The sequence below is a fragment of the Octopus bimaculoides genome, chromosome 9 (assembly GCF_046866305.1).
Source record: "Octopus bimaculoides isolate indiv1 chromosome 9, ASM4686630v1, whole genome shotgun sequence".
Taxonomy (NCBI): domain Eukaryota; kingdom Metazoa; phylum Mollusca; class Cephalopoda; order Octopoda; family Octopodidae; genus Octopus; species Octopus bimaculoides.
The window spans coordinates 74471366-74603865 of record NC_142936.1 but is presented as its reverse complement, the minus strand read 5'-3'; the positions used below and the strand labels follow the sequence as shown (position 1 = coordinate 74603865).

The 132500-nt window shown below is 36.2% G+C and overlaps 1 protein-coding gene across 10 annotated transcripts; it reads left to right on the top strand.

Moving 5' to 3' along the window:
• The first annotated feature begins 19684 nt into the window (after positions 1 to 19684).
• Positions 19685 to 106296, top strand: LOC106877924 (putative methyltransferase-like protein 24). Of its 10 annotated transcripts, none has more exons than XM_089357781.1 (9): positions 19685 to 20063; positions 68707 to 68760; positions 71839 to 71892; positions 74954 to 75007; positions 82951 to 83015; positions 85656 to 85784; positions 95205 to 95279; positions 98107 to 98233; positions 105431 to 106296. In XM_089357781.1, exons 1-9 carry the CDS (start codon positions 19959 to 19961, stop codon positions 105716 to 105718), a joined length of 951 nt encoding a protein of 316 aa, XP_089213907.1. In that variant the 5' UTR covers positions 19685 to 19958; the 3' UTR covers positions 105719 to 106296. The 10 variants fall into 10 exon arrangements, with proteins under 10 accessions (XP_089213907.1, XP_089213913.1, XP_089213911.1 ...); XM_089357782.1 differs by lacking the exon at positions 19685 to 20063 and adding an exon at positions 55576 to 55923; XM_089357783.1 differs by lacking the exon at positions 19685 to 20063 and adding an exon at positions 59793 to 59912.
• Positions 106297 to 132500: the final 26204 nt, after the last annotated feature.

The window sequence follows — 132500 nt, the reverse complement described above, 5'->3', positions numbered from 1 at the left end:
ACAAGGATAATCAATACAGGAATCTGATGATTGATTTAAGTAGATTAGATGTTAAGGATAGAGATCAGGAATATATGTTGTAAAGTTTCAATTACCAAAATAAATATGTGCTAATTGATAGTTCTAGATGACCATAATAGAAGTAAAATACTATAAATTTTGATAACTTTAGTTATTTAAATAAAAGTCCTATTTTTTAAAAAATTTAAAAGTGCGAGTAGAGCAATGCACACATGATACCCTAAGGTCTAATCTATTATTGATTAGATTAGGATTGTTCCTAAGTTTAAAAATTTCATATATTTCCATAGAACACAATTCACATCCATATCTATTATTTCTATAAGGTTGAGCTTTTCTTATAATTCCCCATTTAAGGCTAAAATTAATACTATTGTCTTTTAACTCCCAAATTTTACTTGCCAAAGTTGTACTATTTGCCTTATGTCTAAGTCTAAATGAAGATTTATGGTTATATATTCTCTGTTTCAGGTTAATACTAAACCCTATATAAATATAATTCTCTGTTCTAGTACTAATGATGCATCTGTACACTACGTTGCGGGTACAACAAAATCCAAATAAAGGACAATGGGACTTTTTTCCACAGTTGCACATGGTGGGGTTATCAACTCCACCTATATTATTTCTAATATCTCTATTATTATTATTATTACAATTATTTACACTAATATCATTTATCAATTCTTCAATTCTATTATTAGGTATATATTGGCTATTACCATCATTATTTAATTCATATCTTGATGCGCTATTAGTTGGACTTATTCTTTCCACATTTGGCCTATTGATATTATATGAATTATGTCTTTGATCACTATTACTTCTGTTGGAGTTGGGCCTATCATCAACTTCAGTCAAAACTGTAACGTCATTACTGATATATTCTAATTGTTGGTTGAAATTATGGTTTATAGGAATAAGTATATTGCTACTATCTTCATAATTTCTTTCGCTATTGTTATTTTCACTTCTATTTGTATAATTATTGGTAGCATCATTATTGGTATTAGATGGATTATTATTTGCATTCATATGGCCACTATTTGTAATTTCATTAATTCTAGCTGACTTGATGTTTTTTTTGTTTAACCTATCTATGATTGTACCTACATTAGGAAGGGTAGAGTAAGAAATTCTGATTTTATGACAAGAGAAGATTTTACTATATCTGTGAGAAGAAGGGAAATTTTTGGAGTTAAGCTCCTTCATGATCAGTTTTTTATAAGTCTTAACTCCAAATACAAAATAACCTCTAAAAGAAATCTATCTGAGATCAACTTAAAATCAAGAAAATTATGCAGGACTACGACCTAGCAGATAGGACTGAACCACTGGTTCCAACTGAACCCAGGATTAATTTAAAAGATCATAAAAAGAATTTCAAAGATAACCCATCAGTGAGACTCATTTGCCCATCTAAGTCTGACATTGGCAAACTCAGTAAGCTTATACTTGACAGGATTCTACCTCAATTAGTTCCTAATTTGTCCTTAAAGTTATGGATCAATACAGAAGAAGCACTAGACTGGTTTAAATCTATTGACAATACTAAAAACTTCTCGTTTATTCAGTTTGATATAAATAATTATTACTCTAGCATATCCCCTATTCTCCTAAATAAAGCCCTCATTTTTACTATGAATCGCTCCCTCATTACTAGGGATAAGATAGACATTATTTTATTAGCTAGAAAAACCATTATAGAATTTGATAACACGGTTTCACTTTTTTAGAAAAAGATTATCAAAAGTTTTTGAGAATAATAAAAAATGTTAAAAAACAGTTTGAGTATTAAAATGCATATATACATTCTTTGATGATAAAATATATTTAAAGTATAAAGCTTTGTATGAACTTTGTATTGTTACATACTGATTGTCACACATTCTCTGATATTAAGGTGAAATTGTTAAAAACAGTGTATGAAAATGCACACATGGAAAAATACATATACATATTCTTATACATATTCTTTGACAATCGAATAAAATTGAGGAGGAACTGACCTGACCTATTTCTCTTGGCTAGCTGGGGTGGGAGGGAAGAAGAGTTAAGGAGGATTTTTTTATTTTTGGTTGATCTGTGACAGTCTGTCATGGTTCACTGGTTTTTGGGACTGGTTTTGTGCACATCTCTATGTGTGTGTGTATATATGTGTGTTTGTGTCCGTGTGTGTGTGTGTGTGTGTGTGTGTGTGTGTGTGTGTGCCGTTTTTATTGGTCCCAGAGTTTATTGTGGAATGTGTATATGAGTGTGTGTTTGAGTGTTTTTTGTGTCGGTAGGGATGTTAGGTGTGTGTACGTGAGAGTGTGCGTATATCTATTTGTCTGAGTGTGTATGTGTTGTTTTGATCGTCCTTGTGGTGTGTGTGTGTGTGAGAGCAACTGTATGTATGTGTGAGGGTGTGTACGTATGTGTGCGTATGTGTGTGTATGTATGTGTGCATCTGTGTGTGTGCGTGGGAGTGTTTTGTGTGAGTGTGGGAGTGTGTGTGTGTCTCTCTGTCTGAGTGGGTGTGTTGTTTTAAATATCCTTCTGGTGTGTGTGTGTGTGTGTGTGTGTAAGCAAACGTATGTGTGTGATGGTTCATATGTATGTGTATGTCTATGTCTGTATGTGTGCGTGTGTGGCATGTGTATATGAGTATGTGTGTGTTTTTTTATCTATGGTAGGATGGTGTGTGTATGTGTGTGCACGTTTGTGTGAGTGTGTATGTGTGTGATTAATATTTGTTAGGGTGTTGTGTGTGCGCATGTGTGTGTATGTGTATATGTGTTTGTTCGTGTGTGTGCGTGAGTGCGTTTGTGAGTGCGTGTGTATGTGTGTTTGTGTGTTTTTTGTGTCGGTGGGGATGTTAGGTGTGTGTACGTGAGACTGTGCGTATATCTATTTTTCTGAGTATGTATGTGTTGTTTTAATCGTCCTTGTGGTGTGTGTGTGTGAGAGAGAGCAACCGTATGTATGTGTGAAGGTGTGTATGTATGTGTGCGTCTGTGTGTGTATGTATGTGTGCATCTGTGTGCATCTGTGTGTGTGCGTGGGAGTGTTTTGTGTGAATGTGGGAGTGTGTGTATACGTGAGTGTGTGTGTGTCTCTCTCTGTGTCTGAGTGAGTGTGTTGCTTTAAATACCCATTGTGGTGTGTGTGTGTGTGTGTGTGTAAGCAACCGTATGTGTGTGTGATGGTTCATATGTATGTGTATGTCTGTATGTGTACGTATTCTATTTGTGTTGTGTGTTGGTGGGGGTGTTATATGTGTGTACGTGAGTTTGTGTGTGTCTCTAAGTATGTTTGTGTTTGAGTTGTCATTGTGGTGCGTGTGTGTGTGAGGGAGCAACTGTATGTGTGTGCATGAGGGTGCATGTGTGTGTGAGCATGTATGTGTGTGTGTTGTATTTATTAAGTGTCCTTGTACGTTGGGTTTATCCAGGTGATGTGTATGTGTGTGCATGTGTGTTCCGTGTATGTTGGTACTGGGTATGCGTTTGTATGTGTGTGTATGTGGGTATGGTTTGTGTAGTTTCCTGGTGTATATGTGTACATGTGTGTGTGCGCTGTAATTGTGAGTGATTAGTTTTGTTTGTATTGTTAGTAGAGTATATGTGTGTATACGTGTGCGTGTGTTTGTGTGAGTGCGTCTATGTGGCTTGTATTTGTTGGGGAGGTGTGTCATTGTGTGTGCATGCTTCTGTGCATGTGTGCTTGTGGGTGTTTGTTGTGATTGTTGGGATTGTATTGTGTGTGTTTTTCTTTTGAATGTGTGTGTGACATTTTTACTGGGGAACAGGCGTATGGTGTTTGTATGTGTGTGTACATATGCATGCAAATATGCGTGTGTGAATATGATTTGTAGTTGCCGGAGTGGTGTGTAGGTGTGTGCATGTACCTGTTTACATATGTGTGTATGGGTGTTGGTTGTGGTTGCTACAATTGTATTGTAAGTATATCTATGCATGTGTTTTTTCTTGAAATGTATGTGGGTTTGTGCTCTGGTGTGGAGATATTGTGATTGTGTGTGTGTGTATATATGTGTGTAAGTGTGTTCGTGTCGGAGGTTTGCATTGTATTGATGTGTGTGATTTTGCGTATCTGTGTGTCTTTGTTTTGGGCGTGCACCTGGGGAGGGGGCTTATGTTAGAGTATGTTGAGCTGTATGTTGAGTTTTGGATTTGTCGAAGATCTGCAATTCTAAGTATACACACACACATAGAGATGTGCACAAAACCAGTCCCAAAAACCAGTGAACCATGACGGACTGTCACAGACCAACCAAAAATAAAAAAAATCCTCTTTAACTCTTCTTCCCTCCCACCCCAGCTAGCCAGTCATACTGTCTCTTAAGACAGTAAAACATTCCCTCAATATACACAAGAGAAAAAGGCCAGGTCAGTTCCTCCTCAATTTTATTCGATTGTCAAAGAATATGTATAAGAATATATATATGTATTTTTCCATGTGTGTATTTTCATACACTGTTTTTAACAATTTCACCTTAATATCAGAGAATGTGTGACAATCAGTATGTAACACTACAAAGTTCATACAAAGCTTTATACTTTAAATATATTTTATCATCAAAGAATGTATATATGCATTTTAATACTCAAACTGTTTTTTAACATTTTTTATTATTCTCAAAACCTTTTGATAATCTTTTTCTAAAAAAGTGAAACCGGTTAAGTAAATAAATATTAAAAAAAAATAAGTGCATTTTCAAACCTTCTTTCATATATATATATATATATAGTGTAGTATATTGCCACCTAAGTGTGGCTGACCCCTAGGGGTGGATGTTACTGTTGCTTTTAGCCCCAGGAGGACATCTCCTCCAGCTGGCTTATCGACACACGACTGTGTCCTGTTTGCCAAGGGAGTTATCCCTCTCACCACGGCCAGCAGCACGAACGTATCCGGAGTTCAGGGTTATTTCCCTTCGTCGGCGTTCGACAGCCGATGACCTTTCGGCTGTCGAACGCCGACGAAGGGAAATAACCCTGAAATCCGGATACGTTCGTGCTGCTGGCCGTGGTGAGAGGGATAACTCCCTTGGCAAACAGGACACAGTCGTGTGTCGATAAGCCAGCTGGAGGAGATGTCCTCCTGGGGCTAAAAGCAACAGTAACATCCACCCCTAGGGGTCAGCCACACTTAGGTGGCAATATACTACACTTTATCGTGCAGTTACTGTTAATACTTCATTTAGAGAATTAACATATATATATATATATATATATATATATATATATATATATAAGTATATATAAGTATATATATATATATTTATATAGTGAGAGAGTTAGGGGTTGGGGGTTCAACCCACTAAGGGATAGTATCTATCCAGTATACTGCTGGGAGGGTACCCAATTATTGCTACACTAGTGCTATACTAGGTGCAATCAATGGGAGCGGGTAAAAGTGGAGGTTTTACCCAAAATTTGTGTAACAATTAGAAAATGGAGGATAATATGCTGAACCCAACTACTTGCAGACGGTGTATACCGTTGAATTCATTAATTTAATTCATAGCAAAAGTGACAAAAAGGAAGAAAAGAAAAAGAAAGAAAGAACCAAAGCACAGGTGTCCATGGCAGACTATGTTATTTTGCCAACATGGTTTACATATATAAGTACAAAGTACATAAGAAATTAGAAGATGAACAGAAGTTTAATCTTACAGCTGTTTCGGCCTAGTTTTAGCAAGCCCCATTCTATCCGAATATTCCTTTCCGGAGTGATTATCGGATGACATTTTGAAATGGGGTTACATGCCCGAACCTCTAGGCCTCTTCAGAGATTCACAAAGGGTTACATACAAATGTAGAGCAAGAGGTAAAAACAGAGGTTTTTAGAAATAGCAGTCAACATGAAACGATTCGTATCCAATTAACTAAAAGCTTGGCTTGTTTACGCTTTTCCCTCCGGTTTTTTGTTCTATGTGTGCCATAAATATCGCCATCCACTTTAGAGAAAATTTGTAGTTTGGAATCAGTAGTTCTTTGACTGCTATTTCTAAATTTTCAGTATGTTGGAGAAGCAACTCAATTGCTAATCCCTGTATATTTATAATGATAAATAGTCTTACCGATAAAGGTTTTTTTCATACTGAACTACTTGGCAGAATTGTTAATTATTAATTTTATTATTAATTGACGATTCTCTGCCCTTATTCTTGTATATTTATATTTGATATCTCTAAGTTAGATGGCTAAACCGTAATCCAGTTTCGACACGGAACTTTTTTTCATACGGGACTATTTGTGACGCACATGGAATAGATTTCTTTGAGGTGAGGTGCCTGAACTCGCTAGCCGATGAATTCGTAAGTGCCTTTCTTATCGTTGATTTTTGGTGTCGCATGGCCAAAGATTACCGTGAATTTTTTTAGAGACACTTTCAAATTTATCAGAATATTGAGGCTGAAGATTGGAATAGTGAAATTTCTATTCACTTAACCATGAAACGATTCGTATCCAATTAACTAAAAGCTTGGCTTGTTTACGCTTTTCCCTCCGGTTTTTTGTTCTATGTGTGCCATAAATATCGCCATCCACTTTAGAGAAAATTTGTAGTTTGGAATCAGTAGTTCTTTGACTGCTATTTCTAAATTTTCAGTATGTTGGAGAAGCAACTCAATTGCTAATCCCTGTATATTTATATATATATATATATATATATATATATATATATATATATATATATATATATATATACAATAGTACCTCGATTTTCGAACGATTCTGATCACGAATGAATCGTGCTATATATATCTGTAGAAAAGACATATTATAAATGTGGCAACATTTCAAATCCAAGTGGGAGAGAGAATACATAAAAATCCAAATGTGAGGAAGAATAACATAAGTCCATCTTGACATAGCCGAGTCTATCAGGCTAGTAATTGATTCTAGACAAAAGTTTTAACTGTCTCAGATTTTATTGTTTTTTATCTAGTGGTGATAGCATAAGGGACAATTACTTCTAAAGAGAGGGAAGGTGTAAGCAGTATGCATGGAGAAGGCTATAAAATGTATTAGAATCTAAGGGTTTCACTGGTCATAGTAGTATCAGGTCATTTTACTACTATTCAAAGTGTTGAGGAATTAATGTTGAGGAATTACAACCCTAGGTATATGGGTCAAATAGGTTTTTTTCTTTTAGTCTGAATAGAGTAACAGTATAGTGGTACATACTCTATGGAGACGAGTTGCGGGAAAGCGCGCCTCACAAACGGCGACCACATCTGTTCACCGTCGTCTACGTAGAGCCGGAGATGTCGCAGTCTCAGCGCGTGTCTGTGCATCATCAACCACAGCATGCTCAGCCCTCCTTTTGACGAGTGTTGGCAGCAAACGGATCACCTGACCATCGGAACGCTTTCCTTCCACAAGAAGCGGAAGAGAATTCGTTCCAGTTTGGTGATAGTAGGGTTGGGACAAGGCACGACGGACAGACGGTAGTAGATGACGGACGCGATGTACGTGTTCGCCACCTCCGCTCGCCCTTTTAGGGATAGTTTTCTCTCGGCTCATTGCCGGGAGAGAGTCGCCACCCTACTCGTTATCTCGTCCCATTTTCTTCTACGTTTGGAGGTCCGGACCAAACCAGACCCCGAGCAACTCGACCGGAGGCGCTGCTGGACGGCATGGGCTTGCTTCTCCAGGTGCCGAGCTGCAAGCCCACTGACTTTTCCCGGTTGATTTTAGCTCCTGTTACCGCTTCGTAGTCTTTCAGTGTTTCGCCGACACGCTTGATGTGCTCTTGGCTAGACACTATGACGGTGACGTCGTCCGCGTATGCGGACACGCTCGTACCGCATCCCAATTCTCGCGGGATGCCCCTCAGCGTCGCCAGCTTCCACAGTAATGGCTCGAGAGTCAATACGTACAGAAGCGACGAGAGGTGGCATCCCTGACGGACCGAACGTGCAATGTCGAAAGGTCTCGATAGATGCCCATTCACGCGAACAACCGAACGGATGCCTCTGTACATGGCAGCTATCCAGTGGCGGAAGACGGGACCGAAACCAGCCGCTATGAGTACAGCCTCCAAATATCGATGGTCTACCCTATCGAAAGCTTTCGATCGATCCAAATTTATCAGGGCCCCACCCATACCAGGTTCCTTAACTACCCTGTCTATGATGTAGTGCATCAGGTGGAAGTTGTTATGGATGCTCCGGCCCGGCACGGCGCACGTTTGCGCCTTGTCAACCAGTTTCTCGATGACAAGCGCCAACCTCTTGGCTAACACCTTGAGCAGAGTGATGGGCCTAAAGTTATCTATTACGTCCCTTTATTTGGATCTTTCTTCAGCAGCGTTACGGCTCCTCGGCTCGCAAAACCGGAGATGCTCCCGTTTTGCTGCCAGTTGCAGTACACTGCTGTCAAGACGTTTCCAAACAAGTCTGGCATACAACTGTAAAGCTCGTAGGGCAGACCATCCAGACCCAGCGATTTGCCCCTCGAGCATTTTTCCATCGCGTCCTGCACTTCCGCCGCCGTGGTGGCCCCTTCGCAGCACTTTGCCTGTCTTGTCGAAAGTCGTGGCAGGCTGTGCAGGTAGGCACTGAAGCCCACCCTGCGTTGTCGCTCGCCACTCGTCCCGAACAGTCGGGCAAAATGCTGTTGAAAAGCCTCACACATTTTACTTGGCTCGAGTAGTTCGCGCCCTTGTTCATCTACCAGAGACCGAATGGTGGATTTGTTGTCCTTAGATAGATAGATAGTCAGACAGAGAGAAAGGTGGGTAGAGTAAAAGAGAGAGAGAGAAGGGGTATTCATTTTCCTATCCACCACTTTTCATTGTATTGAAATGGTTTTTTGGGAAGTTAAGGAAAGAAAGAAAACAAAAAGAAAAAGAAACAATAGAGAATAAGAAATTAAAAAATGTAAATAATAAAAAATATTTTAGAAAGGACAGGGAAATATTTTTTATTATTGAGTTTCTTTTTATTTCTTATTCTCTATTTTTTCTTTTTTCTTTTTTTTTTCATTCTTTTCTTACCATCCCAAAAAACCATTTCAAAACAATGGTGTAAGTAGTAAACAAGTTTTTACTTTTATTTATTTATTTATTTGTTTTTTTGACAATCCTTAAAAAGACCATTTCAATACAATGAAAAGTTGTGGATAGGAAAATGAATGGACTTTTTCTCTCTCTTTTACCATACCCACCTATCTATCTATCTATCTATCTATCTATCTATCTATCTATCTATCTATCTATCTATCTATCTATCTATCTATCCATCTATCTATCTATCTGGCAGCAGAACGGGAGCATTCCCGGTTTTGTGAGCCGAGGAGCGGTAACGCTGCTGAAGAAAGATCCAAACAAGGGGGACGCCATAGATAACTTTAGGCCCATCACTCTGCTCAATGCAGACATGAAAATTTTGGCCAAGGTGTTAGCCAAGCGGTTGGCGCTTGTCATCGAGAAACTGGTCGGCACGGAGCAGACGTGCGCCGTGCCGGGCCGGAGCATCCATGACAACCTCCATCTGATGCGCTACATCATAGAGAGGGTAGTTAAGGAACCTGGCATGGGTGGGGCCCTGATCAATTTGGATCAATCCAAAGCTTTCGATAGGGTAGACCATCGATACTTGGAGGCCGTCCTCGAAGCGGCCGGCTTCGGTCCCGTTTTCCGCGGCTGGATGGCTGCCTTGTACACAGGCATCCGTTCGGTTGTTCGCGTCAATGGACGTCTATCGAGACCTTTCGACATTGCACGTTCGGTTCGTCAGGGATGCCCCCTGTCGCCGCTCCTGTACGTATTGACTCTCGAGCCACTACTGCGGAAGCTGGCGACGCTGAGGGGCATCCCGCGAGAACTGGGGTGCGGGACGAGCGTGTCGGCATACGCGGACGACGTCACCGTCATAACGTCTAGCAACGAGCACATCGAGCTTGTCGGCGAGACGCTGAAAGACTACGAAGCGGTAACGGGAGCGAAAATCAACCGGGATAAGTTGGTGGGTTTGCTGCTCGGCACCTGGAGAAGCAAGCCCATACCGTCCGGCAGCGCCTCAGTAGTGGGACGCTGGACGGACGGTCCGGTCAAGTTGCTCAGAGTCTGGTTCGGTCCGGACCTGCAAACGGAGAAGAACTGGGACGAGATAACGAGTAGGTTGGCCACTCTCTGCCGGCAATGGTCCGAGAGGAAGCTGTCCCTAAAGGGTCGGGCGGAGGTGGCGAGCGCGTACATCGCGTCCGTCATCGAATACTGCCTGACCGTCGTGCCTTGTCCCGATCGCGCCATCACCGAAATGGAGCGCATCCTCTTCCGCTTTTTGTGGAAAGGAAGCGTTCGGATGGTGAGGCGATCCGTTTGTTGCCAACACCCGCTGAAAGGAGGGCTGGGCATGCCGTGGTTGATGATGCGCAGACATGCGCTGAGACTGCGACATCTCCGGCTCTACGTAGACGACGGTGAGCAGGTGTGGTCGCCGTTTGTGCAACTCGCTTTCCCGCAGCTCGTCTCCATGACCGAGCTGCAGTCGTGGATCAAAAAGAGGCCGAGGAATGGCGAATGGCACCGTGAGTGTCGCGTTGCTCTGCAACAACTTTGCCGTCCCGGGTCGACCTTGAGCGGTTGCATCACAACGAAGTCATTCTATAGCGGATTAGTGGAGGGCAGGTACGACGACGATCTCGGGGCGAACCTGGGCGTCGACGAGGAATACCTGACCCGCCTGTTCAGGACGACTTTCGGGCCGGGACCTATGGACAACTTCCAGAGATCCCTGGCCTGGCAGTGTTACCGAGAGGCGCTACCCGTTCGGGATAAGCTCTATAGACACGGCTCGCGAAATGCGGGGCCGACCTGCCCGAGATGCGGTCAGAGCGATGAAACCGTTCTGCACGCACTCGTGCAGTGTCCAACCATTTCGGAGCTGTGGGCTTATGTCGAACGACTGCTGTCGCGTGTGGGACGAGTCGGTTTATCAACCGAGTCTATCGTCAATATCGTCACGCCTCCTTCCTTTAAACGGGAAGAAAGAGCTGTATTTATCGTACTTGTGGCTATGGCGAAAGAATGCATCTGGTGGACGCGTCTGAAAGGATTAGAGACAAATACTTTCCTCTCTGGTCAATCTCTCATCAACTTTTTCAAGTATCACTTGAAAAGGAAGGTGAGAGTAGAGAGGCAAGTGTTGTCTAGCAAATGTTTCGAAAAAAGATGGATACATGTAGCAAGAATGGCACGTATAAATGACGAAGCCACCTTGACCATGATTCTATAAAACGTTTTAAAATTTTGTAAACAGAGAGTTACTTACGTTTCTTGCATAAATAAAAGAAATTTTATTTAACAAACTGTGACACTAAGGACCGAGGTTACCGTGGTCTTTTCGTAGGTTTTTTCTTTCCATGGATAACCTCCCCATTTATTGGGAATTTTCTGTATTATTTCGTATTTTTTGTAAATACCCCAAATGTTTTGCGATGTTTTTGTTTTTTCATCGTTGTCCCCACTTTTGTTTTTTTTCTGCTTTGTTTTCGCCCCCCTCGAAAAGAAAAAAACTCTACATTTGTATTTTGTCCCCTCTGTGTTGAGCTCTGTGTGGCTAATAAAGAAACCTATCTATCTATCTATCTATCTATCTATCTATCTATCTATCTATCTATCTATCTATCTATCTATTTATCTATCTATCTAATCTGCCAAACATGGGTGGTGGTGGTACCGCGGTGCTTTATCGGAAGAGTCTGAACCTAAAAGTAAGGCCAATATTCCTAGACCCGGAGGGTAGGTTGGTTGTCTTGGACGTCGATGGCACAAACGGGTGTGCTTTCCGTCTGGTGGCAGTGTATGCACCGTCCTTAACGGGTCGGGCGGATCTCTTTAGACGTCTAGAGGTTTTCCTGGGAACGTCACGAGCTATACTGTTAGTAGGGGACTGGAACGCTACCTTGGACACGCATATAGACTATGTGGGAGTGGATAGGAGTAGAAGGGGATGTAAGTGCCTCAAAGACCTGCTCAGACGTTTCCATTTGTCTGACAGGTTCCGACTCGACCATCCGAACGTGCCAACGTGGACTTGGACAAACCGCGTCGGATCGTCGAGATCGTATCTAGATAGAGTTCTATGTAGGACAGCGGATAGAGATAGTGTAGGATGTCCACAATTTAAAATAGTCAGCTACACAAATCACAAGTTTGTGACGTGTACGCTCGACTTAGATAAGACACATAGGCAGGGTCCCGGTTACTGGAAACTGAACGCTTCGCTCTTAGCGCGGCAGGTTTACAGGAACCGGATTAGCGAATTAATTAAGAGGGCGTTAACAGGAGCCATCGTTAACAACCGCTGGTGGTTTGCCCTGAAAATGGCAATTAAATCGGAATCTATTAGGTTTAGTAAAGAACTAGCGATAGATCGAAATAGAGTAGAGGGAGACTTAGTTAAGAAACTAGAAGAGGCACTTACAACTGGCAGCGCAACCAACGTTTTGGCTGCGAGGATGGCCCTCGACCAACACCTCAACGCCAAACACGAAGGTTGCGTCGTCAGAGCTAAAATGCTCGACTGTTCGGTGCGAGCGGTGGGTCGGAACGCAGGATGGACTTCACTGCCTACCTGACCGGCCTGCCGCGGCTCTCGGCGGGAGAGGCAGAGTGTTGTGAGGGTCCCATCACAGCTGCTGAAGTAAGGGATGCTATGGCGGGCTGCGCGAGGGATAAGTCGCCTGGATTGGATGGTCTACCCTACGAGCTGTATTGTCAAATGCCAGACTTGTTTGGCGACCTCTTGGCATCAGTCTACTGCAACTGGCAACAAAACGGGAGAATTCCCGGTTTCGTGAGCCGAGGTGCAGTGACATTGCTGAAGAAAGACCCAAACAAGGGGAATTTTATAGATAATTTCAGGCCCATCACTCTGCTCAACGTAGATTTGAAAATTTTGGCCAAAGTAATGGCCGAGAGGTTGGCGCTTGTCATCGATAAACTGGTCGACAAGGCGCAAACATGCGCCGTGCCGGGCAGAAGCATCCATGACAACCTCCACCTCATGCGCTACATCATGGACAGGGTAGTTAAGGATCCTGGCATGGGTGGGGCGCTGATCAATTTAGATCAATCTAAAGCCTTCGATAGGGTCGACCATCGATACCTGGCGGCCGTCCTCAGGGCAGCTGGCTTTGGTCCCGTCTTCCGCGGTTGGATCGCTGCCTTGTATAGCGGCATCCGATCGGTAATTCGGGTAAACGGTCACCTGTCAAAACCGTTCGATATCACGCGTTCGGGCCGTCAGGGATGTCCCCTGTCGGCGCTTCTGTATGTATTGACGCTCGAACCACTTCTGCGGAAGCTGGTGACACTGAGGGGTATCCCACGAGAGCTGGGTTGCGGGACGAGCGTGTCTGCATATGCGGACGATGTCACCGTCATAGTGTCGAGCGAAAAGCACGTCGAGATGCTAGGCGAGACACTTAAAGAATACGAAACGGTGACAGGAGCAACAATTAACCCGGAAAAGTCAGTGGGTTTGTTACTCGGCACCTGGAGAAGCAAGCCCATACCGTCCAACAGTGACTCCGTAGTGGGATGCTGGACGGACGGACCGGTTAAACTGCTCGGGGTCTGGTTCAGTCCGGACCTCCAAATGGATAAGGACTGGGACGAGATCACCAGTAGAGTGATCAAACTCAGCCAAACATGGGCTGAGAGAAAGTTATCTCTAAAATGCCGGGCGGAGGTGGCTAATGTGTTTATCGCATCAGTCATCGATTACCGCCTGACCGTCGTGCCTTGTCCCGATGCCACCATCACGAAACTAGAACGCATACTTTTCCGCTTTCTGTGGAAGGGTGGCGTTCCGATGGTGAGGCGATCCATTTGCTGTCAACAACCGTTACATGGAGGACTGGGGATGCCGTGGTTAATGATGCGCAGACATGCGCTGAGACTGCGGCATCTCTGGAACTTCATTGACGACGGTGAACAGGTGTGGGCGCCGTTTGTGAGGCACGCCTTCCCGCAGCTCGTCTCACTCACCGAACTGAAAACATGGATCAGGAAGAGACCGAAACTGGGCGATTGGCACCGCGAGTGTCACCAAGCTCTACAACAGCTCTGCCGTCCGGGATCAAACTTGTGCAACTTCCAAACGACCAATGCGTTCTATAGAGGACTAGTGGAGGGGAGGTCTGACGACACTCTCGGGGCAAACCTGGGTGTCTACGAGAAATTCCTAACCCGCCTTTTTAAGACGACGTTCGGGCCGGGGCCTATGGATAATTTCCAGAGATCCCTGGCTTGGCAATGCTATCGAGACGCACTACCAGTTCGAAAGAAGATCTACAGACACGGTTCGAAAACCACCGGACCGACCTGCCCGAGATGCGGTCAGAGCGACGAAACCGCTCTGCACGCACTCGTGCAGTGTCCAGATATTTCAGAGCTGTGGACCTTCGTCGAACGGCTGTTGTCGCGTGTGGGACGAGCCCACTTATCAGCCGAGTCTATCGTGAATATTGTTCCGCCACCTTCCTTTAAACGGGAAGGAAAACGGTTTTTGTAACACTGATAGCTATGGCAAAAGAATGCGTGTGGTGGACGCGTTTGAAAGGTCTACAAACAAACACTTTCCTCTCTGGTCAGTCCCTCGTCAACTTTTTCAAGTACCACTTGAAAAGGCGGATGAGGATAGAGAGGAAAGTGTTGTCGAATGAAAGTTTCAATAAAAAATGGGTAAATGTGGCAAGAATGGTAAGAATGAAAGACGACACCATTTTAAGCATAGACTTGTAACAAAAAGAGACAAAAAGAGAGTAGGTACTTACTTTCATGTACCTTAAAAAAAAAAAAAAGCCTGAGGTGACCGTGGTCTTTTCCGTAGGCTTTTCTCTCCACGGATAAACCTAATCTGTTCCCCGTTTTTTACATTGACTGTGATACACGATCCCTATTGATCGCCCCCCCCCCCCCCCAACGCTTTTTTTTTGTCTTCCCGCGATCCCTTTTGATCGAAATCCCCACCTGTTTTTTCCGCGATCCCTTTTGATCGAAATTATCCCCACCCCCCAAGAAAAGCTCTACTTTGTAATTCGTCCATTTTCTGTATTTAGCCCTGTGTGGCTATAATAAAAAGATATCTATCTATCTATCTATCTATCTGTCTGTCTATCTGTCTATTCATCTTCCATTGTCTCCAAAGCCTCACCCACCAAAAACAAAGCAAAAACAATGTTCTCTTATAAACAAAATCCACCCCCAAAACATCTGTTTTATATAAATAAGCAAGATATCTGTATATTCACAGAATTGTATTTGACAAGTTCGAAAGACGAACGAAAGCGCTATATATGTAAATAAAGATATAATAATAAAAAAAGGTTTTCAAAAATTCTGACGACTTTTTTTTCAATATATATATATATATATATATATATATACATACATCCTTTTTTTCTATCCTTGTTTTTCTCCCTGTTTCTTTCTGTGTTCCTTTCTGTGGAAGAGCGTAAGCTCGAAACGTTAAATACTTTTTCACTTCCCGAGCGTTATACTAATACATCTGATTGTTTTCTACACCACCTATCTTCGTCTTTTGTTTTTTGTGAAACTACATAATACGCAGAATTGTCGCATTAATACATTAGGGTATTTTGAGGGAGATTTGGCTGCTATTTCTACCAGGTCTACCTACCACGTAGAAGTCTGAACTTAATTTTCATTCACAGATTTGCATTTCAAAAATTTAAGATAAACTTTTTCATAAATCAACTATGTATGTGTGTGTACCTTAAAAGACGTGATTAGACAGCAGTCCAATAGAATAGTTCTCAGAAACAGACTACGTACAAATTCTTTCTTCACAACTCCTGAAGCTGTTTTCTGCGAAGATATTTTGGAAAGATTTCCGCCCCTTCTAATTTTCTCCCAAATTTGTTTATTAAAAAATTTTTTTTTTGCCAAAAATCCCCGTTTTCGGATACGGAGGTTCGGGAAAATTGCCAAAAATCGGCATTGTAAAATCCCCCCCCACCCCACCAACTTCTTCAATTTTGACTTTTTTCCCCAACACTAGCCCTAAAACCCTAATCCTAACCCTAAAACCGTAACCGTAATTACAGAAATGTTTTGAAATTTTTGTCTGAATCATAATGTCCGGATTTTCCCGCATTTTTGCAAGAAAAAACACAAAATTCTTAAAAAAAAAATTTTATAAAGATTTTTGGAAATTTTTTTTCAGAATCATAATTTCCGCATTTTCCCGCATATTTTTAAAAATAAAATTCTGAAAGAAGTTCAAAATGAAGGAAATTGGTGGGGGTGGGGAAATTTAGAAATGTCGATTTTTGCCAATTTTTTTACAGATACGTATTCCCCGTAGCCGAAAAGGGTGGGGGGAGGTTTCTGCCGAAAAAAAATTCAAGAAAGAGTGGGGTTTTTTTGGGCCGAGGGGGGGGGAGCCGTTTTCTGACACTGGGGAGGGGAGGAAACTTTCATACAGCTGGAAGCTCCAATCTAAATAAGGGATCCGAAAAGATAAGGTTGACAAACGCTGTTATTGATTATGCCTAACTGAAAACGATCACAGCTACATCATCCAAACAGACCGGGTGAAACCGGGCTTAGCTGCTAATCTATACAGTGGGGGAAGTAAATATTCGTACATGTCAAAATTCTTTATTTATTTAATTTCTAATGAACATAAATGTTTAGGGGTTAAAAAGTATTCGTACAGAATAGGTTTATGAGTTTCTATGCCACAAAATACTGTTAAAATAATTTTTCTTTTACTAGAACTTTCTCGTTTGTTCCAATAACCTTATCAGTGGTCATTTTTAAGTGTCAAAACACTAGCTTCTTCATTCAGCACTGAGACAACATAAAGTAGTGTCGTAATAATGGCGAAAAGTAAAGAACTCACAAATTCAGTGAAAAACTAATTATTGAACAGTGGAAAGCAGGTAAAAGTTACAGGAAAATATCAGAGACCCTTTGTATTCCATTTTCTACCATTTCTTCATTTATTCAAAGATATAAAATATCGGGAACTGTTGGAAACAGAATAAGATCCGGTGCACCACGCAATATTTCCCCTAGATCTTTAAGAAAAATGAAGTGAAGTATCGAAAAAACGCAATGATCACAAGAAAAGAGTTGCAAGAAGATTTGTTAGCTTCAGGGACTAGTGTTACACTATGAACAATCAGCAATGAACTTCATGGGAATGAACTGAAGTCTTGCTCTCCTAGAAAAACTCCACTGTTGACTAAAAGGCATAGAGATGCCCGTTTAAAATTTGTTTATGAACATAAAGATAAATTTGATACATTCTGGGAAAATGTTCTTTGGACAGACGAGTCAAAAATTGAATTGTTTGGACGAAATTCGCGTAGCCATGTTTGGATGAAAGATGGTACCACCTATTCGCCGAAAAACACAATTCCTACTGTAAAGTTTGGAGGTGGCAACATCATTGTGTAGGGGTGTTTCTCTGCAAATGGCACTTGCAATTTACATGTGATAGATGGTAGAATGAATGCAGCGATGTACCAAAATATTTTGAACAATAATTTATGGGACTCTGTAGAAAAGCTCCAGCTTTGTAAGGGGTTGGTTTTACAACAGGATAACGACCCTAAGCACACGGCGAAGTCTACCAAAAATGGATTGTCAATCACAATATAAAATTATTAGAATGGCCAAGCCAGTCACCTGACTTGAACCCCATTGAAAATTTGTGGCGTTATATGAAAATTAAAACTCATTCAAGAGCCCCAATGTGCATTCCAGATTTGAAAAAAATTTGGCAAGAAGAATGGGGAAAAATTCCTAAAGAAACATGCGAGTCATTGATTAAGAACTACAAGAAGAGATTGGTTGAAGTGGAACTGAATAATGGTTATGCTACGAAGGATTAAATCAGAATTATCAGTTATTTATATTCTGTACGAATACTCTTTTCACCCCTAAATATTTATATTTGTATATAAATTCATTAGTTACTATAATTTATTAGTTTCTTTTGCATATTCTTAGTTCATGTATGTGCATACAAATATAGTATTGGTATATCCCATTTATGTTCATTAGAAATGAAATAAATAAAGAATTTTAACATGTACGAATATTTATTCCCCCCCCCCCCCCACTGTATATATATATATATATATATATATTAATGATTAATAAATTATAGGATGGCAAAGAAAATTTTAGAAATTTTATTTACCACCAGTGGTCTAGCGAGAGTAAAAACAGTCAATAGACTATGTATTATTCATTAGATATGCAGAGACGCCTATAATAGGACATCTACTCGCTAGAAATAGCAGCAAAAATACTACATACCACAAAAGTTAGGGATAATTTCGAAAGGAAATGAAAAATAAAAACTTTTACTGGTAAAAGTTTTTATTTTTCATTTCCTTTCGAAATTATCCCTAACTTTTGTGGTATGTAGTATTTTTGCTGCTATTTCTAGCGAGTAGATGTCCTATTATAGGCGTCTCTGCATTTCTAATGAATATATATATATATATATATATATATATATATATATGCTTCTAATATAGGATAGAATTTTTCCCCTAAAAAATTTCATTAAAGTTGCTAGCATATAAAAATACCTTCAAAGGTGAAAATTATAAAGAATTATAAACAAGGGCAAAAGAAAAAAGATTTCTATGCTAAAAGCCGATATATATATATATATATATATATATATAAATACAAACACACACACACACACACACACACACACACACACACACACATATATATATATATAATTATGTGTATTTCTTCTATCTTAATGAATAAAAATTCTTCTGATAGAATAAATGGGTTAATAGAAACCAATGTAGCAAAGAACACAAAATAACCGTGGTTTAGTTCCTGTTTTTAAGGCAGGAACTCCTTGAAATATTGGGTATTTGAGTATATTTAAGAATTTAAGGAATGGAGAAAACGCATGTTATAATTGCATACTTTATTCTTACATATGTTTCAAAGGATTACAACCTGTGTGATCCATAGGGATCTTTGATATTAAAATTGTAACCTTCTCATCAGGGAAAGCATGGGAATCATCTTAAACGTAAGACATTATGACCGATTATCGGTCATAATGTCTTACGTTTAAAATGATTCCCATGCTTTCCCTGATGAGAAGGTTACAATTTTAATATCAAAGATCCCTATGGATCACACAGGTTGTAATCCTTTGAAACATATGTAAGAATAAAGTATGCAATTATAACATGCGTTTTCTCCATTCCTTAAATTCTTATATATATATATATATATATATATATATATATATATCACTTGTGAAGGTTATCGCAACTGAACCAAGAATCATATTCTATAGAAATTCTAGCCACCACTGATTTGTTACGATATTTCGTAATGAAGACAACAATGGCAGTCTTAGACGAAAAATGGGAAATGTGTGTATAATCCATATCTCTGGAGTTACCATCAAAAATTTTCATCTTCGATCGTATACATATATGTATATATATATGACAGGCTTCTTTCAATTTCCGCTACGAAGTCCATCCCCAATACACTTGTCTAAGGTGCAACGCTGTGGAACTGAACCAAGAATCATATTGTTAGAAAGCAAACTTCATACAACACCCACTCAGTCCGATAAGCTTATTTAAATAGTAGTCGAACGAGACATATGATTTCCATATAAATAAATAAATAAATAAATAAGTAAATGAATAAATGCATATCCTCTTACTGCTTTACCTTTACGTGTACGCAGATGACAATAAAACTATTTTAAATCGCAGAAAAATAAGAGAAACATTTAAAGTGGAATAACAGAAAATCTGAAAATATATTAGTACTAATTTTATATATCAGAAAGCGTAAATTATTCCCAACACGGTAAAATCCAGACGGTAAAGTCCAGCAAACCATATCAACGTTATAAATCTCAGTACTTTCCTGATCATAAAATGGCTGGATTTACAAAACAAACCTGTTTTATAGTTTGTTTTCTGATTGTAGCTCTCTGTTGTATCTATTTTAGCGTATTAAGGATTTGTCCTGTAAATTTCCAGGTAAGTAAAACTTTTTAAATAGCCATTTTACCAACGTATTTGTGCGCTTATTATTTTTTCAGTAAAGTTACAGTGAAATGTAATTAATTCTTTATTACAGACACACACACACACACGCACATATTTATCTATGCAAGTATGCATATACACACAAACTCATAAACACAGTCACGCACACACACAGAGACTCGTCCGCGCATACGCTCACACTCACACACACACGCACACACGCACACACACCCACACACACACACACACACACACACACACACACACACACACACACACACACACACACACACACACACACACACACAGTGGCTGATTGGGTCTACCATAAGTCAAAGTTGGCCCACACGTAACTACAATGCTCTCTTGTTATGAGGAAAAAATAAAGTTTACAAAAATTACATAAATGAAAATAAAAAAGAGGCATTAAAAGCTTTTGCGCAAAAATTGTACATTTTTCACTCATATCAGTATACATGTACTGTGCATATTACTGACAGAATACAGTAATATGAAATGGAAATATTTAAATGAACATGTTGGTGAAGAATATAGTTTATCTATTTCCTTTTACATGCTTTAAACTTCGAAGCAACGCAGGGTAATTAGGCTAGTATATGTATATGTATATGTATATGTATATGTATATATATATATATATATATATATAAAATCAAACAATAAGCAACACGGATTTCAAAAGTGATTGCAGTACGCACGTTTCATGCTACTTCAATTTATTTAAGTAATGTGAGCATTACCTTAAATGCAATATGAAGAGCAATCTTCAGCTGCACGAAAAAATGCAGAAAAAAGACATATTACAAATGTGGCAACATATTAAAACCAAGTGGGAGAGAGCATACATAAAATCCAAATGTGAGGAAGAATATATAAGTCCATCTTGACATAGCAGGGTCTATCAGGCTAGTAATTGATTCTAGACAAAAGTTTTAACTGTCTCAGAATTCTATTGTTTCTTATCTAGTGGTGATAGCAAAGGGACAATTACTTCTAAAGAGAGGGAAGGTGTAAGCAGTATGCATGGACAAGGCTATAAAAGTATTAGAATCTAGAGGTTTCACTGGTCATAGTAGTATCAGGTCATTTTATTACTATCAAAATGTTGAGGAATTAATGTTGAGGAATTATAGCCCTAGGTATATGGGTCAAATAGGTTTTTTACTTTTAGTCTGAATAGAGTAACAGTATAGTGGTACAGACAACAACAGAATTCTAACTAATGTTTACACAATAAGAGGTATGTTAATAAAATAAAATGAGATGTAATTATCTTCCACAAAAATCATGAAATAATGTCAATATTGAATTCAGGGGCTCTGGATAGGGTGTAAAATTTAAGGATATTAAGTATATTAAGTATATAGTGATCATGAACACTATTTTGAATTATCTTTAAAAAACTTATTAGCTGACGATAAGATAATGATACTATTTAGGAGACACATAGGTAAGCCTTATTTATATAATGTGAATAAAAGATAAAAATTATTATCGGATTTATATTAGTTTATAATAATGTGTATACTGATGTTTAAGGGACTGAGAAAAGAAAGGATGTTAGGAAATAACAAGGATAATCAATACAGGAATCTGATGATTGATTTAAGTAGATTAGATGTTAAGGATAGAGATCAGGAATATATGTTGTAAAGTTTCAATTACCAAAATAAATATGTGCTAATTGATAGTTCTAGATGACCATAATAGAAGTAAAATACTATAAATTTTGATAACTTTAGTTATTTAAATAAAAGTCCTATTTTTTAAAAAATTTAAAAGTGCGAGTAGAGCAATGCACACATGATACCCTAAGGTCTAATCTATTATTGATTAGATTAGGATTGTTCCTAAGTTTAAAAATTTCATATATTTCCATAGAACACAATTCACATCCATATCTATTATTTCTATAAGGTTGAGCTTTTCTTATAATTCCCCATTTAAGGCTAAAATTAATACTATTGTCTTTTAACTCCCAAATTTTACTTGCCAAAGTTGTACTATTTGCCTTATGTCTAAGTCTAAATGAAGATTTATGGTTATATATTCTCTGTTTCAGGTTAATACTAAACCCTATATAAATATAATTCTCTGTTCTAGTACTAATGATGCATCTGTACACTACGTTGCGGGTACAACAAAATCCAAATAAAGGACAATGGGACTTTTTTCCACAGTTGCACATGGTGGGGTTATCAACTCCACCTATATTATTTCTAATATCTCTATTATTATTATTATTACAATTATTTACACTAATATCATTTATCAATTCTTCAATTCTATTATTAGGTATATATTGGCTATTACCATCATTATTTAATTCATATCTTGATGCGCTATTAGTTGGACTTATTCTTTCCACATTTGGCCTATTGATATTATATGAATTATGTCTTTGATCACTATTACTTCTGTTGGAGTTGGGCCTATCATCAACTTCAGTCAAAACTGTAACGTCATTACTGATATATTCTAATTGTTGGTTGAAATTATGGTTTATAGGAATAAGTATATTGCTACTATCTTCATAATTTCTTTCGCTATTGTTATTTTCACTTCTATTTGTATAATTATTGGTAGCATCATTATTGGTATTAGATGGATTATTATTTGCATTCATATGGCCACTATTTGTAATTTCATTAATTCTAGCTGACTTGATGTTTTTTTTGTTTAACCTATCTATGATTGTACCTACATTAGGAAGGGTAGAGTAAGAAATTCTGATTTTATGACAAGAGAAGATTTTACTATATCTGTGAGAAGAAGGGAAATTTTTGGAGTTAAGCTCCTTCATGATCAGTTTTTTATAAGTCTTAACTCCAAATACAAAATAACCTCTAAAAGAAATCTATCTGAGATCAACTTAAAATCAAGAAAATTATGCAGGACTACGACCTAGCAGATAGGACTGAACCACTGGTTCCAACTGAACCCAGGATTAATTTAAAAGATCATAAAAAGAATTTCAAAGATAACCCATCAGTGAGACTCATTTGCCCATCTAAGTCTGACATTGGCAAACTCAGTAAGCTTATACTTGACAGGATTCTACCTCAATTAGTTCCTAATTTGTCCTTAAAGTTATGGATCAATACAGAAGAAGCACTAGACTGGTTTAAATCTATTGACAATACTAAAAACTTCTCGTTTATTCAGTTTGATATAAATAATTATTACTCTAGCATATCCCCTATTCTCCTAAATAAAGCCCTCATTTTTACTATGAATCACTCCCTCATTACTAGGGATAAGATAGACATTATTTTATTAGCTAGAAAAACCATTATAGAATTTGATAACACGGTTTCACTTTTTTAGAAAAAGATTATCAAAAGTTTTTGAGAATAATAAAAAATGTTAAAAAACAGTTTGAGTATTAAAATGCATATATACATTCTTTGATGATAAAATATATTTAAAGTATAAAGCTTTGTATGAACTTTGTATTGTTACATACTGATTGTCACACATTCTCTGATATTAAGGTGAAATTGTTAAAAACAGTGTATGAAAATGCACACATGGAAAAATACATATACATATTCTTATACATATTCTTTGACAATCGAATAAAATTGAGGAGGAACTGACCTGACCTATTTCTCTTGGCTAGCTGGGGTGGGAGGGAAGAAGAGTTAAGGAGGATTTTTTTATTTTTGGTTGATCTGTGACAGTCTGTCATGGTTCACTGGTTTTTGGGACTGGTTTTGTGCACATCTCTATGTGTGTGTGTATATATGTGTGTTTGTGTCCGTGTGTGTGTGTGTGTGTGTGTGTGTGTGTGTGTGTGTGTGTGCCGTTTTTATTGGTCCCAGAGTTTATTGTGGAATGTGTATATGAGTGTGTGTTTGAGTGTTTTTTGTGTCGGTGGGGATGTTAGGTGTGTGTACGTGAGAGTGTGCGTATATCTCTTTGTCTGAGTGTGTATGTATTGTTTTGATCGTCCTTGTGGTGTGTGTGTGTGTGTGAGAGCAACTGTATGTATGTGTGAGGGTGTGTACGTATGTGTGCGTATGTGTGTGTATGTATGTGTGCATCTGTGTGTGTGCGTGGGAGTGTTTTGTGTGAGTGTGGGAGTGTGTGTGTGTCTCTCTGTCTGAGTGGGTGTGTTGTTTTAAATATCCTTCTGGTGTGTGTGTGTGTGTGTGTAAGCAAACGTATGTGTGTGATGGTTCATATGTATGTGTATGTCTATGTCTGTATGTGTGCGTGTGTGGCATGTGTATATGAGTATGTGTGTGTTTTTTATCTATGGTAGGATGGTGTGTGTACGTGTGTGCACGTTTTTGTGAGTGTGTATGTGTGTGATTAATATTTGTTAGGGTGTTGTGTGTGCGCATGTGTGTGTATGTGTATATGTGTTTGTTCGTGTGTGTGCGTGAGTGCGTTTGTGAGTGCGTGTGTATGTGTGTTTGTGTGTTTTTTGTGTCGGTGGGGATGTTAGGTGTGTGTACGTGAGACTGTGCGTATATCTATTTTTCTGAGTATGTATGTGTTGTTTTAATCGTCCTTGTGGTGTGTGTGTGTGAGAGAGAGCAACCGTATGTATGTGTGAAGGTGTGTATGTATGTGTGCGTCTGTGTGTGTATGTATGTGTGCATCTGTGTGCATCTGTGTGTGTGCGTGGGAGTGTTTTGTGTGAATGTGGGAGTGTGTGTATACGTGAGTGTGTGTGTGTCTCTCTCTGTGTCTGAGTGAGTGTGTTGCTTTAAATACCCATTGTGGTGTGTGTGTGTGTGTGTGTGTAAGCAACCGTATGTGTGTGTGATGGTTCATATGTATGTGTATGTCTGTATGTGTACGTATTCTATTTGTGTTGTGTGTTGGTGGGGGTGTTATATGTGTGTACGTGAGTTTGTGTGTGTCTCTAAGTATGTTTGTGTTTGAGTTGTCATTGTGGTGCGTGTGTGTGTGAGGGAGCAACTGTATGTGTGTGCATGAGGGTGCATGTGTGTGTGAGCATGTATGTGTGTGTGTTGTATTTATTAAGTGTCCTTGTACGTTGGGTTTATCCAGGTGATGTGTATGTGTGTGCATGTGTGTTCCGTGTATGTTGGTACTGGGTATGCGTTTGTATGTGTGTGTATGTGGGTATGGTTTGTGTAGTTTCCTGGTGTATATGTGTACATGTGTGTGTGCGCTGTAATTGTGAGTGATTAGTTTTGTTTGTATTGTTAGTAGAGTATATGTGTGTATACGTGTGCGTGTGTTTGTGTGAGTGCGTCTATGTGGCTTGTATTTGTTGGGGAGGTGTGTCATTGTGTGTGCATGCTTCTGTGCATGTGTGCTTGTGGGTGTTTGTTGTGATTGTTGGGATTGTATTGTGTGTGTTTTTCTTTTGAATGTGTGTGTGACATTTTTACTGGGGAACAGGCGTATGGTGTTTGTATGTGTGTGTACATATGCATGCAAATATGCGTGTGTGAATATGATTTGTAGTTGCCGGAGTGGTGTGTAGGTGTGTGCATGTACCTGTTTACATATGTGTGTATGGGTGTTGGTTGTGGTTGCTACAATTGTATTGTAAGTATATCTATGCATGTGTTTTTTCTTGAAATGTATGTGGGTTTGTGCTCTGGTGTGGAGATATTGTGATTGTGTGTGTGTGTATATATGTGTGTAAGTGTGTTCGTGTCGGAGGTTTGCATTGTATTGATGTGTGTGATTTTGCGTATCTGTGTGTCTTTGTTTTGGGCGTGCACCTGGGGAGGGGGCTTATGTTAGAGTATGTTGAGCTGTATGTTGAGTTTTGGATTTGTCGAAGATCTGCAATTCTAAGTATACACACACACATAGAGATGTGCACAAAACCAGTCCCAAAAACCAGTGAACCATGACGGACTGTCACAGACCAACCAAAAATAAAAAAAATCCTCTTTAACTCTTCTTCCCTCCCACCCCAGCTAGCCAGTCATACTGTCTCTTAAGACAGTAAAACATTCCCTCAATATACACAAGAGAAAAAGGCCAGGTCAGTTCCTCCTCAATTTTATTCGATTGTCAAAGAATATGTATAAGAATATATATATGTATTTTTCCATGTGTGTATTTTCATACACTGTTTTTAACAATTTCACCTTAATATCAGAGAATGTGTGACAATCAGTATGTAACACTACAAAGTTCATACAAAGCTTTATACTTTAAATATATTTTATCATCAAAGAATGTATATATGCATTTTAATACTCAAACTGTTTTTTAACATTTTTTATTATTCTCAAAACCTTTTGATAATCTTTTTCTAAAAAAGTGAAACCGGTTAAGTAAATAAATATTAAAAAAAAATCTGTGAATTTTCAAACCTTCTTTCATATATATATATATATATATATATATATATATATATATATATATATATAAGTATATATATATATTTATATAGTGAGAGAGTTAGGGGTTGGGGGTTCAACCCACTAAGGGATAGTATCTATCCAGTATACTGCTGGGAGGGTACCCAATTATTGCTACACTAGTGCTATACTAGGTGCAATCAATGGGAGCGGGTAAAAGTGGAGGTTTTACCCAAAATTTGTGTAACAATTAGAAAATGGAGGATAATATGCTGAACCCAACTACTTGCAGACGGTGTATACCGTTGAATTCATTAATTTAATTCATAGCAAAAGTGACAAAAAGGAAGAAAAGAAAAAGAAAGAAAGAACCAAAGCACAGGTGTCCATGGCAGACTATGTTATTTTGCCAACATGGTTTACATATATAAGTACAAAGTACATAAGAAATTAGAAGATGAACAGAAGTTTAATCTTACAGCTGTTTCGGCCTAGATTTAGCAAGCCCCATTCTATCCGAATATTCCTTTCCGGAGTGATTATCGGATGACATTTTGAAATGGGGTTACATGCCCGAACCTCTAGGCCTCTTCAGAGATTCACAAAGGGTTACATACAAATGTAGAGCAAGAGGTAAAAACAGAGGTGTGGTAGAGACCAGAAGAAAAGCAACAGCAAAAATAAGATAGAAATAAAAATAAAAAATAAAAAATAAAATTGAAATCAAAATATAAATAAAAATAAAAATAAAAATACAAATAAGGGTACAGCAGGAAAAAAAAAATAATAGTAATAATAAAGAATACATAAATGAAGGTATAGCATGTGGGACATGCAAAAATATATAAAAGATATGTAAAAAACCCTTAAAAATACAAGGCACCCAAAAAGCCTACAAACATTATAGATAGGTCGCTATAGGCACTCCAATGCACATCTATATGTGTGGGTTCGTGTGCACAGCCTTACTCGGATGTCCCCTTACTCTCATGTGTGCATATACAAGTTTTTATAAGCAAATATTCCACCACATACGTTGTTTGTGGTATCAGCTCTATTAGCCGTATCTAGAAAGCTGTAAGTGTTTTTTTAGAAAGGAAGTTTTGTTGAGTGTGTGTGTGTCATTTCTGTGTATATTGGAAGGTTACACACACACACACACACACACACACACACACACACACACACACACACACACACACACACATATATATATATATATATATATGCAACGTATAATGTATGTGTATCGTTATGATACATGAAACTGCTGTTTTCGTCCAGATAAAATTATTTGTACACACCCATTTTTATTTTTTCAAGAAACAATGCACTTCAAATATAGGCATTGCCACTTCGCTAAGTGAAAAATTCGCCTGTTGTAGCGAATGTGAAAGCATAGAACTGGATAATTTTGAAGTCAACGATGAGATCATAGACAGCAATTTTCGGTTGTGATTTGCATTGCCGACACCATCAAAAGATTCATACTTACGTCGCGGCCGATGATATTACGACGCAAGTAAGATAGAAAAGTAGTAACAACTTGTTTTGTAACTATTAAGCCGTAAAGCCCTCAGAGTTTCACCGACTTCTTTCCAGGTAAGGTCGACCTCGGTTGTATTCGAGCTCAGAACGTAAAGACAGACGGAATACTGCTAAGTATTTCGCCCGGCGTGCATATGAAATAATGCATCATCACAAACACTGACTCCCAAGTCTCTCATTGCCTGTGACCCTGGGATTGCAGCGTCTTCGAGTCTTGTGTATGCAAGACAGAAGAAGCTAAACGCTCTAATGCTGTAGTCAAACCATATATTTGTATACATACACACTGGCAGAGACCGTAATCAGCGTAAAAGTAGCAATTATTTATATATATATTAGCAATTCGCTAAATTATCTATAGAGTGGAATGGTGTGGTCATCCATGCTGGCAGTAATCTACGTCCGAGAACATCCGATCATTCTGGGAATATCTCGACCGCTGCTTTGCGAGTGATTATGGTCCCTGTCAGCATGTATGCATACAATTATGTGCTTTGATTGCAGTATTAGAACGTTTTGTAATATAGGTGTTTCCTGACACCCTCAGTTATATTCAATGACGGTTATAGTTTTCCTTTTTGGTACACATTGCTGCCTAAATTGATTATACATGCACTAATATACATGTATCTCGTGTGTATATGAATATATATATATTTCCTTATTGCCCACAAGGGGCTAAACATAGAGGGGACAAGCAAGGACAGACAAAAGTACTAAGTCGATTACATCGACCCCAGTGCGTAACTGGTACTTAATTTATCGACCCCGAAAGGATGAAAGGCAAAGTCGACCTTGGCGGAATTTGAACTCAGAACGTTACGGCAGACGAAATACAGCTAGGCATTTCGCCCGGCGTGCTAACGTTTCTGCCAGCTCGCCGCCTTCAAAATATATATATATATATTTTGAATATATATACATACGCACACACGCACACACACACATATATATATATAATCCATGCATACACCTGCATATAAATGTGTGCGTGTGCGTGTGTGTGTGTGTGTGTGTGTGTGTGTACGTTTAACTGCAAGTGGCTAGCCCAACGTCGTCGCTCAGTCGTGCGTTGAAAGAACGAATTAGAACTAGAGACAATAACTTCTGTCAATCTCTTTATGTATTTTTATACGCATTCCTACTTGCACGCGCACCTTACGCACGTACGCACACACACACACACACACACAGACATACTTACACACACATGTATATGTGTATATATTCTTTTATTCTTTTACTTGTTTCATTTATTTGACTGCGGCCATACTGGAGCACCGCCTTTAGTCGAACAAATCGACTTCTTCTTTGTAAGCCTACTACTTATTGTATTAGTTTCTTTTGCCGAACCGCTAAGTTAAGGGGACGTAAACACACAAACTTCGATTGTCAAGCGATGGTGGGGTGAAAAAACACAGACATACAAATACACACACACACACACACACACACACACACACACACACACACACACACACACACACACACTCACACATATTTGTGGCTGGCTTCTTTTAGTTTCCGTCTACTAGATCCACTCCCAGGTCTTTGGTCAGCCTGAGGCTATAGTAGAAGTCACTTGCCGAACGTACCACTCAGTGGGACGGAACCTAGAACCATGTGGCTGGGAATCAAACTTACCACACAGCTACGCCTGCGACTATTTGTATTGATGGATTCGAGGGTTTCGTTTATTTACGAGTTGATTTCTCAATTCCACCAGAGTATTAATACCCATAATGGTCAAAACAATTTAATTCAGTTGAATTAAGAAACATGAGTAAATAACGTGTTGTAAGCCACACTATAAATTGCAAAAGTATTTATTTGCGCGCAGAGTTTGCATCGCCCTGCCGATGTCTTTTTTTTCTTTCATTGTTTCATTAAAAATAAATTTTATTTCCTTTCTTAGACTTCAGATGTTTTCATTTCAAACAAAGTATTTTCTTGGGCTTCCAAACTACTACCGTAGCTCCCCAAAAATAATGCTGTTTTGTATACCTCTTTTATTTTTCAAAATTAGGATAAACAAGGTTTTTTTAAAATCTAAAATATATTCTCCTTCATTTTCTACAATGCCTTTCTATCTATCTGGTAAACTTGCAAGGTTCCTCTTCCAAAATTCACTTGTCCGTGACCAAAAATACTCCTCCAGTACTATTCTGACCTCCTCGACAGAATTCATATATTTTTCGTCCAAATGAATTTGAAGACTGCGGAATAGATGATGATTAGATGGGGCAATGTCCGGCGAATGCGGTGGGTGGAGCAGCATTTCCCATTGAAACTGCTTAAACATTTGGAATGTCATCCTCGCTGTATGTGGCTGAGCATTATCCTGATGGAAGAACACCTTTCATATTGAAAAAAAAAAAAAAAAGATGGTTTCAAGATGAAAAAAGATGGTCGTTTTCTTCTTGAGCTGACTTGAATGACTGGTTGAATGATCAAATCCAAGATTCTACACTAGTTCCTCAACAGTTACGACGGGATTTTGTTCCACCAGGGTTTGCATGACATCCTCGTAGAGGTCTACAAATCTTCTAGGACGAGGCTCATCTTCTAGGCTGTAGGTTCCGGTTCAGAATATTTGGAACCACCGTTGACATTGGCTTACGCTTATTGTCCGATCCCCATATACTGCATTAATATTCTTCGCACCTTCCGTTGCGTTGTTGCCTTCATTGAACTCATAAAGCAAAATATGCCTAATATGCTCCTTTGGCACTTCCGTTATTGCTTTGAAAAATTAGCTGTTAAAATCGAACTGCACTCATCAACACTTTCACGAAGAATAAGGACAAGGTAAAATTACTGCAAGTTAATGTAGGTAGTTTATCACGTCCAACTTTTAGTTCAGGCAATTGAAAATACTGCATTATTTATAGGATGACACAATATATGTACACACACACACACACACACACACACACACACACACACACACACACACACTCACATGCAAGCACACACACACACACACACGCACACACACACACTCATACACACATACGCACACACATATCGTGCTACGCTATGAAGCGGTGCACGAGTCAAATATAACAAACTATTTCAAATCGTTGTTAGAGCATCCGCATAAGTGAAGTCAAGATCGGTTAGTTTGTATTAGCATCGCATCGTATTAGTAGTAATAATGAAGTTAAAGTAAATAGGGATATTTTGAAATCATTTAATACGAACGTTTCATGTTTGCGTAATACAGAATAGGAAATGCATCCTTTACGTAAACCTTCATCAGTTGAAGCATTAAAACATGTGAAGAAATTCAAGGAAAATTTCAATATATATAGGAGAATATTGTAGTTCGCTTGAAGCATTGTATTTTGTTTGTAAAGAATAATAAGTTTTGAATGGTACAACAATGCACTATAATACAAACTATGGGACCTGTTGTAATTTAGTCATCCATAGTTTGTTTATATTTCGGAATAAAATTCCTTCTTCAGATATTCTTAGATGGAGCCGCTACTATAATCGGTTTTCCAACGGCTTTTCTTTTTTTTTTTATATATATATGTGATTAGAGTTGAGATAGGAAGGCAGATATGTATACAGAGAGGAAGAAAGGGAGAGAGAGAGAGAGAGAGAGAGAGAGAGAGAGAGAGAGAGAGAGATAGAGAGAGAGAGAGAAAGAGAGAGAGAGAGTGAGAGTGAGAGAGAGAAATAAAGACAGAAAGAAAGAGAAAATGGAAGAGAAAGATATGTAAAGTGAGATGGTAGGAAGTGGGAAAATATGTAGGAGTGAAATGTATTGAAAGAAAATGGATAGTTTTGTTGGTTCGCATAGACACCTTTGTAAACTTTCCTCAGCCGTCTATTGTAGCCTTTAAACAGAATAAAATGTAAGAGACTCTACAAAAACTAACATTGGAGTTTCTGCACGATGTACCTTGAAAAATAGCCGCAAGAGAGGTAACCCTGTTCATTGTGCAACAACATGAGTCAAGTGAATTTTATTCGGATGTTTAGAGATTCCCATTTGGTGTACGCAGCAGAACGCACGAAACACAACTTGATTCATGCTGGTTGTACAACAGAACAATTAAACAAAAGATTCAATGGGCACAGATATGACGTGTGGCACAATAACAGCAGTTCGACCGAACTTTCGAACATTTTGCATTAAACGGCTGAAATTTTGAAAATGACTTGAAAGTGCATGTTGTCAGAAAATATTCCGAATCTGCTGCACTTTCAGTACTCAAAATGCATGAGGAGAAATATGTTTGATGGTTTAACATCACGACCTGGAGGCATAAATATAATGACTGGAGAATTTCATCATATTTACACAAAACTGTTCGATTAAATATTCTGTTTTCGTTTTCTTTTTTCTTTTCTTTTTTCTTTTTCTTTCTGTTTCTTTTTGCCAGTTGTAACTTGAAATTTGAAGATTTGATGATGTCATTCCATCAACATGGGGACATTGGTTGCCCTCATTCATATTTTGGATTTGAATTTCTATAATTTTGAATTTTTGTGTATCACTTTTCATTTTGAACTCGACAAAGACAGGCTAGCTGTCGAAATATCGTTCAACCAAAAGAATATCTATTGCAATCGCATCGCGCTCTTCGTATGGTCCAATCATTATGATAATAATAATAATAATAATAATAATAATAATAATAATAATAATAATAATAATAATAATAATAATAATAATAATAATAATGATGATGATGATGATGCAACCCCCCCCCCCCCCCCCCAAGGCAGACATTGAACGACTATACCTACTAAGAAAAGAGGGCGGCCATGTACTTTTGCAAATGAAACTGACAATGAAAATTGCCGCAATTGGCCTACACACTTACCTGAAAAACTTTGATGACTGGATGTTAAAACTTGTCTTAAAGTATGAAAACAAGAAAACGTCATACTCAGTAACAAAACAGGCAAAGAAATATCTGAGTGAATTCCAAATACAACGAATCCCAGAATCAGACGTACTGGAAACAAGCACAGAAAATGGTAAGCGTATGAAAACCCTTGCTAAAATTGCTGTTTTAGAAATTCTTACTGATAAATGGCAAGTAAAACCTCTTAATGGGAAATACCCAAAGAGAGCTAATAATGCTGATGTTGACAAAACCCTTGCCTATCAATAGTTAGTATGTTCTGGTTTAAAATCAGAGACAGAAGGGTTTATCATAGCAGCCCAAGATCAATGCCTACCTATAAGAAGCTACCAGGCCAACATCTTAAAGAACAACAGTGGCCCAGCATGTCGTGTATGTGAACAACAAAATGAAACCATCGATCATGTTGTCTCCATGTTCAGTTATCCTGCGCCTACAGAGTATCTCAACAGGTATGATAGAGCTGCACAGTATATTCACTGGGTAATTTGCAAAGACTTGGATCTGCCTCTTGATAAAAACTGGTGGGAACACAAACCATCTCCAGTGCTTGGAAATGGTTGCATCACACTTCTTTGGAATTTTACTGTTCAAACTGACAGAATGATAGATGCAAATAGGTCAGACATTATATTGAAAAACTTCAGACAAAAATCATGTTTCCTCATCGATATGACTGTCCTAATCGACATAAAAATTGGCAAAATGTGGAACTTCAAGATTAAAACAATACCTGTTGTCATAGGTGCCCTAGGAATGATAGCAAAAGGGGATGATTGCTACCTGTCCCAGATATCAGGAAATCTAAAAATGGAAGAAATTCAAAAAATAGTGCTCGGATGAGATTTGGAGTCATCTTGTACAAATACTAAGCCAAAGCCAAACATATAATAATAATAACTAGCTGGACCCGTGAAAAATTCACGGAAAATATAAAAAAATGTAAGCATCTGTAAATTGTGCGCTGGTGCCATGAGAAATGTTTCTATATTGTGACAGTTAAAGGCGGTGAGCTGGCAGAATCGTTAGCACGCCGGGCGAAATGCGTACTGGGGTTGATTTAATCGACTGGCCCTCTTCCCAACAAAATTTCAGGACTTGTGCCGATAGTAGAAAAGTATACTGTGACACTTACAGAATATAGAAAGAAGTGTAAAACCGATAACTATATAATCCAACCAAAATATCTCAGTTACGCAAACTTAAACAGAATTACTATTTAGCCTTAAAATACATCGTACATATTCAGAGAACCCGCTTGGTTTAGTGGTACAGAATATTTTTCTTGTATTCTTTTATTCTTTTACTTGTTTCAGGAATTTGACGGTGGCCATGCTTGAGCACCACCCTTTAATCGAAGAAATTGACTCCTGGACTTATTCCCTGTAAGCCTGGTGCTTATTCTATCAGTCTTTTGCTGAACAGCTAAGTTACAGGGACGCAAACACTCTAACATCAGTTGTCGAGCTATGGTGGTGCGACAAACAGACACAAACGCACAGACACACATAAATATATACATATATACATATGTATATGTATATATATACATATATATGTATATATATATATATATATATATATATATATATATATATATATGTATATATATATATGTATATATATGTATGTATGTATATATATGTATGTATGTATATATATGTATGTATGTATATATATGTATGTATGTATATATATGTATGTATGTATATATATGTATGTATGTATATATATGTATGTATGTATATATATGTATGTATGTATATATATGTATGTATGTATATATATGTATGTATGTATATATATGTATGTATGTATATATATGTATGTATGTATATATATGTATGTATATATATATGTATGTATGTATATATATGTATGTATATATATATATATATATATATATATATATATATATATATATATATATATATATATATATATATAAGTCAGTAAATAGTGGGGTTGTGTTAACCGCACGTGGAGAAATAATAGGAAAATGAAAAAAAGCCAGAATGCTAAACTGGAAGCATATTTTAATAAAGATTTCTTCTAACCGGTTTTCATTGCGAAAAGCAAATTATCAAGAAGAAGGAGAATGAAAATGTTTTTTTACAAAGAAGTACAAAATGAAGAAAATAATATATAAAACAATAATATATAAAAAAATAAATATACCCATACATTATATTGTCTTTGAGCTTTTGTAGTTCAATAGTAGTTCATGTATAAACTGGTAGGAAAAATAAGGATGCATGAGAGTTGAGAGTTTTGTTAGGTTTTAAAAAAAGGGTTAAAAGTTTGTTTTAAGCAGGAAATGTGGTGTCAAAACAGGAAGTGTGTGTAAGGGGAGACAAGTGTTTTTAGTTGGAGTTATGAACTCTTTTTCAACAGGAAGTTTGTGTCTGTTCATAGAGAAATAAGGTCACTGAGGGGTGTGTGTGTTAAGAAATGGTTGGAATTTCTCTATGAAAAGATTCTCCTTGTTGATTCTTTCTTGTGTGGAGATTCTGTCTTTACATTGATAGAAAGGGAATATAATGAATTTAGGGTTTTTGTTTCTGGCGCAAGAGTCTATGTGGCCACTGAGTGGAATTTGGCGGTATTGAGGGAGGTTTATTTGTTCCTTATGGACAGATACTCTTCTGCGCAATGGGAGGCTCGTCTGTCCGATATAGAAGTTTTGGCAACCTGCGCAAGTGAGGACATAAATGAGGTTACCAGAGGAACAAGAGAAATTGGTTTTAATTTTAAACTTTGTTCCTCGTATGAAGGTAAATTCAGAGCCTTCAAGTAGGTAGGGGCAGGTACCACAATTAGGGCGTGCACATTTTTTAACTGATGGGGGTGGAAGTGGTGTATGTAGTTTGGAATTGGTTAATAATGTTTTCAAAGATTTGTGTTGCCTTTTGCATTTAAGGATTTTGTGTGTATTAATGATATTGTTCATTTTCGGGTCTGTGGTGAGTAAGGGGAGGTTTTGTTTAATTGTGGTGTATGCTTCGATGTTTTTGGGGTTATGGGTGGAGATGTATAGAAGTATTTTGGGGTTGGGTGTGTTATTATGTTGGTTGGTTTTTAGTGTGTTTTTGTCAAGTTCCTTGGCACGTTTTATTCCAAGATCTATGAGTGTGGAGGGATATTGGCGTTGTAACAGTGTTTTTTTGAGATCTTGTAAGCGTATTTCTCGAGTGGTTGGGTCAGAGACAATGGTGCAAATTCTTTTAGCTAAATTAAAGGGGATATTTATCTTGGTGTGTTTTGGGTGGCATGAGCTAAAAAGGAGGTATTGTTGTGAGTCTGTAGGTTTGTGGTAGATGTCGGTTGTGATTTGGTTATTAGGTGTTTTTATAATTAAGAGATCAAGAAAAGGGAGATGATGTTTGCTGAATTCCATAGTGAATTGAATGCTGGGATGTATGTTATTAAGTATGGATTTGAATTCTAGAAGTTTTTCATAGGGTTCCTTCCATATGATGAAACAATCATCCAAATATCTTTTCCAGTTATCCATTAAAAAGATGTGGAAAAGGTGTCCAAATTTCTGGCGTGAGGTTTCATATAGTGTTAATTCAAAAAAGAACCATTATGAGGTTCGCAAGGACTGGTGCAGCTTTAGTACCCATCGCGATACCACATTTTTGGCGAAAGTATGTGTCTGCAAACACGAAGTAATTGTTGGTCAGAATAAACTTAAGTGATTCTATGATGAAAGTTGTGTTGATGCGATTAGGAAATGTTTCTGGGTGTTTGTGCAGCCAGAATTTAATTGCCTCAATAGCATATTCATGAGGGATATTTGTATAAAGGTTGACCACGTCAAAAGAAACCAAGAGTGACTCCTCGTTTGTTGTTTTCGGGAGGTGATTGAGCATGTCAAGATCATCTCTAATGAAACTTTTGATGTGGCTTAGGAAAGGTTTCAAAAGAATGTCCAAGAAATTGCTTAAGCGATGTGTTTCGCAGGAGGTGCCTGCTATAATGGGTCTTAGTTTTAAATCTTCCGGTGCCTTGATGTTGATGTAGATTTCAGAGGAGAGTTTGCAAGCTTCGGTGATGGATTTGTTCTTATGGATTTTAGGGGGGCCATAGAAGAGGCTGGGCTTGCATCTGAAATTAGTGATGTAATCTTTTTCTTTGTCCGTGAGTCCTTGACCTTGCTGGAGTATAAGGGTGGTGAGGTTTTTGAGAGTTTTTTGTTGTTTATAGTTGGTGATAGTTTCATAGAAGGAGTTGTCGTTTAGTAAGGAGAGTACTAGGTGTTTGTAAAAATCTGTGTTCATTAGGACTACAGTACTACCTTTGTCAGCTTCTTTGATAGTAAGGCTTTTGTCCTGTTGTAAGTCTCTTAGGTTTTTCCATTTGTTAGTAGTCTCTTTAGCGATTTGTGTTGCTTTTTGCATTGGATCTTTCTGATTTGGCGGACACTATATTTTATTTAGTTTCTATTTAGTGTGCTTTCTACCGAAACACTTTAAAACTTCGTATACTTGTATATTTTGTCTTATAGAACAGAGAAAAATTTTTATATTCGGAGTTATTTCATGTTAAAAGTTGTCGTATTTCGGTAATTTGAACCAATCACTGACGTCTATTGAGGTGAAAACAATTACTGCTGTGGATTGTCAACAACACGTTGTGGCGATGTAATGGGATCTTTTCCCTTGAATAAAATTAGTGCCATTGTTTGTCAACAACAACAACTATCGGTGGTACTGTAATTTATGACATCGTTCGTGCGTTTATATTGGTTTTAGCTTTAGGGTTAGGGTTATTAGTATTTTTGCCAAATTTGGTGAAAATCTGTTCAATACACCGCCACAAATTTTTTCCCAAATTTGTCAAAAATACTCATAACCCTAACCTTAACCCTAAAACCTTAACCCTAACTCTAAAACCCGAACCCTAAGACCCTAAAGCTAAAACCAGTTCAAACGCACGAACGATGTCATAAATAACAGTACCGCCGATAGTTGTTGTTGTTGACAAACAACGGAACTAATTTTATTCAAGGGAAAAGATCCCATTACACCGCCACAGCGTCTTATTGATAATCCACAGCAGTAATTGTTTTTACCTCAATAGACGTCAGTGATTGGTTGACATTACCGAAATGCGACAATTTTAACACGAAATAACTTTAAAAGTATAAACTTTTCTCAACAGCATTAAGAGTAAAAGATGTTTTATATGACTCATACTACTAGTGTCTCAAGTTTGAAAGTGTTTCGTTAAGAAAACAAGTGGTGTCCGCCAAATCAGAAAGATCCTTTGCATTTGATGAGCTTGTGCGCTTTCAGGATGCCGTTAATTTCAAGATGCCGTTTAATTTCTTATATATATACACACATATATATATATATATATATATATATATGTGTGTGTGTGTGTGTGTGTGTGTGTGTATGTGTGTGTGTGTATGACGGGCTTGGAGGTGGTGATGATGCTGGCTGCTGTGATTTTGTTGCTTGTCGGTATGTCGACAGAGATCCAGCTCTGTTTCGTATATTTTCTAAGCACATCTACCTTTGCGCTTGACTCATTTGGCTCGATTCTGTTGAACTCTATCTCTCTTATTTTGAAAATACACTTCTCTTTGGTCCTGGCGTACTTGTTCTATCCTTTGCTGATTTATTTCTCTCCCATACCGTCGGATACACTTCCTCTCCTCTTGGTTTATTTCGTTTCTTCTCTGTCTCATCCATGCGCGATTTTGATACCCCATTTCCACCCGCTGTTCCTCGCTCAACCGTTCTCTCCCTGTGCGCTGACGCTCTCGTGCAACGTCCCTCAACCCATTATCCATATTTTAAAACTTGTTAATAAAACAATATATCTCCAAAATGATTCAGAGTGTTTCAATAGAAAAACATATACGAATGTATTAAACAGTTTTCGTTTAAAAGGTGAAAATATTTCTGAAATACTCATCTAATATGCAAGTACACAGTATGTAGGATACGGTAATAAATTATATTGTAGGAGAGTAAAAAGTAAAGGGGAAAACAGAATTAATATTTTTGATTTTGTTCGGCTCAATGGATTCAATTTTTTAAAAATGCTTTAAATGCTTTTATAGGCGCAGGAGTGGCTGTGTGGTAAGTAGCTTGCTTACCAACCACATGGTTCCAGGTTCATTCCCACTGCGTGGTATCTTGGGCAGGTGTCTGCTACTATAGCCTCGGGCCGACCAAAGCCTTGTGAGTGGATTTGGTAGACGGAAACTGAAAGAAGCCCGTCGTATATATGTGTATATATATATATATATATATATATATATATATATATATATATATATATATATATATATATATATATATATATATATGTATGTGTGTGTATATGTTTGTGTGTCTGTGTTTGTCAACCCCCAATCCGGTATATGAGTCGGGTAGTCATGATGGGTATACTAGGCTTCGTATATTTTAACCCAGTGTCACTGTGATGATAATGATAATAATCCTTTCTACTATAGGCACAAGGCCCGAAATTTGGGGGAGGATGATAGTCAATTACATCGACCCAGTACTCAACTGGTACTTAATTCATCGACCCCGAAAGGATGAAAAGCAAAGTCGACCTCGGCGGAATTTGAACTCAGTACATCGTGACGAGTGAAATACCACTAAGCATTTCGTCCAGCGTGCTAACGATACTGCCAGCTCACCGCCTTAATAATAATAATAATAATAATAATAATAATAATAATAATAATAATAATAATAATAATAATAATAATAAAGAAGAGCACCGGGCTGAATAACAACATGGATGTGCTACACCGGGCTCCCTATACAAAAACATATCTAATCCAATAACATCGATGGAATTAGGCAACAGAACCGGTGGAAGATTTGAAGGAAGCGGTCTTTTAACGAAGATAATCTTTTTTAAAAATATTTTTTATTCTTAAAAAATGAAATTTCACTGCAATACAAAGCACAGGTCCTCCTATGCACGATGTCTCAATGAAACACGTGCGATCACACACGCAAAACCAACACCGGAAAGTTTACAAACTATATAAAAAAGAAATGGAACAAAATAGTAAGTACATATATTGAATAATTACGCATACACTCGAACGTGTACACAATGATATATACGTTTTGATACCCATAGAACTACACAAACATCTTAATGTTTACACAACTACGTGAAAATCGCAAGACACACTCACACATACGAAAACACATATCACAAACGAAGCAAAACCAAAACTTTTTTTTTCTTCTTTATTTATTTTCATTTTGTGAACAAACACAGACAGTGAACCATTCATAAGTTTAAAACGCCACACACACACACACAAAAATACACTATGCTCGGAGATAAATCTATCAACAAAAAAAATACAGATGAATACCGATCTGCTAGCCTTAAAAAACTACGCTACGAGCAATGTTTACATGCTGAGAACTCGGTGACGGTGTTGTCTCAAAAAACTGACCCTAAACAGACAAATCCGTCCCCTAATGTCAACGCCAAAGCTCGTCATGCCTCAATGATAACAAGGCAGATCACAAACCAGATTGGTCATCGACCGAATCACGAAGGGCCACTTACTCGAAATAGATCTGCTAGCCTTAAGAAGCTACGTCACGAGAGCTCGGAGACGGTGTTGTCTCAAAAAATGTACCCTAAGCAGACAGATCCGTCCCCTAGCGTCAACGTCAAAGCTTGTTATGCCTCACTGTTAATAAAACAAAATATAAACCGGAATGGTCATAGACCGGGTTATAAAGGACCACTTACTCGGATAATGAACCAAATCCGAGACGAGAAATCTGCTACTGGTTCAAATCTTCCCGACACACAGGAGCTGGAAGTACCCCACAACCGGAATATTCCAACAGATGGCCATCCATGCTCGTCATCAAATAACCAAAAGAAAAAGAATGAAAAATGGTCTAGGGAAGATAATAAAGAAGTTCTTACAGCCTTCTACCATGCCATATATTTCCCTACAGATAAATCTAATACTGTACAAACCTACTTAAACTGGAGACAGAAACACCTTGAAGTAAGACCCTACATAGACAGTAACAAACTTGCCAACGTCAGAAGAAACATTATGAAAAAAAAATTACTAACTGAAGTAGAGATTGACCAAATTAAGCAAGCAGTAAAGGATAAAAAGAATGAAACTGCAGCTAAAGAAGATAGTACAGAGGAAATAATTATAAACCAGCCCAAGGCTGATGAAAATACAGTAATGATTGAAAGAGTTAAGGTAACTGATAGGCAAAGTGAAATACTCTCTGAACCAACCATAAACACTAATGCAGGTGAAAATCAAATAGATGAAGGAAGTCATACAGAAATCGACGCAACAGAACTACATGATCTAAAAAATCAAATCATGATTGAATGGCTGAAAATTAAAGAAACTAGTATGAATGAACGCGACACTCTCCCCAAAATTCGCAATTCTAACCAAAACCTGAAAATAATTGTTAAAATCCGCCTTGCACTTAAGGATATAATTTCAGCTAATGATGTTGATATTACAGAGCTCAACCACCTGTACTATGCATCCGCAAGAATCTCAACGATTCTATGTGGTGAAAAGATTAGAAAAAGACAACACTCCCACAAAAAGCCTTCTTGGCAAGAACGCATTCAACACCAAATTAAGATGCTTAGATCTGACATAGAATGTTTGAAAAACCTTAAATTTGACAAGAGTATCAAACCTACAAAGACCCATAAACTAAAGAAAAAATATAATATGAAAACCATAGTTGACATTGATGCCACCATAGAAACCATCAAGCAAAAGGTATGTGCTAAAGCTGCCCGCATAGCAAGGTATGAAAAGCGTGTTAGATTCTTCCGAGATAATAACATGTTCAAAAATAACCCCAAAAATTTCTACAGGAAGATAGGGAAAACACCAGTAACAATAAAGTCTGTCCCATCAAAAGAAGTGCAAGAATTTTGGAATAAAATCTGGGCAGAAGATAAAACACACAATGAAAAGGCCCCTTGGATTGATAGAATATCTACAGACCTAGACTCCTTGGAGGAGCAAAAGTGGGAGGGGGTCAAGGTAGAAGATATAAGATCTGCTCTCAGGAGGTCAAGCAAATGGAAGTCTCCAGGAAAGGATAAAATTCCTAACTTCTGGTTGAATGCCTTCCCAGAAAGCCATGAACTGCTAACAAAACTTTACAACGATGTTTTGCAAAATCCTAGTTTGATGCCTTCTTGGCTAGTTAATGGTTTAACATTCCTGCTTCCAAAAAATGAGGAAACAAACGAACCAAAAAATTATCGCCCCATAACCTGCTTAACAACAATGTATAAGACACTAACATCTGTCCTAACCGAGTACACCTATAGTTTTTTAATAGAAAGTAGCATATTCCCTAATGAGCAAAAGGGATGTAAACGTGGATCTTATGGTTGTAAAGATCAGCTACTCATCAATAAGATGATCTTAGAAGATTGTCACAAGCGACACAAAAACTTGTCAATAGCCTGGATAGACTATAAAAAGGCCTTTGATAGCCTACCACATAGCTGGATTAGGAAATGTCTGGAAATGTATAAAATAGCTCCTACTCTGCGAAACTTTTTATCTGTAAGTATGAGATCATGGAGAACCACACTGATGTTGAACAATGACAATGAATCTCTAAATGCTGGAGATGTAAGAATTTCTTGTGGCATTTTCCAGGGTGACTCACTATCACCACTCCTCTTCTGTCTAGCCCTAATACCGCTCTCAAAATTGCTCAATGATGCACAGTATGGTTATAAAATATTTGATAAAAATATAAATCATCTCATTTACATGGATGATTTAAAGCTCTTTGCAAAAAATGACCAACAACTCAAAGGCCTACTAGCGATTGTTAAACAATTCAGTGATGACATCAGGATGCAATTTGGCCTTGATAAATGTGCAAAAGCTACCTTTATCAAAGGAAAAATGACAAATACATCTAATGTGAACCTTGACCAGCAAATTGTCATAAAAGAGTTAGAACCAGCGGAGAGCTACAAATACCTAGGGGTAATTGAAGGGGACAATATCAAGCACTCAGTGATGAGGGAAAGGATCAGAAGAGAATGTTATCGCAGGGCAAGAGCAATACTGAAGACAGAGCTGAACGCGAGAAACAGGATCGAAGCGATCAATGCTCTAGCCATACCAGTCGTGACTTACAGCTTCAACATCGTTAACTGGTCAATTACTGAAATATGTAATGTTGACAGAAAAATACGAAAACTGTTGACAATGCATAGAATGCACCACCCTAAGGCAGATATAGAACGTCTTTATCTGCCAAGAAAAGAAGGAGGCCGAGGACTTTTACAGCTGGCATTATCAATGAAGGTAGCCACAATTGGCCTCGACACCTATCTGAAAAACTCTGAGGACTGGATGCTAAAACTTGTCTTAAAATATGAAAGCAAGAAAGGATCTTACTCAGTAACAAAACAGGCAAAGGAATATCTAAGTGAATTCCAATTGCAACAAATTCAAGAATTAGACGAACTAGAAACACCTGCAGAAAAAGCTAAGCGCTTGAAAACCCGTGCTAAAATTGCTGCCTTAGCTATTATGACTGAAAAATGGCATGGAAAACCTCTCAATGGCAAATACCCAAAGAGAGCGAATAATGCAGATATTGACAAAGCTCTTACCCGCCAATGGTTAATGGCCTCTGGTTTGAAATCAGAAACAGAGGGGTTTATCATAGCAGACCAAGATCAATGCCTACCTACAAAGAACTACCAGGCCAACATATTAAAGAACGGCAGCTCCCCATTATGTCGTATATGCCAACAACAAAATGAGACCATCGATCATGTTGTCTCCATGTGCAGTCTGCTTGCGCCTACAGAGTATCTCAACAGGCATGATAGAGCTGCACAATATATTCACTGGGTAATATGCAAAAACCTGGACTTGCCCCATGATAAAAACTGGTGGGAACACAAACCACCCCCAGTACTTGAAAATGATCACATTGCACTCCTCTGGAACTTCACCATTCAAACTGACAGAAAGATAGACGCAAATAGGCCAGACATCATACTGAAAAACTTCAGACAAAAATCATGCCTCCTCATTGATATGACTGTCCCAATCGATATAAACGTATCTGTCAAGACCTACCAAAAACTGAGCAAATATAAAGATCTTGAAATAGAAATTAGCAAAATGTGGAATCTGAAGACGAAAACAATACCTATTGTCATAGGTGCCCTGGGAATGACAGCGAAACGGGCTGATTACTACCTAGATCAGATTCCAGGAAACCCCAAAATGGCTGAAGTTCAAAAAATAGTGCTCATGGGAACTGTCCATATCCTACGTAAAAATACTGTCTATGTGATCTCAAATTTTAAAGCAAACACAATTTTCTTATGTTTCTTAAACATTCACTTGAACAAAACTGTACAAATACAAATATATGGTACCCTAGGCATAACACCTACACGAACTTCTAACTTGTTGTCTCTTGAGGTCTCTGGGTGAGACTTGGATCCAACTTGTACAAATGCAAAACAAAAGTCAAACATATAATAATAATAATAATAATAATAATAATAATAATAATAGGTTCCTCTGGGACTTTGATTTGCAGAGAGACAAAGTGTTAGAGCACCGAAGGCCGGATATAGTAACCTTTAGGAGGGACTAACAAGAGTGCCTAATAATCGACGTATCAATGCCAGGAGATCAACACATCATGAAAGAAAGAGAAAAAGTTTATAAATATGGAGACCTGAGAATTGAGATCGCTAAGTTGTGGTAACTACGAGAGTCGAACATAAAAGTTATCCCTATTGTCATCGGAGCATTGGGTTCAATACCATCCACTCTTAAAAAATATCTGAAGACGTTAGAAATACCCTACAAACTAGATGTATTGCAACAGTCGGCATTACTTGGAACTGCACGCATATTGCGTAAAGTGCTGTCTGTCTGAGGTCCTTGTTGTATCTACCTCCTGGTCGACACAATATCTTCAATTAATAACCTCATGATATTGTATACTGTGCGACGTCTATAATAATAATAATAATAATAATAATAATAATAATAATAATAATAATAACTATAGACAACACAGCAGAAAGTGATAAGTGCAGAATCTGTGGACAAAACGGTGAAACCGTATGGCATATTACCAGCAAATGTACGCCACTGGCCCAGAAGGAATATAAGAGACGCCACGACAATATAGCCAGGCTTGTCCATTGGACACTTTGCAATAAGTATGGACTTGACAGAGCAAAAAGTTGGTACGACCACAAACCTGAAGGCATTGTTGAAAATAGAAATGCAAAGATCCTATGGGATTTTATGAGTCAGTACGACCATGAGATTGAGAATAGGAAGCCGGACATAGTCTTAATTGAGAAAGAAAACAAACTATGCTGGATCATAGACATAGCACGCCGAGCTGACAACATGGTATGCGATAAGGAAGAAAGAAAAGTCGAGAGATATGACAGGTTAGTTTGAGAAGTTAAACAGTTGTGGTCGATGAAAAAGGTAGCAGTAGTACCAATGATTGTCGGAGCTCTGGGAACAGGGAGAAAAAATAGGGGCTGCAATAAGGGTGGAACACTTGCAAAAAACAGCACTGCTTGGAACCGCTAGAATACTCCGGTAGGCACTCGAAAAATAAGAGGTGTTACCTTAGTTCACTGGTAGTGAACAGCTGACACTGTAGTACATCTCCAGCGTTAGAAGCTGTGCAAAGGCAACAACAACAACAACAACAACAACAACAACAACAACAACAACAACAACAACAACAACAACAACAACAACAACAATAATAATAATAATTGCCCTGATGCAGTACTAGGCAGTGGCTGTCATGGCTTCTGATCTTAACTGATTGGAAGTGTTATCATGTACATTGATTTGTATTCGTATAAAAAGCGGGCTACAGCAAATATTTTGCTTGTTACTTGTTTGACCTTAACCAGTCGAGCATGTCCCTTAGTAGCCGAGGATATGTGCATCTCTGATCACAAGCAGAAGTAGTAGGGGAGCATCATACTTATGTACTGAGAGGAATTCTTTGGGGTTTGAATAATTCACCTTTGGAAACATAAGTGTTTCGTCCAACATCTTTAAACAACCCTTATTCAGGGACCTTTTGAGTGGGATGGTCTATTCAACCTAAAGAAAATTCTAATTGGGTACCACTTGCAATGTCATGCGCTCTTTATCTTGATACGAGATCACCATATCGTGCACATATGGTTATGATGGATGTGCTTGGAGTACCCTTATCAGATGGGTAGTCATGATTGGTATTCTGAGCTTCGTATATTTTACCCCAATGTCACTTTGATGGTATGCACTGTTCTCTCACTCAATAATAATAATAAAGTGTTCAATATCAGCCATGAAAAGGGGACAGGTAGTCAACAGTGAAGCTATACAATTACCAGATGACCAGACATCAAAATCATTAAGAGAAGAATAGAGTTTTAAGTATCTAGGAGTATTAGAATCTGACAGAGTTCTAACTATAGAAATGAAAACGAAAATTGAGAAGGAATACATCAGAAGGGTGAGGAAGCTAAAGAAGTCAAAGTTAAATGGTTCGAATCTAGTGACGGCTGTAAATACTTGGGCAGTATCATTCCTTAAATACTCAGCAGCTTTTGTAGATTCGACAAAAACTGAATTAGCAAAGTTAGACACAAGAACTACGAAAAAATTCAACATGAATGGAGGACTCTACCCAAGGGCAAGGGTTACAAGATTATACTTACCTAGAATGGAAGGTGGAAGAGGGATAATATCAGTAGAAGACTGCGTTGAGTTAGCTAGAGTAGATATAGACTTCTGTGTAGGTAATAGTGAAGGAAGTTTATTAAGCGCTGTAAGAGTCACCGTAAGACGTAGAGAAACCAAAACTCCAAACGAAGTTAAAAAAACAGAAAAAAAGAACAGAAATTATCTGATTGGAAGCAGAAGGCTACACATGGCAGAATCCCAAAGATAGTTGCAGAAAATAGTAGTAGTGAGACATGGTTATGGTTGCAGAAATGAAGGCTGAATAGAGAGACAAAGTTTGCTAGTAGCAGCATATGGTCAAACATTAAGGACGAATTGTATAAAAGCCAAAGTAGACAAGACCAAGTAGATTCCCGATGTAGGTTATGCAAATCAAAAGAGGAAAGTGTTAGTCATATAGCAAGTGAATGTAGGATGTTGGCACAAAAAGAATACAAGAAAAGACATGACAACCTAGGGAGAGCAATCCACTGGGAGTTATGTAGAAAGCTAGGATTTGAACATACTGATAAATAGTATGAACATGAACCTAATAAAGTATTAGAAAGTAAGAAATATAAGATGTCGTGTGACTTTAATATTCAGACTGACAGAGCAATAGAAGGTAGACGGCCTGATTTAGTAGTAATAGACAAAGAAAATAGAAAGTGCCAGATAATTGACTTTACAGTCCCAAATGATGAAAAAAATCAATATGAGAGATATAGAAAACATAGCAAAGTACCAGGATCTAGCCATTGAATTACAGAAACTATAGAAAGTGCGGGGAAAATGTATTTCAGTAGTTATAGGCGCATGAGGAACCATCTCTAAAGATTTGGGCAGATGGATTGAGGAAATAGGCATAAAACTCAGTTTTGTACAGCTGCAGAAAACAGTGTTATTAGGGACAGCTTGAATACTTAGTAGAATTTTGGGCATGTAAGGTTACTTGTTGTAGCCCGATGTTAGGAATTTTTCTTTCCTAGCAGTCTAATCTGTTGTGTGTATGTGAATAGTAATAATAATGATAATAATAATAATGGTTTCAATTTTTTGCCACAAGGGCAGCTTGGAGGAGGATATTAAGTCGATTACATCAACCCTAGTGCGTAACTGGTACTTATTTAATCGAACCCGAAAGATGAAAGCAAAGTCGACCTCGGTGGAATTTGAACTCAGAACGTTTCGCCAGGCGAAATACCGCTAAGCATTTCACCCGGTGCTCTAGCGAATCTGCCCAGCTGCCTAGGCTTGATAGCGACTGGACATGTTTGCTGCTTTTACTAGTCAGCAGTCGAAAGCACAAGAGCACTAATACAACCCAGCAGAACAACTGAAACATAACTCTCAAAAACTGGAATACCTACAATTTCCTGAGTATTTTAAATTTCCTTCAAAATCAGTTCAAAAGCTTGTATATCTGCAGTTTTCGCTGACCGAATACACTAACGATCATCTGTAAAATCTTCAAAATTTGCAATTTTCTGTGAATAACCTTTCCTTTCTCCTTGACTACTCGAATACCTTTTATTGCCACAACACTGTTAAACACACGAGAAAAATGGAGATAAGAAACAGCCAATATATACAAAATGCACGATTATGGAAACTGTAAATAGCAACAAAACCTAAAGAAGAAAAAGAAAAAAGAAAATTCAACGTTGTATATATCAATATATATGTTAGTCTCTTTACTCTCTTTTACTCTTTTGCTTGTTTCAGTCATTTGACTGCGGCCATGCTGGAGCACCGCCTTTAGTCGAGTAAATCGACCCCCAGCACTTATTCTTTGGAAGCCTAGTACTTATTCTATCGGTTTATTTTGCCAAACCGCTACGTTGCGGGGACATAAACACACCAGCATTGGTTGTCAAGCAATGCTATGGGGAAAACACTCTTGTATTGCACTTTCAGTATTTCACTGGACCTTTAAGGGTCTGCAGTCGGAGACATATTCTCTTCGAACAGTGGCCCTCTATTGTACTGTACCGAAGATAACACCTTTGCTTATCTACAGAAGGCTTTACGATTTGTCTTAATATTTTCGACAGCCCTGGCTTCTTTTTCTACCCTTATCGTTTCATGAGAGTGTTTGAAATCGTTTTCGATCTGAAGCAATGTACGTTTGAGATAGAATCGTTTGTTATCATTTAGTGGCCCATTTAGAACCATCCCTGGGAATTATATTTTTATGTTGATTTGGCATTCTCTCTGGAACAAACTTACTGCATATGTCATGTGCGATTGTCATTAAGTGCTGCGGCTTTATTTCAATATATTGCGTATATGTATGTATGTATGTATGTATGTATGTATGTATGTATGTATGTATGTGAGGTTGTCAAGAAATTTCTTCCGGTTTTTAACCTTTAAATTCAGATGCACATATATCGGCTGAATTAAAACTTAATTAATCGAAAAAAACACCATCAGAATCAACACACTTTTGCCAACGCGAAACAAGTTTATTTATGCCAGTAGCGTAAAATTCCTTCGTTCTGTTGTCAATGAAGTCGTCGAAGACGTGTTTGGCATCGTCTTGATTTTTTAAGTATTTCTCACGCAGGAAGTTGTGTAGATGCTTGAAGAAGTGATAGTCGGTAGGCGAGAGGTTTGGTGAGTATGGCGGAAGAGACAACGTATCGTAGCCCAATTCGTTCAACTACTGCAGGGTCAGTTGTGCGACGTATGGCCGAGCGTTGTCGGGGAGAAGAATGGGTCCTTTCCTATTGATCAATGCTGGCTATTGTTGCCGGAGTTCCTTATGCGTTTCATCCATTTGCTGACAGTACTTCCCTGCCGTAATGGTTTCGTCTGGATGCAAAAGGCTGTGATGGATGAGACCGACCGTAGACCACCAGTCACCATGACCTTCTTTTGGTGTAACTTTGGCATCGTGAAGTGCCATGGAGCTTCGTCGGCGTCCAACCACTGAGTTGAGCATCGCCGGTTGTCCTAAAGAATCCACTTTTCATCGCCAGTCACAATCCGGTCGAGAAACACATTTCGTGCGGCACACATTTCTGAAGTATTTTTGGTTTTCCAATCTTTTTGAAGTGGTTGGAAATTATCGTATACGTTACGTCTAATTCAGAAGCTAGTTCCCGAACAGTCGTGCGTGGATTGGTTTTGATTAAAGCTCTTAGTTGTTCGTTGTGAACATAAGATGGCCGACCACTACGCTTATCATCTTCAAGACTCTCCGCACCGCTACAAAATTTCTTGAGCTAACATTGTTCTGTCCCTTCATTAGTGGTTCCCGGGCCAAACGCATCGTTGATATCACGAGCTGTTTCAGCAGCTTTTCGGCCTGGCTTGAACTGGAATAATTAATTTGAGAGAATTTGCTTTTTGTCCATGTTGTAATCAACCTTTCTGGAAAAAATGGCCTAATTATTCAAAGAGAAAACGTAACACAATTAGACAGAATGAAAAACGGGCTTGAAAGTCATACATAAAGTCAAACTAATTTAACGAAACTTAATTTGAAAATACATAATTTAAAATCAAAATTTAAAATTCCGCAAGAACTTTCTTGAGAACCTTATATATTCTAGTCGCTTAACGCCCGATACAATCTCTACAACTCATCATTTTTGTTTTTGTGTACCACTTGCCAGAAACGTGCTTAATATATAAAATTTGTATGTTTAATAACGTTATATTGCTAAAATTTATAGCAGGCTGTGACAGAAAATCAATTACTTACCACACTAACTATACCACTATGCTTATCAAATATTGATTGACAATTAGTATAAACATACATATTTTGTTATCGAACTAGTTTTCAATTGCTGTTCAGTGCCTATTCCTCGTAGATGACAAGTTAAAGGCCACTTTGAAGTGTCGTCTTCCCTCCTTTCACGCAACAAGAACTATACGTTTCTCGACCGGAATGTGACTTGCGATGAAAAGTGGATTCTTTTAACTTGGCTATAGTAGAAGACACCAGCCCAAGATACCACGCAGTGGGACTGAACCCGGAACCATGTAGTTGGCGAGCAAGCTACTTACCACACAGCCAATCCTTCGTCTGTTATTTTTCCTATCACTAATTAAATCAGAACAAGGTGTCTTAATTCTTTCCGAGGTAAAGATAAGCACTCGCATTGATCATATTGACCTCTGCTGACTGCAAGGGTGTGTTTGGTTTTGCCCCCATAGAAATGTGAAGTGTCATTGTTGACCTCCTTTCACTATCTGCTGAAACTATTTACAGATTACTACCAGCCACTAATCCTTACATATTTGTGATTATCTCAACTACAAGGCAAAAGCCAAAACTAAACGACATTTTACATCACATTGTAGTATGGGGAACGTCACTAAATTCCAGAGTAGCTAATAGCGGCAGTAATGGCGGTTATATTGTCGCCATGCCTAGAAAGATTAGCTACAACTACATGAACCAAGACACTATTGGTGACAACTAACGGTGAACAATGCTGTAATGGCAACTTTTGAAATAATAATTATTATTGTAATTGTTTTTGGTAGTGGTGGTGGTGTTTTTGTTGTTATTAAACCGCTCTCTTTAGTACGACAACGCGACAGAAGGCTCAAGTACAAACAGTAATCACCATCAAGCACATACGCAGTCCCATCTCTACACATATACACGCTATTGTTTGTAAAAGCCACAAACAAAATAAACATCGATCATGCTGTATTTAAAAGAAAACAATGGCGGGATATAAGGATAAAATAAAATACGCACAAAATAGAACAGCACTACATCAATATCCCTTTCGAGATTTTAAAAGAATATTACAAAGGAGGGTATATTAGGAATAATTGACGTGAAAAGAACCCCTCAAAAGAACAACGAACGAGAGAGTGACTGAAATAGGAAAACGTAAAACCGACACTAAGGAAATTAGGAATCAAATACGAGGCATAATGTAGAATGGGAGGATACAAGGGAAGGGACAGATAAATGCAGATAGAAAGAACAGCCATACAGTAGAAACAGAAATAACATATAATTACAAACCAAATAGGTATATTAAAAGAAATGGAAAAATAAAATGTGATGAAATTGTCTGGTTTAAACCAATCTCGGATTGCAAATAAAATGTAGGATGAGACGGGAATTCTTCACCGCATTGGACAAACATTTTTGTAGATCGAGTAAATATAACAAAATATTTTCTACAAGTGAACTCAGCGTACGCGACATCGTATAACCTAGAATATTACATGCATAAAGTAAATTACAAAACGCTTAATAAAATAAAACTAGAATGTGGAAACGGAAAATGGTGGAACTAAATAGAATAAGCAACGAGAGAATGAGTAAGAAGTTGAGTAATTAATATTCTATAAAAACGATCTTGGTCCCAAATAATAATACATCTTTAACGGTGAAGTTGACACCCAGGATAAATAAGACTAAAATAGTAGAAGAAAGACGTAAAGGAAACGACAATTACTTGGTAGCGTAGGGATGGCAGCGAAGGGCTTGGAATTTAGCTGCATTAAATTGAATTTATATATGGCATCTAGGTCTTTGTGTAGAAGATTAGCATTAGAAGGTTCCTTGACTGCTTATACTACTTCTGTGTCATCGGCAAAGCTAGTATCTGTGACAGTATGTGTAACTGGTGGCATTTCTGAAAGAACCACCATAAACAGCAGTGGTCTAAATACAATTACCTGATGCAATACCCTCTCCACTGCTGTCTCCTCGGAGAGGGTTCTATTGGGGGCCACAGCCTGATTTCTGTATTTTAAGAAATCATGCAACTACTCTCTCAGTTTTTCGGCTGTACCGAGTGTCCGTGGTTTGTAACATATCATACCATGATCAACCTTATCAAAGGCCTTGGTCAAATTGAAATATATCGCATTCACGTTTGAGTGATTCCTTAATTGTTTCAACACTCATTCATAATACTGCGAAAGCTGTGTAGGGCAGATTAATCTAGAACGGAACACATGCTGGATATCAGGAAGCAAGTCATTAACATTAAGGAACGCAATTAGTCTCCTCCTGACAAAGCATTCCATGACTTTGCTGACATGGGAATTTAGAGTGACAGGCCTATAAATTTTAGCATCTGCTCTGCTAACTCCCTTATGGAATGGACATTTTGGTAAGTCTCACAATTTCAAGGAATATCTGGAAGAAAATATGAAGCAGTCTTGATAGAGACCCTTTGGATTTCTTTAGTCTGTGGCTGAGTTTGATCTCATTTCATCAACTGCTCATATTACATCGGTTTTCTCTATTATGTTGCCATCAATAATTGCTATTTCTTCATGCAAAACTACAGTGCCGAAGAACTCATCAGGCAGAGTCACTTGCAAGTTCTCTAATGGAGTGTTGAAAACACTCTTGTATTGCACTTTCAGTATTTCACTGGACCTTTTTGTCCATGTTGTAATCAACCTTTCTGGAAAAAAATGGCCTAATTATTCAAAGAGAAAACGTAACACAATTAGACAGAACGAAAAACGGGCTTGAAAGTCATACATAAAGTCAAACTAATTTAACGAAACTTAATTTGAAAATACATAATTTAAAATCAAAATTTAAAATTCCGCTAGAACTTTCTTGAGAACCTTATATATTCTAGTCGCTTAACGCCCGATACAATCTCTACAACTCATCATTTTTGTTTTTGTGTACCACTTGCCAGAAACGTGCTTAATATATAAAATTTGTATGTTTAATAACGTTATATTGCTAAAATTTATAGCAGGCTGTGACAGAAAATCAATTACTTACCACACTAACTATACCACTATGCTTATCAAATATTGATTGACAATTAGTATAAACATACATATTTTGTTATCGAACTAGTTTTCAATTGCTGTTCAGTGCCTATTCCTCGTAGATGACAAGTTAAAGGCCACTTTGAAGTGTCGTCTTCCCTCCTTTCACGCAACAAGAACTATACGTTTCTCGACCGGAACGTGACTTGCGATGAAAAGTGGATTCTTTTAACTTGCAGAAAAATAGGACAAAAATTTATGTGGAATAATAGAAAGTTTGAATATATATTTGTGCTTATTTTATATATTAGAATAAGTAAATTATTCCCAATATTGTAATGGGATGGTAAAGACGAGCGGACGATATTTTTCTTCGTTATAAGTCTCAATACTTTCCTGATCATAAAATGAATACACCTAGACATCGGAGTTGTTTTACATTTGTTGCACTAATAGTAACCGTCTGTCTTGTCTACTTCGGTATTTTAAGGATTTATACTGAACATGTCCAGGTAAGTCTTTGTCAGTCGCCTTTTTTCCGTTGTACTTATGCGCATTTCGTTTTACTAAGCTTACAACAAAATGTAATTAATTCTTTATTACATACACGCGCGCGCACAAACACGCACACACACACACACACACACACACACACACAAACACACACACACACACACACACACACACACACACACACACACACACACACACACACACAACACAAGCGCACATATAGTGTTTTTAGTGCATTTAGAGGTCATTTTCTCAGCTGATAAATTTTTTATAAGGTAGTGAACATTTGTAACAATACTTTTTTGTCAAACTTAGAAATGCACCCACTACTGCAAACTGAGAAAGCAGACTTTCGGAACAGCTGGCCCATTTTAGATAATATTTCTTTGTTTGATCGGGAGTTTCCTCCTTTTTAATATATCAAGCATTGCACTGAAAGTTTCAGACAAACCAATAAAAACTTTCACTATAAAGATATATTGATATTACTATGTGTTGTTAATTACTATGCTAATACTACTACGTGTCACCCTATCGATCCAGCAATGTATCTATCTCACACATACCGTCTTGTAAAGAGCAACACAAACGATATCTATGAAGCTATGGTATTGAATACAATCACCTTATTTCTATTTAAAAAAAAACGTTTTGACAGTAACGGATAACAATGAAAAATATTGAAATTGATTTATAGATATATTAAACTGAATTTCCAGTTCGTTTAAACATTTTCAAGATAATAATGTACTATACATTCACCAACATATTCAATTCAAATTCAATAAAACATAATGGTTTCGTCTTGATCAAAAAAGCTGTGATGAATGAGACCGACCGCAGACCACCGAACAGTCACCATAACCTTCTTTTGTTGCAACTTTGGCTTCGGGAAATGCCGTGGAGCTTCGTCGGCGTCCAACCACTGAGCTGAACGTCGCCGGTTGTCAGAAAGAATCTACTTTTCATCGCAAGTCACAATCTGGTTGAGAAACCCATTTCGCGCGGCACCCATTTCTGAAGTATTTTTGTTTTTCCAATCTCTTTCAAGTGGTTGGAAATTATCGTATACGTTACCTCTAATTCAGAAGCAAATTCCCGAACAGTTGTGCGTGGATTGGCTACGACAAAGGCTCTTAGATTTTCGTTGTGAACATAAGATGGCCGACCACTACGCTTATCATCTTCAAGACTCCTCACCGCTACAAAATTTGTTGAGCTACCATTGTCCTCTACTTTCATTAGTGGTTCCTGGGCCAAACGCATCTTTGATATCACGAGCTGTTTCAGCAGCTTTTTGGCCTAGCTTGAACTGGAATAAGAAAAATGTGCGAATTTGCTTTTTGTCCATGTTGTATACAACGTTCCAGAAAAAATGGCCTAATTATTCAAAAAGAAAAAGTAACACGATTAGTCAAAGTAATTTAACGAAAATTAATTTGAAAATATATCATTTAAAACTAAAATTAAAAATTCTGCAAGAAGTTTCTTGACAACCTCATATATCATGGTCCCTTAACGACAGATACAATCTCTACAACTCATCATTTTTGTTTTTGTGTACCACCCGCCAGAAACGTGCTTAATATGTAAAATTACCACGTTTAATAACATTATATTGCTAAAATTTATAGCAGGCTGTGGCGGAAAATCAATTACGTACCACATTAACTCAACCACACCTTATGCTTATCAAATATTGATTGTCGATTAGTATAAACATATAAATATTTTGTTATTGAACTAGTTTTCAATTGCTGTTCAGTGCCTATTCCTCGCAGAAGACAGACGCTTAGTAATGTAATTTTAACTTGCAGCAGAAACATAGGACAAAAATTTATGTGGAATAATAGAAAGTTTGAAAATATATTTGTGCTAATTTTATATATTACAATAAGTGAATTGTTCCAAATATTGTAATCGGGTGGTAAAGACGAGCGGACTATATTTTTCTTCGTGATAAGACTCAATACTTTCCTGATCATAAAATGAATACACCTAGACATCGGAGTTGTTTTACATTTGTTGCACTAATAGTAACCGTCTGTCTTGTCTACTTCGGTATTTTAAGGATTTATACTGAACATGTCCAGGTAAGTCTTTGTCAGTAGCCTTTTTTCCGTTGTACTTATGCGCATTTCGTTTTACTAAGCCTACAACAAAATGTAATTAATTCTTTATTACATACACGCGCGCGCACAAACACGCACACACACACACACACACACACACACACACACACACACACACACACACACACACACACACACACAGGAATATAGATACTGTACCGAAGATAAGACCTTTGCTTATCTACAGAAGTCTTTAGGATTTCATTTAATATTTTCGACAGCCCTGGCTTCTTTTTCTACCCCGATCGTTTCATGAGAGTGTTTGAAATCATTTTCGATCTCAAGCAATGTACGTTTGAGATAGAATCGTTTGTTATCCTTTAGTGGCCCATTCAGTCGGTTGGAATCTTTTGCGCGGCGTCTCATTAGAATTCTGCCATCCCTGGAACAAACTGACTGCATATGTCATGTACGATTGTCATTAAGTTATGCAGCTTTATATCAATATCTTACGTATATGTGTGTATGCATGTATGTATATATATATGTGTGTATGTATGTATGTATGTATGTATGTATGCATGTATGTATGTTTGTATATATATTTATGTATATATATATATATATATATATATATATATATATATATATATATATATATATATATACTAGCAGAAATACCCGGCGTTGCCCGGGTTAAAGAGAATAATGAAATCTAAAAACGCCGTCTAGACTACGCATCATCTTTATATATAGAGATGTATATACACACACGCACCCAAACACACGTATATATATGTATATCAATATAAATATATGAAAGTCAATGAAGTTTCGTCAAAGAAGGTGATCATGTACATACTTTCTTGCTGTTGTGATTATAACACCTCATTGTAAACTATGTTCCTTGTTTTCCCTTGTGGAGCATATACAAATAGGTTTTTTGTTGCTGCCCACTCTTGAGCAGCCAACATACAGTTGTCCATGTGAGAAGCAGGGCTCTTCCAAGAGAAGACCAGCTACAGACAGTGTTTGACCCTGATATTTGTTTATGGACATGGCAAAAGTCACACGAAGGGGGAATTATAGTCTTCTGAATGTAAAATGAATGTCTGCTCCTGATGGAGTAAGAGGAATTCTTGGAATAAAGACGTCATCTCCTTTTGCACATCCAGAAAGAATGGTAGCCTCGATAACGTGTGACATCATTTTCTAAATAATGCTCATCTGTTATGTTCGGGTTAAAATTTCATCAACAACAAAAATATATGAATTTTCATGGGAGTTATGGCCGTTATGCAAAGAATATAATTTCCAAATTTCATAAAGATCCATTCAGTACCTTTGACGTAGTTTTGGATAAGAAAACAAATGACTAATGTGTGTGTTTGTGTGCATGTGTATGTGTGTGTGATGGGTGTATATATGTTTAGATATCTGTATGCATGTATATATGTATATATGTGTACATATTACATGTACATCTATATATATATATACATCTACACATATGTATACATATACATGTATGTATAGATCTATATATATATATATATATATATATATATACATATACGTGTACATCTATATGTATATATATACATCTCTCAATCTCTCTCTCTTTCTCTCTTTCTCTCTCTCTCTCTCTGAAAGTATCTGTCATTAGAGTATCAAAATGGCGTACATATACATGTATATGTATACATATACATCTCTATCTCTCTCTCTTTCTGTCTTTCTCTTTCTCTCTTTCTCTCTCTGTGAAAGTATCTGTCACTACAGTATCGAAATGTGATTGTTTCAGTTAGTGGAATAGTTTCGTTTTTAAAGTGAAAGTATTTGACATGAGTGTTTTTGTTTCACTTTTGACACGTAATACTTAAATAGTGGAGGAGATATTATGTTGCCGTGTGCTCGAACTCTGCAAGAAGTTAATAATTTTTTTTGACTAAAACACAACTGGAACCCTAAGTAAGGCATGTGTAAAATTTGAATGAAATTGGTTGCGTAGTTCTCGAGTTTTAGGGATTCACACAGACAGACAGACAGACAGACGGACATACAGACAGACAGACAAACACACATTCTCATTTATATATATATATAAATATATATATATATATATATATATATATATATATATATATATATATATATATATATATATAGAGAGAGAGAGAGAGAGAGAGAGAGAGAGAGAGAGAGAGAGAGAGAGTGAGAGAGAGAAATATATATATATATATGTGCGTGCGCGAGTGTGTGTAAATAAATGACTTATAGGGAAAATATTGTTTCATGAAATGGTTTAGCATATTTTGTACTATTAGGTTGTCAAGAAATTTGTTGCGGTTTTTAACGTTTAAATTCAGATGCACATATATCGGCTGAAGCAAAACTTTATTAATCGAAATAAACACCATCAGAATCAACTCACTTTTGCCAATGCGAAACAAGTTTATTTATGCCAATAACGTAAAAAATCTGCGTTCTGGTGGCGATGAATTTCTCACGCAGGAAGTTGTGTAGATGCTTGAAGAAATGATAGTCGGTAGGCGAGTAGTCTGGTGAGTATGGCGGATGAGACAAAGTTTCGTAGCCCAAATCGTTCAATTTCTGCAGGGTCAGTAATGCAACATGTGGCAGAGCGTGGTCGTGGAGAAGAATGGTCCTTTTCTATTGAACAATGCTGACTGTTGTTGTCGGAGTTCCTTATGAATTTCATCCATTTGCTGACAGTACTTCTTCGTTGTAATGGTTTCATCTGGATCCCAGAAGCTGTAATGGATGAGACCGACTGCAGACCAGGAAACAGTCACCATGACCTTCTTTTGGTGCAACTTTGGTTTCGGGAAGTGCCGTGGAGTTTCGTCGGCGTCCAACCACTGAACTGAGCGTCCCCGGTTGTCGTAAAGAATCCACTTTTCATCGCAAGTCACATTCCGGTCGAGAAACGTATAGTTCTTGTTGCGTGAAAGGAGGGAAGACGACACTTCAAAGTGGCCTTTTTTTCTTCGGTTTTCGTTCAATTCGTGCGGCACCAATTTCTCAAGTAGTTTTGTTTTCCCAATCTCTTTCAAGTGGTTGGATATTGTTGTATATGGTACCTCTAATTCAGAAGCAAGTCCTCGAACAGTTGAGCCTGGATTGGCTTCGACTAAGTCTCTTAGTTGATCGTTGTGAACATCAGATGGCCGACCACTACGCTTATCATCTTCAAGAATATCCTCACCGCTACGAAATATTTGACCCACCATTGTGCTGTACGTTCATTAGTGGTTCCCGGGCCAAGAAGAAAAGTAACACGATTAGATAATGCGAAAAACGGGACTGAAAATCTAATATAAAGTCAAAGTAATTTAACGAAAATTAATTTGAAAATATATCATTGAAAACTGAAATTAAAAATTCGCAAGAAGTTTCTTGACAACCTCATATATTATGGTCGCTTAACGACAGATACGATCTCTACAAATCATCATTTTTTTGTGTGTACCAGTTGCCAGAAACGTGCTTAATATATAAAATCATTATGTTTAATAACATTATATTGATAAAATTTATAGCAGACTGTGTCAGAAAATTAATTACGTACCACACTATCTCAACCACACATTATGCTTATTATGACGATTAATATAAACATATACATATTTTGTTGTAGACCTAGCTTTCAATTGCTATTCAGTGCCTATACCTCGTAGAATACAAACACTTTGTAATGCAATTTTAACTTGCAGAAAAATAGGACAATGATTTATGTGGAATAATAGAAAGTTTGAAATTATATTTGTGCTAATTTTGTATATTAGAATAAGTAAATTATTCCCAATATTGTAATCGGATGGTAAAGACGAGCGGACTATATTTTTCTTCAGTATAAAACTCAATACTTTCCTGATCATAAAATGAATAAACCTAGGGAACGGAGTTGTTTTACATTTGTTGCACTAATAGTAACCGTCTGTCTTGTCTACTTCGGTATTTTAAGGATTTATACTAAAAATGTCAAGGTAAGTCTTTGTGAGCAGCCATTTTTCCGTTGTACTTATGAGCATTTCGTTTTACTAAGCTTTCAGCAAAATGTACTTAATTCTTTATTACATACACGCACACGCACACACACACACACACAAACACACACACACACACACACACACACACACACACACACACACACACACACACACACACACACATTTCGATCTCAAGCAATGTACGTTTGAGATAGAATCGTTTGTTATCATTTAGTGGCCCATTGAATCGGTTTGAAACTTTTGCTCAGCGTCTCATTAGAATTCTGCCATCCCTGGGAATTATAATTTTCTGTTAATTAGGTATTCTCTCTGGAACAAACTTATTGCATATGTCATGTGCGATTGTCATTAAGTGATGCACTTTATGTCAATATCTTGCGTATATGTATGTATGCATGTATGTATATATGTATGTATATATATATATATATATATATATATATATACACAAGAATAAGGGCAGAGAATCGTCAATTATATATATATATATATATATATATATATATATATATATATATATATATATATATATATATATATATACATATATATATATATATGCATATATATATATGCATACGCGCACGAGTGTGTGTAAATAAATGACTTATATGGAAATATTGTTTTATGAAATGGTTGAACATATTTTGTACTATGAGGTTGTCAAGAAAGTTCTTGCGGTTTTTAACCTTTAAATTCAGATGCACATTTATCGGCTGAATTAAAACTTAATTAATCGAAAGAAACACCATCAGAATCAACACACTTTTGCCAACGCGAAACAAGTTTATTTATGCCAGTAGCGTAAAATTCCTGCGTTCTGGTGGCAACGAAGTCGTCTTGGTTTTTGAAGCATTTCTCACGCAGGAAGTTATGTAGATGCTTGAAGAAGTGATAGTCGGTAGGCGAGAGGTTTGGTGAGTATGGCGGATGAGACAAAGTTTCGTAGCCTAATTCGTTCAACTAATGCAGGGTCAGTTGTGCAACGTATAGCCAAGCGTTGTCGGGAAGGAGAATGTGTCCTTTTCTATTAAATGATGCTGGCTATTGTTGCCGGAGTTCCTTATGCATTTCATCCATTTGCTGACAGTACTTCCCCGCCGTAATGGACTCGTCTGGATGCAAAAGGCTGTGATGGATGAGACCGACCGTAGACCACCGAACAGTCACCATGACCTTCTTGAGGTGTAACTTTGGCATCGTGAAGTGCCATGGAGCTTCGTCGGCGTCCAACCACTGAGTTGGGCATCGCCGGTTGTCCTAAAGAATCCACTTTTCATCGCAAGTCACAATCCGGTCGAGAAACACATTTCGTGCGGCAACCATTTCTGAAGTATTTTTGTTTTTCCAATCTTTTTGAAGTGGTTGGAAATTATCGTATACGTTACGACTAATTCAGAAGCTAGTTCCCGAACAGTCGTGCGTGGATTGGTTTTGACAAAGGCTGTTAGCTGTTCGTTGTTAACATAAGATGGCCGACCACTACGCTTATCATCTTCAAGACTCTCATCACCGCTACAAAATTTCTTGAGCTACCATTGTTCTGTCCCTTCATTAGTAATTCCCGGGCCAAACGCATCTTTGTTATCACGAGCTGTTTCAGCAGCTTTTCGGCCTGGCTTGAACTGGAATAAGAAAATTGTGCGAATTTGCTTTTTGTCCATGTTGTAATCAACGTTCCAGAAAAAATGGCCTAATTTTCGAACAGTGGCACCGTATATTACTGTACCGCAGCTAACTCCTTTGATAATTTACAGAAGGCTTTAAGATTTCTCTTAATATGTTTGACAAACCTTGTTTCTTTTTCTACCCGTTTCGTTTCATGAGAGTGTTTGAAATCATTTTCGATCTCAAGCAATGTACGTTTGAGATAGAATCGTTTGTTATCCTTTAGTGGCCCATTCAGTCGGTTTGAAACTTTTGCTCAGCGTTTCATTAGAATTCTCTCATCGCTAGGAATTATATTTTTCTGTTGATTTGGCATTCTTCTCTGGAACAGACTTACTGCATATGTCATGTGTGATTGTCATTAAGTGATGCAGGTTTATGTCAATATCTTGCGTATATATATATATATATATATATATATATATATATATATATATATATATATATATATATATATATATATATATATATATATATATATATATATATATATATATATATATATATATATATATATATATATATATATATATATATATATATATATATATATATATATATATATATATATATATATATATATATATATATATATATATATATATATATATATATATATATATATATATATATAGATAGGCGTAGGAGTGGCTGTGTGGTAAGTAGCTTGCTTACAAACCACATGGTCCCGGGTTCAGTCCCACTGCGTGGCATCTTGGGCAAGTGCCTTCAACTATAGCCTCGGGCCGACCAATGCCTTGTGAGTGGATTTGGTAGACGGAAACTGAAAGAAGCCTGTCGTATATATGTATATATATATATGTATGTGTGTATGTGTTTGTATGTCTGTGTTTGTCCCCCGAACATCGCTTGACAACCGATGCTGGTGTGTTTACGTCCCCGTAACTTAGCGGTTCGGCAAAAGAGACCGAAAGAATAAGTACTAGGCTTCCAAAGAATAGGTCCTGGGGTCGATTTGCTCGACTAAAGGCGGTGCTCCAGCATGGCCACAGTCAAAAGACTGAAACAAGTAAAAGAGTAAAAGAGTAAATATGTGTGTGTGTGTGTGTGTGTGTGTGTGTGTGTGTGTATATATGTGTGTATATATATATATATATGTGTTTATATATATATATATATATATATATATATATATATATATATATATATATATATATATATATATACATGTATTTATGTATATTTTTATACCAAATTTAGGCAAAAATATTGTATCTGTTAACAAACGTAGCAAAATACTCACAAGTGAGTTTTTGTATTTATATCGATTTAAATTAGAGCTCATAACTGATCCATTGAAAATATTTTATTAGTATTTTCTAGATTATGTATACTTAAGTAGTTTATTGAGTATATTATATATAAGCATTACTTATTAGATATACTTCTATTTGACCAGGAACTTGTATTTAAAATGTATTTTTTAAATATCTACCTGTTTTTTTCTTTCTTGGGTCTGAATTTTGTATTTATGTTTATAACTCCAACGGTCCTTTTCGAAATGTACAGTTCCGTATTGGTTTATTACCAAACTTTATAGTTTCACATCATAAATTTGAATCATTTGCTTGATATGTTCACGGTTTCAACACTGTTATGATGTACAGTTGTATTACATCTCATGTCTTTTCAACTTGTTTTGTTGCATGTTTTCATAGGCCAACTATGAATGTTGTATATGAATGTTATCTATTTTTATTATGTGCCTGCTACTAATAAGGCCCTGAGGAGATGCAGTATCCCATATTTTATAATATGCATGAATCAATCTGGATATCACATCGAAATGATCATAATAAAGTATTTTCAAAGGATCAGTTTTGAGCTTTCATTTAAATCGATATATATATATATATATATATATATATATATATATATATATATATATATATATATATATATATATATGCATACACACACACACACACACACACACACACACACACACACACACATACAAACACACACGCACGCATACCCCCCCCCCCCACAAATACAACGACACACACATGCGTAGAGATACAGTGTTTTTAATGCATTTAGAGGTCATTTGCTCATAGTATTTGCTATAGTATTTATAAGGTAGTGAACATTTATTCACAGCAGATCAGTCAAGGAGACGAGCTGGACAAAAGTCTGTTTGACAAACGGTGACCACACCTGTTGACAGTTTAGGCAGAATATCTAAAGTTACCGCAGCCTCGGTAAATGTGCAAAAGCTACCTTTATCAAAGGAAAAATGACAAATACATCTAATGTGAACCTTGACCAGCAAAATGTCATAAAAGAGTTAGAACCAGCAGAGAGCTACAAATACCTAGGGGTAATTGAAGGGGACAATATCAAGCACTCAGTGATGAGGGAAAGGATCAGAAGAGAATGTTATCGCAGGGCAAGAGCAATACTGAAGACAGAGCTGAACGCGAGAAACAGGATCGAAGCGATCAATGCTCTAGCCATACCAGTCGTGACTTACAGTTTCAACATCGTTAACTGGTCAATTACTGAAATATGTAATGTTGACAGAAAAATACGAAAACTGTTGACAATGCATAGAATGCACCACCCTAAGGCAGATATAGAACGTCTTTATCTGCCAAGAAAAGAAGGAGGCCGAGGACTTTTACAGCTGGCATTATCAATGAAGGTAGCCACAATTGGCCTAGACACCTATCTGAAAAACTCTGAGGACTGGATGCTAAAACTTGTCTTAAAATATGAAAGCAAGAAAGCATCTTACTCAGTAACAAAACAGGCAAAGGAATATCTAAGTGAATTCCAATTGCAACAAATTCAAGAATTAGACGAAATAGAAACACCTGCAGAAAAAGCTAAGCGCTTGAAAACCCGTGCTAAAATTGCTGCCTTAGCTATTATGACTGAAAAATGGCAACGAAAACCTCTCAATGGCAAATACCCAAAGAGAGCGAATAATGCAGATATTGACAAAGCCCTTACCCGCCAATGGTTAATGGCCTCTGGCTTGAAATCAGAAACAGAGGGGTTTATCATAGCAGCCCAAGATCAATGCCTACCTACAAAGAACTATCAGGCCAACATATTAAAGAACGGCAGCTCCCCATTATGTCGTATATGCCAACAACAAAATGAGACCATCGATCATGTTGTCTCCATGTGCAGTCTGCTTGCGCCTACAGAGTATCTCAACAGGCATGATAGAGCTGCACAATATATTCACTGGGTAATATGCAAAAACCTGGACTTGCCCCATGATAAAAACTGGTGGGAACACAAACCACCCCCAGTACTTGAAAATGATCACATTGCACTCCTCTGGAACTTCACCATTCAAACTGACAGAAAGATAGACGCAAATAGGCCAGACATCATACTGAAAGACTTCAGACAAAAATCATGCCTCCCCAATCGATATAAACGTATCTGTCAAGACCTACCAAAAACTGAGCAAATATAAAGATCTTGAAATAGAAATTTGCAAAATGTGGAATCTGAAGACGAAAACAATACCTATTGTCATAGGTGCCCTGGGAATGACAGCGAAACGGGCTGCTTACTACCTAGATCAGATTCCAGGAAACCCCAAAATGGCTGAAGTTTAAAAAATAGTGCTCATGGGAACTGCCCATATCCTACGTAAAATACTGTCTATGTGATCTCAAATTTTAAAGCAAACACATAATTTTCTTATGGTTTCTTAAACACTCACTTGAATAAAACTGTACAAATACAAATATATGGTACCCTAGGCATAACACCTACATGAACTTCTAACTTGTTGTCTCTTGAGGTCTCTGGGTGAGACTTGGATCCAACTTATACAAATGCAAAACAAAAGTCAAACTTAAAATAACAATAATAATAATAATAATAATAATAATAATAATAATAATAATAATAATAATAATAATAATAATAATAATAATAATAATGATGATGATAATAATAATGTGCAAAAAATGACCAACAACTCAAAGGTCTACTAGCGATTGTTAAACAATTCAGTGATGACATCAGGATGCAATTTGGCTTGATAAATGTGCAAAAGCTACCTTTATCAAAGGAAAAATGACAAATACATCTAATGTGAACCTTGACCAGCAAATTGTCATAAAAGAGTTAGAACCAGCGGAGAGCTACAAATACCTAGGGGTAATTGAAGGGGACAATATCAAGCACTCAGTGATGAGGGAAAGGATCAGAAGAGAATGTTATCGCAGAGTGAGAGCAATACTGAAGACAGAGCTGAACGCGAGAAACAGGATCGAAGCGATCAATGCTCTAGCCATACCAGTCGTGACTTACAGTTTCAACATCGTTAACTGGTCAATTACTGAAATATGTAATGTTGACAGAAAAATACGAAAACTGTTGACAATGCATAGAATGCACCACCCTAAGGCAGATATAGAACGTCTTTATCTGCCAAGAAATGAAGGAGGCCGAGGACTTCTACAGCTGGCATTATCAATGAAGGTAGCCACAATTGGCCTAGACACCTATCTGAAAAACTCTGAGGACTGGATGCTAAAACTTGTCTTAAAATATGAAAGCAAGAAAGCATCTTACTCAGTAACAAAACAGGCAAAGGAATATCTAAGTGAATTCCAATTGCAACAAATTCAAGAATTAGACGAACTAGAAACACCTGCAGAAAAAGCTAAGCGCTTGAAAACCCGTGCTAAAATTGCTGCCTTAGCTATTATGACTGAAAAATGGCATGGAAAACCTCTCAATGGCAAATACCCAAAGAGAGCGAATAATGCAGATATTGACAAAGCCCTTACCCACCAATGGTTAATGGCCTCTGGCTTGAATTCAGAAACAGAGGGGTTTATCATAGCAGCCCAAGATCAATGCCTACCTACAAAGAACTACCAGGCCAACATATTAAAGAACGGCAGCTCCCCATTATGTCGTATATGCCAACAACAAAATGAGACCATCGATCATGTTGTCTCCATGTGCAGTCTGCTTGCGCCTACAGAGTATCTCAACAGGCATGACAGAGCTGCACAATATATTCACTGGGTAATATGCAAAAACCTGGACTTGCCCCATGATAAAAACTGGTGGGAACACAAACCACCCCCAGTACTTGAAAATGATCACATTGCACTCCTCTGGAACTTCACCATTCAAACTGACAGAAAGATAGACGCAAATAGGCCAGACATCATACTGAAAGACTTCAGACAAAAATCATGCCTCCTCATTGATATGACTGTCCCAATCGATATAAACGTATCTTTCAAGACCTACCAAAACTGAGCAAATATAAAGATCTTGAAATAGAAATTAGCAAAATGTGGAATCTGAAGACGAAAACAATACCTATTGTCATAGGTGCCCTGGGAATGACAGCGAAACGGGCTGATTACTACCTAGATGAGATTCCAGGGAACCCCAAAATGGCTGAAGTTCAAAAGATAGTGCTCATGGGAACTGCCCATATCCTACGTAAAATACTGTCTATGTGATCTCAAATTTTAAAGCAAACACATAATTTTCTTATGGTTTCTTAAACATTCACTTGAACAAAACTGTACAAATACAAATATATGGTACCCTAGGCATTACACCTACATGAACTTCTAACTTGTTGTCTCTTGAGGTCTCTGGGTGAGACTTGGATCCAACTTGTACAAATGCAAAACAAAAGTCAAACATAAAATAATAATAATAATAATGATAATAATGATGATGATAATAATAATAATAATAATAATAATAATAATAATAATAATAATAATGATGATGATGATGATGATGATGATGATGATGATGATGATGATGATGATGATGATGATGATGATGATGATGATGATGATGATGATGATGATGATGATGATGATGATGATGATGATGATGATGATGATGATGATGATGATGATGATGATGATGATGATGATGATGATGATGATGATGATGATGATGATGATGATGATGATGATGATGATGATGATGATGATGATGATGATGATGATAATAATAATAATAATAACGATGCGATTGAAACTATAGACCACCTAATCTCAGGGTGTAGAGTGTTAGCACCTGTAGAATATAAGGCAAGACATGACAGAGTTGGCCAGTATTTACACTGGACAATATGTCAGCATTATAAAATCAAAAGCGCTGACAAATGGTATAAACACCATCCTGAAGCTGTGACTGAGGGATAAAATGTATCGATTCTCTGGGACTTCCCCGTACATACCGACAAGACTATAAAAGCAAATAAACCGGATATTATCATAAAAGATCAGACAAAGAAGACGTGTTTATTAATTGACATGAGTATTCCCTGTGATCATAATATAGCGGCGAAAGAATTTGACAAGATCAGTAAATATAAAGACTTGCTAATAGAATTTGAAAAAATGTGGCACCTCAAGGCGACTACCATACCAGTGATTGTAGGATCTCTAGGAATGATAAAAAAGGTACTGAAATCTATTTGAAGATGATACCAGGCTTACCATCTCTACAGGAGGTGCAAAAAATCGTGCTAACTGGAACGACTCATGTACTAAGAAGAGCATTATCACTGTGAAAACAACATCCATTCATGATTCAAAAAATTTTTTTTTTTTTTAAATACATGTTTTACCTATGAATTTGCGTGTGTAAATTGGGAATGCATACAACGTTTCTCTGCCCTAGGTGTACGGAAAACACTCGTCGAGAAATGGGGAAAAATTTGAAGAAAGAAGAAGAAAAAAGACATAATAATAATAATAATAATAATGATGATGATGATGATGATGATGATGATGATGATGATGATGATGATAATAATAATAATAATAATAATAATAATAATAATAATAATAATGATGATGATGATGATGATGATGATGATGATGATGATGATGATGATGATGATGATGATGATGATGATGATGATGATGATGATGATAATAATAATAATGATCCTTTCTACTAAAGGCACAAGGCCTGAAAATTTAGGGGAGGAGACTAGTCAATTACATCGACCCAGTGTTTCACTGGTACTTATTTAATTACCTGATTCTTTTGAGTCCTTAATATCGTAAATATATGTATATATTTCAGTGTCTGTGTTTTTGTGTCTCCTCAGGTTGGTCCGAATCTGAATGAACAGAGAAGTAAAGAAATTCCAAGAGGGCGAGTGGTAGGTGAAAAAAATTTCTTTGACCACGTGGTTGGATGGAAAATAGGTGGTGACAGTGCATCTGGGTAGGGTGGGGAATTACTGTGGTTTGTGAGCTTATGAGCATGAGTGCACGTGTGCACGTGCATATGTGAGTGTGTGAATATTTGTAAGTAGGTCTGTGTGCATATGTCCGTTCGCGTGTGTGTGTACCTGTCCCTGTCTGTGCGCTGTGCGTGTATGCGTATGTGTCTCTCTTATGTAGGGGTAATTGAAGGGAACAATATCAAGCACTCAGTGATGAGGGAAAGGATCAGAAGAGAATGTTATCACAGGGAGAGTGCAATACTGAAGACAGAGCTGAACGCGAGAAACAGGATCGAAGCGATCAATGCTCTAGCCATACCAGTCGTGACTTACAGTTTCAACATCGTTAACTGGTCAATTACTGAAATATGTAATGTTGACAGAAAAATACGAAAACTGTTGACAATGCATAGAATGCACCACCCTAAGGCAGATATAGAACGTCTTTATCTGCCAAGAAAAGAGGGAGGCTGAGGACTTCTACAGCTGGCATTATCAATGAAGGTAGCCACAATTGGCCTAGACACCTATCTGAAAAACTCTGAGGACTGGATGCTAAAACTTGTCTTAAAATATGAAAGCAAGAAAGCATCTTACTCAGTAACAAAACAGGCAAAGGAATATCTAAGTGAATTCCAATTGCAACAAATTCAAGAATTAGACGAACTAGAAACACCTGCAGAAAAAGCTAAGCGCTTGAAAACCCGTGCTAAAATTGCTGCCTTAGCTATTATGACTGAAAAATGGCATGGACAACCTCTCAATGGCAAATACCCAAAGAGAGCGAATAATGCAGATATTGACAAAGCCCTTACCCACCAATGGCTAATGGCCTCTGGCTTGAAATCAGAAACAGAGGGGTTTATCATAGCAGCCCAAGATCAATGCCTACCTACAAAGAACTACCAGGCCAACATATTAAAGAACGGCAGCTCCCCATTATGTCGTATATGCCAACAACAAAATGGGACCATCGATCATGTTGTCTCCATGTGCAGTCTGCTTGCGCCTACAGAGTATCTCAACAGGCATGATAGAGCTGCACAATATATTCACTGGGTAATATGCAAAAACCTGGACTTGCCCCATGATAAAAACTGGTGGGAACACAAACCACCCCCAGTACTTGAAAATGATCACATTGCACTCCTCTGGAACTTCACCATTCAAACTGACAGAAAGATAGACGCAAATAGGCCAGACATCATACTGAAAGACTTCAGACAAAAATCATGCCTCCTCATTGATATGACTGTCCCAATCGATATAAACGTATCTTTCAAGACCTACCAAAACTGAGCAAATATAAAGATCTTGAAATAGAAATTAGCAAAATGTGGAATCTGAAGACGAAAACAATACCTATTGTCATAGGTGCCCTGGGAATGACAGCGAAACGGGCTGATTACTACCTAGATGAGATTCCAGGGAACCCCAAAATGGCTGAAGTTCAAAAGATAGTGCTCATGGGAACTGCCCATATCCTACGTAAAATACTGTCTATGTGATCTCAAATTTTAAAGCAAACACATAATTTTCTTATGGTTTCTTAAACATTCACTTGAACAAAACTGTACAAATACAAATATATGGTACCCTAGGCATTACACCTACATGAACTTCTAACTTGTTGTCTCTTGAGGTCTCTGGGTGAGACTTGGATCCAACTTGTACAAATGCAAAACAAAAGTCAAACATAAAATAATAATAATAATAATGATAATAATGATGATGATAATAATAATAATAATAATAATAATAATAATAATAATAATAATAATAATAATAATAATAATAATAATAATAATAATGATGATGATGATGATGATGATGATGATGATGATGATGATGATGATGATGATGATGATGATGATGATAATGATAATAATAATAATAATAATAATAATAATAACGATGCGATTGAAACTATAGACCACCTAATCTCAGGGTGTAGAGTGTTAGCACCTGTAGAATATAAGGCAAGACATGACAGAGTTGGCCAGTATTTACACTGGACAATATGTCAGCATTATAAAATCAAAAGCGCTGACAAATGGTATAAACACCATCCTGAAGCTGTGACTGAGGGGTAAAATGTATCGATTCTCTGGGACTTCCCCGTACATACCGACAAGACTATAAAAGCAAATAAACCGGATATTATCATAAAAGATCAGACAAAGAAGACGTGTTTATTAATTGACATGAGTATTCCCTGTGATCATAATATAGCGGCGAAAGAATTTGACAAGATCAGTAAATATAAAGACTTGCTAATAGAATTTGAAAAAATGTGGCACCTCAAGGCGACTACCATACCAGTGATTGTAGGATCTCTAGGAATGATAAAAAAGGTACTGAAATCTATTTGAAGATGATACCAGGCTTACCATCTCTACAGGAGGTGCAAAAAATCGTGCTAACTGGAACGACTCATGTACTAAGAAGAGCATTATCACTGTGAAAACAACATCCATTCATGATTCAAAATTTTTTTTTTTTTTTAAATACATGTTTTACCTATGAATTTGCGTGTGTAAATTGGGAATGCATACAACGTTTCTCTGCCCTAGGTGTACGGAAAACACTCGTCGAGAAATGGGGAAAAATTTGAAGAAAGAAGAAGAAAAAAGACATAATAATAATAATAATAATAATAATAATAATAATGATGATGATGATGATGATGATGATGATGATGATGATAATAATAATAATAATAATAATAATAATAATAATGATGATGATGATGATGATGATGATGATGATGATGATGATGATGATGATGATGATGATGATGATGATGATGATGATGATGATGATGATGATAATAATAATAATAATGATCCTTTCTACTAAAGGCACAAGGCCTGAAAATTTAGGGGAGGAGACTAGTCAATTACATCGACCCAGTGTTTCACTGGTACTTATTTAATTACCTGATTCTTTTGAGTCCTTAATATCGTAAATATATGTATATATTTCAGTGTCTGTGTTTTTGTGTCTCCTCAGGTTGGTCCGAATCTGAATGAACAGAGAAGTAAAGAAATTCCAAGAGGGCGAGTGGTAGGTGAAAAAAATTTCTTTGACCACGTGGTTGGATGGAAAATAGGTGGTGACAGTGCATCTGGGTAGGGTGGGGAATTACTGTGGTTTGTGAGCTTATGAGCATGAGTGCACGTGTGCACGTGCATATGTGAGTGTGTGAATATTTGTAAGTAGGTCTGTGTGCATATGTCCGTTCGCGTGTGTGTGTACCTGTCCCTGTCTGTGCGCTGTGCGTGTATGCGTATGTGTCTCTCTTATGTAGGGGTAATTGAAGGGAACAATATCAAGCACTCAGTGATGAGGGAAAGGATCAGAAGAGAATGTTATCACAGGGAGAGTGCAATACTGAAGACAGAGCTGAACGCGAGAAACAGGATCGAAGCGATCAATGCTCTAGCCATACCAGTCGTGACTTACAGTTTCAACATCGTTAACTGGTCAATTACTGAAATATGTAATGTTGACAGAAAAATACGAAAACTGTTGACAATGCATAGAATGCACCACCCTAAGGCAGATATAGAACGTCTTTATCTGCCAAGAAAAGAGGGAGGCCGAGGACTTCTACAGCTGGCATTATCAATGAAGGTAGCCACAATTGGCCTAGACACCTATCTGAAAAACTCTGAGGACTGGATGCTAAAACTTGTCTTAAAATATGAAAGCAAGAAAGCATCTTACTCAGTAACAAAACAGGCAAAGGAATATCTAAGTGAATTCCAATTGCAACAAATTCAAGAATTAGACGAACTAGAAACACCTGCAGAAAAAGCTAAGCGCTTGAAAACCCGTGCTAAAATTGCTGCCTTAGCTATTATGACTGAAAAATGGCATGGAAAACCTCTCAATGGCAAATACCCAAAGAGAGCGAATAATGCAGATATTGACAAAGCCCTTACCCACCAATGGCTAATGGCCTCTGGCTTGAAATCAGAAACAGAGGGGTTTATCATAGCAGCCCAAGATCAATGCCTACCTACAAAGAACTACCAGGCCAACATATTAAAGAACGGCAGCTCCCCATTATGTCGTATATGCCAACAACAAAATGGGACCATCGATCATGTTGTCTCCATGTGCAGTCTGCTTGCGCCTACAGAGTATCTCAACAGGCATGATAGAGCTGCACAATATATTCACTGGGTAATATGCAAAAACCTGGACTTGCCCCATGATAAAAACTGGTGGGAACACAAACCACCCCCAGTACTTGAAAATGATCACATTGCACTCCTCTGGAACTTCACCATTCAAACTGACAGAAAGATAGACGCAAATAGGCCAGACATCATACTGAAAGACTTCAGACAAAAATCATGCCTCCTCATTGATATGACTGTCCCAATCGATATAAACGTATCTTTCAAGACCTACCAAAACTGAGCAAATATAAAGATCTTGAAATAGAAATTAGCAAAATGTGGAATCTGAAGACGAAAACAATACCTATTGTCATAGGTGCCCTGGGAATGACAGCGAAACGGGCTGATTACTACCTAGATGAGATTCCAGGGAACCCCAAAATGGCTGAAGTTCAAAAGATAGTGCTCATGGGAACTGCCCATATCCTACGTAAAATACTGTCTATGTGATCTCAAATTTTAAAGCAAACACATAATTTTCTTATGGTTTCTTAAACATTCACTTGAACAAAACTGTACAAATACAAATATATGGTACCCTAGGCATTACACCTACATGAACTTCTAACTTGTTGTCTCTTGAGGTCTCTGGGTGAGACTTGGATCCAACTTGTACAAATGCAAAACAAAAGTCAAACATAAAATAATAATAATAATAATGATAATAATGATGATGATAATAATAATAATAATAATAATAATAATAATAATAATAATAATAATAATAATAATAATAATAATAATGATGATGATGATGATGATGATGATGATGATGATGATGATGATGATGATGATGATGATGATGATGATGATAATGATAATAATAATAATAATAATAATAATGATGATGATAATGATGATGATAATGATGATAATAATAATAATAATAATAATAATAATAATAATAATAATAATAACGATGCGATTGAAACTATAGACCACCTAATCTCAGGGTGTAGAGTGTTAGCACCTGTAGAATATAAGGCAAGACATGACAGAGTTGGCCAGTATTTACACTGGACAATATGTCAGCATTATAAAATCAAAAGCGCTGACAAATGGTATAAACACCATCCTGAAGCTGTGACTGAGGGATAAAATGTATCGATTCTCTGGGACTTCCCCGTACATACCGACAAGACTATAAAAGCAAATAAACCGGATATTATCATAAAAGATCAGACAAAGAAGACGTGTTTATTAATTGACATGAGTATTCCCTGTGATCATAATATAGCGGCGAAAGAATTTGACAAGATCAGTAAATATAAAGACTTGCTAATAGAATTTGAAAAAATGTGGCACCTCAAGGCGACTACCATACCAGTGATTGTAGGATCTCTAGGAATGATAAAAAAGGTACTGAAATCTATTTGAAGATGATACCAGGCTTACCATCTCTACAGGAGGTGCAAAAAATCGTGCTAACTGGAACGACTCATGTACTAAGAAGAGCATTATCACTGTGAAAACAACATCCATTCATGATTAAAAAATTTTTTTTTTTTTTAAAATACATGTTTTACCTATGAATTTGCGTGTGTAAATTGGGAATGCATACAACGTTTCTCTGCCCTAGGTGTACGGAAAACACTCGTCGAGAAATGGGGAAAAATTTGAAGAAAGAAGAAGAAAAAAGACATAATAATAATAATAATAATAATAATAATAATAATGATGATGATGATGATGATGATGATGATGATGATGATGATGATGATGATGATGATGATGATGATGATGATGATGATGATGATAATAATAATAATGATCCTTTCTACTAAAGGCACAAGGCCTGAAAATTTAGGGGAGGAGACTAGTCAATTACATCGACCCAGTGTTTCACTGGTACTTATTTAATTACCTGATTCTTTTGAGTCCTTAATATCGTAAATATATGTATATATTTCAGTGTCTGTGTTTTTGTGTCTCCTCAGGTTGGTCCGAATCTGAATGAACAGAGAAGTAAAGAAATTCCAAGAGGGCGAGTGGTAGGTGAAAAAAATTTCTTTGACCACGTGGTTGGATGGAAAATAGGTGGTGACAGTGCATCTGGGTAGGGTGGGGAATTACTGTGGTTTGTGAGCTTATGAGCATGAGTGCACGTGTGCACGTGCATATGTGAGTGTGTGAATATTTGTAAGTAGGTCTGTGTGCATATGTCCGTTCGCGTGTGTGTGTACCTGTCCCTGTCTGTGCGCTGTGCGTGTATGCGTATGTGTCTCTCTTATGTAGGGGTAATTGAAGGGAACAATATCAAGCACTCAGTGATGAGGGAAAGGATCAGAAGAGAATGTTATCACAGGGAGAGTGCAATACTGAAGACAGAGCTGAACGCGAGAAACAGGATCGAAGCGATCAATGCTCTAGCCATACCAGTCGTGACTTACAGTTTCAACATCGTTAACTGGTCAATTACTGAAATATGTAATGTTGACAGAAAAATACGAAAACTGTTGACAATGCATAGAATGCACCACCCTAAGGCAGATATAGAACGTCTTTATCTGCCAAGAAAAGAGGGAGGCCGAGGACTTCTACAGCTGGCATTATCAATGAAGGTAGCCACAATTGGCCTAGACACCTATCTGAAAAACTCTGAGGACTGGATGCTAAAACTTGTCTTAAAATATGAAAGCAAGAAAGCATCTTACTCAGTAACAAAACAGGCAAAGGAATATCTAAGTGAATTCCAATTGCAACAAATTCAAGAATTAGACGAACTAGAAACACCTGCAGAAAAAGCTAAGCGCTTGAAAACCCGTGCTAAAATTGCTGCCTTAGCTATTATGACTGAAAAATGGCATGGAAAACCTCTCAATGGCAAATACCCAAAGAGAGCGAATAATGCAGATATTGACAAAGCCCTTACCCACCAATGGCTAATGGCCTCTGGCTTGAAATCAGAAACAGAGGGGTTTATCATAGCAGCCCAAGATCAATGCCTACCTACAAAGAACTACCAGGCCAACATATTAAAGAACGGCAGCTCCCCATTATGTCGTATATGCCAACAACAAAATGGGACCATCGATCATGTTGTCTCCATGTGCAGTCTGCTTGCGCCTACAGAGTATCTCAACAGGCATGATAGAGCTGCACAATATATTCACTGGGTAATATGCAAAAACCTGGACTTGCCCCATGATAAAAACTGGTGGGAACACAAACCACCCCCAGTACTTGAAAATGATCACATTGCACTCCTCTGGAACTTCACCATTCAAACTGACAGAAAGATAGACGCAAATAGGCCAGACATCATACTGAAAGACTTCAGACAAAAATCATGCCTCCTCATTGATATGACTGTCCCAATCGATATAAATGTATCTGTCAAGACCTACCAAAAACTGAGCAAATATAAAGATCTTGAAATAGAAATTAGCAAAATGTGGAATCTGAAGACGAAAACAATACCTATTGTCATAGGTGCCCTGGGAATGACAGCGAAACGGGCTGATTACTACCTAGATGAGATTCCAGGAAACCCCAAAATGGCTGAAGTTCAAAAGATAGTGCTCATGGGAACTGCCCATATCCTACGTAAAATACTGTCTATGTGATCTCAAATTTTAAAGCAAACACATAATTTTCTTATGGTTTCTTAAACATTCACTTGAACAAAACTGTACAAATACAAATATATGGTACCCTAGGCATAACACCTACATGAACTTCTAACTTGTTGTCTCTTGAGGTCTCTGGGTGAGACTTGGATCCAACTTGTACAAATGCAAAACAAAAGTCAGACATAAAATAATAATAATAATAATAATAATAATAATAATAATAATAATAATAATAATAATAATAATAATAATAATAATAATAAGTACGCCACTAGCTCAGAAGGAATATAAGAGACGCCACGACAATATAGCAGGGCTTGTCCATTGGACACTTTGCAACAAGTATGGAGCAAAATATTGGTACGACCATTAACCCGAAGGCATCATCGAAGATGATAATGCAAAGATCTTGTGGGATTTTATGATTCAGTGCGACCATGAGATAGAGAATAGGAAGCCAGACATTGAGAAAGAAAGCAATCTATGCTGGATCATAGACATAGCATGCCCAGCTGAGAAAGGGTGCTATAAGGGAAGAAAGAAAAGTCGATAGATATGACAAGTTAGCTTGGGAGGTTAAGTAGTTCTGGTCGACGAAGAAGGTGGCAGTATTACCAGTAATTGTCGGAGCCCTGGGAACAGCGAGTGAACATCTTGAGAAGTACATGGAACAAATAGGGGCTGCAATAAGGGTTGAGCACTTGCAGAAAACAGCACTACTTGGAACCTTTCGAACGCTCCGGAAGGTGCTCGAAAAATAAGGGGTGTTGCCTTAGTTCACTGGTAGTGAATAGCTGACACCGTAGTACATCTCCAGGGTTAGAAGCTGTGCAAAGCGATAATAATAATAATAATAATAATAATAATAATAATAATAATAATAATATATTCACAGACACGACAGAGCTGGGATCTATATACACTGGAAGCTATGCCAACACTATGGAATAACAATAGAAAAAAGATGGTATAAACACACGCCAGAAAAGGTCACAGAAAACGAGAAAGCAACCATACTCTGGGATATACCAATACACACAGATAGAGAAATTAAGGCAAATAGACCAGATATAGTTGTCAAAGATCATGAAGAAAAAAAATGCTTTCTAATTGATGTATCAATACCAGCAGATGACAACGTTTCTCTAAAAGAAATGGAAAAACTTTCAAAATACAAAGACCTCGAAATAAAGATAACTCGAATGTGGAATCTAAAAACAGAAACAATTCCTATCATAGTAGGTGCCTTAGGTATAATAAAAAAATATTCAGACAAATACATAACAAAAATACCAGGACTTACAAATATATATAACATACAGAAAATTGCACTACTGGGTACTGCACACATTCTACGCAAAACACTTTCAATACAGTAAACATAAGAGCACCACAGCAAACCACAGCACATACCCAAGGCGCACAGAGCTGCGCTCGGTAGTGAAGTGAAAGCACGTTATAAAAATAAAACTACTGAACAATAATAATAAAATGCCCGGATGCAGTACCAGGCAATGGCTCTCGTGGCTTCTGATCTTAACTGGTTAGAAGTATTACCATGTACATTGTTTTGCCTTGGTATAAAAGATGGGCTACAGCAAATATTCTGCTTAATACCGCAGATTTACTTGTCAGTTGTTTGACCTTAACCAGTTGAGCATGTCCCTTGGTGGCTGATGATATGTGCATCTCTGATCATGAGCAGAAGTAGTGGGGGAGCATCATAGCCATGTGTTGAGAGGAATTCTTTGGGGTTTGAATAATTCACCTTTGGAATCATGGGTGTTTTGCTCAACATCCTTAAACAAACCTTATTCAGGGACCTTTTGAGCGGGATGGGCTACTCGACCTGAAGAAAATTCTAACTGGGACCCACCTGCAAGGTCATGCCCTGTTTATCTTGATATAAGATCACCATGTCGCGCACATGTGGTTGTGATGCATGTGCCTGGTGTACCCTTATCAGACGGGTAGTCATGATGGGTATAATGGGCTTCGTATATTTTACCCCAGCGTCACTTTGATGGCATGCACTGCTCTCTCACTCAATAATAATAATGATGATAATAATAATAATAATAATCATAATAATAATAATAATAATAATAATAATAATAATAATAATAATAACAAAGACCCAAAAGCTAAAGAAAAAATATAATGTGAAAACCATAGTTGACATTGATACCACCATAGAAACCATCAAGCAAAAGGTATGTGCTAAAGCTGCCCGTATAGCAAGGTATAAAAAGCGTGTTAGATTCTTCCGAGATAATAACATGTTCAAAAATAACCCCAAAAATTTCTACAGGAAGATAGGGAAAACACCAGTAACAATAAAATCTGTCCCATCAAAAGAAGTGCAAGAATTTTGGAATAAAATCTGGGCAGAAGATAAAACACACAATGAAAAGGCCCCTTGGATTGATAGAATATCTACAGACCTAGACTCCTTAGAGGAGCAAAAGTGGGAGGGGATTAAGGTAGAAGATATAAGATCTGCTCTCAGGAGGTCAAGCAAATGGAAGTCTCCAGGAAAGGATAAAATTCCTAACTTCTGGTTGAATGCCTTCCCAGAGAGCCATGAACTGCTAACAAAACTTTACAACGATGTTTTGCAAAATCCTAGTTTGATGCCCTCTTGGCTAGTTAATGGTTTAACATTCCTGCTTCCAAAAAATGAGGAAACAAACGAACCAAAAAATTATCGACCTATAACCTGCTTAACAACAATGTATAAGACGCTAACATCTGTCCTAACCGAGTACACCTATAGTTTTTTAATAGAAAGTAGCATATTTCCTAATGAGCAAAAGGGATGTAAACGTGGATCTTATGGTTGTAAAGATCAGCTACTCATCAATAAGATGATCTTAGAAGATTGTCACAAGCGACACAAAAACTTGTCAATAGCCTGGATAGACTATAAAAAGGCCTTTGATAGCCTACCACATAGCTGGATTAGGAAATGTCTGGAAATGTATAAAATAGCTCCTACTCTGCGAAACTTTTTATCTGTAAGTATGAGATCATGGAGAACCACACTGACGTTGAACAATGACAATGGATCCCTAAATGCTGGAGATGTAAGAATTTCATGTGGCATTTTCCAGGGTGACTCACTATCACCACTCCTCTTCTGTCTAGCCCTAATACCGCTCTCAAAATTGCTCAATGATGCACAGTATGGTTATAGAATATTTGATAAAAATATAAATCATCTCATTTACATGGATGATTTAAAGCTCTTTGCAAAAAATGACCAACAACTCAAAGGCCTACTAGCGATTGTTAAACAATTCAGTGATGACATCAGGATGCAATTTGGCCTTGATAAATGTGCAAAAGCTACCTTTATCAAAGGAAAAATGACAAAAACATCTAATGTGAACCTTGACCAGCAAAATGTCATAAAAGAGTTAGAACCAGCGGAGAGCTACAAATACCTAGGGGTAATTGAAGGGGACAATATCAAGCATTCAGTGATGAGGGAAAGGATCAGAAGAGAATGTTATCGCAGGGTGAGAGCAATACTGAAGACAGAGCTGAACGCGAGAAACAAGATCGAAGCGATCAATGCTCTAGCCATACCAGTTTCAATATCGTTAACTGGTCAATTACTGAAATATGTAATGTTGACAGAAAAATACGAAAACTGTTGACAATGCATAGAATGCATCACTCTAAGGCAGATATAGAACGTCTTTATCTGCCAAGAAAAGAGGGATGCCGAGGACTTCTACAGCTGGCATTATCAATGAAGGTAGCCACAATTGGCCTAGACACCTATCTGAAAATCTCTGAGGACTGGATGCTAAAACTTGTCTTAAAACATGAAAGCAAGAAAGCATCTTACTCAGTAACAAAACAGGCAAACGAATATCTAAGTGAATTCCAATTGCAACAGATTCAAGAAATAGACGAACTAGAAACACCTGCAGAAAAAGCTAAGCGCTTGAAAACCCGTGCTAAAATTGCTGCCTTAGATATTATGACTGAAAAATGGCATGGAAAACCTCTCAATGGCAAATACCCAAAGAGAGCGAATAATGCAGATATTGACAAAGCCCTTACTCATCAATGGCTAATGGCCTCTGGCTTGAAATCAGAAACAGAGGGGTTTATCATAGCAGCCCAAGATCAATGCCTACCTACAAAGAACTACCAGGCCAACATATTAAAGAACGGCAGCTCCCCATTATGTCGTATATGCCAACAACAAAATGAGACCATCGATCATGTTGTCTCCATGTGCAGTCTGCTTGCGCCTACAGAGTATCTCAACAGGCATGATAGAGCTGCACAATATATTCACTGAGTAATATGCAAAAACCTGGACTTGCCCCAAGATAAAAACTGGTGGGAACACAAACCACCCCCAGTACTTGAAAATGATCACATTGCACTCCTCTGGAACTTCACCATTCAAACTGACAGAAAGATAGACGCAAATAGGCCAGACATCATACTGAAAGACTTCAGACAAAAATCATGCCTCCTCATTGATATGACTGTCCCAATCGATATAAACGTATCTGTCAAGACCTACCAAAGACTGAGCAAATATAAAGATCTTGAAATAGAAATTTGCAAAATGTGGAATCTGAAGACGAAAACAATACCTATTGTCATAGGTGCCCTGGGAATGACAGCGAAACGGGCTGATTACTACCTAGATGAGATTCCAGGGAACCCCAAAATGACTGAAGTCCAAAAGATAGTGCTCATGGGAACTGCCCATATCCTACGTAAAATACTGTCTATGTGAGCTCAAATTTTAAAGCAAACACATAATTTTCTTATGGTTTCTTAAACATTCACTTGAACAAAACTGTACAAATCCAAATATATGGTACCCTAGGCATAACACCTACATGAACTTCTAACTTGTTGTCTCTTGAGGTCTCTGGGTGAGACTTGGATCCAACTTGTACAAATGCAAGACAAAAGTCAAACATAAAATAATAATAATAATAATAATAATAATAATAATAATAATAATAATAATAATAATAATAATAATAATAATATTAATAATAATAATAATCTATTATAAAACAAACTAATGAAAACAGGCCCTAATACCAAATTCAGAATATGCAACCAGCACAATGAGACAGTTGAGCACATCATTTCGGGCTTCCCTGATTATTAGAATATATATACTCTACCATTAGAAATTTGGATGAAATTATAGCAATATATAACAAACGGATAATTAGATAATATCTAAACTCAAAATCTGTAAACAAGTGTAGAATCGATAGTCTGAATTGTAAAATTAAGTCTAAGGAAAATTTTCCTAAACTAGATTTCGGTACGATAAGTAAAAATAATTCTGTCTCTGATAATACTGTTAAGTTAACGCCTAGTCTTAATATGAAGTATAATATAAATAGTAATCTTGTCTAATTCTGTGAAGGGAACTAGTATGAATTATTTTAACTATGAGTAACAAATACAAGTGAACGCATGTTTGTGTAACTGTAAAATCAAAATTGTCTGTCCTCTAGAAAATTAATGTCTAACGAAAAATATAGTGTATCAAAGTTAGGAAATAAGAGGTGATCATAAGTATTATAATATAAGTTCATCTGCTACAATTGGGAAACCTAGTTTTCATAATCATTCTCATTCATTAGGTATAGAACAGAAGGTACTTCAATAAATCTTAAATGCATTTGAGATTTAAAAGATAGGAACATAAAGTATGATTAAAAGTTATCCATTATTAGTTACGCACCATCGTATAATATTGGCAATTCGAAAGGTGATCTTTCCTTGCAAAAAATTGATATGATTACTTCGAAATTAATATTATTAAATTATAATGGTAGTTTTATGATGAAATGTCATAAATTTAGGAAGGCATTTACATATTTCAATTGTTAATTATAATTGCTTTCATATATTATATAATAAGCACAATTCTTCTAAAAATGTTTCGCAAATTTAATAAATAGATAACTAATTGTCTTGACATAGAATCTGTATGTTTCTAACTGTCGTAAAGTAGAATTCATGTTTATCTTTTAATCTTTATTATATTTTAATCTTTAATATTTTTAATCATTTTATATATATATATATATATATATATACGCATATGAAAGTATATATACATAAATATCTCTCTATCTCTCTCTATATACGTATATATATGCATATGAATGTATATATACAGACACTCACTCATACACACAAACACACACAGAGTTATATAATTATGATTTTTTTGCTTTTGTACTTTGAAGATGTAATTGCCTTCATGTGACGTAAAACCTAATGAAATTCCAACTACTGTACACTGAGAAGACTTTAAACATTCTTCTATTAATATTTATCTTTCATACTTTGTTTAGGATATACCATCCCCAGGAGAGTTGAACAAAAAATCAGATACAGAACTTGAAGATTTATACCATGCGTAATATTCTTTCATTCTTCTATCTATTATATGCTGTTGTGTGTTAACTATTGTATAAAAAATCTTTCTATGTTATTTAGCTGATTTCCATGTGTTTTAACATGAACACGATAAGACTGTTCTCTTATCTATTTGTTTTTTCTTACACTAATCTAAATAATTTGTAGCTGTTACTTTCTAAGGCTGCCTTTTGTTTTCCTGCTGGTAAAGTTTTAATACATTTTCTCAAATTTAAACTTTCATAGATTTCTCGTTGAAGTTTTCCTCTTCTAAGGCGTCGTTGGATTTTCTTACTTTTAACCTATGCACTCTATACTCGTGCAAATTTTCTTCTTTGTGTCCTAATCCCTATCTTTGTTATTAACCCAGTATTTAATTGTCATTTTTTTCCATGGCATCTTAAGGTGTAGCCACATGTTCAGGGTTCAGTTCCATTATGTGGCAACATCAGCCAGTGTCTTCTACTATAGCTGTAGAGCAACCAAATCATTGCAGAATGGACATGATAGATGGGAATTGGAATATATGTGTGTCTCACTGTTTTCTTGCTTTGACATCTTGCAATAGATGTAAACAAATACCACCATCGTGCATACAATCTCCTTGTTTCTAATCTCCTTTGTAAACATATCATGTGATGAGTAATACTATCTTATTTGGATATAGGTAAAGGTTGGCGTAAGGAAAGGCATCCAGCCAAAGAATATCAAACTCAATCATTCGCCTGATCCACGGGAGCATAAAATAGTGGACATTAAACCGAAAATGATAACTGAGGGTATGGTTTTCTTAAAATTAAGACTTGAAGCTTGGGGTTCTCACGTTAAGAAACTGTGTGTAGAAGAAGAATTTTCCTGTTTCATTTATTAAGTCAAGTTATTATATAGAAGCTTCCTCGTCAAAGCAAGTGAAACCTAGCAGATGATAATGTATATTTCGCTACTATAGAAAACGAAGTGTGTGTCTTGGATGTTTGGTTGTAGTGTTTTCACTCTTTAGCTATTTATTGGTTACCTCCAGTCCATAGATCTAAAGAGTTAGCCGGGGCTTCTCAAGAGCGTAAACAACAATTCTGACAACCCAATGAAGTCACATCCACGCGATCATTTGACTTGCTGGATATAACAGCCAAATTTTCCCGCTAAAACACCTCCGTCTTTCCAAAGGCAAAAGATGCATTGGATAATCTTCTCTGAAATTTTCTGTTGCTTAGGCCAGTCATGAGTTCTAGGAGTTATAAAGCCAGATCTTAAGCTGTTTTCAATTGTGTATAATTGATGGAAATTACAACACCTCCACCTCTGAATGAGATGTCAGCCTATTGCAGGTTTAATTTCCCACATATTACTGGAAATTAGTTATTACTGAGTGAACTGGAAGAACGAGAATGAAGTGTTTTGCAAAAGAACACAACGCACAACCAGGTGTGTGAATCAAAACCACGATCGTACAACCGTGAATATAATTTGCTATCACAGAGTACAGACCTTCACTGAAACCGAAAAGAAAGTGAAAAGGATAAGACAGTTGTAGCCTGAATACCTTTTGTAGATCTGTTCGATTAGGACCAACCTGGTATAAGGAAAATCTGGTACATCTGGACTAAAAATATACAACAGACTGAACTCCGCTAAAGAAAACCAAGAAGGTGGTGGTGTTAAACTGGGTTTCAAACTCAGCCCATGCAGAACTACCCAATATTCATACGAATTAGTAACATAATTTAATATTTCTAAAGCTAGATGCGAGTTTGTGTATTTGAAACTTGTCAACTTGAATTATGCTAAGTTCTATGAAGATGAAATAAAGTTCAAGACACTAAATACAATCTTAAATGGAGCTGTTTCACTTTGTCTACTTCGTCCAATATTCGCGAAAGAAACCTGAATTTAAAACAATCTCTACGATTCAGCTCTACAAAGTAAACCCTTTTTTTGTTTTTACCTTTTTTTTTGTTCTTTGGCATTAGGATGGGCATGTAACTGTACAACCCAAGGCCGACATTGGAGCACGATGCCAAAGCAGACATTGGAGCACGATGCCAAGGCAGACATTCGAGCACGATACAGTCTTTGAATCTGTTGGAACCTGTCAAACCTTCCAACTTAAGCTAGCAAGAATAACGGTAAATTTTCTTAAATTGGAAACCTGGAAAATATGCTTGTAACAGAGTAAACTCCATTTAAGGAATCCCAGAACCAGATGATGGTGGTGTTAAACCAGTTCATCTAAGAACTCAGAATGCAAAGAGCATTAATAAATCTCACAAAGCATCTCATCTAACGCTTTGAAATTCTTCCAGTCTGTTGTAGAGGAATGATGCTATATTTTATCAACTTTTAAAAAAATGGAAAGCAAAATTGATTTTGGTGTGATTTAATGTAAAAACACAGTGGCCAGAACAAATTCAATGGTCTACTATGAAATGTCACATATAGTTTCCCCTGTGGTTCTCTGTCAGTCTGATGTTGTAGAGTAGAAGCAACAACCTCTCATAGAGTGAAGTAAATAATGCACCATTTCATTCCCAGTTGTAGTTGCTTCACTTCATTTTTCTTGTCAGCCTCTTATAATCGTCAAGTCCTTGTGTCTATGTAAAGAAATAAAAATCAATAATTCATTTGTTGAATATTATTGCAGATTTATGAACCAAGTTCAGGTGAAGTGTAACAGGATAGTGCGTGTTGGTTCTCTTGGAGATGGAGGATGGAATATTTGTTTGGATGACGGATATTATCCCACCAAGCCGTGCTTGGTATACTCATTTGGGTAAATATAAAGAAGCTCCGAAAGCTTTCACCCAAAATCGGAACGCTTTTCAATTTTTCATTTTTCTCTATTAATTTTTCTCTCTTATAAATGATTATAAATGATTGTAAATGTGTGTGAGTTTGTGCAAGCATATATACTTATATATATATATATATATATATATATATATATATATATATATATATATATATATATATATATATATATATATATATATATATTTATATATATATATATATATATATATATATATAATATTAGGGACAAAATCCAAAATTACAGGTAAAAGACTCAATTAAAATCAATTTATAAAAAATTAAAATTAAATTGAGCCTTATAGATAAAGTATATATAAAATATATAGTTTTAGGGAAAATAACCAATTTTCAAGAACTCATCGATGAAAATCCACTATCACATATAGAAAAATTAATAATTAAAAGCACAATAAATGAGTATAATATAAAGTAAAGTAAATATCATAAGATAAATATAATAAAAAGATTACACGTGTTTCATAACCAATTTTCAAATAGAAAAGAAATTTAAATCGATTAAAATCAATTGAAATTATCGAAAATAAATTCTATTCAAAAATATAGCTACTCGTCAAATCGTAAGTAGAACAATAATTAGATATATATCTCAACCAACAATAAGTGCCAAATGAATTAATATGAAATACTTATTATATAAAGATAGAAAAATTATTAAAAAAATATCATACTATCAAAATAATAACCATTCAATAATCATCCCTTCATCCATTATAATAACATGTATATTATATACAAAAAACATCTTACATAAATTATCATTGTTTTAAATTATCATTGTTTTAAATACAAGTTGAACGAAGTTTAAGTTTAAAATAATAATGAAGATAAAATTAGTACATATTTAACCGGTGTAATAGTTAAAGCTATACTATTTAAAGCTAAAGACGTTTATTTAATTATAATTAAAGATCAATTGAATAATAGAAAAATACAAGATTATTTATTTTTACAAACGTAATAATAAAAAATATGAATGAAAAAATTAGGAATGAAAAAATTAGGAAAGAAAAAATTATTAAGAATAAAAGATTAAACTTTATATATATATATATACAAAGTTTTGATTAAAAAAAACTTTAACGATATTATAAACTACAACGATTAATAATTAATCAAATATTATTAATCAAAAATAATCGAAAATATATCAACACTATTCAAATCGAAATTCTAATATTATGTTGAAATGAAACTATAACTTCTAAATAATTTAGTGTTAAATAAGTTATTTATTAAAAATAATCTATAAAGAACCAAATGAATAGTATAAAAACAAGAATACATATTATTTTCAAATAGTAGAAAATCTTTAGGAAAGTGAAAACAGTACTTATCCAAATTTTTCCGTAATTCAAACCGAAAACTAAGACGTTATCTAATAGCTATAGCGTTTTAAGCAAGAGTTCGCGCGAAAATACTACGTTAAAATAGAACGTTAAAATAGAGAATAGAATACAAAGCATGAATGAAATAATAATCTATATATATAAAAATGAGAATGTGTGTCTGTCTGTCTGTCTGTGTGAATCCCTAAAACTCGAGAACTACGCAACCAATTTCATTCAAATTTTACAGATGCCTTACTTAGGGTTCCAGTTGTGTTTTAGTCAAAAAAATGTTAACTTCTTCCAGAGTTCGAGCCCACAGCAACATAATATCTCCTACACTATTTAAGTATTACGTGTCAAAAGTGAAACAAAAACACTCATGTCAAATACTTTCGCTTTAAAAATGAAACTATTCTACTAACTGAAACAATCACATTTCGATACTGTAATGACAGATACTTTCAGAGAGAGAGAGAAAGAGAGAAAGAGAGAGAGAGAGAGAAAGAGAAAGAGAGAGAGAGAGAGAGAGAAAGAGAGAAAGAGAGAGAGAGAGAGAGATGTATATGTATACATATAGATGTATATGTACACGTTATTCCACTAACTGAAACAATCACATTTCGATACTTTCAGAGAGAGAGAAAGAGAGAGAAAGAGATCTATATGTATACATATACATGTATATGTACACGTATATGCATAGATATATATATATATAGATATAGATCTATATGCATACATGTATATGTATACACATGTGTAGATGTATATATATATAGATGTACATGTAATATGCACACATATATACATATATATACATGCATACAGATATCTATACATATATACACCCATCACATACAAACACATGCACACAAACACACACATTAGTCATTTGTTTTCTTATCCAAAACTACGTCAAAAGTACTGAACGGATCTTTATGAAATTCGGAAATTATATTCTATGTATAACGGCCATAACTCCCATGAAAATTCATATATTTTTGATGTTGATGAAATTTTAACCCGAACATAACAGATGAGCATTATTTGTAATTCAACGGTGCAACAGTGTAAGACTACCCTTTCAGATATACTTTCATTGTGATTTCTGCAATGTGGTGCATAAATTGTCAAGTAAATGAGACGCATCTTTGCCTCCACTGATTCACTTGCAAAGTGTTGAGTAAAATTATTTCGTTGCAAACCTCCTTTGGGTCTTTTTATTATCACTACGACACACATAGTCCCCAGTTGGTAACATTGATTTCAAGGCCCTCCTAGATGAGAGACTGGCATTCCACTTAATGTCTATGTTCCATGCTGGCATGGATTGGAGAGTTATTAATGTAGAAATATGGTATCGTAGCTACTAACAGTTGAGGGTTGCGTAGTCTAGACGGCGTTTTTAGATTTCATTATTCTCTTTAAGCCAGGCAAAGCCGGGTATTTCTGCTAGTACTTAAATAAATGAATGAAAAATTTAAAATTTATATAACTAACAACATAAAAAGAACTAAAAACTATAGTTATCTTATAAAACATATTAATAAATATTAAATTCTAATATATAATAACTAAATAATAATACTAATAGTCGTAAATTAAATAATATTATGAAATAAACTAAAATACTACTATTGATTTAGTCTTATCAAAATCGTAGTGTCATTGTAATATAAAACCTTAAACTTACTAAAATATTAACCTACCAATAAAAACAAAATATAGCTACTAGAATAATTAAATAGATACCCCAACACACCCCCTAATACATACATACATATATATATATACATATATATATATATATATATATATATATATATATATATATATATATATATATATATATGTATATATATATATATATATATATATATATATATATATATATATATATATATATATATATACATACATATATATATATATATATATATATATATATATATATATATATATATATATATATATATATATATATATATATATACACATATATATATATATATACACTTACATACATATACAAATATACATACTTATATATAAAACATAAACATATATACATACGAATATACAAAATAATATACGTATATACACACAACATACACACATATATACACATAAACACTAATAAAAGCATATACATAAATAAAAACATACATACACATATATACATAAATACACACATATATATAAATACATATAACACATATAGACCAAAACATACACACTACCATATATATATATATATATATATATATATATATATATATATATATATATATACATAAATATATATCTACACATACACACATGTACCTACCAAAACATACATATAAAAACAGATACACTCATACACACATATAATAAATAAATAATAATATATATAAATACACACTCACCCTCCTATGCTCTCAAATATACATATTATATAGATACACATATACAGACATATATACATACATATAAAAATACACATATATACACAGAAAAAACATGCATATACATATACATATATACATATACATATATACATATATATACATATATATATATATATATATATATATATATATATATATATATATATACATAAATATATATATATATATACACTTATATATATATACCTACTAATCTATATAGACAAATTACACACACTCACATATATACTTATACACATATATATACATATATATACACATTTACATAAGTACATACATAAATATACATATACATATACACAAAAATACTCATAACTATATATATAAAAAAATATACAAAATATACACACAAATAAAAATTCACTCAAATAAATATAGAAATAAGGAATATTCTAAAACAAAACTACACTCACGCACTCACTCACACGCACAATATATATAAATATACATCTATACTCACAAATATATATCTTTATACATACATGTAAATACAAATATACACTCAATATACACAAACATATATAAAAAAACAACACATATATATACACTTAAACCTATATAAATACATACGTAAACATATATACATACACCTAAAAATATACATACATACTAACGCATATAGACTAAAACACACACACTCATATATATACATATACATGCATATAAACAAAATAAATAAAAAATCATTAGCTAAAGTTTTTATATAAATAAAGTAGTTTATGTCTACATTTTATTTTTCGTTCATCAAAAGAATTAAGTAAATTATTATCCTTATGAAATAATATCTCTTTAAATTCATTATTACATAAATTACAAAAGTTATTATCTATATGATAGGATTTAGCTTTACAAACTATCTCCCATTTTAAAATATAGTTAATATTTTTAGCTTTAAGTTCCCAAATATATTTACTGAGGCCAGTAGAATTAATTAAATTTCTATTCTTAAATGAGTGCATATGTTGAGCTACTCTTAATTTAATTTTATTAGAAGTCGAACCTATATTAATCTTATTTAAATTATAACCATTATGTTTATTTTCATTCAATAATTTCACTATACATTTATACACTACATCTTTCAAATTACATTTATTATTAAAATTACATTTAGTTTTATCTAAACATGTACAATTAATTATATCCTGGTCAACATTATTACTATTAAAATTAATATTAGAATAATTATTAAATTTAAATTTGTAGTACTTATTTAACTTAGATTTATTAAAAGAAGAGATAATATTAGCAACATTATTAGTAGTGGAATAACCTACACCAAAATTATTTTTAGAAAAAATATAATGATATTTTTTATTATCTCTAAGGAATAAATCAATAACTTTAAAAACTTCATTAATAATGTTAGTTTTAACTTGAACACCGTATGGAATAATTAACCAGAGTTAGTTCTTATTATAGATATTATTGAATTTATTATTAGTATTATTAAATTTATTATTATCATTAAAAAAATTTAAATAATATTTAAAATTGTTTCCATTAAAATTAAGTTTATGTTTAGGTAATTTATTATAATACCAATTATTCTTATTATTCTTATTATTACCTAAGAAGACATTATCATGAGTATAAAAGTTATGTTTATTAAAAAGGTCATTATTATTATAATTATTATTACTACAATTATAAAAATATTTCGGATTATTAAAAAATTTTATATTATTAGTATACCCCGCTTCTTGCAGGGCTTTATTATAATAAGGTGCATGTTTTTCAAAAATCTCTATATTAGAAGATAGTAAAGATATTCTCTTACCTATAGTAAATGTTAAGGATTTTTTAATTGAGGGTGGGTGATTGCTTTTAACATGAATGTATTTAATATTTTCATTAATCTTATGGTAAGGTTGGGTATTACCAGTAGATAAATTAAAATTAGCATCTAAATAATTAACGCTATAATACTCATTATAAATAGTAATCTTTAAACCATTTCTTTTAAAAAAACTATATATTCTCTTCTTATATAATTCTAGTTGTCTATTAGTGCAATTTTTAGTAAGTAATAAAAGGTCATCCCTATATAAACCACCCTCCAATTTTAAGTTTTCAAGTTCAAGTTCAGATAATAAATATATACCTACTAAATCAGTTACCTGTGCTGAATCAGGCGCCCCCATTGGTATATCAAAATAATCTCTGGTATCTTTTCTAGCCCACAATTTATTATCATATTTAATCAATGATTTCCTAGCCATTTTAACTACATTTACTTCATCGTTAGTCATACCTACTTTCTTCATAGCAAAAATTAGGGCCTTATTTAGTACAATTTCATTTATAGAAGAATAATAATTGTCAATATCAATTTGAATAAATTTATACCTATATTTATCATTAATACTATTAAACCAATTTAAAGTATCTACTGTGGAATTCCATAATTTAAGATAATTAATTCCATTTAATTTGTTAATATATTTATCTAAAATTATTTTACTTAATTTACCTAGATCTGCCTTACAAGGACAAATAAGCCTAACTTTAGGGTCAGAATAAAAATTATCTCTATGGTCTTTTAAAGTAATTCTAGGGTGCATCGGTACTTAAGGTTCTGTCTTACTATCAAGTTCGTATTTAAACATTATTAATTTTGAGGCCTTATTAATCAAATTTAAAGTATTTTCTGGAACTATCTTATATTTTTTTTTTTTAATTTCTTTCTCTAATAAATAATCATATAGTTTTACATCTAGTTTATATAAGTTCCTAGTTTTATCAGATTGTACAATAATACCATCCATATTTCTAAATTGTTTAATTTTAATGGCTAAATTTCTTAAATAATCATTATGTCTATTTGGATATTTATGAAATTTAATATTTTTCACTACTTTACAAATACTATCCTCTAAAATTTGTAAATCCCTATTATACGGTGGTTCTTTTCTGGATTTAAATTTAGAATTAATGTAATTTAAATTATCTACATCATGAACATTAGTAATATTATGAATATAATTAAAATAAGCTTTCCATTTCATTCTAGTAATAAATTCTTTAATATTATTAATAAGTTTCAAAATATATTCCTTTCTAGATGGTATGGGGATATCCTTCAAAGATGAATTCCAAAACAGTGGCTCAATCCTACCTGTAAATTCCATAATCAACGAAAAATTGAAAGTTAAATACAAACAACAAACGTTAATTATAAATTAGAAAATTATAATAAAGAACCAATTTACAATGTAATGTAGAATTTACAATGTAATTATTCTTTTTCATTCCAGGTGCCATTGTATTAAACATTTGCGAAAAGCAACCATGCCACGCACAAAAAATTCAGCAGAATTGTCAGATTTTCTAAGTGGTCATATTGTTAGGCAATCTGAGGCTGGTCTTAGTCAGCGAAAAATTGCCGAAATCTTAAAATTTCTTTTGCTACTGTTAATAGAGTTATAGTGCAATTCAAAAACCACATTCACGTCCCAGCCGACCTGGACCCTCGGAAAGGAAACTTCGCTGTTTGAAGAGAATTGTGGAAAATGAACCCCGTTCGAAGGCTTCTGACATTGAAAAACAGCTAGAAGTTAGTCCAAGAACGTGCGTTACATATCTGCATAAGCTTGGGTATTATGGACGAGTAGCTAGAAGAAAACCTCTCCTTCAACCAATCAATATCATGAAAAGAAAGAAATTGGTTAAGAAGATGTCAGAAAAATCCAGTTCATTTTGGGATAGAGTGATTTTCTCAGATGAATCCAGATTTGCATTATTTTCAGACAGTGGACGTGTTTGGGTCTGGAGACTTCCCAAACAAGAATTTCGTTTGAAACGACTCTAACCAATTGTAAAACATGGCAGTATATCTGTAATGGTATGGGGAGCTGTCACCAGCAATGGTCGTTCTGGGCTGATGGAATGTGTTGGAACCATAAACTCTGAAAAATATATCGAAATACTTAAGCAAAGACTACTTCCGATGTTTCAGACGATAACATAACGAAAAATTAAATTTTATTCATGGAAGATGGGGCTCCATGCCACACAGCGAAAAGGAATCAACAATGGCTGACTGAAAATGGGGTCAAAAAGCTTCCTTGGCCGAGCCAATCTTCTGACATGAACCCAATTGAAAATCTTTGGAGCATACTAGATAGAGCTATATGAAAAGCTCAACTGAAACCTAAATCTAAAGATGAATTGTTTCGATTGTTGCGTGAAAAGTGGGCAGAAATTCCACAAAAGATAATCACAAAGCTCATCAGTTCAATGCCAAAAAGACTTTCTGAATTAAAAACTGCAAAGGGAATGTCAACTAAATATTAAAGAATGTAGTCCTACCTATCGATTACATTTCAATTGTTCGCTTTGAAAATTAAAAGTGTCTATTTACTTCCGGCATGTCTCTGTATATTGTTACTGCATATCTCTCTTTGAGAGATTTAGAAATGTGATATTTCTGTAGACCAGTGAATGTTTTTCACTTTGAATTCTATAAGTTTTCGACAACGGGTTAGCAGCGACGTCTAGCAAAGCCAAGCTACTCCACGCAGATAAAGAGCAATAACCCTGAAAACTTGTCCGTGGCTACTGGGTTTTGCTGGGTGGAGGTACTAATCTCCCCTGTTCGAAAGCATGAGGACACAGAACGTTTGTGTCGCATAGCCAGCTAGAAATGATATTTCTTGGAGCTAAATAACAGTAACATTCGTTCCTTTCCTGAGACTGCTACATTATGTTGACAACAAGCCATCACTTTATCGTGCTGCTACTGCATATCTCTCGTTGAGAGATTTAGAAATGTGATATATATATATATATGGGAGAATTTACAAAAAAAAAAACAACAGACGAGGACAGGTGGTGTAAACAACAAAAGGATGTATTAGTTTAACGCTCGGGAATAGAGAAAGTCTTTAACGTTTCGAGCTACGCTCTTCAACAGAAAGAATAAGGAGAAAAACAAGGAGAAAAACACGGAGAAAAAATATTTGAATGTTGTGGTCAGCGATCTATCATGACTGACGGACAGAAAGTTCACACAGGAGAGCTAAGAAAAAGGGGAGATAACAAAAGGGGAAAGAAACGGTGACCCGAATACGAGAAGCTGTGTGTGTATGTGTGAGAGACTGCTGGTGATCTTAACGTATGTATGTGTGTATGTAGGTGTAAAAAAATGGGGGAGGGAGAAAGGAGTTGGTCAGGGCTAGTGTGTGCGTGGTGGTGTGTCGTGAATTGATGTGTGGTGTGATGTGAGAGTGTTAGGAGGTGAGATATATTTATATCAGTATTGAAGGAAAGAAAATGGAGAAGAAATGAATGTATGAATAATTTATTTGTATATTATAAAAAAAAAATGAAAATTTCTTTTAAAAACATAACAGTACACTTATGACGGTGATACTCGTTTATAACTATCATGTTCGGCCAAGACTAAGAGACGCTAACGCTCTGTCTGTCTGTGTATCTGTCTGTCTCTCTGTGTCTCTCTTTCTCTCTCTCTCTCTCTCTCTCTCTCTCTCTCTCTCTCTCTCTCTCTCACACACACACACATGCACACAACACAACATATATATATATATATATATATATCTTTCTTTGTTTCAACAGGATTGGTGGTGACTCGAGTTTTGGTGTTCAGATGCATAAAACCTTTGGCTGTGAAGTACATTCCTTTGACCCATTGTAAGCACTGGTTTACTATAGTAATAACAGCAGTAGCAGCAGTAGTCCTAGCTGCATCATCATCATCATCATCATCATCATCATCATCATCATCATCATCATCATCATCATCATCATCATCATTATTATTATTATTATTATTATTATTATTATTATTATTATTATTATTATTAGTGGTGGTGATGGTGGTGCTAATGTACTTATCTCTCTTTTCCAAATTAGTTGTGTTACATTTAGTTCAGTTTGTTGGGTGTTGTATTTGTTTTAACTCAAATCAGGTGTGACCAAGTAGGCCTAGGCTTTCCGCCAATTCCGTCTTTTTATATTTATCTACGACTACATTGTCTAGAGTATTTTTTAATTTCTTATAACTGCAGAGAGATAACTTCTATACCCCTCCGAGAGAGAGAGAGAGAGAGAGAGAGAGAGAGAGAGAGAGAGAGAGAGAGAGAGAGAGAGAGAGAGAGAGAGCGTAGTGGTTCTCTCTGCCACTATTTTCTCTCTGCTAGTAATTGAAGCGAAATCTCCTCACAGTTGAGATTGTTGTGAAGTGACATTATTCTCTTTTAATCTGTTCAAGCATATTGGTTGTGACCATACATGGCCACTATTGCTTTATTAATGTTTGAAGTGTTGAGAAGCTCATACATACTTGCGCAGCGTGTAGGACATTGTAGACAAGATTGCCACAAATCACACTCTACCATCTTAAAAGAATTGAAAAACACATATTAACATAAATAAATCATAGATAGCCCTACAAAAATGGGACTGTCTCTTGTGGAATGTCTTTGTTCATAGGTCTGCTTGATTAGGGCTGTTCACAATGTTGGATATATTTGAGAAAAATGTGATGTTACATTGCTTTCTTTCCTTGTTTTCATTCATTTCCTGGGTTCTGTCAATGGATTATCATGGAATTATTTAAATGTGTGATAAATTGTCGTATAGGACGAGGCAACCAGTGTCGCAGAGAAGTTTCTCTATGAAAATTTCGTATTCTCTATGCTAATATGGGTTGGATGGGTATGATTTAACACAGTGTCTCACCATTAGTTGTGGTCTTTTAAAGATTTACTTTATGGAGACTTGTGTCTGAGATCAAACCATTGATTCCCAAGCTTCCTTGCCTTTTCTCTCTCTCTCTCTCTCTCTCTCTCTCTCTCTCTCTCTTTTACTCTTTACTCTTTTACTTGTTTCAGTCATTTGATTGCGGCCATGCATGAGCACCGCCTTTATTCTTTGTAAACCTAGTACTTATTCTATCGGTCTCTTTTTGCCGAACCGCTAAGTTACGGGGACGTAAACACACCAGCATCGGTTATCAAGCGATAGTGGGGGGGGGAACACACACACAAACACACATACATATATATATACATATATACGACGGGCTTCTTTCAGTTTCCGTCTACCAAATCCACTCACAAAGCTTTGGTCGGTCTGAAGCTATAGTAGAAGACACTCGCCCAAGGTGCCACGCAGTGGGACTGAACCCGGAACCATGTGGTTGGCAAGCAAGCTACTTACCACACAGCCACTCCTTACAGTTTCCTTACGTTTAAATTCTTTGATATGTCTTCGTTCATTATATCTGTGCATGCATGTTTGTATGGGTGAGGAGTTTGTATGCATTAGATTGAGTGTTTGATGACTATAAAGGTAAATGGACGACCAAGTATTTAAATTCTGAGAAGATTACTTTCCCAATACATATAAAGGAATTCACGGAGATGTTAGAGTTGTAAAACAAAATTCCTTTTGGTACAAGTATTCACTCCCTGGTTTTGATGATCCGAAAAAAAAAAGAAAGAAAAAAACTAACCATTCTCCTAGATAGTGGGTTCAAAGAATTGTTAGAAGTGTAGAGATGTTACTTATTTGGCATCGCTCTTTCGATGCTGACTTCTTTGACATGAGATGTTTCAATGCTCTTCTCGTTTTAATGACTCTTCCACCCTCTCCATCTTTCTCTCTCCCTCTTTCTCTCTTCATCTCCCCTCTCTCTCTCTCTCTCTCTCTCTCTTACTCTGTGTGTGTTTACGCGTGTGACCATATCCCTCTTTATGTGCATAAGGTGAGAGAACATATTGATGTCAATCGTGTTCAGTTAATAAATTGGTACGTCTCTCTCACTATCTCGCTCTTCCTAATGTGTGCGTGTGTGTGTGTGTCCAGTTCCAAAAAGTACTGTCGCCAAAATAGACTGAGTGTCCAATCACCCATGCCAAATTCTCATTGTTTGTTTTTATTTCGTTTTGGTTTTTTGTGTTCTGCATTATTGGAGTAGATGTAATTTGTCACTCTGCTTAACTACTTTCATCCCAACCTACCTGAAACTCTTCCTGGGCCTTAGATACAAATTTCCTGTTTTGTAAAGCAATCTCCATTAAAATCTCCCAGAAATTTCTTGTTAATTTATGTTTCAAATCCTAGCTCAAAGGTAGCAAAGTTATTATACTAAATTCGTCATTATTTTTAAAATTAACTGAATCAATGGTAACAAAGGAGTTAACTACACAGTCAGGTCCTTAACTGCTTTTAACAGATTTTGCTCTAAAGCATTTATGCTAGTTCTCTAGTTTGAAAATAACCTTTTTCTTTTGTTTCGTCAGAACCGGAAGCCCCAACAAAAAATAAAATGAGTTACCCTTCACTCACTGACTAAATTAAGAAGTGAAGCGTATCATGTTATACTTGTATGATATATCTGAACTTGTACAGTCCTCTCACCTGCAAACTATGTCTCATTCATTTTAAAATGTTTCTTTTTTTTGTTTTCTCGTATTAACAAAATTATTTTTAACATGCTTTGTTGTCTTCACAGTGTAAAGGGTCCACATCGTGAACTTTCTCATTACCATGCTATCGGATTAGGTGACAAAACAGGCACGTACAAAGGCAGAAAGTTTATGACACTGTTAGACATTCGCAGGCATTTAAATCACATGAACGTAAGTTTTTGTTTATATGTATATCTCTATATATACATGTATGTATGTGTACACACACACACACACACACACACACACACACACACACACACACACACACACACACACACACACACACACACACACACACACACACATGTATATATATATGTATGCACGTATGTATGTATCACGCCTTTAATGACCATTTACTATTATTTCTGTAACAACTCTGCTTTCCACATCGGTTCATTCAATAATTCCAAGTGAAACATTTTACGTAATATTTGTGGATCTAAACGTTAGAGTAGCATTTCCCACGTATATATAAAGGTTAAAAATAAATGTGAAATGACGGACGGGGCAAATACAGTGTCACTGCCACAGCAGAAAAAAATATGGCTGGGGGAAACAGTAGAGAAGATGAAGAAAATCAAGAAGTAGAAGAAGGGTAAGAAATAGAGAAGAAAGGAGGAAGAAGGAGGAGAAAAAGACGAGGAAGAAAAATAAGTAAATTACAACATAGGTAATATGACCAGAACCATTCCTTTAACTGGCTCTCTGTCGCTTACGACAATGAGTGTCCCAGTTGATCCGATTACAGAACAGACACTTTAACGTAGATCTCAAAGGATTTCAAGGTGACATAGAATGTTAATAACTTCCTTAACTTTACAAATAAATGCATGAAATTTTGATACAATATAAAGGACATAACGGAAATTAATATTCGCATGTCAAATCTTGCAGCTCCACTACATCACATATGAAAAATGAGATTACTTAATGGCACCCAGTTTTGCACGCCCGTGCTCTTTCCAAAACTTGCACTGTAACACTCTCAAGAGTTTCAGACCCCACTTCTCTGATTTCTCTATTGATGTTCTCCTTCAGTTGCACCAGCGTCTCCGGTTTGTTGACGTAAACCCTCTCTGTAAGGTATTCCCACAAGAAAAAATCCGGACTTGTCAAGTCTGGGGAACGTGAAGGCCAGTTGACATTGCCGTAGCGGGAGATTATTCTCTCTCTAAATCACTGCCGTAGCAACTGCATTATTTCTCTTGCGTTGCTCTACCTTGCTAGAATCATGTGTGAGGCCTACTTTGAATGGCCTTTACTCGTTATGGTGCAAGTTTTGGGAACTGCACGGGCATGCGAAGTCAAACATAGCTACCATTTAAGAGATGTCATTTTTCATATGTTGCAAAATTTGACTAGTGCATATTAAATTCCATTATGTCTTTTATATTGTATCAAAATGTCATGCAACTATTTGTAAAAGCTAAGGAAGTTATTTAAAAATTGAAACCCATCGGTGACCTTTGGGACACCCTGTATACACACACACACACACACACACACACACACACACACACACACACACACACACACACACACACACACACACACACACACACACACATATATATATATATATATATATATATATATATGTATATATATATATACTTGGAATGACCTATTATAAATACCATTGGAACTCACACACATGGTACAGGAAACTTATATGTATAAGTTGTTTTTGTTAATAAGGTAACCATTATTAAATAAGAATCCGTCTGGCCACAGGTGCTCCGTCTGACTACAGGTGGCATTCATTCCCTCCTTCCATGCATGTGGGCGCAGTTGTCACCACAGATCAGGGGATTTTCTGCTTTAATAATGGAACTGCAGATACAATATCCTTACGTATCTCACGTCTGTTTTCATTCCTCCACTTTACTCTATATTTCATATCTTTTCTATAATAACTATTGCACCGTCTCTGATGAAGGGGTATGTAAAATATCCCGGAAACAGCTGTAAGATATTCCCTTTATAAATGTTCTTTATAAATCCACAGCCTTGGTTTTTTTTTATCTCATTCTGTTAGTCTGTTACAGTCTGTCAGACGTAGCCCATGATGAATACCACAAGGTATTAGAAATACGTATTCGCCTTTATATATTTAATTCTTTATATTGAACACTCAATATTTCATATATTCAATAAGACATTCAATACTTCATTTCATTGTACCATCCATTTTTATATTATATATTATATATTCCATATTCTATATCCCACATTAATTTTACAAGAATATAAATAAAACATAAAAAACAGACAGAGTTGGAACTCTTTTAAATAAAATAATATATATATATATATATATATACACACACACATACATACATATATATATATATATATATATATATATATATATATATATATATATATATATATATATATATATATATATATATATATACATTTATGTATACTCTTTACTCTTTTACTTGTTTCAGTCATTTGACAGCGGTCATGCAGGAGCACCGCCTTTAGACGATCAAATCGACCCCAGGACTTATTCTTTGGAAGCCTAGTACTTATTCTATCGGTCGCTTTTTGCCGAACCGCTAAGTTACGGGGACGTAAACATACCAGCATCGGTTCTCAAGCGATGTTGGGGGGAGGGACAAACACAGACACACGAGCATATACACACACATACATATATAAATACATATATACGACAGGCTATAGTAGAAGACATTTGTCTAAGGTGCCACGCAGTGGGACTGAACCCGGAACCGCGTGGTTGGTAAGGAAGCTACTTACCACACAGCCACTCCTGCACCTATATATATATATATATATATATATATATATATATATATATATATATATATATATATATATATATATATATATATATATATATATATATATATATATATATATATATATATATATATATATATATATATATATATATATATATATATATATATATATATATATATATATATATATATATATATATATATATATATATATATATATATATATATATATATATATATATATATATATATATATATATATATATATATATATATATATATATATATATATATATATATGCGAGTAAAAATAATTACAATAAAAGTGGGTTTTTTTTTTGTATGATTGTGTATAGAGGAATACATTATTTTGTTTAAAAGAGTTCCAACACTGTCTGTTTTTTATGTTTTATTTATATTCCTGCAGAACCAATGTGGGTTATAGAATATGGAATATACAATATATAATATACTATACAATATATAATATAAAATAAAATAAAATAAAAATGGATGGCACCATGAAATAAAGTATTGAATGTAGATGAAATATTGAGTGTTCAATATAAAGGATCAAATATTGATCCTTTATATTGAACACTCAATATTTCATCTACATTCAATACTTTATTTCATGGTGCCATCCATTTTTATTTTATTTTATTTCATATTATATATTGTATAGTATATTATATATTGTATATTCCATATTCTATAACCCACATTGGTTCTGCAGGAATATAAATAAAACATAAAAAACAGACAGTGTTGGAACTCTTTTAAACAAAATAATATATATATATATATATATATATATATATATATATATATATATATATATATATATATATATATATATATATATATATATATATAAGATAATAAGAGTGAAAAAACTACAGAAGGCTTGTGTTACATGGTTAAAGTATATATTAAAATTATGTCAGAAAAATGTTAGAAAAATGTTAGAAAAATGTTATAAAATCTTTTTGGTATATAAACATTGTATTTTGAGAAATAACCGGTTTCGTGTTGTCTTTTCAAATGAAGTAGAGAAATTTGAAAAGACAACACGAAACCGGTTATTTCTCAAAATACAATGTTTATATACCAAAAAGATTTTATAACATTTTTTTAACATTTTTCTAACATTTTTCTGACATAATTTTAATATATACTTTAACCATGTAACACAAGCCTTCTGTAGTTTTTTCACTCTTATTATATTTTATACATTCAACCACGTGCTTTCACATACCAACTTGCTCAACTATATATATATATATACACACATTTATGTATGTGTGTGTATATATATATATATATATATATATATATATATATATATCGTGCTCCAGATCCCGCTGTCACACCTGCCCCTTCATCACCAACACTACCTCTGTCACCGGATCGAACCTACAAACACTTCACATTCCACACAGTTTCACCTGCACCTCCTCCAACCTTATTTACTGCATCAAATGCACCCTATGCAACCAACTCTACGTGGGGCAGACCGGCCGCCGGCTGGCCGACCGTTTCACCGAACACCTAAGGGACGTTCGGCTAGGTTCGGACTCCCCTGTCGGCCGTCACTTCCAACTGCCCAACCACTCTCCCTCTAACATCTCCGTTTTTGGCCTCGCCCTGCACCATGGGTCCACTCCCTCGCGACTCCACTTGGAGCAACGCTACATTTTCAACCTTAATTCTTCTTTCCCCTTCGGACTCAACGCAGCTTTCTCTTCCTTATGACTCTCCCCTTTACGTCCCTGCAACACTTTACATAATTTTTTTTTTAATCCCCCCCCCCTGTTCCCCTTACATTATATCCCTTATTCTCTTGTTATTACACTTACTTCTTTCCCAATTTTTATCTCACCACTACCTACACGCACACATACCCACACACCTTACATATATACCGCCCACATACATGACAAACATACATACGCGCCCTCACACACACATAGCCGAACGCACATATATACACACACACACCCATATATACGCGCACGCCTACATACACAGCCGCATACACATGCACACACATACACACAGGAGTGCACACACAAAATAACACACATACCTGGCACACATACGCACGCACACACATAAACACACACATACACACCCCTCACATACATAAAACCACACACACACACACACACATACACGACACACATACACATATACACACATGCACACATACACATATACACACATGCACACACACCTCTCACATACACAATACTCACTCATATACATAACACATACGCACGCACGAAAACATACACAATATACACATACACGCACGCACAAAAAATATACACACACGCGCACACGGAAACACATACAGACACACATAAACACACACACACCCGTACCTAACACTCACAATCCCACACACACACGCACATCCACACATATACACACACACGCACACACCCACATACACACACACTTCTCACCAACACTACACACTCACACAGACACGCATACAATCATACACACATGGGCATAAACAACACACGCATATACAATAGCAAACGCACGCACACACACGTACACAGCAACGCACATACACACAACATACACATACACACAAATACACACGCACGCACAGAAAACATACACATACACACACGCGCACATACAAAATACACACACACACGTACACGTACCTAACACCGACAACCCCACACAAACACGAACACACACACACCCAAATAACCACCTGTTGACCTTCTACCTACACTGTCTACAGCGTCCACTAACCAGTCCTGCTACTAATTTCTTCCACTACGTCATACACACACACACACATACACAAACACACTAACAGATAAACCACCAAACCATGCACACACACACACACACATACATACGCACACACACGTTCTGTTATCACACACACACACTCGCAGACTTTCGCAAACGCACAGATTCATCTCCCTTTTTCACTCTCCTATCTTAGAAAGAACTTTTCCCCCACCACCTCCTCTTCCGGTCTTTTCATCATGTAACCTCGTGGGCATCGGTACCATTTTCCTCTTTCTCCGTTCTTCCATTCTCCGAACTTTCCATCTTTCCGACGAAGGGCTACGCCCGAAACGTCATACACTCTCTCTTTCCTTTCCTGAGCGTCCAATAATACTATCCATATCACGTCCTCACTTTGTTGTTTTTTTGTTTTTTTGTTATTGTTTTTTTTAACTATATATATATATATATATATATATATATATATATATATATATATATATATATATATATATATATATATATATATACGTGTATATATGTATGTGTATATATGTATATATAAATATGCGTGTCTGTATCTATGTGTAGTATGTGTTTGTATATAAATGTAATTAGGTATATGTCTGTGTATTGATGCAAGAAGATTCTTACAGAGTTAAACTTGTGATTCTTTTCGTTAGGTCTACCTGGTAAAATGAAGACATGTGGCATAGTAGTTAGTGTAGACGTCTCATTATTGAAAGGGTGTTGTGTTATGTTCTTGAGTAGGACACTTTATTTCATGTTTCTATAGTCTACTCAGCAACGTTGTTTAGTTTGTTACATAAGAATTTACACATCAATTCATCCATTAACATTTCGAAATCCTTTTGGCCTCATCATCCAAATGAAATAATGGTAATTATAACGTTGTTCATACACTTTGCAATAGGTTGCAAAAGATCATAGAAATACTGCTATAATTGTATATATATTTAAAAAAAAACTTTTTTTAATTAACTTTTATTTCCAGTTTTCGCTATATTGTAAGGTAATGACTTCTTGATAAAAAATGAGATGAGTAATTATGGAATCTTCACTAATAGCAAAGCGAAAACCAAGATTCAGGACAGATTCATTACATATAAAATAAACCCTAAAGTTCCCCCGAACAATTGGATTGTATAAGTTTTAAGTACAGAATTGATGATTTTATTTGTTATAGTAATAGTCATATGATTCTTAGCAACGTCCCGGCAAAGAGGTGCACATGTTATTATTTCATTCTGTTTTGGAAAATGAAATAACGTACCTCTCTTCTGATGAACAGGCAACAAACTGCAACTCAGAAAGGATTATCATCATTTCATTCTGATGATGAGGATAACAATATAAAATACTAATGGATTTAGCTAAACTATTGTCCCAAAGATAAAGGATTAGCAAATGAAAAGCAAAAATCCTTCATAAAAACTATGACTTTCTTTCTTTCTTACTTTCCTTCTTTCTTTCTGTTCTTCCTCCTTCCCTGTTCCCTATTCCCATCGCTTTCCATTTTTTTGTTTCTTTGTTTGTTTCTTTCACTCCGTCTTTCATTTTTCATTTTTCCTTTCTCTTTCTTTCTCTTTCTTTTTCTTTCTCTCTGTCTTCTTTTCTGTTTTTCTGTTCTTCAGTTCTCTTTTGCTACTTTATTCCTTCTTTGTTTTTCTCCCATCCACTCTCTCCCCTTCCTTCCCTGTCTCTGTTTGGCCCATTCGGTTGTCTGTGCGTCATCCATTACTTATTTTCACAAAATTGTTTTTAATTAACAACTTCTTTAATTTCCTTTTATTTCATTTTTCAGAAGGATATCTGTATTTTGAAAATGGATATAGAAGGGTCAGAATGGAGCTCCTTGAAGAAGGCGATGTCTGACGGCGAACTAGATCATGTGAAACAAATACCGCTTGAGTTTCACTCACCTGCAAAGGGAGCGAAGTTTTTCCGTAATGCTCTTAATACTATCAAGAAACTGATGGATCTTAATTTCCGAGTATATTTAGTAGACAGGAATAATGCCTGCAGATACAAAAATGACAGAAACATTCAGTTGACCAAATGTTACAACATCTACTTCATTAAAGTTAGTTAATATAAAAATATATATAATACCTGAACACAGACAATATATACTCCCATACCCACACAAGCACGCAATACCTGAACACAGGCTATATATGCATACACACGCAACTTTCATTAACACGCAGTACATTTATAGACAAAAATAACTTTCGCCCACAGATATACACCATACACATGCACACTATTTGGTCACATACACACTCACACATTTACACACACCACGTGAAAAAGAACCCCTTAACTGCTACACACACTAGCCCCTATTTACACGCACACACACTTACACATTCATACACACCATTCTCACATACCCACACAGGCAACGCGCACCTTCATTTGGGATCAGCGGTACTTTATTATTTCCCTTTCTGTCAACCTCTTTTTAAAAAAATATTATTATCTCCCTTTCTTTCAAACGTTTTTCTCATCATTTGCCATGCTTGACCGCTAAATCTACAAGTTTTTTTTCATTCACTCTCTGTTTATTTTCTCATTCCTTTCTGTTGAAGAGCGTAGACTCGAAATGTAAAAAGAACTTTTCCATTTTCCCGAGCGTCAAACTAATACATTTGCTTGTTGTTCATACACCGGTCTTCGACTTTCGTTTCTCTATAAATTTCAACGACACATACATACATACATACATACATACATACATAGTGTGTGTGTGTGTAGGTATTTGTGCAAGTATCTATATGTATATGTTGTCTATGTAGATGTGTGTATATATTTGCATATATGTATATACATATATGAATATGTATATATGTATGTATATGTATATGTATGTGTGTGTATATATCTATATGTATACGTGTATATATATGTATATATATATATATATATATATATATATATATATATATATATATATATATATATATGCGTGTGTGTGTGTGTGTGTGTGTGTTTACATGTGCACATATGCATCTATGTGTGTATGTATATATATTTTTTTACGGGTTAGACAAGGGAATCAACAAATAAAGCAACAAGCCCGTATAATTCATTTATGTATTGAGAAAAGATATGGCAAAACTCACATCAAAAACAGCACAAAGCTGTTATAATATATTTGAGTCCAAGGCACAAAGCCATCACAAAATATTAGAGTTCAAAGCACAGAGCTGTTACAAATAGATTGACTATGTCAGTCCTTCTTATTTGAAAATCCAGTGTTGGAGATACGAAGTCGTAGATTTCCTTAGTTTATTCAAATTTCTCCAAAATACCATTCGAAACAAAAGGAAGGTCACTCTTCTTATCTTGTGTTGTTACCGTTCATGTCGAAACCCCACAACATTGGAGTGAGAAAGATAGAGTGATAGCGAGTACAGGAAGAAGACAGAATGCTGCTTTCATTTTGCCTGTTATTTTAGCAACAGCCGATAAATAGAAATAGAGAGAGAGACAGACAGACAGAATGGCATTTGTTTGAGAAAGGTGAACCAATGAACCAGGCCTGTCTGCCTGCGGTCGTCTCCTTTTGCCAACTAACTTTTCCTTACGGGATTTTAGTATTTATAATTATCTAGAGCAGCCAGAGAGACATTGTTGAGTATAATAGGAAACTGATGTAGGTAATTCTTTATCCCATTTCGACTTTTGGTGGTTAGAAGATGTCAAGATGTTCAAATGGAAAAGCACATAAATCGGCTTGGCAGGCCATATGTTGAACGTTACTGCTGTCATCTATCGTATTTTCTGTGAGAAAATAAATACCGTTGTAACCTTAAGGGGAATTCTATAGATTCAGGTTCGAATCTATATGCCCAAATGAAATCCACTCGTAATAATACATTGAATTTGCATACATGTTAAATAAATAAATAAATAAATTGATAAATAAATTGATAAATAAAGAAATTAATGAATGAATAAATAAAGTGAAACTTTTTTTTTTAAATTTAAAAATTAATAGTTGCATAAGGTTGTGGTAAAATTTCAAAGTTATAGACGATGACATGAACAAAATTGTTTTCTTTGTGATATTTAACCAAACTTTATAAATATGACAATATTCTTTAACATAATTGTATTTGAGAGCAAATTTTATTAATATTACTGAATGATGTGTAAATTTTTATTTAAACTGAATGGTTTGTAGCATTGAATTTGTATATTAATGAGGATATTATAATATCTCAGTGGATTAATAAATAAATTTAGTATTAAGCACCATAATATATTTGTCTTAAGTGCTAATTTTATCATTATATTGGTAGTTAAATTTAAGATACGTTTTAATTATGCTATCATCTTTATATAAAACTAGCAGAAAGACCACCATTCGGGCGGTTTTCTGCTAGGTCCTTGATAATATTTTCGCATTTGATTCCCATTTCTAATAATTTTATTATTTTACGTCTAATTATTTCTTTGTATAATAGTGCTCACGTTCTTAGTAAATATTGCTTTCAATATTTTATCGCAGTCATAATCTCTCTTTTGTAAACAAACATCACGGTAGTCCAATAACATAGGGAAAAACAGTTTATCAAGTTTTACCCTCCCGTCAAAGCAACATAGAGATTTCAATTCAGCAGCACATCTGTAAGCTTTGCAGGGTGTGTGTGTGTGAGAGAGAGAGAGAGAGAGAGAGGGGGAGAACATTGCAAACAATGAATGAAATAAACATGAAATGAAAAAATCGTATAAATAAAAGGGCATTACTACAAATGTATACACCCCCGACTTTGTTGCCTCATAACATCCAGAAAAATGGATACTTTTTAACAAAATTTTCTACAAATGCTGCTTAGGTACTGTGCCTTCAGAGTATATAGGGATTTATGGGAAAGAATTTTTGCGAGGGTGTGGAGAGAGGAGTTTCAGAAAATTAACACAATCTGACTTTTTTCCTTTATGACTTTCAAGAAGATGGGTATCATTTAATGAAAATTTATACAAATCCCTTTCAAACGGCATAGATTACGATTATAAAGAAATTTGTAGGGAAAATTTTATCGGGGATTTTACCCATTTAAAAAAAAAACATAGCCTTCGAAATGATGGGGGTTGATGGGTGTGGCATCTTAGTTTGAAAAAAAAAACGTTTGAAGAATCTTTTTTACATCCCTCCATCATCATCCCACTCCGGATTCTGGCCATTTTTTTTTTTGCACTTCAAAACCATGGGAAGAGCATTTTCGGTAAAAAATGGTTTTTAAATTGTTAATATTTTCAGAGGGAAATGTGATTTAGGAGCGATTTGGCTGTTGTTTCTAGCACATCCAAAGACAACACTCCTCGTTTCTTTATCACACTTGCATGTCTTTCAATATTTTTTTTCCCTATAAGGCTGCGAGCTGGCAGAAACTTTTGCACGCCGAGCAAAATGCTTAGTGGTATTTCGTCTGTCTTTATGTTCTGAGTTCAAATTCCGCCGAGGTCAACTTTGCCTTTCATCCTTTTGGGGTCAATAAATTAAGTACCAGTTGCGTACTGGGGTCGATCTAATCGACAAGCCTCCTCCCCCAAAATTTCCGGCTTTGTACTTAGAGTAGAAAAGAATATTTTCCCCCATAAATACTTTTATATGCTATAAAAAGAAAATCTGAAAAATTATGAATTGTTTGCAATACCACTCACTGCCCCCGATTGTTTCTGTTTGGAATTTAAAATATTGGAGAGCCTGAGAAGGTCATTGTTGGCATTTATCCACAGTAATTTTTTAAAAATTGCAGAGATGTACTTGCATAGCAAGTGACTTGATCTGAGATCGTGTGCTGAAGCAAAAACAATTGCAGCGTGGAAAATGTTTTTACACCATTCAAGAACACACAAATACCCTTAGTTTCACTTCACCATTAAAACTTCATTTGTGTCAAAATATTTTCGTCCCATTAAAACCGCGAACTGTTCACTGACAAAACTTCACAATAGTGATGCAGCACGAAGTTTTGTCATTGAAAAGCGCGTGCGCGCACATACCCGTGCACGCACGCACATACACACACATACATACACACACATACACACATTCATTGCCTTTAAATTGTGTGTATGTGTAACTAGGTGTGTGCACGTGTGTGTATTGGTGTGTGTGTGTATGTGTGCGTATCACTGTGGAAGTTGTGTTTGGAAACTGTAAATAAGATGCAAGTTTCGAGTATTTGTTGGTAACATTTTTCTCCTCGTCTTCTAATAGTAATTACCCAAATTTCTAGCCTCTTCTTACAGCTATCTCGCGTTCAAAAATTATACGGGTATTTAAAAAAAAAATTTATTCAATAAATACGTATACATTAATATCGAATTAACACTTAAAAGAGAAAGAGAGAGACTTTGCAAATGAAAATGGAATACTTATGAGTGAATGCAATGAATATTTGAATTTGCGATGAGTTGGACGCAGTGAATATTTAAATTTGCGAGAAATTGGAGTTTAAAAAAAATCAATAAACTTGAGAAATCGAAATTATAAGAAATTTCTTGAAACATGAATTTATAAAAATATTTCCAGACAGTCAACCCTTTAATAATTGCTTTCTTTTAGTACTTTTAGTAATTGTTACATACCTAATTAATAAGCAACTTTTTCCATCGTAGTATAGATAATTATAAGTATATAAGTTAAATTCAATAATAATAGTATATAAATAATTTTATAAAAAGGCTCTATCGTGATTAAAAACATTTCTATTGTAAGTATGTATTTCTGGTTATTTTTTCCGTAAGCAATGAATGTATAATTTTATAAACATTGATTTGCAGTGGTTATTTTCCTCTGATAAACTAAGTAAATTTGTTTTTCACTTGTTACTTCTTTTCTACTCAAGGCACAAGACCCGAATTTTTGAGGGAGGGGGCTAGTCGATTGGATCGACTCCAGTACGCAACTGGTACTTAATTTATGGACCCCGAAAGGATGAAAGGCAAAGTCGACCTCGGCGGAATTTGAAATCAGAACGTAACAGCAGACGAAATGTCAATTTCTTTATTGCCATCCAGGGGCTAAACATAGAAATGGACAGAATAACTGATGGGATCAATAAATCGATATGATTTTACATAAAATATGACTTTTAAAAATTAAATGAAATATAAAAAATCGAATGAAATTAACAATACAGGGACAATACAAATGAAGCGATGATCAGGTCACGCTCCGACCCCACAAGCCCCGATCTATCGCTGGTACTTTTTTTGTTCTCTTTTTTTCCGTCTATTCACATGGTTCCTTGCACGCACAACACTCGTGCAACATGCTTCCATCTCTTTTGGAACGTACACTCCGACAGACATCTCCTCTCCAGCCACACTTTCCTTTTCAAATGAAAAGTAAAAAATGAACGTAAATTGTGGCCAGAGATAAAGTTGCCTGTCTTAATTCCTTTTATCCTAGTCTTCCATACTGCCTCTTTCGCTATTGCTACAACCATGAGAAAACAATTCTTACCTTCGTTTGTTAAAATTCCCGGTGGGTCAATTTTTATAATTGACTCAGTCGACAGCTGTACTCTTCCTTCGCCGGACAACAGGTGTTCAGCATAAGCCCACATTTCAGATATCTCTGGACACTGAACAATAGCGTGAGGAACGGTTTCCCTGTCCTCCCCGCATCTTGGATAGATCGGCGACTGACGCTTACAGTGTCTTGCGAGCTTATTCCAAACGGGCAAGGCACCTCTATAGCATTGCTAGTTTAAGGACTTTTGGAAGCTGTCCAACGTTCTCAACCCGAATGTACGGTGAAGCAGACTGTCCAGTTGAACCTCTAAATATACAATGTTTGCAGTGTGTTCTTTAATTGGTGTACAAAGAAAAAGAGTTTTGGGACTTCCAATTGCTCATGAGAGAAGCAAGTATTTGAATAACTTATGTCTGATGTCACGGGAATATTGAACTTTAAAATTTATAAAGTCTATCTTATAAATTGTAAGATATCCTACAGTGTATAAGCGTGTGTCCGTACGAAGACCTTTCGTTATTTAGAAACCTTAAGGTTTCTTTTTCTTTAAATCTCTAGTCACATTATCACAATTAAACAGCGTTTCAGAATCGATTTCCTTTAAAGCGAAAAAAACAAAATCGACGTAATTTTCAGACAGCCAAATTTGGTACAGATTGATCCAGCGGTTTGGCTGTGCATAGAGGAAACACACACACACACACACACACACACACACACACACACACACACACACACACACACACACACACACACACACACACACACGCACACGCGCACACACACGCACACACAGAGAAAAGATAAAAGTGAAATTATAGTGTTATGAAAAGTGAAGCTATTATACCATTGCAAAAAAATAAAATCGGAAGGGTTTTATGTTTTAAAAAAATTAACTCAACTATATATCGAACGATTTCACGATTACTAGAATAATATCTAGCTTTTGATCATCAGTATAGTACGGTAAGATTTTTATCCCATTATTGAATTAATTAAATATATATCCGGAATATATTCAGTGTTGAACTTTATTCCGTTTTAGACACGTGTACCGAGAGCGACTCAAAAAATTTCCGCTTTTTGCATAGATGTATAGGGATAAACAGCATTGCGTTTGCTATGTCGGATACATAAGGTGTTTGTTTTGGTAAGTTGAGGATTTTGTTTATTTTTATATGTCTGTACTGTACTATACTGATGATCGAAAGCTAGATTTTATTCTAGTAATCGTGAAATCGTTTGATATATAGTTATTTTTTTTTTTAAAAAGGTTGGCTTTTTTAAGAGTTGCTTTTCCTCGCATTCGGTAAAAATGTGCTTATTTTTGGAAGTCTAGTGTGTGGCATTATTCTGTTGTAATGCCATAATCCTTTATATATAAAATCTAAATAATATGCTAAAAATTTATGGTGGAGTAGGAAATATTTTCTTTTATTCCTCATACGATTAGGAAAAAATTATATTTAAAATGTGTCAATTGTAAGTCTCCATTTTCTTTTAATTTTTACACACACACACACACACACACACACACACACACACACACACACACACACACACACACACACACACACACACACACACACACACACACACACGCACGCACACTCACATACGTTATATCCTCATGGATAAACGAATACATTGCAACAGTGTAATCTATATATATAAAAATGAGAATGTGTGTCTGTCTGTCTGTCTGTCTGTCTGTGTGTTTCCCTAAAACTCGAGAACTACACAACCAATTTCATTCAAATTTTACACATGTCTTACTTAGGGTTCCGGTTGTGTTTTAGTCAAAAAAATTTTTTAACTTCTTGCAGAGTTCGAGCCCACGGCAACATAATATCTCCTCCACTATTTAAGTATTACGTGTCAAAAGTGAAACAAAAACACTCATGCCAAATACTTTCACTTTAAAAATGAAACTATTCCACTAACTGAAACAATCACATTTCGATACTGTAATGACAGATACTTTCACTTTAATGGTGTGTGTATATATATATATACAGAGAGAGAGAGAGAGAGAGAGAGAGAGAGAGAGAGAGAAAGAGAGATAGAGATGTATATGTATACATATACATGTATATGTACACGTATATGTATAGATATATATATAGATATAGATCTATATGCATACATGTATATGTATACATATGTGTAGATGTATATATATAGGTGTACATCTAATATGTACACATATATAAATGCATACAGATATCTATACATATATACACCCATACACACACACACATATATATGCACACAAACACACACATTAGTCATTTGTTTTCTTATCCAAAACTACGTCAAAAGTATTGAATGGATCTTTAAGAAATTTGGAAATTATATTCTATGCATAATGGCCATAACCCCCATGAAAATTCATATATTTTTGATGTTGATGAAATTTTAACCATACAGATTACACACAAATAAAGTAATATTTCTAAAATTTTTTCTTCTTAGAAGTTACAAAGACCCCTTCATGGAGACTTCACACCCACAATTTAGTCATTTTTCCTAAGCAAAGACGAATACAGTTGTACCATTGGTAGCTATAGGGTCACCCGAACATAACAGATGAGCATTATTTGTAATTCAACGGTACAACAGTGTAAGACTATCCTTTCAGATATACTTACATTGTGATTTCTGCAATGTGGTGCATAAATTGTCAAGTAAATGAGACTCATCTTTGCCTCCACTGATTCACTTGCAAAGTGATGAGTAAAATTATTTCGTTGCAGACCTCCTTTGAGTCTTTTTATTATCACTGCGACACATATAGTCCCCACACATTTCGATACTGTAATGACAGATACTTTCAGAGAGAGAGAGAAAGAGAGAAAGAGAGAGAGAGAGAGAGATGTATATGTATACATATAGATGTACACGTATATGTAAAGATATATATATAGATATAGATCTATATGCATACATGTATATGTATACATATGTGTAGATGTATATATATAGATGTACATGTAATATGTACACATATATACATATATATACATGCATACAGATATCTATACATATATACACCCATCACACACATACACATGCACACAAACACACACATTAGTCATTTGTTTTCTTATCCAAAACTACGTCAAAAGTACTGAACAGATCTTTATGAAATTTGGAAATTATATTCTATGCATAACGGCCATAACTCCCATGAAAATTCATATATTTTTGATGTTGATGAAATTTTAACCCGAACATAACAGATGAGCATTATTTGTAATTCAACGGTACAACAGTGTAAGACTACCCTTTCAGATATACTTACATTGTGATTTCTGCAATGTGGTGCATAAATTGTCAAGTAAATGAGACGCATCTTTGCCTCCACTGATTCTCTTGCAAAGTGTTGAGTAAAATTATTTCGTTGCAAACCTCCTTTGGGTCTTTTTATTATCACTACGACACACATAGTCCCCAGTTGGTAACATTGATTTCAAGGCCCTCCTAGATGAGAGACTGGCATTCCACTTAATGTCTATGTTCCATGCTGGCATGGATTGGAGAGTTATTAATGTAGAAATATGGTATCGTAGCTACTAACAGTTGAGGGTTGCGTAGTCTAGACGGCGTTTTTAGATTTCATTATTCTCTTTAACCCGGGCAAAGCCGGGTATTTCTACTAGTAACAATATAATTGAAACAATCGACAGTAACCACACGGAACGTAACAACAATCTTTTAAGAACCATCAATCCAACACGCTAAATCGAACTGTAAACTTTGAACTCCAGCTTTGAACTATCACCACACGAACTTTGGAACGAACTACCTCACTTACTCAGAGCGTACTATTTAAATGAATAATGGGTAATGGGTGTATAAGCCATACTTCAGGAGTTCTCCTTAGCATTTTTCATCGATCTTATATATATATATATATATATATATATATATATATATATATATATGACAGGCATCTTTCAATTTCTACTACGAAATCCACCTAGAAGTTGGTCGGGCCGGGCTATACTTGTCTATGGTACAACGCTGTGGAACTGAACCAAGAATCATATTGGTGGAAAGTAAACTTTTTACTACACACACACACACACACACACACACACACACACACACACACACACACCGATAAGCTTATTATAATCGATTGTGTCTAATAAATAAATAAATAAATAAATAGGGTAAATAAATAAATGAATAGATAAATAAGTACCTTCTTACAGTTTTATCTTTGTACTTGTATTCATTTCTTTATCAGATATTGTAGACTGAGAATTTAACCGGATAACGATACAGGTATGCATTTGACTGAAACTAATTTCAGACGCATAAAAATAGGACAAAAATTTAAAGTGGAGTACTAGAAATTCTGAACATATATTTATAGTAACTTTATATATCAGAAAAAGTGAATTATTTCCAATACTCTAATCGGATGGTAAAGTTATCATAGACCAACGTTATAAAACTCAGTACTTTCTTGATCATAAAATGAATACACCTACAAAACGGAGCTGTTTTATAATTTGCTTACTGGTGGTAGCTGTCTGTTTTGTCTATTTTAATATTTCAAGGATTTATACGCTAAATGTCCGTGTAAGTAAGACTTTGTAAATAACCATTTTGCCATCGTATTTATGCGCTTTTCTTTTTCACTAAACTTACAGTAAAGTGTAACGAATTCTTTATTACACACACACGCATGCACACACATCTCTCTCTCTCTCTCTCTCTCTCTCTCTCTCTCTCTCTCTCTCTCTCTCTCTCTCTCTCTCTCTCTTTATCTATCTATCTATCTATCTATCTATCTATCTATGTGTGTTTACACACACACAGAGTCTCTCACACATATGATAGCGGATTGGGTCTAAAAATATTGATTACCGGAAGTCAAAGGTGGCCTACATGTAATTACAATGCTCTCCTTTACTTTTTATAACGAAAAAATAAAGTTTACAAAGATTATATAAATGGAAACAAAAAAGAACGCGAAGTGTACATTTTTCATACATTACAGTTTACATGTGTTGCTGATATTACTGGCTGTACACAATAATACGAAATGGAAATACCGAATACTATTCTTGAGTTTTTAAATAGATACATTGGTGACTGTATAATACATTATTATTTTGGGAGTATACTGTCATTTAGATTTTTCTTAACCGAACTGGAAATAAAATTCAATGAATATATAAATCAATTTCAACATCTTTTTTATGAGGACTTTTTATTGTCACAAAAAAACTATACTTTGTTATGAAAATCAGGTCACTTTAGTCAATCCCATATCTTCATACATATGCATTGTTTGTTTGATGTTTACGAGAGGGTGTCGATAGAGAGACACCTCGTTACAAAGAAAGATGGTAAGATACGACCAAAGAGTGAAGGGATACCAGCAGAATTGGTTATTCAGAATAGATCAGAAGAGATTTTACAAAGAAATAAGTGGAAAGTGTACAGATGAAAAGATGATACCAGATAACATTGAAAGTCAAAGGTTTGGGAGTGACATCTGGGGCAAAGACAAGGAGCACAAGAAGGAAGTTGAATGGTTGCAAGAACTGAAACAAACAGTATTCTGTCCAAAACAGACAGAACTAGTCATTTCAGTTAAGGAAGTGAAGGAAATCAGCAAAACAATGAGCAACTGGAAGGCCCCGGGACCAGTTGGAGTTCAAGGCTACTGGATCAAAAGATTTGGTGAATGTCATACACGAATAGCTGCACAAATCAACATATTATAAAATACCGACCAAGTAGCACCAGAGTGGTTGACAATGGGTTGGACAGTGCTGTACTTGAAAAATATCGAGAAAGGCAATACGGTAGACAATTACAGGCCGATATTCTGCATGCCACTTATGTGGAAATTATTGACTGGATTAGTCGCAGAGTCAATGTACGGACATCTGGAAAAAGATAGAGTCCTGCCACATGAGCAGAAGGGTTGCAAGCGTAAGTGCAGAAGTACCAAGGACCAACTCCCGGCAGTACTTAGAGACTGCAAGAGGAGGAAAACTAACTTAGCCATGTCACAGATCGATTATCGTAAGAACTACGATATGATCCCACATTCTTGGATTATGCAATGTATGAACCTATTTGGTGTTGAATCGAATGTTGAGTGATTGCTTGAAAAAAGTATGGCGACGTGGAAGACGGAAGTGACAGCATATGGAAGAAGTTTAGGGACAATAGAAAGCAGAAGAGGCATCTTCCAAGGAGACGGCCTGTCTCCACTGATCTTTGTACTGTGCATGACACCACTAACACTGATTCTGAGGAAAGCAAATGCTGATGTGTATTCAACAGCCGCCAATAAAATGTCAACCACTTGTTATTCATAGATGACCTCAAAACTTATGGTAAACATGAATCCCAAACAGTTCTCTCGTTGATATGTTGTATACTTTCAGTGCTGATATCAGAATGGATTTCGGACTGAAAAAGTGTGATGTGTTGGTCTTGAAGAGAGGCAAAATCAAATGTATGGACGGGCTAGCGATACCGCCAAGAGAGGTTATGAAGCAGATAGAAAAGATGGGTTATAAGTACTCGGGGATATTGGAAATGAATAAAGAGCAGGAGTGCCAATATTGTGTCTACCTAGAAAGGAAGGTGGAAGAGGGTTAATATCAGTGGAAGACAGCGTGGAGTTAGCTAGAGTAGATATAGACCCCTATGTAGGTAATAGTGAAGAAAGTTTATTAGAAGCTGCTAGAGTCACAACAAGACATATGGGAACCAAACCACCAAACGAACTTAAAAATCAGAAAAAAAGAACTGAAATCATCTGACTGGCAGGAGAAGTCGTTGCATAGTAGATTCCTAAAGATAGTTTCAGCAAATAGTAGCAGTGAAACATGGCTATGACTGCAGAAGGGAAAGCTGAATAGGGACAGAAAGATTGTTAGTAGCTGCACAAGATCAAGCATTAAGGACTAATTGGATAAAAGCCAAAATAAACAAAAAACCAAGTAGATTCCTGATGTAGATTATTCAAAGCAAAAGTGGAGAGTGTAAACCATATAGTAAGTAAATGTTGCATGCTGGTGCAGAAAGAATACAAGAAAAGACATGCCAATGTAGGTAGAGCAATCCACTGCGAGCTTTGTAGAAAGCGAGGATTTGAACTTACTGATAAGAATTATGAAAATGAACCTAGTAAAGTGCTACAAAGTAAGAAGTAAAAGATGTTGAGGGACTTTAATATTTAAACTGAAAGAGTAATAGAAGCTAGAAAGCCTGATTTGGTAGTAGTAGATAAAGAAAATAGAAAGTGCCAGATTTACAGTCCCAAATGATGAAAGATTTATTATGAGAAGAATAGAAAAAATATCAAAGTACCAGGAACTAGCTATTGAATTACAGAAACTATGGAAAGTGCGGGTAAAATTTATCCCAGTAGTTATAGGTGCATCGGGAACTATCCCTAAATATCTGAAGAAATGGTTAGAGGAAGTAGGCATAAAACCCAGTTTAGTACAGCTGCAGAAAAGCAATTTGTTGTAGCTCGATGTTAGGATTCTTTTCTTTTCCAACAGTCTAATCTGCTGAGTGTATATGAATAATAATAATAATAATAATAATAATAATAATAATAATAATAATAATAATAATAATAATAATGAGAGACACCGGGGAAGTTTAACGGAGACACCGGGGAAGTTTAACGAGAAGACACCGGGGAAGTTTAACATGTGAGTACGATAAATCACTGCTCCGAAACTTATCCAAAAACATCGGAAATAAAGACATCGCCTGGAGCCAAAAAATAGCTGACAAAGGGTTGGACTATATCCGAGTAAGTAATACTCATTGAAATTTATTTCTATTTTTCCAAATATAATGATGTATTTTAACTTGATACCTCCACTACCCGAACAGCGATCGTAAACACACGTGTTACATCAAAATACAGACCATCTCCAAACCCAAACACCATGTACAAAAAATAGCTGACAACGGGTTGGACTATATCCGAGTAAGTAATACGCATTGAAATTTATCTCTATTTTTCCAAATATAATGATGTATTTTAACTTGATACCTCCACTACCCACACAGCGATCGTAAACACACGTGTTACATCAAAATCAGACCATCTTCGAACCCCAAAACACCATGTACAAAAAAATTACAAACAGATTAAATAACACCGGTATTATTCCACCCAAGAATAACAACCGAGAAGTACGTACTGTAAGCTTGTTACGAAAAAAGTACGAAGATATGAACGTGCAAAACAATCTGACAACAGAAATAAACGAACCGGTACCCTACGAAAACGATGACCGTCAAAATAAAGGGCTGGACGTTGTTCCTCATGTCCCGCAAACAAAACCAAAACGGCATAAATGGACACGTGAGGAACACATTTCGATCCTACACGCCTATTTCACAGCAGTGCTCTACTCAAAAAACGAAAACGCAACAACACATACATATAAAATATGGAAGAAAAATAATGTAAATATAGACCTCGATAAAACAATGAACCCTAACAAATTAGCTAACATAAGAAGATATATTCTAAAAGCAAAAAAAATATCAGAAATAGAAATAGAACAATTGAAAGAAAAAATACATCAGGAAAATCTAGATAGTAGTCACACAGCAATGCCAAATAATAATATAAACACTGAGATAGCAAAACACGAGGACAAACGTAACATGTCCGGCAAAAACGAAGTAAACAAAAAACAACAAACCCAGACCGTAGAGATGTATATTAGTGTACAAAAAGCACCAATCCAGAACACCACAGACAAACATATGAATGAAAAGGAAGGCAAAACAAATATAAAGCCTGGAAATAACGAAGGGAAACCTAATAATTACGATACTATGAAAATGAAAATAACCGAAGAACTGAAAACCACAGATCTTAGAATGGACCACAGATTATATCTCCCAAAAATCAAAATAGACAATAAAACAACATCAATAATAAATAGCATAAACCTGGCCGTCACGGAACTAACAACCACAGAAACAACAGGCAATATCACTGAGCTAAATGACATAATATATGCGGCAGCCACTGCAGCCACAAAAGAAGCAGGATACTCACTCAAACCCATCCGAACAGGAGTTCTACCACCCAAACAGACCTTGTGGATAAATAACATCCAGAACAAAATTTTAAAAAAAGAGAAAAGATTTATCGATTCTCAACGAAATTAGTAAACAATCAACACTACTAAGTAACAAGAAGAAAACAAAAATACTGTACAAATACAGCATTACAGAAAAAGACTTACCTGAGGCAAAAGAAAAACTAAAGCAAGACATCCTTGCCAAAGCACAAAGGATCCGCCGGTATGAGAAACGCCAACGTTTCTTTGAACAAAACAAACAGTTCAAATCCAACCCCCATAAGCTCTACCAAGAACTGGGTAAAAATAGAATAGACATTACTTCAGCACCAACAGCAGAAGAACTAGAGAAATTCTGGAAACAAATATGGTCGGTGAAGCAACAACCCAGAAAAGGACCATTAAAACAACGAACTTAGCACCTGAGCAACTCTGGGCCCCTATAACAACTGAAGAGGTCACCCAGACACTTCAAAGACTAAGCAACTGGAAGGCACCTGGACACGACAAGATCCCCAATTTCTGGTTAAAACACCTGCCAGGAATGCATAAAAAGCTGGCAGAAAACTTTAACAACATACTAGCAGATCCAGAGACAATGCCTGAATGGCTCACAAAAGGGAAAACCATCTTAATCCCCAAATCCACGGAAACGGAGAAACCACAAAACTATAGACCTATAATCTGTCTCCCTACGATCTACAAAGCTTTTACTGCAATAATATCGCAGAGATTGAGTAAACACCTGGAAAATAACAACCTGTTTCCAGAAGAGCAGAAGGGATGCTGCAAGGGCTCATACGGCTGTAAAGATCAATTATTGATCAATAAAGCCATAACTGAAGACAGCCGCAGAAAGAAGAAAGGCCTCAGTATGGCCTGGGTGGACTACCAAAAGGCTTTCGACAGTGGTCCCCACACGTGGATTCTGGAAACACTAGCCATAAACAAGATGGCACCAATTATCATAAAATACATAAGGCACTCTATGATTAAATGGCAGACAGTGCTACAGCTCCAAACAAAAGAGGGACTTGTGAAAACGAAAGCCATCCCCATTAGAAGAGGAATATTCCAGGGAGACACGCTCTCTCCACTCCTGTTCTGCCTGGCACTCACACCTTTAACAGAATTGCTAAATAGAACTGGATGCGGTTACAAATGCTACGGAAAAACAGCCAGCCACCTTCTATATATGGATGACCTAAAATTATATGCAAAAAACGACAAAGAGCTGGAAACACTACTACAGACAGTACACGGCTTTACCAAGGAAATAGATATGAAATTCGGATTAGAAAAATGTGCCAAAGCAACCCTGAAAAGAGGAAAATTAGTTAAGAGTAGCAATATAACACTAGATAAAGCCAATGAAATAAGAGAACTAGACGAAAGCCAACCATATAAGTATTTAGGAGTCAATGAACTAGATAGGATACAACATACACAAATGAAAGAAAAAATAAAGAAAGAGTACTATAGACGAGTTAGATCAATACTAAAAACAGAGCTCAATGCTAAAAACAAGATAATGGGTATCAACACTTTAGCTGTCCCAGTTATAAGCTACAGCTACAACATCCTTAGCTGGACACTAAACGAACTATGTAAAACAGACAGGAAAACAAGAAAAATAATGACAGGATATAGGATGCACCACCCAAAATCTGACATAGAAAGGCTATATATACAACACACAGAAGGGGTCTTATACAGCTAGAAAACTATTATAAAATAACCACCATAGGACTGCAAAAATACTTACTCCAGAAGCAAGGGAAACTAATACAAATAGCCACAAAACACGAGCAAAACAAAAAACTGTTTTCAGTATTTAAGGAAGCTGACAAATACAAACAAGAAATCAATCTACCTAACAAATACGAAGAAGAAGAAGAAGAAGAAGAAGAAGAAGAAGAAGAAGAAGAAGAAGAAGAAGAAGAAGAAGAAGAAGAAGAAGAAGAAGAAACAACAAAAGCTATAAAACAAATGAAATCCAAACTAAAACTAGAACAGCAACGGACCATGATAAAACGATGGCAAGAAAAGCCCCTACATGGTAAATACTGGGCTAAACTAAATGCGAAAGAAATAGACAGAGAAAAATCCCAGCAATGGCTGAGAAGCTCAGGACTCAAAGCAGAGACTGAAGGATTTTTAATTGCTGCACAAGACCAGAGCCTCCCCACCAGAAATTACCAAAAACACATAATGAAAAGAAATATAACAAGTAACTGTAGAATATGTGGAGATGGACAATAAACAATAAATCATATTATCTCTGGCTGCCCAGTCCTGGCTAAGAAGGAATATATTCAGAGACACGACAGAGCTGGGAACTATATACACTGGAAGCTATGCCAACACTATGGAATAACAATAGAAAAAAGATGGTATAAACACACGCCAGAAAAGGTCACAGAAAACGAGAAAGCAACCATACTCTGGGATATGCCAATACACACAGATAGAGAAATTAAGGCAAATAGACCAGATATAGTTGTCAAAGATCATGAAGAAAAAAAATGCTTTCTAATTGATGTATCAATACCAGCAGATGACAACGTTTCTCTAAAAGAAATGGAAAAACTTTCAAAATACAAAGACCTGGAAATAGAGATAACTCGAATGTGGAATCTAAAAACAGAAACAATTCCTATCATAGTAGGTGCCTTAGGTATAATAAAAAAATATTCAGACAAATACATAACAAAAACATCAGGACTTACAAATATATATAACATACAGAAAATTGCACTACTGGGCACTGCACACATCCTACGCAAAACACTTTCAATACAGTAACCATAAGAGCATCACAGCAAACTACAGCACATACCCAAGGCGCACAGAGCTGCGCTCGGTAGTGAAGTGAAAGCACGTTATAAAAATAAAACTACTGAACAGTAATAATAATAATAATAATAATAAAAATAATATTCTCTACTAAAGGCACAAATCTTGGAGATCTTGGAAATCTTGGAGACTAGTTGATTACATCGACCCCAGTCTTTACTGATACTTAATTTCTCGATCCCAAATGGATGAAAGGTAAAATCAAGCTCGGAGGATTTTGAATTCAGAACGTAAAGACGGGAGAAATACCGCCAAGCATTTTCTTGGTGTGCTAACGATTCTTATTTCTTTATTGCCCACAAACGGCTAAACATAGAAGGGACAAACAAGGATAAATAAAGGGATTAAGTCGATTACATCGACCCCAGTACGTAACTGGTACTTAATTTATCGACCCCGAAAGGATGAAAGGCAAAGTCGACCTCGGCGGAATTTGAAGAAATACCGCTAAGCATTTCACCCGGTGTGCTAACGTTTCTGCCAGCTCGCCGCATTAATTGATTAATTAATTAATTAATTAATTAATTAATTAATAATAATAATAATAATAATAATAATAATAATAATAATAATAATAATAATAATAATAATAATAATAATAATAATAGGGGCCCACCTGCAAGGTTACATTCTGTTTATCTTGATATGAGATAACCATGTCACGCACACTTGTTTGTGTTGCATGTGCCTGGTGCACTCTTATCTGACGAGTAATCATGATGGGTATGCTGGGCTTCGTATATTTTCCCCCATTGTCACTTTGATGGCATACACTGCTCTCTCACTCAATAAATAATAATAATAACAATAATAATAATAACAATAATAATAATAACAATAATAATAATAACAATAATAATAATAATAATCATAATAATAATTGAATTTTTGAATTTCTGATTTTTAAAAAAAGTTTTCTTTTCTTTTTATAAGTTTAAGGTGGTTTACAATGTTTGTAATTGTGCAGTTTCTATATATTGACGGGTGCTTACCTCCTTAATTTTTTTTCGTGCATTTGATTGCGTTGTTGCAATAAATGGTATATTTACATATTCAGGTAGTCAGGGGGAAAAATGATGAAACTTTCACACAAAATTGTAGATACTAAAGTCTTTGAGAGTTATTTTTCAGTTGTCCTGCTGGGTTGTCACTAACCTTCATTTTTTCGTCGTTTTCAAAAAAAAAATCAGAAATTCAAAAATTCAACTCTGTGAACATCAGAATATATATATACACATATATATATATATATATATATATATATATATATATATATATATATATATATATATATATATATATATATATATAAGGACTGGAAGAACGGTGGTAGCAGGGAATTGTACCAATCTGCCAGAAGGGAAGCTAGGCGACAGGTTTATTTAGCCAGAGGGGAGGCAGATAAGAAAAGATTTGCCAATGTTCTGCGCCGTGAGGACCAAAGACTTGAGGTATTTCGTGTCGCAAGACAGTGTAGGAGAGAGAATAGTGATGTTGTAGGAGAGAAATGTGTTCGCATGGATGATGGTACGCTTGCTCTAAATGAGGCTGCAAAGAAAGAGGTCTGGAGAAGCCACTACGATAGATTGCTTAATAAAGAGAATGAATGGGAGAAAGAGAGTCTGCTGTATGTTGACCCAACAGAGGGACCAGCTATCAGAGTTGACAGTACTATGGTAGATAAAGCAATTAAGAGTATGAAGACAGGGAAAGCGCCCGGCCCATCAGGAATCACTGCAGAGATGCTCAAAATATCTGGCAGTGTCGGCTATAGCCTAGTCACCCGTATTACGAACCAGGTGATACACGAAGGAGTCATACCCAATGACTGGTGTAGCAGCACCATAATCAACTGCTACAAAGGTAAAGGTGACGCTTTAGATACAAATAATTACAGAGGTATCAAGCTTTTAGATCAGGTAATGAAAGTCACGGAGAGGGTCATAGCTCAACTGCTTAGGGAGCGAGTCAGCTTAGATGAGATGCAGTTTGGTTTTGTGCCTGGGAAAAGCACCACTGATGCTATATTTCTGGTAAGACAGCTTCAGGAGAAATACCTAGCCAAGGATAAACCTCTGTTCCTGGCTTTCGTTGATATGGAGAAAGCCTTTGACAGGGTCCCCCGATCTCTCATCTGGTGGTCAATGAGGAAACTAGGGATAGAAGAATGGTTAGTGAGAGCTGTGCGAGCCATGTACAGAAACTCTGTCAGTAAGGTGAGGATTGGCAGAGAGTACAGTGAAGAATTCCGCCGGGTGGAGGTAGGGGTCCACCAAGGTTCTGTTCTCAGCCCCCTCCTATTTATCATAGTTCTCCAGGCTATAACAGAGGAATTCAAGACAGGATGCCCCTGGGAGCTCCTCTATGCTGATGACCTTGCACTAATTGCTGAGTCACTATCACAATTAGAGGAGAAGTTTCAGGTATGGAAGCAAGGACTAGAATCGAAGGGCCTTAGAGTCAACCTAGCTAAAACCAAAGTCCTCATAAGTAGGAAGGCAGACAAAACACAAACCCCTTCAGGTAGATGGCCCTGCTCGATCTGTAGAAAAGGAGTGGGAAGTAACTCTATAAGATGCACCCAGTGCAAGCTATGGACACATAAGAGGTGCAGCAATATCAAAGGAAGGTTAACTAGGTTAGTTTTTGTTTGCAGCAGATGTTCTGGAGCTATAAATACTGGAAAACAACTTCTGCCACATTCCAGGGAGAAAAACTATAAGTGGTTGATAGCTTCCGCTATCTTGGTGACCAAATTAGCAGTGGAGGTGGGTGCGCTGAAAGCGTAGCTGCTAGAATTAGAATAGCCTGGGCAAAGTTCAGAGAGCTCTTACCTCTGCTGGCGACAAAGGGTCTCTCTCTCAGAGTAAAAGGCAAATTGTATGACGCATGTGTACGAACAGCCATGCTTCATGGCAGTGAAACATGGGCCGTGACTGCTGAGGACATGCGTAGGCTCGCAAGGAATGAAACCAGTATGCTCCGATGGATGTGTAATGTCAGTGTGCATACTAGACAGAGTATCAGTACCTTGAGAGAAAAGTTGAACTTACGAAGCGTCAGTTGTAGTGTGCAAGAGAGACGACTGCGCTGGTATGGTCATGTAGCAAGAATGGATGAGGATAGCTGTGTGAAAAAGTGCCACACCTTAACAGTTGAGGGAACCTGTGGAAGAGGTAGGCCCAGGAAGACCTGGGATGAGGTGGTAAGGCACGACCTTCGAACATTGGGTCTCACCGAGGCGATGACTTCTGACCGAGACCTTTGGAAATATACTGTGCGCGAGAAGACCCGGCAAGCCAAGTGAGACCTAAATCTAAGGCCCAGCCAGCCCACTTATGCGTACCTTCCTTCCTTCATTGGACACTAAATTCCACTTGTGAAGACCTGTTGAGGCAAGTGAAATCGAAATCGGGTTAAATTAAAATTGGACACTAAACCCCACTTGCGAAGACCTGTTGAGGCAAGTGAAATAGAAATAGATTGTTGCCGTGCCCCTGAACTGGCTATGTGCGGGGCCGTCATGGGATTTTCGAGCGAGATCGTTGCCAGTGCTCCTGGACTGGCCCATGTGCAGGCAACACATGAAATCTTTCGAGCGGGATCGTTGCCAGTGCCCCTGGACTGGCTCATGTGCGGGCGACACATGAAATCTTTCGAGCGGGATCGATGCCAGTGCCCCTGGACTGGCTCATGTGCGGGCGACACATGAAATCTTTCGAGCGAGATCGTTGCCGGTGCCCCTGGGCCGGCTCTTGTGCGGGTGACACATGAGGTTTTTCGAGCGAGATCGTTGCCGGTGCCCCCGGACTGGCTCATGTGCGGCCGACACATGATATCTTTCGTGCGAGATCGTTGCCAGTGCCCATTGACTGGCTCTTGTGCGGGTGACACATGAGGTTTTTTGAGCGAGATCGTTGCCGGTGCCCCTGGACTGGCTCATGTGCGGGTGACACATGAAGTCTTTCGAGCGGGATCGTTGCCAGTGCCCCTGGATTGGCTAATGTGCGGGCGACACATGAAATCTTCCGAGCGGGATCGTTGCCGGTGCCCCTGGGCTGGCTCTTGTGTGGGGTTGTTGTGGGATTTTCGAGCGGGATCGTTGCTGGTGCCCCTGGACTGGCTCTTGTGCGGGTGACACATGAGGTTTCTCGAGCGAGATGAGCGTGGCCGTTGCCAGTACCGCCTGACTGGCCTTCGTGCGGGTGACACGTAAGAGCACCCACTACACTCTCTGAGTGGTTGGCGTTAGGAAGGGCATCCAGCTGTAGAAACACTGCCAAATCAGATTGGAGCCTGGTGTAACCATCTGGTTTCACCAGTCCTCAGTCCCGTGCAACGTCAGTACTCTTCCCTGCCGTAAGGCTTTATTTCCACACAAGCCAGCTTAATTTAATTCGTCCTTAGTCGAAAGACACTTGTTGTTATGTCCTGTTAATGTTTTTATTGTATTCGTGTAACATTATTCATTTTTTTCCGTCCTTGTTTTTGTATATATTCGCTGCTTTCTTCCAAGGAATCTAATGCTTTTAGCTTAGTTTTTCTTGGGTCTGGCCAGAGTGGAACAATCTCGAGGATAACCAGTCGAACGTGCAAAGATAATCTAAGGAAAGAAAACTCCGAATGACCTGTCCTTGTTTTCGTTGTATCGTCTATCTGGATGTTTTGCGTTCTTGTCCCTTTTTTTTTATTATATATAACCACACTACAAACACACATACCCCCTACCTCCCTCCATACCAAACACATCCTCTTCCAACCCTACAAAAACCATTTTTCCCCACAAAATAATCCAAACAAGACCCAACTCAACCATTCTCCTTCCATATGGACTAAAAGCATCATGAACCCCCCCTTACACTTGCTATTATCCCCATCCCAATGCCCCTTACTCTCACACCAATAACAAACAAGGAATCCTACCCACACCTATACATAAATCTCTCACCCAAGGTACCCCATACCGTCCACCCAACAAAAACCCACAATCATACCATTTTTTCTACAGATCTTCATACCCACGCAACTCACACCAACAGAACCACAATAACTACCTACCCAACTCCAACCTTGCATACAATCCACCCTACAAACACCCAAAACCCCCCGCATTTCTTACAAAACCTTAAACCATCACATCCCATACCAACACAATCACTATACCTACCCATCCACTTCCAGCCTATCCACCCAACAATACCCCTACCCTTACCCCTTCTACCACAACTCTAACAATCACTACACCCCCTACTTCAACAACCATTTTTTAGACAGAGTGGAGAAAAACAGGCACTACCGCTAATACAGACCCATCAAAAGAAAACTAAGAAGAAGACTAAAATAATTAACCTCTCTAATAAAACCCTTACACAAACCCAAATTAACATCCTAGTCAGAGGCTTAAAATTCACACCCACCCCAAGAACACCCAACCCCCCTGAGATCAAGGATGACATTTCAGAATTTTGCAGAAAGCTTCGTTTAACAGAAGCTTTCATAGACTTCAACAATGAGGATGACTCAATTATTAAAAACAAAGCAACTTCATACCTTCCAAAGGAAGGAATAAAGCACTAGATGATTTTTGCAACCACATCCAGAGTTTCCCTTTTACCCCACCTAAAACCAAGGTCAAATCAAACCTTAATAGCATAGAATGGAAAAATCTAAGAGACTTACAACAGGACAAAAGCCTTACTATCAAAGAAGCTGACAAAGGTAGTACTGTAGTCCTAATGAACACAGATTTTTACAAACACCTAGCACTCTCCTTACTAAACGATAACTCCTTCTATGAAACTATCACCAACTATAAACAACAAAAAAACTCTCAAAAACCTCACCACCCTTATACTCCAGCAAGGTCAAGGACTCACGGACTAAGAAAAAGATTACATCACTAATTTCAAATGCAAGCCCAGCCTCTTCTATGGCCTCCCTAAAATCTATAAGAACAAATCCATCACCGAAGCTTGCAAACTCTCCTCTGAAATCTACATCAGCATCAAGGCACCGGAGGATTTAAAACTAAGACCCATTATAGCAGGCACCTCCTGCGAAACACATCGCTTAAGCAATTTCTTGGACATTCTTTTGAAACCTTTCCTAAGCCACATCAAAAGTTTCATTAGAGATGATCTTGACATGCTCAATCACCTCCCGAAAACAACAAACGAGGAGTCACTCTTGGTTTCTTTTGACGTGGTCAACCTTTATACAAATATCCCTCATGAATATGCGATTGAGGCAATTAAATTCTGGCTGCACAAACACCCAGAAACATTTCCTAATCGCATCAACAAAACTTTCATCATAGAATCACTTAAGTTCATTCTGACCAACAATTACTTCCTGTTTGCAGACACATACTTTCGCCAAAAATGTGGTATCGCGATGGGTACTAAAGCTGCACCAGTCCTTGCGAACCTCATAATGGGTTTCTTTGAATTAACACTATATGAAACCTCACGCCATAAATTTGGACACCTTTTCCACATCTTTTTAATGAATAACTGGAAAAGATATTTGGATGATTGTTTCATCATATGGAATGAACCCTATGAAAAACTTCTAGAATTCAAATCCATACTTAATAACATACATCCCAGCATTCAATTCACTATGGAATTCAGCAAACATCATCTCCCTTTTCTTGATCTCTTAATTATAAAAACACCTAATAACCAAATCACAACCGACATCTACCACAAACCTACAGACTCACAACAATACCTCCTTTTTAGCTCATGCCACCCAAAACACACCAAGATAAATATCCCCTTTAATTTAGCTAAAAGAATTTGCACCATTGTCTCTGACCGAACCACTCGAGAAATACGCTTACAAGATCTCAAAAAAACACTGTTACAACGCCAATATCCCTCCACACTCATAGATCTTGGAATAAAACGTGCCAAGGAACTTGACAAAAACACACTAAAAACCAACCAACATAATAACACACCCAACCCCAAAATACTTCCATACATCTCCACCCATAACCCCAATAACATCGAAGCATTCACCACAATTAAACAAAACCTCCCCTTACTCACCACAGACCCGAAAATGAACAATATCATTAATACACACAAAGTCCTTAAATGCAAAAGGCAACACAAATCTTTGAAAACATTATTAACCAATTCCAAACTACATACACCTCTTCCACCCCATCACTCAAAAAATGTGCACGCCCTAATTGTGGCACCTGCCCCTACCTACTTGAAGGCTCTGAATTTACCTTCAAACGAGGAACAAAGTTTAAAATTAAAACCAATTTCTCTTGTTCCTCGGGTAACCTCATTTATGTCCTTACTTGCGCAGGCTGCCAAAACTTCTATATCGGACAGACGAGCCTCCCATTACGTAGAAGAGTAGCTGTCCATAAGGAACAAATAAACCTCCCTCAATACCGCCAAATTCTACTCAGTGGCCACATAGACTCTTGCGCCAGAAACAAAAACCCTAAATTCATTATATTCCCTTTCTATCAATGTAAAGACAGAATCTCCACACAAGAAAGAATCAACAAGGAGAATCTTTTCATAGAGAAATTCCAACCATTTCTTAACACACACACCCCTCAGTGACCTTATTCCTCTATGAACAGACACAAACTTCCTGTTTGGAAAAAAAGAGTTCATAACTCCAACTAAAAACACTTGTCTCCCCTTACACACACTTCCTGTTTTGACACCACATTTCCTGCTTAACACAAACTTTTAACCCTTTTTTAAAACCTAACAAAACTCTCAACCCTCATGCATCCTTATTTTTCCTACCAATTTATACATGAACTACTATTGAACTACAAAAGCTCAAAGACAATATAATGTATGGGTATATTTATTTTTTTATATATTATTGTTTTATATATTATTTTCTTCATTTTGTACTTCTTTGTAAAAAAACATTTTCATTCTCCTTCTTCTTGATAATTTGCTTCCTCGCAATGAAAACCGGTTAGAAAAAATCTTTATTAAATTATGCTTCCAGTTCAGCATTCTGGTTTTTTTCATTTTCCTATATATATATATATATATATATATATATATATATATATATATATATATAATATTAGGGACAAAATCCAAAATTACAGGTAAAACCTCAATTAAAATCAATTTATAAAAAATTAAAATTAAATTCAGCTTTACAGATTAAAATATATATAAATATATAGTTTTAGGGAAAAGAACCAAGTTTCATGAACTCATCGATGAAAATCCAATATCACATATAGAAAAATTAATAATTAAAAGCACAATAAATGAGTATAATATAGCAGAAAGTAAATATCATAAGATAAAGATAATAAAATGACTACACGTGTTTCATTACTAATTTTTAAATAGAAAGGAAATTTAAATCGATTAAAATCAATTAAAATTATCGAATATAAATTCTATTAAAAAATACAGCTAATCGTCATGTCTTAAATAGAACAATAATTATAATAAATAAATATATATATCAACCAACAATAAGTACCAAATGAATTTATATAAAATACTTATTTTATAAAGATAGATAAATTATTAAAAAGATAATAGATCTCAAATAAACACGCCCGGGGACCAAACCCTGTAAAAAAATCATTCACATTCTTTGCAATGATGACAGCGATTTTAAACTCAAATAACGGCATGATTGGGAATACTCCTCTGGATATCCAAGACACTAGATGTCCCGCGCCCGACAGCGGAACCTCAGAGCACAATGGAGAGGAAGACCAGACTTCACCCAGTCGTAATCCTTTTCCGTGCCAAAATATGCAACAAGCTCGCAAACACAAGTGGTCTGTTGATATCAACAAAAAGCAGATTCTAAGCTGTTGGAATGTAAATGTAAATGTGAAGCTGTCATTAGAACCTTGGAACCAGCTGGGTAGGTTCCAAGTTATTGAAAATGGCTTCAGAAATCAGATAAGAATAACTCGTAATAGAGACTTTCTTAATGAGGACCAGGTTCAGACAATCAGGAAAAAGCCTCCGTAGTGGCGATAACCTTGAAGAGGATAATGTAGGTGAAAATCAGTGAATGCGTAGGAAAGGTGAAGTTGTAGCAGAGGAGAGGTCGGCTAATGAATATAATGTAGAAAACCCTGAAATAAGAGAGGATGTTACTGAGGAACAGAGAAATCTCAGGAAAAGACTCGAGAATGTAATAGTTACAAGAACAGAGACTAAACAGGTGAATTTGAGAAGCTTCGACCGTAACAATGTGAAACGCGCTACCCGAAAAGTCGATGAGATTCTGAAACACATTCTAACAGAAACAAGGGATTTGATCAGATCCGCTTCACTTTTAGTAGGTGATCTGGTTGGGAAGAAAGAGAGAGAAGCAGACAAACAGAAGGAGCTATGATGGAAGGGGAGAATTGAAGGCGATATTAAAAATTTGCATAAAGTTCTAAG

Excerpts from the sequence above, each read along its gene's own strand:
- LOC106877924 (XM_089357781.1), top strand. The coding sequence starts at position 19,959 with ATGGCTGGATTTACAAAACAAACCTGTTTTATAGTTTGTTTTCTGATT. Across the intron at positions 20,064-68,706 it reads TTTGTCCTGTAAATTTCCAG|GTTGGTCCGAATCTGAATGA; the intron begins GTAAGTAAAACT and ends GTGTCTCCTCAG. Across the intron at positions 71,893-74,953 it reads AAATTCCAAGAGGGCGAGTG|GTTGGTCCGAATCTGAATGA; the intron begins GTAGGTGAAAAA and ends GTGTCTCCTCAG.